The sequence below is a fragment of the Panthera pardus genome, unplaced genomic scaffold, assembly GCF_024362965.1.
Source record: "Panthera pardus isolate Hobbes unplaced genomic scaffold, ASM2436296v1 HiC_scaffold_8, whole genome shotgun sequence".
NCBI classification, from domain to species: domain Eukaryota; kingdom Metazoa; phylum Chordata; class Mammalia; order Carnivora; family Felidae; genus Panthera; species Panthera pardus.
The window spans coordinates 2,533,063-2,665,130 of NW_026527013.1; the positions used below are offsets into that span (position 1 = coordinate 2,533,063).

A 132,068-nucleotide genomic window follows, 5' to 3' on the forward strand; every position below is an offset into this window, starting at 1 on the left:
GAGAAGAAGGCAGCCTTGAAGACATTGGGGAAGGTGTTTCAAGCAGAGGGCACAGCCCGTGCAAAGGTCCCGGGACAGGACCGGGCCTGGCATGATGGAAGAACAGCCAGGAGGCCCGTGTGGCTGGAGCAGAGGGAGCTCCGGGGCGAGAGGGAGGAGGAGAGGGCAAGGAGGGGAGGGGGCAGGCCGTGTGGGGTCTTGTGGGCCACGGGGAGAGGGGATCCGATTGTATCTGAAGGGCGATGAGGAGCCATGGAGAACTTAAGAGGCATGTTTCACGGATGGGGTGGGGTGGAGGCAGGGGTGAGACCCAGGAGGCCAGGGAGGGGCTGGCGCAGCGTCCAGCGGGCACATGGCTTCGTTTCCAGCCCCTCCATAGAGTGGAGGTCATGTCACCCACTTACACAGCAAAGCAAGAGGCCACGGGGTGTCCCCAGCCGAGGCAGACGCCAAAGGGTGGGAGCAGGAACCGCGCAGCGGCGCCCGGGGACACAGGGTATGAAGCAGACAGCGTGGGAACCCCGAAGGTTGAAAGGGCCTGGGCAGGACCCTGTCCCGCCGACCTCCCTTCCCGCTCTCGGGTTCTGTGCCAGCCACGGGGAGGGCCCCAGAAGAGGCTGCCCTCCCCCCACCCCGGGGTCCCGCTATTGTCAGAGGCAGGGTTTGGAGTCTGGAGACAGGTGGCCGAGAGGGGACCAAACGGATGGTGGGGTGGAGCGCTCGGGGCAGGGGCGGGGGCACCCTGTGGGACCGTCCGGGGCGTATCTGGGGTCAGGGAGCCTCTGCTGTCCCCTCCCCGCCTCCAGGAACGCCAGACACCTGCCGGGGCCAGGCTAGGAGCCGGGACAGAGTGACTTCCGGCCACTCCCTCGCCCGGTCCAGCTCCCGGCTGGCAGAGGGGAGGCCGTGACCTTTCTCCCAGATCCCGGAGCTGAGTAATGGTGACCGGAAGAGTAACTCAGCCAGCCGGGTGGCTGCAGCGCGCCCTCGGGAAGGAGGGTGCGCAGGCTCGGTCCCCAGCCCCGCTGCTGGAGGCGAGGGCCGTGGGACCCGGCTGAGGGTCCTCCTGGAACACAGGCCATGCCCCACGCCGCACCCACGCTCCCCGCGGCGACACTGGCCACTCCCCGCGCCCGGGCTCCCCGCAAGGCTGATGGGAGGGTGCAGGAAGAGCCCCAGGCACCCCTGGCTAACCTCCATGAGGCCCCCGTGCGGTAGGGATCTGCCACTGCAGAGCGTGGTCCTGAGTGGCTATCCAACACACACGAACTGATGGGCCGCTCGCTCCCAAAAGCCGCGCGGGAGGGGTGGGGGCGGGGGTGGGGTCTCCTGGGTGCCGGGTCCTGTTCTGGACGCTGATGACAGCGGTCAGCGGGACACGCGGACGAGCGCAGTGGCCAGGAACGCTGAGCACCGCGCAGCGAACAGGCACGATCCTTACATTTGGCACCGTTGTGATCGCGGCGGCTGGTACCCGACTAACCCAGCCCTCCAAGGCGTGCGATTATTTAGCGCCGACTGTGGACCGCGCTCCAGCCGCGTAAGGCGGCAGGCCCGCTTCCCAGAGGACGAAGTGAGGTCGCGGGTCGGTGCGAGGCTGCAAGCCGGTTGTGCAGGCTGGGCCTGGGAGCCGGTCTGCCAGGTGGCGTGCTTCCGGGACCCCACCCCCTCCCCGGGCAGAGCTGGCACCCTCCCAGCGGCACCTGGCCCTCCACCCCGAGCTCCCCCAAGCGGGGGTCGAGGTGGGCGGTGGGCCACCCCCCCCCACCCCCCCCACCCCCCAGGGCTGCCTGGGGAACGCCAGCGCCTAATCCTGGCTCAGGAGGACACGTTGTACTAGGGATTATATAAGCCGGCCTCGCCCTTTGTTTGTTTAATTCTTTCAGGCCTCCCCCCCCCCCCCCCCCCCCGCCCCGCCGCCCCTCCCATCCTGCCACTCTTCAATCACCCTGTTCGTGGGGGGCTGGGGGTGGGGTACTTGGGGCCTGGCCTCTTAAAGGAGGAGGGTCTGCAGCCCAACCCACACTCCCGCCTGCGCCCTAGCCACCCCCTTTCCCCCCCACCCATGAAGATCCAAGCGGGGCCTCTGACCCCCGAGACCAGGTCCAGCTGGGGTAAGGGGTGGGGCTGGGTAGGCTGCTGGAACATATCTGAGATAGGGGCGCATGAGGGCCCAGAGCAAGGGCACCAAAGTCAGGCTCTGGCCCCGCTCGGACCCTGGCCGGGACTCTGCATCCAGAAAATGGGGGTCCCGAGGGTCCCGACCTCCAGGCCGTTGCCGAGACCATGCAAGGACCGTGCGTGGCGTGGACTAAGTGCTCACTTAGCACAGGCTGTTCGCTCTTATTATGAACCCCCAGAGTGCTGACGCCTCCCCCCCACACGCACCCCGGGGGGGGGGGCACTCGACCCCGGTGGTCCTCGCTAGGACTCGGGGTTTCCATCTGTGGAGGGGGGAGGCCGGCACCAAGCCCCCCACGGCACAGCTTCGGGGCAGTGTTTCCAGGGAGATCTGGGCTCAGGTCTCCGCTCCTTCACCAGCTACGCCATCCAGGCCACTCTGCCACCCGGTGTCCCCGTCTGGGACGCGGGGATCGTGCTGGCACCCCCCTTCCCCTCGGGGCTCCCCGGGAGGGTTAACCGCATTCAACCGTAGAAGGTGCTTAGAGCGAGCGCTGGACACTTACGCACATGCGCTAAATAAAAGGAAGCTGGAACCGAAACATAAGTAAATAAACCAGCCCCATTGGCCAGGCGGGCAAACCGAGGCCGCGGTTCACGTGGATGTCAAGGGCAGGGCTGGGAGCTGGGAACCTAAGTCGGCTGCCTCCGCCCCCACCCCCGTGGTGCCCAGTGCAGGAGCCAGGGGGTCCGGCCCCAGCTGGCCGGATTCAGACCCCTGCCCGGTGGCCTCGAGCCAGGAACCAGGCTCGGTCAGATGGGGCCCGGATGGGTGGCGGTGTCGGGGTGCCCGCCCCCCCCACCCCCACCCGGCCGCCCCGCCCCTCGGCACAGCCGGAAGTCGCAGTGCCAACGAATCTCTCCCTCCGTAACCCGCTTCCTGCCGTTAGGGACCTACCTTGGCTGCCCGCCCCCACCCCCTCCCCTGCACCCCGGTCCCCGCGGGGGACAGAGGGCTCGAGTCCTTCACCCTGACGCTCCCACCCCAGGGGAGGCAGCCCCCCAGGTGGAACAGCCGCCTCGCCGTGTCCAGGGGCCTGCCAGGCTCCCCTCCTGCCACTCGGCGGGGACACGGCTGGCTGGCCGCCTTCTCCTTGAGGCAGGAAGGGCAAGGGCGAGGGGCAGGGAGCCCCCCTGCGCAGATCCAGAGAAGCCGGCCTTGTCTGTGCCCCAGAAGGGAAGCGAACCTTTCAGAGCGGCTGCGGGGGTCGGGGGTGGGGGGGGGGTGGGGGTGGTGATGCCCTCGGGCTCCTAAGAGGCCAACCCGGCCCTGCCCGGGCAGGGAGCGTGGGGGCTCGCGCCAAGGACGACAGGCGCAACCATCCCGGGGCTGTGCCCATTTCACAGATGGGGAAGCAGGCACGGAGCGAGCATGCTGCCTGCCCCAGGCCACGCGGTCTGTAAGCAGCAGCAGGCTTTGAACCCCCGAAGGCCCGGCTGCCGCGGTCACGGGGGGGCCAGGGAAGGAGGCTTTGGGGGGGGCTCTGAGGGGCCGGAAGCCACAACGGCAGCCCCCACCCCACGTTTCTGCCCCAAAGCGGATGGCCTTCTCTTCGCTGGGGCGACCCCTGCCAGGCTCGTGAGTGAGCTCCTCCTGGACAGATGGGGAAACTGAGGCCAGGAAACCAGAAGCGGCTCGTCCCCAGTTCCCACACAACAGGGGGAGATGCCTAATTTGGGCACCAATGGGGGACGCGGAGGCAGCGTCCCAGGCCCCGTATCTTCCAGCGGCTTCCCTGGGAGATCCTGGCACGCCCGGGCCTCAGTTTCTCCATCTGAAGGGGGGTGACGCCAGGGAGATGTGAGCGGGACTCCGAGGCGGGCCCCGGGCCGGCGAGTGTGGGCAGGCCCTCGAGTGCCAGGCGGTGCCCGCGCCCACACCCAGGCGCCCACGCCCCGGCGAGAAGGGGCTGGGCGAGGCCTCTCCCTGCCTCCCCTCCTCCCCCTCGAGGTCTGGGCTTGACTCCGGCCGGCCGCACACTCCACCGCCTTCTAGACGTCCCCGAACGCGCCAGGCTCCGCCCCGGCTCGGGACCTGTGGGAAGTCGCACAGCCGGCAAGCCACAGCGTCTGGAGACTTTCAAAGAATTCAGGGCGCCAGCTCTCTGCCGGCCAGGAGCCCCGCCACCCGCGGGCGGGCGGCCACACCTGCCTGGGCCGCCATCTGCCGCTCTCTTCCAGAAGTGGCATCGCTCAACCCGCCCTTTGCTCCGCGCCACTTTCAAGGGTGTGAAACGTGTCCGGAGGGGGAGGGAAATTGGGCAGATTTCCTGCTCCACCGCGCTCCCAGCCCGGGAAGTCCCGCCAACGGTCTAGCCGCGGTCTCTCCTGCCACTCGGCCGCCCCTCCCAGCTGTTTGGGGGGGGGGGGGCGCCCACAGCGTGTGGAGCCCAGAGAAGCCCTGGGAACCTGCCTGTTGCACGAGGCCCCGGAGGCCTGGAACAGAAAAGCGCGGCCCTCTGGGCCTCAGTTCCCCACCTGCGAAATGGGGCGATAGGGCCACCTCCCGCACGGGGCGGCTTCGAGGGTCCGTGCAGTGAAGGGTGTCAGGGATTGGGCACAGGGTTTGATATTCCTGTTACGACGCGAGTGAATAAGTGGGTCCGTCTACACCCCATGCGGCGCCGCGCGGTGCATTCAACCACCACCAGAGCCCGGGTTGACTAACGAGAACAGGCACAGGCTGTGGACGCGGGGAACGGCCCCCGGGTGGGCCAACAGGCGGCGCCCTTCCAGACAAGCGATGGGGGGCTGGGCCCCGGGAGCACGTACCGCGCATGCTCTCGGGCAGGCCGGGGCGATCGGGGGGCGGGGGCACGTACAGCGGTCACCGGGAAAGGGACCGAGCCCCGGGAGGGACCCGGCCTTGAGGTGGAGGGAGCCTAAGTTGGCCTCAGGTGCCAAGTGTGACCCTGGGCGGGTGCCACGGTGTGCGCATCTGTGAAATGGGTGCGTAGGAACGGCTGCGCCGGACCCGCGCGTCAGAGGGGTGGGCGGCGCCCGGCACACAGTAGGTGCGCAGGAAACGTCCAGTCTCAGGAGCACCCGGGGCAGCGGGGTCGGCGTGTGAGGCTCAGAGAGCCGGCCCCCGCCGCGGCCTCGGGCCTCCGCGCCGTGCGGGGCTCCGGGCCCGCCCCGGGGAGGGCCGGGCAGCCAGCACCCCGGCCGTGCCTGGGTTCCGGGAACCGGCAGAAGGAGCCCAGGGCAGGCCGCTGTTGCAACATCGGAGGGCGGCGTGCCGGCGTGCCCGGGCAGGGCCGCCGCCTCGGCCCGCGGGCACCGCCGGGAAAGAAGAAGCGACTCAGAAGTGGGCACCGGGACAGGCGGTGGAATCCCGGGCAGGGCACGGCCGGGCGAGAGGGAGGGCCGGGTGGAGACTGCGCCCCGCGGCGCGGCCTATCCGGGGAAGCTGGGTACGTCCTGGCCAATGGGAGGCCCCGGCGAGTCAGGCCACACCCCCAGGGGGAGCCCATTGGCCCGAGGGAAGCGCTAGGGGTGGGTCCCTTAGGTCCCTCTAATCCGGTACCTCGCTCCCTTGCAGCCGTCCTTCTGCTGGTGCTTCCTAATATGGGGGCGCCGAGGGTTGCTGTGAGGGGGCACGCTCAGGCCTCGTCTGTGCTCAGACAAGCGTCCCTGGGCTCTCCTCGCCTCATCAGAGCCAGAGCTGTGCGTAAAAGTTCAGTGAGTCATTCAGAAGCCACGTGAGAGGCTGAGCGGGTCCGGGCAGAAGGCAGAGCCCGTGCAAAGGTCCTGGGGCAGCGCCGGGCCTGGCGTGTGGGAGCAACGGCCAGGAGGCCCGGGTGCTGGAGCAGAGTGAGCGAGGGGCGGCCAAGGAGGGGACGGGGCGGGTCCTCCCGTTGGCTGCGGACGGGACAAAAGGAAGCCATGGAGGGCTTTAGACAGTGGGGAGACGTGACGTGCCACCTAGAGGCTGTGCGGTTTGGGGCAAAGTCCTCTCCCTCTCTGGGCCACAGGCTCATCCATCACACGGGGGAGCGACAATACCTCCTTGGGGAGCGATGCGAAGAGAGGCTCCGGCGAGGCGGGCGCACAGCCTGCGTGGGCTCCAGGTCTCATTGGCTCCCACCCGAAAGAGGGCACGCCCCTGGGTCGTGGGTCGTGGTCCCCGGGCTCCCGCCCTCGCCGCCACAGTCCGTCCTCCGCACGGCGGCCGCCAGAGGGCGCCCCTGAGCACCCAAGTCAGGCCCGCCCTTCCCTGCCCACAGCCCTCCAGGGCTCCCACCTCTCTGGGAGTTAAAAAAAAAAAAAAGCCAAGTCCTCCCCCACGGCCGCCAGGGCCCTGCACGACCTGCTCCTGTCCCCTCCCTGGCCTCGCCCCCTCCCTCGCTCACCCTGCGCCAGCTACACACGCCTTCTTGCTGTTCCTCCCAGGTGCCAGGCCCGTTCCTGCCCCCGGACCTTTGCATGGACTATTCGCTCTGGCACCCTCTCCCCCCGCCCCCCCCCCCAGACATCCACATGCCTCCTCCCTCACTTCCTTCAGGTCTCAGCTCCTTCAAGTTGTACCCCCAAGCCTGACCCCGCCCCCCACCTCCCCTCCCTCTCTCCCCCAGCATAGTGTTTCTCAGCGACCCCGCCACCCGGCACACGGTTCATTCCACTCCCGGATCTCACTTACCATCTGTCTCCCCCACTGGATCACCAGCTCCATGAGGGCACAAATTTTGACTTTGTGTTCCCTGCTGTATCCTCGGTGCCCGGAACAGCCCTTGGCACACAGCAAGTGCTCACCAAATGTTGATGAATGAATTCGTGAAAGAGGACTAGAATTATCCTTAGGCTGCCCCTCCCCCAACCCCCAAGCTCCAGCTCGCCTCTGTTCGCCTTCCCGTCCTCCCCCACTCACCGCCCCCCCCCCCAGCCCTAGGGGAACCCCAGGGGTTCATTGGGCTACAAGAGGGAGGAGCAGGCCTGGCGAGGAGAACCAGGCGGGGCGCGGGGGGGGGGGGGGGCCGTCCATGTGATTTCTGTTTGAATTAGAGGTGGGGAGTAAGGGAGGCAGCCCGGGGTTGTGTTTGTGGGAAGGTTCTGTGGCCTGGCGAGGCCTTGCCAAGCGGCCGGCTGTTGGACCTCGGTTCTGGCCAGTGCCCGAAGCCATCCATCCCGGTCCCCGGGGAGCAGAGGAGACGGGTCCACGTGGGCGTGTGGAGGCAAGCGTAGGGGTCTCGAAACCCTACCCAGCCCAGAAGCCCAGCTGGGACCAAGGGGGTTAGGTGGCTGAGGCCTGGGCCAGCCCTCTCCTCCCCCTCCGCTTCGGGCCCAGGCTTCCCGCCCCTGAGCTCCAGAAGCTCTCTGCCAACGAAACCCCAGCCAGCGCTGAGGTTCTCAATGATGAACAGATGGTCTTAGGTCGAGGAAGGGTGTGGTGTGGAGCTGAGCCCTGGAGGGGACCAGGGGTCTCTGGAGCAGCCTTGCTGCCCTCCTAGGGGGAAACCGAGGCAGGGAGTCCCTCCATGCCTCTGTGCCCAGGGTGGGGGGCACCGTCCGCAGAGGGTCCCCTGGTTTGCCCACGTTGCACTTGGCAGAGGACAGCGTGGGGGAGGGCGGAGACCCGGGCCCTCTGCCAGGTCAGATTCCTCCCGGCAGCGGTTGGGGGGGAGGGGGGGGGAGGGAGAGGTTTTTTTTTTTTTTTTTTTTTTCCAACAGAATCAAAAGGAGGAGAGAGCTGTTGGCAGGAAGGAGGGATTGGAAGGAAGCCTAGGCTGGGCTCACCCTGAAAATCACACTCCCGGCCTCACGCCTGGCGGCTGGGAGTGGGGGTGGCGGGCAGGGAGTTGGGAGCCTCTCATCATCCACCGCATCCCTGCATTTTCCAGAAAAGGGGGGCAGCCTGCTCAAAGGACAGCAGACACGGCCTTCAGGGCCCCCCCCCACCTCCCCCCATGGCTACGGCCCCTCCCCCACTGGTTACTCAACATGCTGCCTCCACACCTTTGCTTGGGCTGTTCCCTCCCCCTGGGACGCCCTTTCCCTCCGTGGCAGAATCTGTCTCCCCAGGCCACCTTGGATCTGGTCTTCCTGGACCTCCAGGAAGGGGTGCCAGGTGCACACCTGAGGCCAAAACACACAAATCAGGAGTAACACTGACCTTGTCTTTATGGAAACACAAGGATTCTCAGGGCGCCTGGGTGGCTCAGTCGGTTAAGTGTCGACTTCGACTTCGGCTCAGGTCATGATCTCGCGGTTCGTGGGCTCGAGCCCCGCGTCAGGCTCTGTGCTGACAGCTCAGCCTCGGATTCTGTGTCTCCCTCTCTCTCTGCCCCTCCCCTGCTCGCTCGTGCGCGCGCTCTCTCTCAAAAGATAAACATGAAGACGAATTAAAGAAAGAAACACGATGGTTCTGTTGGTTGTGGATTGTTTGAGTCTTGACAAGATTGTGTGATGAGATTAGTTATCTTGAGGACTGGGTTTTGGGTGCCCCCCTCCCTGCAATGTTACGGCTCCCCATTAAGTGCGTCGCCCTCATTTTGGTTCTCAGGATCTGGAGCCTCGGGGAGGGCTCGGACAAGGCCAGGAATACAAAGAGGCCCGAAGTCTGGCCCTCGCCCCTGGAGACAGACCCCAGAGAGGCAAGAGCAGTGATAAAGGGGGCCCTGGGCACACCTAGGCTGGTTGTTGGGTCCCTGTGCACGGAGCGTGCAGGGACATCCTCGCCTGCCGGGTCCCGGAGCCTGCCCGAGGGAACGTGACCCCAGCAGACCTGGTCACAGCAGCTTACCCGCCGTGTGACCCTGGGCAAGTCACTTCCTTCTCCCAGCCTGAGTACTGCCTCTTGCGAGAAGAGCAGGCTAATGAGGGTTCCCCTGCCTGCCCCCAGGCCTGGTTTTGCACCAAATGGGATAATAGCCGGAAACGGCTGCCTACACAATGGAAGCCGTTATTAGGGCTTCAGGGCCACCTGCGGGCCTCAATTTCCTCATCTATAAAATGGGCGTAATGATACCTGCTACTGTTTAACCTCCAGGGCTCTCGAGGATTCAAAGGGTGATTCTGAGATTTTGCAGAGGGAACATCTGAAGGCTGAACGAGTTCTGCTAAGGTGGGGACAGTGGCTTCTGTTGCAAAGTCTGGACACCCTGACCCCCTGCAGCAACACTGAAAAGGAGAAAAAGCATAGCAAAAAAAAAAAAAAAAAAAAAAATCATCTAATACCATTGTTGCGATTGTGATCTCTTTCTTCATGGTCTGTCCCCCCTCTGCCCCCACCCTTGTTTTTTCCTGGCCTATTTCACAGCCAAGAGCCACAAGGTAAGACTGTCCGGGGGTTAGGCTGATGGCCCCTGTGAGCCAGACCGTCCAGCTTTAAACCCCAGACTTACCCCCTATTGGCTGTGTGACCTTGGGCAACTCTCTCAACCTCTCTGTGTCTCAGTTTCCCCATCTATACAATCAGAATGATGACAGGGGAGCCTGGGTGGCTCAGTTAGTTGGGCATCCCATGCGGTGTCATGGTCGGTTGTGGGACTGAGCCCTGCGGTGGGCTCCACGATGGGCGTGGGGCCTGCTAGGAATTCTCTCCTCTTCCTCTGCCCCTGCCCCACTCAAGTGCTCTCTCTTTCTCAAAAAGAAATAGAATGATGACAGTGTCTTTCACATGGAACAGTAGCGATGAGTCAACGTGGGGATCAGCAAACTACATTCCAGGGGCCAGATTTGTGCGTGTGCAGCGGGCTCCCCCCTCGGGGCTCGATCTCATGGCCGAGAGATCACTCACGACCTGAGCCGAAACCAAGAGTTGGAGGCTTAACCCACTGAGCCACCGAGGCACCACTGGTGTTACATTTTCTTTTCTTTTTTTTTTTTTTTTAACGTTTATTTATTTTTGAGACACAGAGAGACAAAGCATGAACGGGGGAGGGGCAGAGAGAGAGGGAGACACAGAACCGGAAGCAGGCTCCAGGCTCTGGGCCATCAGCCCAGAGCCCGACGCGGGGCTCGAACTCACGGACCGCGAGATCGTGACCTGAGCTGAAGTCGGACGCTCAACCGACCGAGCCACCCAGGCGCCCCTGGTCTTACATTTTCTAATGGTTGGAAGAAATCCAAAGAATAAGATTTCGTGACAGGTGAAAATTATGTGACATTTACACGTCGGTGTTCATAAATAAAGTTTTACTGGGACACAGCCCGTCTGTTCACATGCTGTCCCTGGTGGCTTTTGGCTTTCAAGCGACAAGGGCAGAGCTGAGTAGGTGCATCAGGGACCATCTGGTTGGCAACGCTGAAAATATTTACTCTCTGCCTCTTTACACAAGTTTTTGACCCCTGAGTAACTTTGAATAGTGCGGGACACAAAGGGAGCTTGGTGCACTTGTCCTCGAGATCACGACCTGAGCCGAAGTCGGACGCCCAACCGACTGGGCCCCCCAGGTGCCCCTGTTTTCACATAACAGACCCTTCTCCATGATTTGCTGCCCGCTGGGTCCTGTTCTAGGCACTTGGCAAGCGTGAACCTACTCGATCTACAGCTACTCCGATCCCGTTTTACAGACGGGTAAACTGAGGCTCAGATGGTTGAGGCGACTGGCCCAGTGTCACGCTGCCAGAATGTGAACCCAGGCTGGGTGGCTCCTGTCTGTGGCTCGCCTGCTTCCTTATTCCTTGAGGTAGAGACCCAGGAGGCAAATCCTTGTGTCAAAGGGAGACAGGATGGAAAGATTCTGGCTGTTCCCCGGCAGGTTGCTGCCCGTGGATGCACATGGAGATCACTCAGGGCCAGCGTGGGGTTTGACGCTCCAAACCTAACTTCGGCCTCCCGAGGGCAGGCCCGGGAGTCTGACTTTTGCTGGGACAATTGGCCATCCCCGCCAGATAGGGGAGCAAGGATCCCTGCTCACAACCCAGATGCAGCGGCTGTGCCCCGGACCCCGAGCTGTTTCTCTCTCCTGGGCCTGGGGGGCGTGGCCAGCAGGGTTCTGCTTATCTAGCTCCCGTGCCCTTTACCCCTCATGTGCCCACTGCCTCCCCCCCCCCCACCTGCCCTGTCTGAAAGGATGCCTCCACACTTCCCGCTTGTTCAGGCTCGACCCCCCAATGGGAGGCAGCTAGAACCCACCCCCCCCCCAACCAGATCCCTGCCGGTGGGCATGTGAAATGGTGCCACCACTTTGGAAAACAGTTCGGCACGTTCTTGAAAGGACACACACCCGCCCCCATGGGATCCAGCCTTTCTTCTCCTCCTGGAAAGGAGAGCGGGCGGCCGTGCACACACTTCTGCACGAACGCGCTTGGCCGATGGCCCCTTCCACGCCCAGACATTCGCCAGGAGGGCCGAAAGGGAATGTCTGGAAGACTGTGCCCAGAGGTCCTCGAAGCTCTATCTGTAAATCAACACCACAGGTGGCCATCGGCAGGTGAGCCAGATAAACCAGGGCGACCCATCCAGACGGCGGGACCCTAGCCAGCGATAAAAAGGCATAGGTGACCGAATGGCCGAACCCCAAAATAACTATGCTGAGCGGGGCGCCCGGATGGCTCAGTTGGTTGAGCGTCCCTTTGGCTCAGGTCATGATCTCAGGGGGCGAGAGTTCGAGCCCCACATCGGGCTCTCTGCAGTAGGGCGGAGCCTGCTTCCGATGCTCCGTCCCTCTCTCTCTCTGCCCCTCCCCTGCTCGTTCTCTCCCTCTCTCTCTCTCTCTTGAAAATAAATAAACATTAAAGAGACTTATGCTAACATAGAGAAGCCAGACACACGGCCGTGCCCATGGGTTTACTGCTCGTCCGGGGCTGCTTTGGGGCTACTGGGGCAGAGTTGAGCAGAAAGGGACTTGGGGTAATTAGCTGCAGAATGGGGCTAGACATGCCCCCCACGTCACCGGGTCAGTGCCTGCAGCTTGGCCCCGTGTGGCTCTGGCTGTGTTCGTGCACGAATGCTGGAAGTATGTCTTCAATGATTGATTCAGCGGTTCGGGTTTGCTTTCTGCTTCCCTTCCGTCACAAAGCATCTTGGACCTCAGTTCACGTCAGCGCTGTGATTGAGCAACCCTGGGGGGGGTGTGCGTGTGTGTGCCTGTGTGTGTGATTCTACTAACTATGCGCATTTACGTGTTTAGTTACTTAAAAAACATATTTCAGACATACGCATACAAATACACAAACATGCATCGTAGACTCAATCATAACATATAATACATAAACGCATCTACATTTCACGTTATACATTTTACATGTATATATAATACATACCAGTATATTACATACATATATATGATTTGGGGGTTTTTTAAGTAGTTTTTTTCTTCTCTTTTCTTAATGTTTAGTTTTGAAAGAGAGAGAGGAGGAGGAGGAGGGGCAGAGAGCGGGGACAGAAGATCTGAAGCAGGCTCTGAGCCATCAGTACAGAGCCCAATGCAGGGCTCGAACGCCGGAACTGTGAGATCATGTGAGCCAAAGTGGGACGCTTCACCGACTGAGCCACCCAGGCGCCCCTATATGATTGGCTTTTCAAAGCGGATTTTACGGGGCTCCTGGGTGGCTCAGTGGGTGAAGCGTCTGACTTGATTTGGGCTCAGCTGCTTGGGATTCTCTCTCTCCCCCTCTTTCTCTGCCCCTCCCCTGCCCTCTCTCTCTCTCTCTCTCTCAAAATAAATAAGTAAATAAGAGGGGACTTTACAAGGCCTTTGATCCCTCTGAAACTTTCATTGATTCAACAAATATTTCTTGACCACCTACTATGCAGCAGGAGCTGTTCTCCGTGCCCGGGACGGAGCAGTGAATCACCCCGATGGGCATCCCCGCACCCCCTGCGTGGGGCCACAGCTCCCTCTGGCACGTGGCTCTGAGCTGGTGCTTCCGCCGTTTGCTTGGGCTTCAGATGCTAGAATGAGTTCAATCCCAGTCCGCCCCATGACTTACCGTCGTCATCGCTCCATTTATCAGTAAATTTTACAGTCTGCTCATGGAATAAACACCCGCCAACTGAACACCACCTGGATAAACAGAATTTTAGCAATAACCCCATCCCGCTCTCTGACTCCTCTCCCTGAAGTAACCCCACCCCGCGATCTGGAATTGATCCCTTCCCCCGCTTAAAGATAACTCTGTCTCAAATGGTTGTGACCCCCAAAATATCATTTCCATTTCAAGTATCATAACTTCATAAAGAGACTATCATGCTGGGACCCCCGGGTGGCTCGGTCGGTTGAGCGTCGCCACACCCAATGTCACGTTGTTCGGTCCCTCCGTGCTGTTCGCCTGGGGTGGGAACACGGCCGGGCTGCTCATTAATACGCCTGTAGGTGAATTTCCCACAGTGCACCTCTCCCTTCTCCCAGCGATGGGCACTTGGCTTGCTTCTGGGTTTTTGCCTTCTTCGCAGGGCAGTGATCACTGTTCCCGGAGGCAGCGAGCAAGGGCTCCTTGTGGAGACGTACCTGGGAGAGGAAAGGCCACGTTATGTGGCACGTGAATATTCAGTGTTGTGATGCATGTCCGTCCGTTTTCCAAAGCGCTTGCAGAGTGGAAGAGGTCCGTGTACTCACGGGCTCTTGGGCGTTTGGTGTTGTTGGGCATTTTAAAGGTTGTTTTGAGAGAGAGAGAGAGAGAGAATCCCAAGCAGGCTCTGCACCGTCAGCTCGGAACCCGACACAGGGCCCCAACTCTCGACCGTGAGATCATGACCTGAGCTGAAACCAAGAGCTTAACCGACGGAGCCACCCAGGCGCCCCATGGAACTTCATTCTTTTTAAAGACTGTCTCGTTTCATCAGGAGGCTGTGCCATTATGGGTCGCCTGCGTTCTCCACAGGAGCAAAACTGATCCCGAGGGGGACGGGGACGGGGGCGGTGAATAAAATCTTCTTCTTCTAATGTACAAAACACAGATCTACATACAGTAGGAAACAAACATGCAGTATACCTGTGGTGTTAAAAGTGGATGAGAGATGGGGCGCCCGGGGGGCTCCGTCGGTGAAGCATCCGACCTTGGCTCAGGTCATGATCTTGTACCCCGTGAATTGGAGCCCCGTGTTGGGCTCTGGGCTGACGGCTCAGAGCCTGGACGCCACTTCAGATTCTCTCTCTCTCTCTCTCTCTCTCTGATTCTCTCTCTCTCTCTCTCTCTCTCTCTGCCCCTCCCACCCCACTTGTACTCTCTCCCTCCCCCCCCAGTCTCTCTCGCTCTCCCTCTCTCAAAAATAAATAAATTTTTTTAAAAAGTTGATGAGAGATGATTAGGAAATAAAAAGTCTAAAACAGCTCCAGGGTGCATATAATGAAAAAAAGGGCTGAGAAACGCCGTATGGGCATTTTCACAAGCATACCGCAATGGCATCTTCAGGGGCACGAATACGTCGTAGAAGTTCGCGACAGACTCCCAGAAGTTAGACCATAAGGTCGAACCTTGTCTTAGGCCTCCGCCGCGCATGCCAAACGGCTCTCCCAATTCATACCCACATTCACCTCCAAGCCGTTTATGAAAATGCTTGTTTCACCACATCCTCACCAGCACTAGCTTTTATCAGTTTAAACATCTTTACCTACTTTCTTTGATGAGCGCCAAAGCATACGGTGTTTTCTTCCTGTTTGTTATCCTCTCTTTGGTCTGCGTGAGGCTGGACACTTTTCACGCGTTGACGAATCCCTTCCGTCTCCCAGGAATGAAACAGAGTGAAAGAACTTCAGGCCAAACATCTGGAGGAAGGGGGGGGCTTTGCTCCACAGTGGCAGAAACTCAGCTCAGCTGTGTCCTAGGGTTAGACAGGAAGCAGGAGGTGATGGTCTGAGAGATTCTCAGCCTATTCAGATCACAGAAGAAGCTGAAATGATGCGATTCAGTCAGGAAAGCATCCTCTGGACTAGCTGGGTGACCTCAGGGACCTATCTAAACCTCTCTGAGCCTCAGTTTCCTTATAAAACGGAGATGGAGTTATAGGGCTGCTACGAAGGTAACTGAGCAGGCTCACATACAGCACTGCTCCCACAGCCCAGGGGTGGCCTCCTGGGGGAAACGATGGGTGGGGGCTCCGTCTGTGCCGCCCCCTGTTGTCCCCTGGACCCCAACCCCTGGGATCTGGCTGCTATCAACCCATTCCCCCCCCCCTTCCTCTCAGGTACCTAAGAGGGAGGGACAGAGGACTCAAGCTGGGGATTAACAGAGGCAGATTAGAGATGAGGAAGGAGGGTGGAGAGGGGGAGAGAGACGCAAGGAGGGTGGGGGAAGGGGTCGCTATCCCCTTAACCCTTCCCTTGCCAGAACCAGAATAGGCACCCCATTTCCTCCGGCTTCAAGTTTGTGAGAGGCAAGGCCACCTGCACAGCGTTCCCCTCCCCCCAGCGGAGCGCCCTGGAGAAGGCGCCAGGATTAGGGTCCTCGGGCTCCCGACATGCCGGTTGACCAGGGGAAAATGAGGTGCCCTCTCCGGGCCTCAGTTTTCCCTTCTGAAAACCTACGAGAGTGTGCACATGGGATGAGACCTCAGGCCTCAGAGTGGGTGCTCCCGGCCCGGTGGAGATCCGCTATGTGCGGGCCGAGGCTTACTGAGCACCTACTATGTAGGCAGGGTAGTGTCACATCTCGTTTGCTCGAGATTTCCCAGCCTCTGGGATGCCCAGCGGCGCGCACAGAACCGCAGAGTCAACTTCCAGAAGCCCCCAGAGTCAGCCATGGCTCCAGAAGGGCGGCCCAGGGCCCGATTCTGGTCGTGAGATGCCGCCTGCCCCCACCCTCAACCCTGGCGTCCTCCCTGGGGAGCTGGGAACCACTTCCCCAAAGGGGTCCCTGAACCCCGGAGCCCCCAGTGCGGGGGAACTGGGGTCGCAGGCACAGGGAAACCCGGACCGAAGGATGATAACAGAATCTTCTCCACCCACCGGGCTCGGGCGAGACCCCTCCCGTCGTCCCCCAGCTGCGCCAGACGCAGAGCAGGGGAGGGGGGGAAGGGGGCGGCGCCTGCTCTGCGGCGGCCGGAGGAGGGGGACTGCGGGAGAGCGCTTAGGGGTGGGGGGGCGCTGCGGCACCGCGTCCCAGCTCTCGGCTGCCCGCTCGGCAGGGGCGGGGGGGGGGGGGCTGACCCTCCTCGGCCCCGCCCCTCCCCCGCCCCCCCCCCCCCCCACCCCCCCCCCGCTGCAGAGGCACCACCATTAATCCTGACCCGGGGAGGGGGCGCCCGCTCACCCCCACCTGTGAAGCCGCCGCGCGCCCTCCCCGCCCCCCGCCCCGCTGGAGCCCCTGCGGGACCCGCAGGGCCCCCCAGGTCTGTCGTCCTCGGTGTCCGAGTCTCTGTCTGCGTCCCCATCTGTCCCGTCTCCCCCCCCCCCCCCCCCCCCGCTCTGCCTGTTGTGACTGCGTGTATCCGGGACACCTGCACTCGCTGGTCTGGGGTGGCTGGCGCAATCGCCGGGGGGGGGGGTCCCTGGGGGGGGGGGGTGCAGGTCAGTCCGAGGCCCGGAGTGTCTTCCTAGGGTTGTCAACCTGGGCGAGCGTCCAGGTGACACCCTACAGGCTGTGAGTCTGTGTGCGGGACAGCGTGGCGGCTGTGGCTGTCTGGGTGACACCCGCAGGCTGTGAATATGTGAGTCCCCGAGCGTCTGGCTGGGTGACACCCGCAGGCTGTGTGAGTCTGTGTTCGTGGCAGCCCGCAGGGGCTGTGCGTCCGAGACACCGCATCGGCTGCCAGCGCGGGTCCCCGTGTGTCTGGATGACACCGCAGGCTGTGTGTGTCGTGACGAGTGTGTGGTCTGCGCGCGTCGGAGTCGAGGAGGCCCGGGCCGCGAGTGTCCCCGAGCCCTCTGCGCGCGCGCGCGTGTGTGTGTGTGTGTGTGTGTGCGCGCGAGCGCGTGCGCGCCGCGGCGAAGGTGGGTCCGCGTCCTCCGCAGCCCGCCCGACCCGGGCCCCGCGACCCGCCGCGGCGGCCGCTTGCTCGGCCTCCCCTCGCGCGGGGGCCGGGCCGGGGATGGAGCCGCAGCCGGAGCCGCCGCAGCGGGGCCCGGGCGCGGAGCGGCCTGAGGCGCGGGGCGGCGCGCGGGGCCGGGGGGAGGGCGGGCCGAGGGGAGGGTCCTGCGGGCCGGGGGGGCGGGCGCGGCGCGCCCCCCTCCCTCGCGCGCATCGCTCCCTCCCCCCGCGCGCCCTCCCTCGCCGCCTCCTCCCGCCGCCTCCGGCCCCCCCTCGCCGGGGACCGAGCGCGCTCGCTCCGGCGCCGGCCTCGCCCTCCTCGCAGCAGCGCCATGGTACGTCGCCGCCCCCACTTTCGTTTTCGCCCGGGGAGTTTTTGGGGTGGTGCGTGGGCTCCCGGCGAAAGTTGCAAGGTCTGGGGGGGGCGGGGGGCGGGGGCCGCCCGGGGGAGGGGCTCCAGGCGGGGGACCCCCCCCCCCACCACCGACCGCCCGCCGCCGCGGGACCCCCGCCCGCCGATCCGGGCCCCCCCCCCTCGCGGCTGGGGGCGGAGCTGGCGCGCGGGGCGCAGCGGGGGGACCCCAAGTGGGGGGCCCCGGGCTGGCGCAGCGGAGTTGGCGATGAGGGCGGGGCTCCCGGGAGAGGGTCCCCCCACCACCACCCCGCACGCACACACACACACACACACACACACACACAACACACCAGACCCGGCTCCCCGCCTCCTCCCTGGCCCCGGCCGCAGGCGGGAGGGTGCGGCCCGGAGCGCACGACCCCCGAGCGCGCAGCCCGCGGGGGAGAGCGGGCCGAGGAGGGGGCGCCCGCCCCGGCCGTGCGGGGCGGGGGTCGCGGCGGCCCCCGCGGGGCGCCCCGGGCCGGGCGAGCGCCGCGCGCCAGCTAGCGGAAAATGGCCGCTGCGGAGAGGGGCGGAGAGCGCGCAGCGGCCGCCGCCGGGCGCCTTGAACTTGGAGCCCGGCGGGCGGCCGCGCCGGGCGCCGCGCGGGGGCCGCCACCCGGCCTGCTCCTGCGGTGCCCGAGCCCCGCCCCCGGCCGACCCCGGCCCCTCCACGGCGCGCGCCGGGTCCCAGCCGGGAGGGGTCGCCGGGTCTCGGCCCGGCGCGCCCCAGGCCCGCCAGCGTCGGTGGCTGCGCTCGAGGGTTCCGGTGTCCAGTCCGAGGGCGTCGGGGGCAATCCGGCGCTCGAGGGGTGCGTGCGGGGGCTTCTGTGCTCCGGGACGGGTCAGCACGGAAGCCGGGAGTGCGTCCGCGTGTCTGTATGGCTGGGTAGTCCCGCCTCTGCGCAGGGGTCCGTGGGTCTCGAGGCGTCGAGTCCTCTCCTTTATGTGTCTGTGTGTGTCTGCGCATCCACGTGGCTGTGCGTGTTGTGCTGCGTCCGTGTTGGAGCATTGTGCGGCTGAGGGGTAGTGTGTGGCGTGTCTGGGTAACCGTGCGTCCCTGTGGGAAGGTGTCGTGAAGCCCGTACGGCGGAGTGTGTGTCCCCGAGGGCCGCGATGTCCCTGGGTGACCCGTGGGGTGTCCCCAAGTGAATGTGTGGCGGTTAGGGGGTTGCCGGTGAGTGGGGAACTTCTGTCATGTGGCTGCGTCCCCGGGGACACTTGGGTGTCTCTGTGAGCGTGTGATTAGCGCTGAGTGACTATTCCTGGGGATGGGTCTACACTCTCCCTCGCCCCCCCCCCCCCACTTCCTTTTTTCCTGTAACCGGGATTGCTGAGTGAGGGACGGGTGTTTCCTCTACCGTGCCAAAGCCCTGTCCCTCATCTCACCCCCCCCACACACACGGTCCCCTCCACTTCCCCCTGACTCGGGGTACGCCACACGCTGTCCCCAGGTGGTCCTGGCTTGCGATTCGGCGCGAGGTGGCGCCGGGACACGATCACACGGTGGCGGCGGCGCCCTTCTCCCGCCAGGGGCTGCGCGTGCGCGGGGACCTGCCCCGGAGGGAGGCGGGGCGGCGGGGGTCCCCTGACTCCGCGGGCGGAGGAGGTCCCGAGGGATGGCCGGTTACAGAAGCGAAGCGCGCGGGGCCAGGTCGGGCTCAGGAGAGTTGGCCAAGGACACCCCCTGACCCCCCTATGCTGGGAGCCACCCCCCCCTCCGGCCCTGCCTCCATGCATTTGCCCCCTTCTAGGCCAGACTGACGGGCACAAAGTGTTGTTTTCCCCCCTACAGGGAATCCCCGCCGCACCCCCACCCCCACACCAGGGAACTTTATATAATTTTCTAAATATAAAAGCACCACGGCCAGACCGGAGTCTCTGCCTTGTTTCTTTGAACCTGCATCCCATTTTGGGGGGGGGGGCTGTTTGGGAAGGGGTGAAAGGGCTCCCCCATCAGGGTCACATAGTCTGGTCACCTTCCCACCCGCGGCCAGTCAAGCCGGGTCCTCACCCTCCCCTGCGCTCTTCGCTGCCAGCCCCCAGACACGACACTCCCGGGGACACCTGGTCTGCCCTGCCCGACACCAGCCTGTCCCACGGGTCGCCTGGTGCAGTGGGACACATCTGTACAGGACCATTCGCACGCCCACGCCCGCCACAGCCTGTCATGGTACACGGTTGGTGGCCACGGGTGTACATGACCCCCGGCACCCAGAAAAGCACGTGCAGACCCACACTGACCCTCGCGGGCACAGGCACCTGTGCTTGGGAGGGTCGAGGGACAAACCGCCCCGCCTCCCCCCACCTCCAGGCGAGCACCGGGCTGGCCCTGGGGAGGGGTTGATGGGGCAACCATGGGGGAGGAGCTCAGGTGTTGGTGTGCCTTGGGCCACTGCACACGTATGTGTATGTGTGCACGTGTGTGTGATACGTGAGAACCTGTGTGGCACGGCGTTCTGTGTCTGTGTCCTAGCCTACCTTCACGTGAGACCAAAGACCTTAACATCCTTCTAGGACCTCAGTTTCTTCTCCGTAAAATGGGGACACACACGGGCCGAGGAGGGTGACCCTGTCATAGGTGTGCGTGGCCAAGCCTGGCGCGGCGCTGGGCCCTCTGTTCTCTGGGTGTGGTAGCCATGGAGTTACTCGTGGGCACCTATGGTCCCTGCCTGAGCTGCTCTGTGAATTCCACTCCCTCTTTAAAAAGTTTGCTTTTAGTTCCACAAACCATCGCTGGGCATCTCAAGAGGACACACAAGTGTCCCAAGTGAAAACCAGCCTTCCTCACCATCCCTCCCTGTGCGGGACCCCACTCCGGGGAAGAAGCTAGATTTTCGTTCAGCCCTGCCTGACCCGTGGCACAGGTGAACAAACACATAGTCTCATAAACTGATGCTGACCTATTTTTAAAAAACAATCCCAAATGGGGTGTTCAGTCTACCTGGCGGCATTTACAGCTGGGGGGTGGGGGGGGGAGGTCTCACCCGGGACTGCTGTGCCCCAGGAGGACACTGGACAATGTCTGGGGACACCCGGGGTCGTCAGGACTGGGGGAGCACGCTCAATCCTGAGCTGGCCCGAATTGTTGGCGTTAGAGACTGGCATAGAGCGGCGGTCCACAGACTTGTGCATCCGTGTCAGGGACAGAAGACTAAAGATGGATTATAAGGAGGGCGCGTTATTTCATTTTTTAGCCACCGAGCTAAATTGTGCTCCGGAGGGCCGGGAGCTAAACCTGCCCCCCGCCCCTTCTGGGCCTTGGAACAAACAGGTCCAAATGCAACCGATCGCTTTGGAAAGAAACTCAGGGCAAGCATTTGCTGGCTCACCAGGGTAGTTCCTACCCTTCGCCCTTTTTCACTGAGGGCAAAGCGGAGGGGACACAGGGAGTTTAGCTGCTGGCCCAGGAGAGGCAGACCTGGCCGCGACCCTGCACGGTAGCTGGCCTGCTGTGTGAGCACTGCAGGACCCCTCCGACCCGAGCCAGAATAGATAGACATGTGACAGTTCGCTGGTGTCTGTGAACTGGCAGAAGTTCTACCGTCTTCCGCCACTAATGGCGTCAACGGTGGTCACACAGGTAACCCCAGGACCCCTATCTCACCAGCCCCCCTCCATGCGTCCTATACTGCTGCCGTTGTACAGATGTGGAAACTGAGGTTCCCAGAGGGGTAGTCTTGTGCTCTCCAGACTTCACCTTGGAAAGGAGCTCAGCTTGCTGGCAGGGCTGGGAGGAGGGGAGCCAGCTGGGAGGACGCTCTGAAGTCAAGTGTAACTTTTAAGTGTCTGTGACTTGGGGGTTCTGGGCTCTATGCGTTGCTAGCCATTTAAAAATAATAAAATACTGCTTTATGTTAGGTTGGCGTTCGGATTCCTAGACGCCTGCCCTCCCCCTTCATCCTGGGTTTTTAACACCGCCCCCCCCCCCAGCCGCACAAGGGGTTTTTAAATAAAATATTTGCGAAGTGCTCATGATGTGCTAAGCACTGTTTGTTTGCATGACAGACGCCCGCCTGCAGCGGTGGCCCCAGGAACAGGCGTTCTGTAGGAACCCTCCTCCCTCCTAGTCCAGCGCCGGGACCCTGGGCGAGTGGCTTCCTTCCTCTGGGCCTCAGTTTCCTCCCTGTAACACGGGACGATAATAGGGTTCCTGGGTACCTTCCATGCCCCTGGGCACGGGACAGCTGCCCCAAGTCGGCTGGAGGGTAGCATTTGGAGTCAGGACACTGCGAGAGACAAGTCAAAATCGCCAGGCTTTCTAAGAATGTTTCGGTGCACATTGGGAGAGGTTCAGGGCTAAGTGTCGATATGCTTATGCCCACGGACCCCACGGGGGAGGGGCGGTGTTAGTGAAGTTTACAGGGGACAACGCCAAGGGGCAGAGGCGACACCTCGCCCTAGGCTGTGGAGTGGGAATAGGAGTTTCAGCCATGGAGGCTGGGAGGATTCAGGGGGTGAATGGAGAAGGGTTGAGGTCATGGTCACCAGGTGCCCTAGGGGCTGACACTGGAGGAGGGCAGGTCTGTGTCCAGTTACTCTAGAAGGAGAACAAGGGAGCTTTAGCGATGTAGGGGCTGAGGCCAGGTGGTCTGGCTCCAAGCCACTCACTGTGCCTCAGTTTCTAGATCCGTGAAATGGGCACACGGCTGGAGTGCCAGGAGAAATCGCTGGGCACCCAGGGAAGAGGCTGCAAGGGTCCGTCTGGCCAGCCTTACGTTCTGGACACATCCTCCTGGGATGTTGAGGAGACTAATGGGGGATGCCAACCCCTCCCCCCCTCCGCTCCCCCCCTCCCCACAGTTCCCCTTTGGTGCTAACTGGAAAGGTGAGAGCAGATTTCTGGAGGCTCTGGGTTAGCTGGGAACTTTCTCGGGCTGGTAGGTGCAGGGAGGTCACTTGGAGCGCAGCCCCTGTGCCCGGGCAACTGCAGCCCATGTCTGGCTCTCAGGGGAGCAGGGGCAGAGGTGCCGAGGGACCCCCCTCTCCTGCCATGCACCCCGGGTCGTACATCTTTAAGGGGAAAGACGCGCGCTGGCGCTGGGCCTCTGCACACGTCACTTCTTCATTCTTTCCCTCCCCCCCCCCCAACTTGGCTCTTTTCTCCAACTTCCCGGCCAGCGCGGGGAGGGTTGGGGGGGGGGGGTCTTAAAAATCCACCTCCGGCCCCAAAGTGTCCAGCAACAGCCCAGCACCCCCTCCCCACTTGGCTCGGGTGGGCGGTCCTGGGGGACCCGTGGCGGCCGGTGGGTCCCCGGTCCGGTGCCGGGGACCAGGGCGGCTCGTAATTCGTAATAATAGCAATGATGGGGGTTCATGGGGCACGGGGGGGGGGGGGGAGCGGGGGGGAGCGGCTTTCCTTCCCCGCTCGCGCTCTTTTTTTCCCTCGTTTCTTTGAAAGTTGGATGTTGAGAAGTGGGAGGTTCGGGTGGGAGGGGAGGGAAATTGGGGGGAGGGAGGGGGGAGGTTGCCAGAGGGAGGAGAGACAGAGACACGGAGAGACAGAGACGGAGGAGGAGAGAAGGAGGGGGGACAGGAAAGGAAGAGAGAGGGAGAGCGAGCGAGCGCGGGAGGGAGGGAGGAGGGAGACCGAGGGAGGAGGCGGCGAGGAGCGCGCCGGCCGCGGCCGCGGGGGGGGGTTTGGAAAAATGACTCAGTAAGTTCAGCGCGCCCGCTCCGGCCGGCCCTGCGCCTCCCGCCGCGCCCGGGATGTATTCGTCCCCGCTCTGCCTGACCCAGGTACGCCCCGCGCCCCCCCGCGCCCCCCGCCGCCTGGCCCCGGACTCGGGAAGCCCGAGGAGGCGGGACGCGAAAGGCGCGCGTCCCTCCCGCCGCCCCGCCGGGGCGCCCCCGCCGCGGGGCCGGGGGCCGGGGGCCGGTGGGGGATGGGCTGGGTCGGGGACCCCCCCCCCCCCCGCCCCGACCCTCCCCCGGGACTCCCGCCCCGCCCCCGGCGCCCAGGCCTCTCCCCCCACCCCCCACCCCACGCGGACGCGGGGCTCGGGGAGCAGGCTCGCCGGACGCGCGCCCCCATTCCACCCGGGAAGGTCTGGGGGCGCCCCTCGCCCCGAGAGCCGAAGGCGGGCTCTGCGTGACCCCCCCCCCCACCCCACCCCCTCCGCCCCGGACCCGGCCTGCCTCCAGGTGGCATCGAGGGGTCCTGGCTGGACCCCCCACTCGGCACTCTCTCGGGGAGAGGATCCCTCGGATGTGCTCCCCAGACAACCCCCCGCCCCCCCCCCACCAAGGTTGTGCCCCGCCACCCCAGCCCCGGGACGCCTTTCCCCCCATTATTGGCCCACGTGTGCGTGGAGGGGGAGGGGGCGCGCGGAGTTGGAGGCGCCAGCAGCTGGGGGAGGGGGCGCGCTGACGTCCCGGCTTGGTCTCCCGCGCCCCCCCCCCCTCCCGCCCCCCGCCACCGATCTGATATTTTCGCCGCATCGATTCTGGATTGTTGAGCCGCCGCCGCCGCCGCCGGGAGGAGCCGGGAGGCCGGGCGTTCCGGGGTCTGGCCGGGGCACTGCGGCGCTGCGGACGCCCTCGCCAGCCCGGCACCTGCCCCTGCCCCTGCCCCCCTCCCGTAGCCTCTCACCCCTGGCCCCGCTCCCAGACTGCCCCGGGCCGAGCCCTTGTGCGACCGGCAAGGGGGGTGCGTGGGGAGGGGGCGGCTGCCCCTGTCCCGGGCCGCACCCCGGGGGACTCCTTTCCTCCTCCAGCTCCCTGTGGGACGGCCTCCCGAGGTCTGCCTTCGAGCTCCCCCCCCCCCCCCCCCCCCCCCGTGTCCTTGTGTGTCTTCAGGCCGGTGGGGTTCCGGCCTCAGTTTCTCCGGAGGACTAAGACCGGTTCTGGAGACAGGGGCAGTGCGGCCTCCAGAATGTAAAGTGCAGGACTCAGGGGGGGAGTCCACCGGGAGCCTGGGTGCCCCGAGGAGCACCTTATGGGGAGCACGTGGATGCCTAGCTTGGGCCCCAGGGACCGCCAGTGTCTGGGGTGGGGGCCTATTCAGGATCCTGGGGTCTCCCTCATTCGTGGTAGAATCTTTCTTGCCCCGCTGGGAAGTTCCTGGCTCCTGTCAGCCAGCGGGAGGGCGGGCGCCGAGAGGGTCTCGGGCTTGTCCTACCCATGATCCCCTGAGTGACCTTGGGCAAGTCCCTGCCCCTATCCGGGCCTCAGTTTCCCTTTCCGAACAACTTCGGGAGGGGGGGGTCCCCGGAAGCTGCCCCTGCTGCCCCACCTCTGCCTCCCCACTGTCCTGAGGCTCTGCACCACCGCCGCCCCCCCCCCGCCCCGCGCCCCCCGGGAACAACTAAGGTTGCAGTCAGGGATGCGTGTGACCTTGGGCCTCCCCGTCTCTGGGCTGGTGGGGTGGCCTGGGTGGCTGCGGGTGCCCCCGCCCCCTCTGCCCTTCTCACGCTCCCCAGCTCCCGGGAGCCACACGGGGGGGGGGGGGGGGGGGGGGGGGCCGAGCCAGGGAGGCTACTCCAGGGGAGGAGGTTGGAAGGCCGCCTTTTGTCACCGAGCCCTGGAACTGCCCCATCAGGACTCCTCGGGAGACAGGCCTCCGTCCACGCTGCTGCGGTGGGAACCCGAGCGGGAACATGTGTGCTCAGGGGCCTGGCTTGGTGGCCGTTCCCGGGGGGTGGAGACAACAGTGAGGGATATCTGAGGCTGCCCCGTGCAAGCGACGGTGGGGGGGGGGGGGACACAGAGAGAGCCCCCCCACCGTGGAGGGAGGGGGAGGGGCCCAAATGCAGGGGGCACCCCTCCCCTGCTGCTCTCCTGCGTCCCCCCCCACCGAGGAGGGGTGCCCCGCAGCCAGGTGTGATCCTCAGGGGTCCCTGCAGACCCAGCCTGGTCTGGGGGCTCCCGGAAGGACCCTGGCCGCCCCACTCAGCCTGCGCCCCTCGCCAGCACCCCCGTTTCTGTCTGACCACCTTCACTTCCCTCCGCCTGTCTCTCTGTCCCCCCGCCTCTGTCTCTGTGTCTCTCCCTGTCTCTGCCTCCAAGCCTGTGTCCCTCTCTCTCTGTTCCCCCATGTGTCCTTCCCCACGTCTTACGTCTCTTTCCCTCTCTGTCTCTGTGTGTCTCTCCCCGTGTCTCCCCGTCTCTGGGCCTCCATGTCCCCCCTTTTCCCGACTAATTTTACAACCTGAGCCCATCCGAAAATAGCTCCCTTTTAGCTGATTCGACCCGGATCCTTGTCGGAGCCCGAGCGGTGGGGGGTGCGGGGTGCGGGGGGGGGGGGGAGGCCGCCCAGTGCCAGCGCCCCTGCGCCCCCGGCCCTGCCCACCGAGGGGGGGGGTGGCCACGGCGGCCCTGGAGGATTCTGGGAGCCCCGTCCCTGTTTCAATGGTGACTCAAGCACTTTTTCACTTTTACTCTCGAGAGTAACTGTGGAGCAGCCGTTACTTCCATAAATCCTGCCGGCGGGAAGGCCGGCCTCCCGCTCGCCCTGCTCTGGGCCTCCCTCCCTGCCTCCCTCCGCCCCAAGCGCCCGCCACGTTAGTTATTCCGGGTTTGGGGCCAAATCCCTCTTGGCTGCAGGGCCCAGGATTCCCCGGGGCCGCGGGGCTGGGCCCAGGCCACGGCCACGGCCAAGGCCACGGCCAAGCCCGGCCGCCAGGGCCCCTCCCTCATTCATTGATTCCTCCCTTCATTTCTGCCCCTCCGTCCCTCTCAGCCCCTTACGGCCATTTCTCCAGCGGGGAGACTGAGGCTGGGAGGGTGGCCGGGACTTGTGATCTGTGTACTGGATATTTGAAGTGCCTCCTAGGGGCGGGGTGGGGATCAGGAATCAGTGACGTCTAGGCCTGGTGGGGGCTCTGGGGGGGTCGGGGTCCCCCAGCACCTCAGGGCTGGCAGAGGAGCCCAGACCAGAGAGGGCCAGGGCCTGCCCGGGGTGGCACAGCACAGCACGGCTGGCAAGAGTGGGCCTGGGGCCGCTTCCTGCCTGGGTGCTTAGCCGGGCCTGGGCAGGTGGACGCTCCCTGTGGGTGCCCCCCCCCGTGGGTGCCCCCCCCCCCGCCCCCGCCCCCCGCCGCCCCTGGTCTGATGGCCCCTGCTTCGCTCCTGCAGAAAGCACAACCTCGCTCCAGGCTGCTCTCTGTCTCCGAGCCTGCGTCCCTCCCTCCCTTCTCTGCCGCGGTGGTGAGGTGCCTCAGCGCGTCAGGGCCAGGCGCCTTGTAAATCACGAAGCCCGGATTCTGGCCGAGTCAGCGTTCTCTCCCTCTCTCCCTCTCTCCCTCTCTCTCTCTCTCTCCTCCCTCCCTCCTTCTCTCTCTCCCTCGGTCTCTGTTTCTCTTTCCCTCTCTGTGTCTCCCTCCGGCTCTCTGTCTCTGTCTGTCTGTCTGTCTCAGCCTGAACCGTCTGACCTGTCTCACACCAAATGCGCACAAAACACTCACCAGGTCCTGGGTCCTCCCGCCCCCCGTCGCACGAATGCACGCGTTCACACCGACCCATACACGCGTGTGCCGCCTCGCCTAGGTGCGCCCCCTTGGTGCACGTGCAGGGGCCCCCGCGGGACTGAACCACACGCAGCCACGCGCACAGACGCACAGACGCGCGGGCTGACACCGCACCGACGGAGACACGGCCCCGCCTCGCCGCGGACGTGCCCTCACGGGGTTCCCCGAGCGGGACACCTAGGGCCCCTCGGATCCGCCTCCACATCTCGCTCAGGAGGCTCAGCACTGAGCCCTGGGCCTTCCGGCTGGGTGCCTCTGGGCAGGGGACCTCGCTCTCCGTGCCCCGTCCTCACGGTGAAGTTCAGGGCGAGCTTCAGCTGCTCGTTGCGGCCTGAGGATTCAGGGAGGCGGGTCCCCTGTGAGGTGCCCGGCGCACAGTAGGTGCTTATGTTTGCTGCATAAACGAACGGCCGCACGGGTCCACCAGCTGAGACAAGGCGTGCAGGCCCGCCTTCCTCGGATGCCTCACCCCAGGCACAGCGCCTGGTATGCAGTGGGTGCCAAATAAATGTGGCTGTGATTATGGCGGTCGCTAGACTAGTAATTGGATCAAACATCTGGGAGGCCTTTCCAGCATACCCTCCCCTCGTTCTGTCACTGCTTGCTGGGCAGGGAGCCAGGCCCTGGGCTGGGTGATGGGGACAGCGGTGACCCCCGAGGGTTTTTCTCGTGGTCTTTCCTCCCCGCCGGGCCTCGTCCAGGGTCCTCCCGAGTCTGGCCAAACCCAGCGGGGTAGCAGCATCCTTCGGCGCCTGGGGTGTGTGAACGGGGGGGTAATTAAGGGTGAGGTTGCTCCCACGGGGATCCGGGCGCTGGGGGCACAGCGGTGAACGACAGGGACCAAATCTGTGTCCTGGAGGGCCTGCCGCTCTGGCCGAGGACCAGGTGGCGTGTGACTTGGGACGGAGCAGGGGAAGGGAGTCACACGGGATTCAGAGCGGGCACGCAGGGTGCTCCGGGGCGTCCCAGCCATGGGGCCAGACCACGTGCTTGAAGGGCCCAGCAGCGAGGCCGAGGGGGTCAGGAGGTCCCCAGTCACAGGGACGCGGGTCCGAGCCCCAGCGTGGCGCCTCCCTGGCTGCGTGGCTGTGGGTGGGTGGCCTCGGTGCTCAGCGCCTCGGTCTCTCCATCCGGAAAATGGGTGCCAGGATCGTCCCTGTCGGTAGCTCAGGAAGCGATCAGCCCCTGAAATGACTCCCTATCCGTCTCTCCCGCACCCCGGCCATCCTGCTGGAACATGAAGGCACAGAGAGGGAAGTCGGGAGATCCAGGGTTCAGACTCCCTGGTCACTTTGGCAGGAAGTTTCCATTCCCACTCCTCAGGGTACATACCCAAATTCTTCCCAGTGGCCCACTAGACCCTGCACACCCAGCCCCCGTCGCCTCCCTTCACTCTGTTTCAGTGACACCAACCTCTTCGCCGTTCTTGCAAACCAGGCACAATGCTGCCTCAGGGCCTCTGCACATGCTGTTTTCACTATGTGGAGAGCTCCTACCCCGGATTGTCATTTTTTTAGGTCTTTGTTCAAGCGTCCTCTCCTCTGAAAGACCCTCCCTGACCACCGTCAGCAAAAAAAAAACCAAAAAAAACAAAAAAAAAACCCCGCAACCCAAGGGATCCCCTGGCCCTCCTCAAACTCCTTGAAATTTTTTCAGGCCACTCTGTTCAAACTGACGTTTTATTACATATTTGTCGGCTTGTTTTAACATCCATCCCTAGCCCAGATCAGGAGCCAGGTGAGGACAGAGCCCAGGTCACTGCTGGGTCCACAGCACCGTGCACGGAGCTGGCACACAGTAGGCACTCAATAAATGTTTGTTGAACAACGAAATGAATCTCTCCCTTGTTATATGAGCGTTGTGCCTAAGCTGTGACGCTCTGAGCTTGAGGGGAGGAAGGACCTGAGGTTAGAAACGCTCACTCTGGTGCCAGATGGGCCTGGGTTTGAATACGAGCTCTGCTGTTTGCCGCTCAACCTGGGTTTAACCCGGAGGGACAGACATTGGAACCGGGGCTTTGAAGGATGCGTAAGAGTTTGGGATAAGAATTCAGGAGGTGGCAAGACCGATCCGCCGTAACGTTGCGTGAGTCACCGGGTAGATGAGGGAGAGAGAATCCTTCCTGGAAAAGCTGTGGTTTGTGAATAGGAGATTCATGGTCGAACCCATCCGGCAAGGGCTGGGACCCAGGTGTCCAGCTCCCAGATGCTGCTCCCCTTTTTGGCCAGGAAATCCCAGTGAGCCAAGTGGAGTTTCTGGGAAAGTCTTGGCCTCGCTCCCTTCCCCGCCCCCCCCCCGCCCGCCTCCAGCATTGCCTCTGTGGTTACCAGGAGTCACAAACCCCAACGGCTGCAGCACCCCATTCTGCCCATTGTCCAGAACGAGAAACCGAGGCCCGGAGCGGAGCAGTGATTTGTTCCTGGGTCACGCAGAAGGTGGCCGCTGTAACCCGACCTCATTCCCTTACAGACAGTCTGCTTGGTGGTCCTGGGACCCAGGTTTGGGGGAGGGGGGAGGAAGGCAATAGAGCTGGACTTGGAGAACCCCAGCTTGTGTGGTCCAGCCTCGGTCTGGGGGAAACTCCGAGGAGAGCAGGACAGGCTGCCTGAAGGAGAAGGGGCACTGGAGACAAGGCTTTGAGGGATGTGTAGGAGTTCTGGAGGACTCTTGGCCTCTAGCTCGCCTTGACCGTCTCCTTTGCCTGGTCAGCCGGCGAGGGCATCGGGAGGTGCCTGGGAAAGATGTGTTGGTTGTGGCAGGTCTTGTGGGACAGAGACAGTGACGGGCCTGCCTCTCACCTGGCCTGACCTCCCAGGGAGGACAAGGGACGCTGGGGCAGCAGGTCCATGACCCAGTTACAGACTGTTTGCCTTCCTTCCTCCAGGCCCAGCTGGGGTCACTGGTGACGTGGGCTCCCACCCCTGCCCACCTCCCTGGCACCTCTCCTGAGAGTGGACCCAGAGGGGGGCGGGGCTCCAAGAAGGGGCGGAGCCCAGAGAAAGGGCCGGACTCAGAGAAAGGGGAGGGGTTCAGAGAGAAAAGGGTTCTGGGGACCTGTCTGTCTGTCCCTGGTGGCTGACAGTCCGGCTGCCCCTTCCCGGCTACCTCTTATCACTGCCCCAGTAAGCGCGAGAATTTGGGTGGCGGCCATGGCCCAAGGTCAACACCATTGCCTTGGCCTCCTGCCACCCTGGCGTCCCCTCCACTGGGGGCAGCGACCTATGCCTCTACCGATCCCCACCACCCCCCCCATCCCCGGCTTCTCTGGCCAGGCAGCCTGGGCTCTGGTCCCAGCTCTGCTGACCGGCTGTGTGACCCTGGGTGAATCACTCCCCGTCTCTGGGGCCAGCATGTCAGGTGGCATTCAGGCACAGAAAAGCCAGGCTGAGGTTGGACAGACTCCGGCCTAGGATGGGCCCCCTCCATTCTCCCTCTGCCTCAGCAGGTCAGCCGGGGTGGGGGCAGGGGTGGGGGTGCGGGCAGCGGAAGAGAGCCCTGAGGTCCAGTCCCTGCCACAGCTGTTACGGTGACTCACGCTTTGGGGGACATCGGAGTGGGGAGCTGGGGTTGGCACAAGCCGAGCCCCGGCCCGCCCCACCCTGGCGAGGGCGGGAGGCTATTTTCAGAGCCTGGGTAATAGGTGAAATCTGAGGTCGTTTCCCTTCCCACCCCCCCCCCGGCACCCCATGGCCAGAGGTGCCCAGAGCAGGGAGGGTGCACCGGGTGGGGGTTACTGTGGGGTCCAGGCCTGGAGGTGGGACCGAGCCCAGCCACATCCATCCAGAAAGCAAACGGGTGGCACAGAGCAGCTGTCTCCGCGAGACCCAGGCTGTTCTGAGAAAGGTCCGATTGCCTCCCGGGGGGGTCGGGGACCTCGCTGGGGTCCTCACGCAGGCCCTGAGACGCTGTGGGGCCTGGGTCAGGTCTCCCGCCCTCCCTGAGCCCTGGTTCCCGTCACACAATGGGTAGCGAAGCCTTGGGCCTTTCCCTGCGCCCTGGAAGACCGTAAGCCACCAGAAGAGTTGTAACAATGTCAGTAATAATAATAGAATAGCGTGGCCTCGGGAGCTGGGCAGATAATGGGACTCACATGCCAGGAAGAGGTCTCGCTCCCCCTCTGGGAGCCTGGCGGCCCAGGCGAGAGTGGAGACACACGGCCCGAGGTTTTCTTCCCTTTGTCTTCCTTTCTCCTGGAGGCTGAGAAACCAGGTCTGGGAGGTTCTGCAGACTCAGTTTCCCTTGATGAAACGCGGAGAGAGGCAGCACCCCTACCCCCAGGGGAGGGGACTGGGCCTCCCACGGCCCCCGGTTGCGCTCCAGGGGACCCAGCGAGGGCCGCTGCTGTTGTCATGGGGAAGTCAGATGGGTGTAGGTTCCACGCCCCTCGTGACTAGGTCTCCTCTTAGGGCCTCAGTCTTCTCGTCTGTAAAGCGGGTGTTGGGGCCTCCCGGCAACACCAGTTAGGCATGACTGGGGGGGGGGGGTGGGTGTTGAAGTCACGGGTCTGGCCAGGACTTAGAGCCTCCCCAGGCCTCAGCTTTTCCGTCTGTGGAATGGGTCTTACCGGCCTCCAGGGGCTCCTCTCTCCAGCTCTGGACCTCCTTGGACGGGCTCCCCTCCTCTATTGTGTTCTGATCTCATGCGTTCTTGGGCCTCCGCTTTCCCTCCCCCTCCAGGGGGTCTATACAGGAGCCCCTGCCCCTTCCCTCGGCCCCTGACGTCTAGGTTGCCCTAGTCTTGGCCCATAGACCTCGGCCCGTCTTGTCTGTACCGCTGGTCTATAGGAACGACCCCTAGCCCTCATTTTTTAAATCTGCACCAAGGGCCAGTGGAGGCTGCCCTCAGACCTGCCCGCCCCGGTGTCAGCTTTCTTTGCTGATGGTAGATCTGAAAAGCCAGCACCAGATGGCATTCTCAGAGCCTGGCCTGGCCTGCAATCATTGAGTGCTCACTGTATGCTTGGTGTATGCTTGGCCCCGTTCTAGACACGGGAGCGCACGCTCTGGTTCCGGGGTTTGCAGACTACGGGTCCCGGGGCCCAATGCCCGCCACTTCTCTTCCTTAACACAGTGTCATCAGAACGTGGTCACGCCCGTCATTTACGTGTCGCATCCACGGCTGATCTGGCAGTAGGTGCAGAGTCGAGCAGGTGCGACAGAATGGAACACTCGCCACCTTGTCCTTTAAAGCGCTTCCAGACTGGGGTTTGCCGACCCCCTTTCTGGTGGACAGAGAAGAGCTCCATAACATCCTTATTCTCCTGACCTCAGTGTTCCCCATCTGTGCAATGGGCTAGCCCCCGTCCGCCTCTGGGGGCCCTCCAGGGTTCAAGACAGCCCTCCATGAACTCCTGCCTTGCCCCGCGCCTCCCGCATAGTCCAAGCCTCAGTTTCCCCATTCGGGTTCACGCCAGTCCCCCGTGCACTTCCGCCGGGTCCTCTCTCCGCCCCGCCCCCCCCCCCCCCCCAGCCTTCACTTTCCCCCAGGAGGTTACCAGGTCCGCGGTGGCTCCCTGCCCACACGCGCCTGGGTCTTCCTGGGGCCCCTAGACCTCAGTCCCCTGGGCTGGGCGGTGGGCCCCCGGTCCCCAGCGCCTCCTGACCTCTGGCCTCTCGTGCCTGCAGGATGAGTTCCACCCGTTCATCGAGGCGCTGCTGCCTCACGTCCGCGCCTTCGCCTACACCTGGTTCAACCTGCAGGCGCGGAAGCGTAAGTATTTCAAGAAGCACGAGAAGCGGATGTCGAAGGACGAGGAGCGCGCGGTGAAGGACGAGCTGCTGGGCGAGAAGGCCGAGGTGAAGCAGAAGTGGGCGTCCCGGCTGCTGGCCAAGCTGCGCAAAGACATCCGGCCCGAGTGCCGCGAGGACTTCGTGCTGGCCATCACCGGCAAGAAGGCGCCGGGCTGCGTGCTCTCCAACCCCGACCAGAAGGGCAAGATGCGCCGCATCGACTGCCTGCGCCAGGCCGACAAGGTGTGGCGGCTGGACCTGGTCATGGTCATCCTCTTCAAGGGCATCCCGCTGGAGAGCACCGACGGCGAGCGCCTGGTCAAGGCGGCGCAGTGCGGCCACCCGGTGCTTTGCGTGCAGCCGCATCACATCGGCGTGGCGGTCAAGGAGCTCGACCTCTACCTGGCCTACTTCGTGCGCGAGCGAGGTGAGGCGGGCGGGCGCGAGCGGCGTGCGTGCGTGCGCGCGCGCAGGCGCGCGCCCGGGGTCTCCAGGGGGCGGTGTGTGCGCGCGCAGCGCTGCGCGCGTGGCCGAAGCGGGGAGGCGGCTCAGGTGCGCCCCCCAGACGGGAGGCAGAGGCGACGGGAGGGTCCGAGGGGGTAGGTGGGCCCACGCTAGGGCAGCGGGCAGGCGCCGGTGTTGTGAAGGGACAAGACGGGGTTCAAGGAGGGTCTGAGGGAGGAGGCAGTGTGTCCTGGGGGGTTTCGAGGTGAGAGGCGAGCTCTTGAGATGGCGGGAGACGAGACCCTGTCCCGGAAGGCCCGAGGGGCAGCAGAAGGCCTTGCTGGGAATAGGGGTGAGGACAGGAGGGTGACCGGTGGCAGAGAAACAACCTTATCCCTCTGGGGAAAGCGGAGACAGGGCTCTGGTCGCCCGCTGTGGATCCTGGTTGGTCCACCCTCGGACCTTCCGCAGAGGCCTGACAGGTCCCGCCTTTGTGCCGCGTGGGAGACTGGGTGCTGTGCGACTTGGGCTGGGTGGCCACCCTCTCTGGTCCTCTGGTCTCCCGTGTCCCCAGCTCCGGCCCTTCTAGCCGGGCGTCTGCTGACTCTGGGGCCGGATGCCCCTCCTGGAGACAGCAGGGTTTGTGAGAGCGAGGAGACCCCCGGCAGCTTCCTGCACAAAGTGGCGTGGCTGAGCTGAGCTCTGCGGGATGGCTGGACAGAGCCGAGTGTGGGGGCGTCCCAGAGGGTCAGCGCCCTGCCTGGGCAGAGATGCGGAGGCCAGATGTGCGGGCCGGCCTCTGGATGCCGGCAGGGCTGGTGGCCGAGGGCAGGGCCTGGCTGGCAGGGCCGTGGGCTCTGTCGCCCTGCTGCTTCCTGGCTGTGGGTCCAACCTGGGCCTCAGTTCCCCCTGTCTGTCACATGGAGGTTCTGAGTCCTCAGCTCGGTTAGGCCACGGGGGACTCGCCGGGTCACGCATGTAGCTTGTGAACGCTGGCCTGCCACGTGGCAGGTGTCAGCCGGGAATGTGTTCGTGGGGATGGAGTCCAGCGTGCCCGTAGGACCCAGCGGTCACATGTCACGTGCCCCCCCCATGCCTCGCCCCCCCGCCCCCCGGGGCTGAGCCTGGTGCTCACGTGGGCACGCACCTGGGGGCCGCCTGAGTGGGTCCGGTGGGTACGCTCAGGTTGCACGCCCAGCCACGGCAGACCCCCCGGGAGCACGCTCCGTGGCACGACCAGAAACAGAAGGAAGGCCGGGGGCGGCCCGGCGTGGGGGTCTGGTGGGGGCAGACCGGGCGCCCGGCCGCCCAGGTTCCACGCAGAGCCCTGCCCTTTTCAGGCCGTGACCTTGCACACATCGCCGTTCTGTGTGTTTCCTCTGCACGCGGCGGGGGGGGGGGGGGGACAACCGCGCCGACCCCTGGCCATGGTGGAAGGATGAGGTGACGTTGTGGGGCTCCCGGTCTCCGGGGGGTGTGGGGGGGCGGGAGAGGCGGGCAGTCTCCCAGTCTCGACCTGGGTTCCCCGACCTTGACCCCCTCCGCCCCCCCTGCCCCGCCCCCACGGACGAGCATCAAACCCACTGAGGCCGGGAGCTAAGCCGCCTTCGGGGTCGCGGAGGCAGAGGGGCGGACGAGGCGCCTGTGTGTCCCGGGGGCCGGGGGCAGGGGTGGCCTTGGGGGCTGCTGAGCTCATTACCACGCGGGTCCAGGCCTCTCCCACCACACACCACCCACATCCATCCTGCAGCCTGGCCCTGCCCCCACCTCCTCCGCGCTGAGCTGATAACATTTCGAAGCGAGTTTTCTGCCGGAGTCAGCACAATCTCCAGCCGGCCCCCTCCCCCGCTCGGCTCGGCAGGCAGGCAGGCCGGGCCTCCAGGCTTCCCCAGACACCCTCGTGTCCGGCGGCCATGGCTTTGCCGGCCAGCCCCGTCTGCCTCTTCGCTCGAGGGCTGGGGAAGGTCAAGGCCCCCGTCATCCCCGCGGGAACCCCAGCTCGCCCTGGTCCCGGCCGACCTGGCCTCAGCTCAGCGGCTTGCTGGCTGGGTGATCCGAGACAAGTCGCTTAACCTCTCTGTGCCTTCTTTCCTCGTCTTTAAAAGGGGAAGCTCGAAAATAGTTGACCGGTAGGAACGCTGGGCCCTCATGGTAAGTGCCCAGAGACGACCCCCCCCCCGCGGGGAGGGAAAAGGTGCCAGGCCCCGGGGGCCACTCCTGTGACCCCCGCCACCATCCTCATCACGGTTCCGATTGGCCAACTCTGCCCTTTCGCCCCTGATGCTCCCTCTGCCCGAAGGTCTTTCGCATACGGAAAACGGACCCCAGCTCCGAACTCCACTCTCTCTCTCTGCCGGGCAGTGTTTCTGAGCGCTTAGCGATTCTCTCAGCAGCCCTCCAAGGCAGGGATCACTGTGGTTCTCGCGTCGAGGATGAGGAAACAGAGGCCCCCAAAAAGCGACCTGCCTGCCCAAGGTCACGTGGTTGAGAAAGGGCAGAGGTGGGGTTTGGATGCAGGCAGCTTCTTTGAAGACAACCCGGCCCTTCCCCCTGGGTGGTGGGGGAGATAGAGGAAAACTGCAGTGTGCAACTTGGGCATCCGGTCGGCGTGTTGGCACCCCCGGGCTGGGCCTGTGTTCTGGGCTCCCACCTCCAGGCCCCCCGTGCTCCTCCCGGGCCCCAGCGAAATCTCTGTTCTTGGTCCCGCAGGTTGTCGGTCTGACGGCGGAGGCAGATGGCCGCCGGCCGCCCTCCTCCTTCCACTTTGGGGTCTCAGGGCTGGAAAGTGTTGTGGCCTGGGCCGCAGCACAGCAGCCCCTTCAACTGGGCCCGCGGGGAGCGTGCATGCAGGGGGGGATGGGGCACCTCGGAACAGACAGAAAGACCGAGAGACACACGCAGAGACAGTTGGAGGTCCAGACAGACAGACGGGCACAGAGGCCTGGCACTCAGTCCCCCTATCCTGGGACAGGTGCAGCCCCCCCCCCAGCTTCCACATCTCTCCTGGGGGGTCAGGTGGGCTCACAGGGGTGCTCCCACCTTTATTATGGGGGACGAAGGGATGGGGATAACCTCTGAGAAGGCCCTTTCACCACTGGGGCTCTCAGGCGGGTCAGAGCCCAGGGCACCTCCTGGGGTGAAATCTGGCTGCTCCGTTGTCCATCTGGGGCCACGGGGCCCTGAGTCCAGGGGCTGGACTCAGTGTGTGCCCTGGGGGCAGCTGGGGGACCATGATGAGCTGGCGATGTGAGCTTCACCTGAGGACCCGGGGGACTGCCCGCTGAATGGGTACACTGGGCAGGGGACCCGGAAGTTGGCGATTCACGGTTCAGTGAATAAAAACAAAGCAGGGCAGGGTGTGGAGACAGGTGGGGAGGGGGGCACTGCAGGCCGAGGAGGGAGGGCGGCCCCAAAGAGGTGGCTTTTGAGATCGAGGCCTGAAGGAAGCAAGGGAGCCACAGAGGCATTTGTGGGAGTGCACCGGGCACGGGGGCACAGCCAGTGCAAAGGCCCAGAGGCCAGCGTGGCCCGAAGCGTGAGGAACGGAGCGCGGGAAGGCCTGGGAGGGGAGGAGACTGGCGGAGGCAGAGGCGGAGGCGAGGCCTGCTGCGTGGCGGCTTCGTGGGGAGGGTGGTGGGGAGGCCAGGAAGGAGTGGGGGGGGGGGGGGAGCCCGGCACTCCTCCACCTGCCTTGCATTTGGGAGGGAGCCTGGAGGAACCGAGGCCCAGAGAGGGAAGCCGCCTGCCCAGCCCTGAAGCCCAGCCAGGCCTCCCCGCCCCCCTCTGGCGGCCTGAGAAACCTGAGGCGCGGGCGGGCCCCGTGCCAGGGCCGGGCGGGGGAGGGGTTGCCAGGCCCGCCCGCTCTGGCAGCTGCCAGCCCGCCCCGAGCGGCCAGCCCAGATGGTGCCCATCTGCTGACGCGGGGCCGGCTCCTCGTTCCCGCCTTGTGTGGTGCCAACCTCCCGGGATGGCGCTGTGGGCAGGGGCCGGCTCGGGGAGCTTTGCAGCTGCTGGAGGGGCGCCCCGGGGCGCCCCAGGGAGCGGCAGGAGAATCGAGGGGGTCCCCAGCCCCTCCCGGAGGGAAGTGGGGAGCCGTGATAACCACAGAGGTAAAGCAGTGCGAGCACATACGCAGTGCCCGCTGCGGGCTGGGTCTCAGCTCACCCCACGTTTTCCCTCGTTTGATTCTCGCCACCGCCCTGCTGGGGGGCTGCAGGGGGGGGGGGGCGGTTACCTTCTGGTAGGTCTCAGGCGAGGAAGCCGGCCCAGAGACCGTCAGCCGCTCACCCGAGGTCACACAGCTCCCGAGAGGCAGAGCCCAGTTAGAACCTACAGGATCCTGAGTGCCTGAAACCCCTAAAGGGAAAAAGCCCACAAGCCGCTTTGGAGGTTGGCGGGTGGTACCCACACCCCTCCCGGGTGTGCAGACGATAGAAAGAGGGGGGGCTTGAATGCACGGTGGATAAATGAACGACCAGCGGTGAACCGCACCGAAGGGCCTACCGGGACCAAGCCTGGGGGCCAGGGTCAACGTGCACCCTGGGTTCAGACGGTCTGGAGCAAGGGGGCCCAGGCAGCCGCGGGCCTGCCCCTGGTGTGCTGTGTGACCGAGCCCTCTCTGGTCGGGGGTTGTGCGGGACTGAAGGCAGGAAGGTGGGGCCTTGTGGGATAAGAGAGGAGCAGGCCAGGCCACGACTGAGGCTCCCCCTGCCCCCTCCGCCCCGTTGATCTCGGCCCAGCACGGGGCCCTTGGGAGACGAAAGGCGGGCAGGAGGGCGCGTGAGGGCACCCACTTGTCCGCGTGACATTCACAATTGACGCCCGTGCTTGCTTCAGGCCGCGCGAAGTGCATCCTCCTCTCGAGCCTTGGTTTTTCCATCCGTAAATGGGAAGCCTAAAAACGGTGTCGGCCGCTTTGGGGACCAGAGTCAGCGATCCCCCGGAAGCAGATGGGAGGCAGCAGATAATCGCTCCGTCCTTTCCTGAACCCTCTCTCCAGCCCCAGGGGACAGTGGGAGAGACCTCCGGCCCGCGCTGAGACCCCGGGCCGCGTTCCGCCCCCCCCGGGAGCCAGGACGGGCTCTCCGCTGGCGGCTGGTGGCGTTGCCCCCCTCCAGGTGTCTGGGTGGCGCAGGGGTGAGGGGCTCCGGGCAGCCCGGATTCCCCCAGGGCTGGGCGGCCAGGTGGACCGGCCGTCTGCCTGTGCAGGGAAGGTGGCCGCAGGGGTGGGAGGCCCAGACGCCAGCTGACGGCGTATTTATAGCTGTGGCAGGCCTCCAGGCTCCTGGTCAGCAGCAAAGAGATACCAGCAGGTGAGGGTTCCGCTCACACAGCAGGCCGGGAGCCCAAGGGGAGAGTTGGGACTCACTCTGTAGCCGGATGACCCAGGTTCAAATCACACGGCTCGTGCCTGTCGCGGCCTTCAGGAAGTTGACTTCACGGCTGCGGGCCTCGGTTTCCTTCCCTCTCAAATGGGCGTCATAAGAACGGTGCCCGCCTTGCTGGACCCCGTAGGCTCAAAGTCACGGAGCGCCTGCCGAGCGCCGGAACGCGGGGCCCACGGGAAGCACTCAAAAACGATCTGTCGCCCCGAAAAAGGGAGGACATCCAGGAGCGCCTGGGTGGCTCGGTCCATTAAGCATCCACCTTGGGCTGAGGTCATGATCTCGCGGTTCATGAGTTCGAGCCCCTCGTCGGGCTCTGTGCTGGTGGTGTGGACCCCGCTGGGGATTCTCCGTCTCTCCCTCTGTCTCTTGGCCCCTTCCCCACTCGCCTGTGCGCTCTCCCCGCCACCACACCAAAATAAATAAATAAACTTAAAAAAAAAAAAAAAGGGCGTCCTCCCACCTGCCACCGCGTGGAGGGACCCGAAGGACACCGTGCGCGGTGACAGGAGCCAGACACAGACAGACACGTCCTGCGTGACCCCACGCACAGGGGGTCCCCAGAGGAGTCCCGTCCACAGAGACAGAGAGCAGATGGTGGGAGCCGGGGCTGGGGCAGGGGGCGGGGAGTCCGTGCTTCCTGGGGGCAGGGTCTCGGTCTGGGGAGATGGAAAGTTCTGGAGACGGATGGCGGGGGCGGCTGCACGACAGTGTGAGTGTGCCTGAGGCCGCTGAGCTGTGTGTGCTTGGAAAGGGTTCAGATGGTGAATTTCGTGTTGTGTGTATTTTACCCGAATTGAAAGACTCGTTGTTGTTGTTGTTAATAATAATAATAATAATAATAATAATAATAATAATGATAAGCAGAAGTGCGTTCTGTATGCATCAGCTGGTGGTAAAGGCTTCGTACAAATGACCATGGTACCACAAAATAGGGATTATCAGCATCCCCGTGCTTGTGGTCCTGGCCCCAGCTCTGCCCTCCGACGGCCGGGCACGTTAGCGCCCATCTTTGCGCCTGGGATTCTTCCGCGGAAGGAGCTCAGGGAGTGTCCAATCGGTGACAAAGAAACCTCGTAGCACGCGGCGGGCGCTCAGGAGGGGGACCCAGTTGGCGGGGAGGCGCTCCCCTTGCGGACGCGCCCCTGTTGCCCGCCCCCCAGCAGTCCACCCCCACCGAGGCAGGGGTGAGGAGGCTCCCCGGGGGGGCCGCCCACCGAGTGCCCTGTCCCCTCGGCGTCAGCGGGAGCGGGAGACACTGCGGTGCACCTGTGGTGGCCGCCCCAGCATGGCGGCTGCAGTTGCCGCCTTGGCCCTCTGCCCAGCGAGCCGAGGGGAGGCTGAGGGCAGCTAGGGACATCTCTGGCATCCCCCCCGCCCCCTGCCAGCCAGCTGCCAGGCCAGCCCCTCTTCCTCCAGCTGGGTGTGGGCAGGAAGTCACAGATGGCCAGAGCTGGTGAAGGATGAGGGAGGGGGCACACGGGGACACTGCACGTCTTGTCCAGATGGGGAAACTGAGGCCCAGAGAGAGGCGGGACGCTGCCCGTGGCTGCCCAGCCAGTAGGGGCCTTCCTCCGGTCTGTTCTGTCCCATCCTGCGCCCCAAGGGAAGACAGGTCAAGGCAGGGACGAGGGGGATTCTAGGAATTCCCAAGGCCTGAGTTCTAGAATCTTCAGAGGGGTCTTTACTGTGTAGGCAGTTGTTTTTTTTTTTTAATTTTTTTGAATGTTTATTTTTGAGAGAGAGAAAGAAAGACAGAGCATGGGCGGAGGAGGAGCAGAGAGAGAGGGAGACACAGAATCCGAAACAGGCTCCAGGCCCTGAGCCATCAGCACAGAGCCCGACGCGGGGCTCGAACTCACGAACCGTGAGATCACGACCTGAGCAGAAGCCGGACGCTGGATGGACTGAGCCACCCAGGCCCCCCCCCCCCGCCCCCGGGGGCAATTCTCCAGTTCTCCGAGGCGGGTTTCAGAACAGCACCGTCCAGTAGAATACGGTGTGAGCCGCGTAGATAATGTAACTTTTTTCTCTGGTCTCCGCACGTAAAAGTCTAAACGTACAGGGGTCGTGGGTTTTAACAATATATTCTGTTTCACCCGGGACAACCAAAATATTGTCGTTTTGACACTTATCAGGACGGACAAGGTACTCGGAATCTTCTCGGTCTTTGAAATTCACACCCTGATTCTGACCAGCCACGTTTCAGCCGCTCAGAGCCACACGTGGACCAGGCGGGCAACTCGGCTCTAAGAGCATCTGAATTCTAGAGACTTTCAAGGCAGATCCCAAGTGCGCCCCAAGTTGGCTAAGTGCTTTTAAGTTTATTTATTTCTTTGGAGCGGGGAGAGACTGAGGGACAGAGAGACAGAGAGGATCCCAGGCAGGCTCCACGCTGGCAGCGTTAGAGCCCGACGTGAGGCTTGGACCCACCACCCTGAGAGCGTGACCTGAGCCGACATCAAGATTCTGATGCTTAACCCACTGAGCCACCCAGCCCCCCCCTCGACATTCATCGAGGTTGTTATTTAACAGTCCAGGAAACTTTCCTGGAAACCCTCAAGCCGATCCCTTGATCTAGAATTCCTCACGTGTATTCCTGACCATCCAGGGGTGGGTTTCTGAGTATCTGGAAGCAAGATCCCAAATGTTTGACGATGGGTCTTTGCTTACGGAGGGACAAGCTCCGGAATTCCGCGACTTGAGTTCTAGGACCCCCCGGGGCGGGTTCTAGCGTCTTCGAGGGGAGATGTTTTCAAGCATCTGGGAACAGATCTCACATGATCTCAACCAGGGTTCTCAAGCATATGAGAATTCCAAACCTGTGACATCTGTCAGCGCTTCTCCCAGCGTTGATTTCATCGACATCCAAGAAACCCTTGAAGTGTATTCTTGACCGTTGGTGGCAGGTTGCAGAATTCCTCACGCTGGGGGTTTTCATGCCCGAGGACGGGCTCTGGAGTTTTCTTGAGCTGGGTCCTAGAACTCCCAGGGGTAGGCTCTAGGATTCTCTTCGTCAGAGATGCAGAAAGCTCAGGTCAGTCGAGTACGTCTGTCCTGAGACCAGGTGACGGAACGGAATATTTCAGAAACGATGCTTACAGAGGGCAGGAGGCGGATTTTGGTTTCTTTGAGGCTCCCCGCCCCGGACTGGTGGAGGCAGCGGCCGCCTTCTTGGAGGCCCCGTTTCGTGGGGGTGAGAACCTGAAACCAGGTAGCCCTGGGAATAAGAATCAAGACTTCGTTGATCCGCTGTAGATAGATGTCAGTCGCGGGGACGTGGAACCCTGGATGTGTTTCCAGAGGCCGTTGCGGGCCGGGGGGCACCAGGACAGCTCCTACCCACAGCCGGCGGGGTGCTTAGTAGGGCCTCGGGTGAAGGCAGCGGCTGGAATTGGAGGCTGTGACGTCGGATGGGAGGCAGGGTTGCACGTCTGGGGCACTTGCGGCCGGCCTGGGGGCTCTTAGACTCCCGGCGGATGTGAGGGCCTGTCCGCCCCATTTCGCTTCATCCTAACCCCACCGAGGTAGCGACTGTCGTGAGCTGCGTTTAGCAGTTAGGGAAATTGGGGCACAGAGAGGTTAGAGCCACTGGCCTGAGGTCACACAGCCAAGAGCTAGCGTCAGGACTCGAACTCAGGTCTGGAAGATCTGAGGGCCCACCACGGTCCCCTGGGAAGGGGCCATCTGAGGTGTGTCGGGGACCTCCCCAGAATGTCCCAGGATCCGCCCTTTGGGATTATAGGATTTGGGTGCTAGTGAGTGGACGCCAGGTTCAGCTGGATCAAGGAGCACCTTTGGGGGCTGCCTCCTGGCTGGGGGTTGGGTCAGCCTCAAACGCCCGATCCAGGAGAACCAGGGAGGAGGTGCAGCCAAGAGGCCAGGCGTCTCTGTGTCTCTCTGTCTCTCTTTCTCTGTCTCTCTCCTAGTGCCTGTCTCTTACTCTGCCCACCCCTAGTCCCTGCCTTTGCCAGTCTCCTCCCTGCCTCCCACCCAGGCCAGCCTGTGGGCTGCCCGGAGGTGGCAGCAGCAGCTGAATGGGCCCCTTGTTCCTGACCACACCCGCCCCTTGGGGTAACCCCGGGACAGGCCCTGGCAGCCTGCTGCCTTAAAGGGCCAGTGCCCAGGGAGAAGAGGAAGGAGAAAGGAGAGGGGCCGCCTCCACCCCCAAGCCACACCCCTCCCAAAGAACTGAGCCTCCCGGGGGTGGGGGGAGGTGGGGAGGCTGTGGGGGGGACGGCCACACCCAGACACCCCCAAGCCCACGTAGTCAGACGGAGGGCCTGGGGCTGGGGAGGCCTGCCTGGCGAAGGAGACAGGGGCGCACGGTAGGGCTTGGGTCTGACCTTGGGCACATCCCTCCTCTCCGCACCTCAGTTTCCCCGCCTGTTCCTGGGGCTCCTTGCGTCCACCCTGGGGCCTGCTGGGCAGACAGAATAGAATCCAGGCCAGGGTTTGGCACACAGTGGGGCCACCACACAGCACCCGAGGCTCGCACATTGCCCCGCGGGCCGGCACGGCCACTCCCTCGGGCCTGCCTGTGGCTTCACTGCAGGACGGGGCCACAGCGGCAGGCCCGTCCGCAGAATTAAAAGCCTTTTAGAGCGGGCCCGGTGCTGAATTCAAGGCTGCATGTATTGAGTGCCAGCTGCACGCCGGGCCCTGTGCAGAAAGGTCGCGTTTGCAGCCCCATTGTACAGAGGAGCTGGGAGGTTCGGGCTCTGGCCGAGGCCGGACCCCAGCTTCCACCGGAGGCCTGTCGCCTCCGCCCTCTGCCTGGGGCTGTGAAGCTTTAGGCCTCTCTGGGGCTCAGTCTCTCTGTCACAGTAATGGGAACACCCCCATCCACTCGCAGACTGGAAGCCTTTCACTTTTCCGGGCACAAGATGCTGTGGCTGAGACGCCGGCCTTCCCCCCCCCCACCCCGGACAGGAGCCGACCCAGAGGCCCCTGCACGGGCCTTCACCCGGCGGCCACTCTGGGTGGCCTCGGCGTTCCTGTGCCCCAGGCCGGCCCCACAGACGGCCCGGGACAGGTTGCTGCCGGATGGACAAGCCTGTTCCCTGCTTCCTTATGTAACCAGGTTATGCAAGGGCAGCTGGCCTGCTTACATAAGGGGAGGCCGGGCCCGGCGCCCAGCTGGGGAGGGGGAAGATCTTAAAGGGGCCGGTGTCCCCCGAGTCTCCCCTCCGGGGCCCCGCGCCAACCCGCACGGGGGCTACCCTTACGGACGGGGTGATGCTGTGCAAGTCATTGCCGGCCCGTCGGCATTACTCTTACGGTTGTCGGGGTTGTTGACAGACACCCTGTTTGTTCCCGGTGGCAGTGGGCCAGCCGCGGGGGCCCAGAGGCCTGGCGTGGCCTATTCTGCTTCTGACGCTTGCTTATTCCCTGCTCTCCCCGAGCCTCAGTTTCCCCATCTGTAAAATCTGCTGGCCTCGTGGGGTCGCCGAGGGAGACAAGAGTGAAGACCCACAAGGGGTCCGGGGCAGCACGGAACACGTCCGCGCTCAGCACTCAGCCAGCGCAGTCCCTGTGTAGTCAGTAAATAGATTCAGCGCTCACTATGGGCTCTGGGTCCTGGGGACACGGCCGGGACACAAGACAGACGAAACCGCGGCGCTCGGGGGGGGAGGGGGGGGGGGTTCCCGGTCGGGGGGAGCAACAAAGAACAAGCGGGAAACAGCAGTTGGCGACGAGGGCTGTCGAAAAAATAAGGGCAAAGGGATAGAGACAGCGGGCTATTTGGTGGGGTCTGTCGGAGGGCCTGACGTTCCAGCTGGGACCCGAAGGTTGAGGAGTTGCCAGCTGGGCGAACAAATGGGAGGAGAGCATTCCAGGTGGGAGAAACAGCCTGTGCAAAGGTCCTGGGGCAGCACCGGGCCTGGCGGTTTGAGGGAGCGGCGAGGGGGCCCGTGTGGCTGGAGCTGAGTGGGCGAAGGGGAGAGAGGGAGGAGGGGAGGGCAGAGAGGGGACGGGGAAGGTCCTGCAGGGCCCTGGGGGCCACTGGGCCTTTACCCCGGGGGAGCTGGGAGCCCTGGAGGGCTCACATGGGGGGGTGGGGGAGGGGGACAGACGCTGGTGGAAAAGTGAGGTGGTGATAGTTGAGGGACCCAGGCCACCGCATGGGTTCCGGAGAGGGGAGAATGGAGGCAGCCAGCCTGCAAGCCTGTTGCTAGGTGTGACAGTTCAGGGACCATCGTCAGCCTAGACGGAGCGGGGCCGTGCGAGTCGATCGCCTGGATCATAGGTCCCTCCGGCCCCCGGCCTGGGCATACGCAGGGGAGGGGGGCAGCGTCTCCCCCATTCTTATCCCCGTGCTCGCCAGGGGAGCTCAGGCCAGGACCTGCCCCGCTCTGCGCCTCAGTTTCCTCGTCTGTGAAACGGGAGTGACAGTCTGTAACTGTGGAGCGGGTTCAGTGAGCACCTGGCACGGAGCAGGCCCCTTTCCAGCGGTCAGCAGTCGTGAGGCAGGAGGCTCATAAGAAGGGAGAGAGCCCGCCGGCATGGGAGGCGTGCGAGTGGAAACCCGCAGTACTGACTGGGACGGGCCACCGGGCAGTTAACTGACTGTGCCCTCTCCGAGGCCCTGTTTTCTTCCAGTAAAATGGCACCCCCCTGGTGCCCGGCCAAATTCCACCATGGCAGCTGGGGAAACAGACCCAGAGAGGACAAGGGGCTAGCCTGGCGTCACAGCCAATCTGGGGCAAGGCGGGGGGGGGGGGGGGGGGGGGGCATCTCACCATGTGGCTCCGGTGCCCCCGGAACAGGTGGCCTGGCTCCAAGCCACTCATCATACCTCAGTTTCCAGATCTGTGAAATGGGCACACTGCTGGGATCAGTAGGAATTAAGCTGTGATTCTTATTATCTTCATACACTGTTCTCACTCCCCACAAGCCCCTTCGGTGCCCGGCAAACTCCTACTCATACATCAAGGCCCCAGCTCCAATATCCCCTCCCCCAGGAAGCCTTCCTGGGCCCCTAGGACAGATTCCAGTTACTTCCTTGGGCTTCTCCAGCCACAGGTCCCTCCCTCTGATATTCAGGCCCTGGAGCAGGTGAGGGACCTTCTCCAAGGACCAGGAGGACTGAGATGGGCAATGTTTGGGTGACATTCCACACCCTGCCTCAGGCCTGCTGTCGGAAATCCCTTGTGTCACCACTGATCAGAGTCCGTGTCCCCCTCAACCTGGTCTTTTCCTCTGACTATCCCCCAGTTTTCCCGACAGTCCTCAGACTCCTTTGACAAGCATGTATTTTGCACCTTTTGTATGCCACGCCCTGTCAGGATAATCCCAGTCGTTTGTACGACAAGCAGGTGCCCGGTGCCTACCGTGTGCCAGCCCCTGCTGAATGATCATCACTCGTCTGCAAGCATCTATTGAGCGCCAGCTACGTGCGAGCGTGTATTGAGTACTGACTGCGTGCCAGGCTCCAGGAAGAGAGGCCTCAGGAGGGCCAGGGGAGTAGAAAAGTCTCCCACTACCCCTCCCTTCAATTCAGGCTGGGACCCTGGAGTTTCCAACCTCCTCCTGCAGTCGAGGCAGTGGGTTTACTTTTTTTTTTTTTTTAATTATTTTGAGAGAGAGAGAGAGAGCGAGCACAAGCAGGGGAGGGGCAGAGAGAGCGAATCCCAGCAAGCTCTCTGATGTCAGCACAGAGCCCGATGCGGAGCTCGAACCCACGGACCGTGAGATCGTGACCTGAGCTAAAAAAACCAAGAGCTGGGCGCTTAACTGGCCGGGCCACCGCAAGGCGGTGGGTTTAAAGCGGGGGCTGTGGAACCAGACTAACTGGGCTCTGAGCCACTCGTGCACTTAACAGCCGTGAGACTCGGGCCAAGCCCCTTCCTGCCTCTGGCCCTCAGTTTGCTCCTCTGTGAAATGGGAGTGCCCAGATCTGGGGTGTTTGCACCTCAACACCCACTTTCTGCAGAAGGGGAGCCAGGGAGAGGGGCTGCGACGGTCCGTGTCCCCCTTCCTTCCCGCCCCCCACCCACCCCAGCAAGGCTGGGATGGGACCCATCCTCCTGACCCCAGTCCGGGGAGGCCGGACTGCTTTCCCTGGAGGCCCAGAGACGGGCAGGGCTGGCCTGAGGCCACACAGCTCCTGCAGGATTCTGTCCCGCTCTGGAGCCCTCCCTTCGTGCCCGCCTCCCTTGGCCAGGAAGTTCTCCGACCCCCCCCCCCACCCCCCCTCCCCACCCAAGAAGCATCAGAAACAGGGGGGGAGCCGGGAGGGGCCGCGGCCCGCGCCCATTTTTGGCAGCCGGCGTTCTCTGGCGCTCCCGCCCGGCCCCGTCCACCGTGTGGCCACAAGTGGGGCTGGCCCGTCCCCTCCCGGGGCCGCGCATGTGGCCCCGGAGCTCCCCGCCCCGCTCGGCGGCCGCTGAAGCAGGCCTGCCAGGGAGGCGGGAGGAGGCCCGGGCTTGGCTGCCGAGGAGCCAAGAATTTGCTCCAAATGTAAACAGCAAGTTATTTTAAGGCTGCCCCCCTCCCCGGGTGGCGCTGACACATTTGACATTGGAGGGGACCGGTGGGGGGGGGGGGGTTGCGCGTGTGGGTATTTTTAACCTGTTTTTCGCGGCCCCGGTGCCACCCGGAGTGGGGTGCGTGAGCGGGAGCAGGGCCGCGGGGCGGCCACGTGTGCTGGGCCGCCTGCCTGCCCCCCTGCGCCCCGTGGCTCGCGCACTTAACCCCTCGGAGGCCACGAGGGGCCCGAGGGGAGCCCCCCCCCCCCCCCCACCCGGCAGGGAGGGCCGGCGCTCCGCTCCCGTGCCAGCCCCAGCCTCCTGCGCGGACAAAATGGCCGCCAAGGCCGGCAGAAGCATCTGGAAGCCGGGGGAGGGAGAGTGGAGAAAATGGCCGCCAGAGCCATGATGTCATAAGGCGGCCTGGCCGCCAAAGCATCCCGGGATGGGGCCAGTCCCGGCCCGCAGGCCTCCGAGTGGGCCCTGTGGCCGGCGGGGACCTCCCCGCGGGGCTCTGGGGCCAGACACCCCGAAACGGCCACGCCGGGGGCCTCCCCCGTGGGGCCTCCCGGGCTCCCCGAGCGCGGCCCGAGGCCTGGGCTCGGGGGCGGCGGAGGGCAAGCACCCTGACCCGCTGGCCTGAGGTGTCCACGGGCGCCCGGCCGGGCCGGAGCCAGGCCGCAGAGCGGGCCAGGCGGCGGGGGCGCTGGGCCGGGTGGGAAGAAAACAGAAACTTTTCTTTGAAAGTGACTCCGAGGCAGGTTGGCTCGGGCCCAGGCGGCCGGGCGGCGGGGGAGAGGGAGAGGGAAAGTGCGGTCCAGACTGTAGGAACACGCGGGTCAGGAAGCACAAGGCGAGGGAGGAGGCCGGCATCCAGGAGGTCACCGGGCCGGGCCCTTTCGCCTCTCGGGTCCCCTGCGTCTCGTCCGCATTTCCTAGACGTTCCCCAGGGGCCGGCGAGTGCACGCCTTGAACGTCCAGCGTCTTGCTTTTTCTTCCCTCCGGTTTGTCCAGGTGGCGCCCTGGAGAAGGCGTGCTAGGGCCTCGGTGCCAAGACGTGGAGGCTCAGAGAGGGAAAGCGCTTTCGCTGAGGTCACACAGCGGGGGCCGGACCGCAGGCCAGGGGTCGCCGCTGCTGGGCCTGGGAGCCTGTGTTCCGGGCGCCCCCCCTGGAGCGCCAGGGTTTCTGCTGAGGTTCCTTGCAGCTCAGGGCGGTCTCAGTTCCGGTCCTCCTGCCACACCAGCAGCGCCAAGTTCAAGCTTAGCGTAGCCTGGAGGCCTCCTACTGAGGCTCGACCCCTGGCCTTCCTTACAATGGCTGGGGCGCAACCTGCGACCGTGAGCCTCAGGGATGGGACTTCGGGTGTGTTTTGTTCAGAACCTAGAACAGGGCCTCGTACCCAGGAGGTGCTCAACGCGTGGGTCGAATAAACGAATCGCCGTGTCCCTTTGTGCCTGGGTTTGCGCAGACGCTGGCGTGGGGTGGGGTGGAGGCTCAGGGACACGAAGCAGGTTGTCACATAACCGGACGCACGTGAGAATCCGTCATCCCGCCTCTCGGGAGGGACGGGATCCCCCCAACATCGAGCCCAGATCCTGTGCCAGGGGCTGTGGACACGTAAACCACATTGGAACAGAGACTCAAATGAACGGAGTGAGGGGATGGGCCCGGCAGGCATTCACAGCAAGGGCGTTCCAGGCGGAGGGCACAGTTTGTGCAAAGGTCCCGGGGCATCGCGGGGCCCGGCATATTGCAGGAGCAGTGAGGAGGCACGTGTGGCCAGAGCAGAGCGGGCCAGGGGGAGAGAGGGAGGAGGGGAGAGCAGGGACGGGACGGGACGGGGGGCAGTTTCCGCAGGGCCTGGTGGCCGCGGGGAGGACTTGGGATTTTCGTGTGTTGATAGACCCGTGTGGTGGGGGGGGCTAGGGCTGGGCCAAGGGGCCAAGGGCGGGTGTTCCGGAGAAGGAGGTGTTAGGGTTAGGCTGACGAACATGGCTGGAGCTTGCCTGGGAGGGAGGGGGCGGCGGGGCGGAGGGACAAAGGCCAGGGTCGCGTGTGCCGCGCGGCCTTCCAGGACGGGGAAAGCTGAGCCTCGGCTGGCTAATGTTTAAAGATGGCTGGTGACAGCCGGGAGCTCGGAATTCCAGGGCCTGGCTTTGGGTTTGCCTCTAGCTGGCCGGCGTCGTCGGAGGCGGACGTGGCAGCCCGGCCGAGCCAGCTGCGTTTGGAAGCCGCTGAGGTCAGAACAGAGGGCCAGCGAGCCCCGCGCGCCCGGCAGACGGGCCACGGGGCCCGGACGGGGACTCCGGGCTCCCCCCACCCCCGTGTCCCGCCGGCTTTTGAAGAGGCGCGGTCCCGACTTCGCCAGGTCCCGTCCCTCTGTCCGTCCGCAGGCCACCACCCTGGGCCGGTGCCCACACCCCCTCCCCGGTGTCCCGGCCCCCAAGGTTCCAGAAGCCACTCGGCAGCCACGCTGTTTTCGTGTGTGTGTGTTTTATCGCGGTTAAAGGACACAGAGTAGAAAATTCACCCGCGTAACCATTTCTAAGCGCACAGCTCCGCGGCCTCAGGCACGTTCACGCTGTGCTGCGTCCACCCCACCCTCCGTCTCCAGAACCTTCCATCTCCCCAGACTGAGACCCTGCCCCCATGAAGCACGGCCTCCCCACCCCTGGCTCCCACCATCTGCTCTCTGTCCCTGTGGACGGGACTCCTCTGGGGACCCCTGCGCGTGGGGTCACGCGGGACGTGTCCTTCTGTGTCCGGCTCCTGTCCCTGCACACAGTGGCCTCCGGGTCCCTCCACGTGGCGGCAGGCGGCGGGACGTCCTTCCTCCCTGGGGCTGGGTCACATTCCGGCGTGTGGCCGGACGCACCGTGTTCACCCTTCCCTCTGTCCCCACGCGGGGCAGCCGTGAACCTCGCGGCTGTGCACACGGGGGCGCGGGCATCCTTTGGGGGCCCCGCTGGCACCCCTCATTGGGCGCATGCAGACGTGTGGAATTGCTGGGCCGCGTGGATCCCGTGTCTAACTTTCCGCGGAGCAAGCGCCACACCGGCCTCCAAGGCGGCCGCCCGTCTCGCGTTCCCGCCCGCGGCTCTTGACGCCTCGGCACGGCCTCGTAGCCGGAGGTGTTGTGCCATCTGGCAGAGCCGGGGGCCTGTCCCTCCGCGTGGCGCTCGAGAATAAAACCCAAGCCTGTTGCTGCAGCCACGTGGCCCGCGTGGCCCCGTTGCCTCCCCTTTGCTCACCGTGTTGGGTCCTCAAACATCCCGTGTTTGTTCCCGCCCCAGGGCTTTTGCACAGGCTGCGCCTTTGCCCGGCTCTCCCCGGGGCCAGCTCCTCCCCGTTGCTAAGGCCTCAGTGCCAACGACACCTCCTCAGAGGGGCCCCCGCCAGGCATCTGTGTCGCAAGTCACCCCCAGAGCCGCCCTCTGTCCCCTCACCCAGTTTAACGGCCTCGCTGGAACTTAGGGCCGCGTGGAGTTATCCCGGGCCTCTTCTGTTTGCTCACTTCCTGTCTGTCTCTCCTCCCTTGGCACCCTGCCGTCTGCCCGGTGCCTGGCAAGTAGTAGGTGGTCACTAAACACCTGTGAGATGAGCGTGTCACCTCGGCGTGTCGATCTCCCAATTAGGGACGGCCGCAGGGTTAGCCACCGGGACGAAGGGAGTTGTGTGGTGCAAAGGGGTGGGTGTTCCTGGGCGGGAAGGGCGGGACCGGAGGCCCAGCGGCGCCTTTCTCAGGGGCTGGGACGGACCAAATTTGGGCTCCTGGCCATGGACGGGAAAGAACACTCTGTACATTCCGCCAGTGGGATCCAGTTCACATTTCTATTGTCGCCACGATCATGTGCTCGTTTGAGCAAAAGGATACGGGAGGAGGTGACGTCCCGGCTACACGTGAACGCCCCACGGAGCTGAGAACGTCGAGAGAGAACCGGTCCGGGCCGAAGCAGGGAGTCACTTGAGATTCAGCCGTTGCCAGTGGCCAGACTCTCCCTCATACTAGTGTGAGTGTGGCTACCTATGCTCTGTGCGTGGTGCTAAAGAGCCTCGTGTGCCTCTCAGAGAAGGAGATCTTTGAGGAAAGGCCCGGAATGACAGGAGAGTGTTAGCCGTGTAGATGCCGGGCCCAATGCTGCCCCAGGACCTTTGCACAGGTGGTGTGGTACCCTCTGCCTGCACGTCCTTTCGGTGCGTTTTAAAGGCCCCGGAAAGCCCCACAGCTGCTCGGAGACCAGCGAGGCGCGTTCTTGACCATGAGGCCCGTGCTCGGTCGGGTCTCGAACCACGAGCACGGGTCACCGGCGGCCACGTCCTGCTTCAGTTTTTCACCCAGGAGACACATCCCTGGTGTCCTCGCGGGGAGAATACCGTTTGGGCAGCACGGGCTGCGGAAAACCGTGTCCGGGGGCCGGAGGGGATGGGGGGGGGGGGGTGGTTGAGTCGACCCGGTCAGGAGAAAACTCAAAACGAAAACCAAAAAACAAGCCAACAACGCTTCAAGGCTGGCATTGGATGTGGTGTGATATTCAACGAGATGTTCATGTATATTTTTTTTAAGTCTATTTATTTATTTTTGAGAGGGGGGGGAGGGGGGGGAGAGAATCCCAAGCACGGAGCCCGACGCGGGGCTCGAACTCACGAAGAGAGATCATGCTCTGAGCCGAAATCAAGAGTCGGATGCTTAACCAACTAAGCCACCCAGGCGCCCCCCCGCCCCCCACCGTTTATGCGTTTTTACGAGGAGCAGATGAAACCGTCAGCCCGTCAGCTTTCCTTGCTGTGTGGCCTTGGGGAACTTACTTGCGGTCTCTGGGTAACCCTGGGGATTGCCGGACGGGATCCAGGCCGGCTTCAGGGTGTCAGACCAGACCGTGTCGCCCGTCAACGCACCCCGTCTCATGACACCGCGGCCCCTACCCCGGCGACCCGAGTGGGGCGTGCTCGGAAGTCTCCCCAGCCTGCGCGATAGGGTCTGGGGGCTCTGCTCCCCGAGGGGGTGCTCGTCGGCGTGGGCAGAGCAGGGAGGTGGGTACCAAGGACGTGGTCTGTCCCTAGCTGTCCCCAGCACACGGATGAGTGTGCTCTTATCCCCACACCTACATCTCCATCCCCCTCCCACCTCCCCTCCCGTGACCATCCGCGGGTTCTCTGTAGTCAAGAGCCCGTTTTCTGGCTTGTCTCTCCCCCCCGCACCCGCCCCGCGCTCTGTTTATTTTGTTTCTTCAATTCCACATATGAATGAAATCCTGCGGCGCTTGTCTTTCTCTGACTGACACATTTCGCTCAGCGTTATGCTCTCTAGATCCATCCATGTTGTCCTCCTGGGGGAGTTTTGAAGATTAAATAAGTCAGTGGAGGTGAACCGTGCAGCCCGATATAGTCAAAGAAATGAGTCACTAAGCATTAACAATTGGACCGTACCATTTCACCCAGAACCCTCATCAACCCTCCCAGGACCTCCAGTCTATGCCCCTCCTCCTCCAGGGGCGGCCACTCACATCTCCGAGCCGTGGGGCCTCCCTGGCACTCGACACGCCCCGAGTTTATCCCCTGGGTGAATCTGCTTGCTTGTTCATTGCCCGTCGCTCCCCCGTTAGGACCTGGGTGCCACGAGGGCAGGGCTTTTTTGCCCATTTTCGTCACACTGTGGTCTTCCAGGCTTCTGACACCCAGGAGGTGCCCAGCAGTCAGTTCCTTTCAAAAGAAAACGGGGGGCGCCTGGGGGGCTCCGTCGGTGAAGCGGCCGCCTTCGGCTCAGGTCATGATCTCGCGGTCCGTGGGTTCGAGCCCCGCGTCGGGCTCTGTGCCGACAGCTCGGAGCCTGGAACCTGCTTCGGATTCTGTGTCTCCCTCTCTCTCTGCCCCTCCCCAGCTCACGCTCTGTCTCTCTCTCTTTCAAAAACAAATAAACGTATTTGAAAAATTATAATCAGAAAAAAAAGAGCGAAGAGCAGAATTGTTTACCTTCTCCCTCCCCCAAGCACTGGTTTTCACCCCCACTGGAAACGGATGTGGATCCAGAGCAGGGCCTCCCCCGACGGCACCGCAGACACTGGGGCGGGTCATTCTGTGGGTGGTGTCCTGGGTGCTGTAGGGGGTGAGCGGCGTCCCCGGCCCCCTCGATGCCAGGACAGCCCCAGCCAGTCCTGACAACCACAGAGGCGCCCAGACTTTGTCCTGAGGGGCAGGATCACCCCCCGTTAAGCAACTCTGTGATGGGCACATAACTTCTCTGACTTGACATCAGCTTCGGATAAGAGACTCTGAGCTGCGCCTCAGTTTACCAAACTCATCAGTTGGGTAGATTGAATCAATCTACTGTGACCGCTCTTCACGCAGTACGACTCAGCAGACGAAAGCCATTGTCTTGGGGCCTGGGGCAGCTGGGGGCACTGGACATTAGCCGTCCTTTGTTTTTTTTTTTTTTTTAGCGTTTATTTATTTTTGAAGGAGAGAGAGAGAGAGAGAGACAGAGCGTGAGCGGGGGAGGGGCAGAGAGAGAGGGAGACACAGGATCCGAAGCCAGCTCCAGGCTCCGAGCCGTCAGCACAGAGCCCGACGCGGGGCTCGAACCCACAACCGCGAGATCATGACCTGAGCGGAAGTCGGACGCTTCACCGACGGAGCCACCCAGGCGCCCCTTTTAAAAAAAAAAATTTTTTTTTAATGTTTAGCCTGTCCTTGAAACATTATCCATTAGACGTCTGTTCAGACCAGAGGACATTGCATTTAAGGGCCGGCTGTCTAAGCAGATGAGAGGAGAAGGGACTCTCTGGGCCCCTTTCCTCCCGATATTTCATGGAAACATCCATCGCAGCTCAGCCCCGGGGGGCTGAGCTGGGCTCAGCTTTCTGTGACGGTGACAGGGTTCCGCACCGTCCAATCTGGTCCCCGCCAGTCTTGTGGGCTCTTGAGTAGCGAAAGGTGACCGATGCTGGCGAAGTCCTGAAATTCTAACTTGATTTCAGTTTAGCTCACTTAACTGTAAAGTCGCATGTGGCTGGTGGGAGTTTTCAGGACCCAAGTAGCAGAGCCTTGAAAACTGTTTCAACGGAATGTTATTCAGCCTTAAAAAGTCAGGACATCCTGCCGCCTGCCACCGCGTGGACGGACCCGGAGGTCACTGTGTGCGGTGACAGGAGCCAGACACAGAAGGACACGTCCCGCGTGACCCCAGGCACAGGGGGTCCCCAGAGGAGTCCCATCCACAGAGACAGAGAGTAGACAGTGGGAGCCAGGGGTGGGGCAGGGGGCGGGGAGTCCGTGCTTCATGGGGACAGAGTCTCAGTTTGGGGAGATGGAAAGTTCTGGAGACAGATAGTGGGGGTGGATGCAGGACGGCGTGAGTGTGCCTGATGCCAATGAGCCGTGCGCTTAGAAACAGTTAAACGGTGGGACGCCTGGGTGGCTCAGTCGGTCGGGCGTCCCACCTCGGCTCAGTTCGTGATCTCGCCGTTTGTGGGTTCGAGCCCCGCGTCGGGCTCTGTGCCGACAGCTCAGAGCCTGGAGGCTGCTTCAGGTTCTGTGTGTCTCTCTCTCTGCCCTTCCCCTGCTCATGGTCTCTCTCAAGAATAAATAAACATCAAAAAAAAAAAATTTAAAAACAGTTAAATGGTAAATTTTATGCTATGTCTATTTAACCACCATCTAAAAACTAAATTAAAAAAGATTTAATGAGATAGCACGTCATTACAGCATCAGTGTTTAGAAACTACGCTTATTTAATTTAAAAAAAAAAAAAAAAAAACTCCCCGGACTATAGAAAGGGAAGGGTAAACCCCTTGACCCCAGTGAAGGGATCTCCATCGTACTCGGGGGTGAGACACTGGGGAGTCTCCCCCAAGATCGGAGCCAAGAAGGGCCACTCGCTCTCGCCACTTCCGTTCGGTATCGTGCTGGAAGTCCTTGCCTGTGCAATAAGGCAAGAAAAAGGAAATCAGAGGCCTACAGATCAGATGACCCAAGGGTCTTACAAAGAAAATCCCGAGCGATCTACGAAAACACAAACATCTCCTAGAACTACTGAGTGAGCTCAGCGGGGCCGCGGGATACAAGACCGATAGGCGACGGCCAGCCGCGGTTCTCAGTGCCCACAGCGGACAATTAACCGCCACGCGGAACACGGTGTCGTTCACAGCCACTCCCAAGCCCACCGTTTTTTTGACCGTCGGTACCCGCCGGTGCTTTCGCACGCATTCGCCGACTTGGCGGCCGGCAAAGCCCGGAGGTGGGTTCTGCCATCTTTCTGCTCCCGGGAAACCGCGTGGCTCCGGGAGGTGGTCTGGCCGGCCCCAGGTCACAGAGCGACCTTGGCGAAGAGCCAGCTGTGGCCGAGCGCCCTCGCTCTCCACGGATGCAAAGTAACAACACCCTAGACGGAAATGGGGGGGGGGGGACGCAGCACGGAGAGTGATAACGCCTCCCTCCGGCTGGCAACGTGCTTTCTGTGTGCCCCCCCTCCCCCCCGGTCTGGGGCTCTTTCTTGTATTCGCGATCGCCTTTTCTGTCAGGGGACAGCCTTTGAGAGAGACGTGTGGCTGTGCCCACTTCACGGATGAGGAGAATGAGGCCCACAGCCCTGCGGCCCTGACCGGGCATCGCCTGAGCGCCCGCCGCGCCCTGCTGCCTGCCGAGGCCGTGTGGGCACCGGATCCGGAAGAGGGTCCTGTGCCCGAGGCCGGCTGCCCGGGCTGGGCTCTTCCCAACGCGGCGGCCACCGTGCCCAGCCGCGTGGCCGTCCAAGCGGAACTGTTCGGAGCCAAGGGGCCGCTGGCAGCCCGGCCCGGGAGCGGCCACAGGGCGCGGGGCCGAGCCGGGCACGCTCGCCTCGGCTGCTGCCCAGCCCTGCCCAGCCCAGTGGGTCATGACTGGGGCTGCCCCCGTCCGCTCCTGTGGCGGGTCGGGAAACTGAGGCACGGGTCCTCGGCCCGGTGGCATTCAGGGCGCCCTCGATCTTGGCGGGCAGGAGGTGCTCGACACACAGGGTGTGCCAAGCCACGAGGCGCACGGGGAGGGCTCCGCGGCCGTCTGGGGAGGCGTCCGCACGGTCACCCCCACGGGATCCCGAGGGAGCGGAGGGCGCGTCACCTCAGAGGCTCCTGGTGCTGGGATGGGAACTCGGGCGTCCGATCCCGGAAGCCAGGCGGTTAACGCACGGCCGTGGGTCGCAGGTCTGGACGCACGTGCCCACTCATGCAGAAAGTCACCCTGGTGACCGGGGGGGCACAAGTGCCGTGGGTGGGCAGTTGCTCACCGTTTCAACCTCAGGCTTCCTTGCCTATAAAATGGGCACAATCACAACGCCAGACGTGTGGCTCTCTTACGGGTTGAAGGAGACCTCGAAAATGAGGTGAAGCCCACATTTACGACCATTTTAGGGATTTAAAATATTCTTTTATTTATTTTGAGAGCGAGAGAGAGAGAGAGAGAGAGAGGGAGGGAAACAGAGAATCCCAAGCGGGCTCCACGCCGGCCGCGCTGAACCAGATCCGGGGCTCGAACTCGATTTGGGTGTGCCCTACGGGCTCCCGACCCGTCCGTCCATCCGTATTACCTCTTTACCACCTCTCGGTGACGCCCACACCCATTTGAAAGAGAGAAGTGAGGCTCAGAACAGTTAAGCAACTTGCCTGAGGGCACACAGCGGTTATGCCTGGCTTTGGAACATGGCAGGTGGAAGGGGCTGATTCTCCTTCTTTGGCGTCTGGCCGTGACGCCCACCACCTTGGGGTTTGACCTCAGAGACAGATAGGCGGGGCCGGGGGTTCCGTCAGGCTGGGCTCGTGGGTGTCCCCCCCCCCTCCCGCCGCCCCCGCCCCGGGTGGACGCCGTGGGGGCTGCAGAGGGGTTGGCGCGCCTCGCCCTCCATCCAGGCTGCCGGAGCTGATAATGCTGAGCTCAGCGTCTGTCTGTTTCGCCGTCTGCCAAGGAGCCTGATTATTTTTAGATAAGATGGAGGGCGGGCGCCAGGGTGGGAGGGAGCCCCCAAGCCAGGCGGGTGGGTAGCCGCATGGCGGCTGCAGGGGGACGCCCCTCTGCCCTCTCCTGGGGGCCCCGAGTGACAACCCAAGACCAAGGGCTGGGGCCCCGGGACTTCAAGGGCAGAGGCCGAGGGGAGGGGGCCAAGCGGAGACCCCCGGGCCCGGGCAAGCTCGGGACCGCTTCTCCACGGCGCTGCCCGGCCTGGCCCCGGCACGGAGGCCTCCCCTCCCCCCGGGGTGGGGTCCCCTGCAATGTCACCACACCGTCCCCCTCCTTCTCTTTGCAGACGCGGAGCAGAGCGGTAGTCCCCGGGCAGGGATGGGCTCCGACCAGGAGGACAGCAAGCCCATCACGCTGGGTGAGTTTGGGGATGGCGAGGGCCGGGGCGCACGGCCCCATCGTGCTCTGCGTGGCCCCGCGTCGGCACCTCACAGCCATGCGATAGGCAGGTACTGGTATTGTTCCATTTTGTAGATGAGAAAACCGAGGCACGGAGAGGTCAAGGGGCCTTCCCAGGGGCAAGCAGGGAGCTGGGGTTGGAACCCACGACTCCGAGCTCCCGCCCTCTGGGCCCTGAGGGGCTCACCCCACAAGAGAGGGCCCTGCTTCTGCCCTGGTCTGCTCCCATAATCGCCCTCCTGGACCAGAGCAGTCACCTCTACCCTGGTCCCCTGGCTTCTGTCCTCACTTCCCTGTCTGTCCTAAGGTGGCCAGAGAGCCCCCCATGAGCTCTGAGTCAGGTCCTGCCCTCCTCTGCTCACAGTCCTCTAGGGGCCCCACCTCCCTTGGGGCAAAAGTCCTCCCCTGACCCCCAAGGCCCTGCAGGACCTGTCCCTGTGCCCTGCCTGCCCTCCCTTCCTCCCTCTCTTCCCCTCGGTCTCTCTGCTCCAGCCACATGGGCCTCCTAGCTGTTCCTCCAACAGTCCAGGCCCAGTTCCTGCTTCAGGGCCTTTGCATGTGCTTTGCCTTCTATCTGGACAGCTCATTGCTCTCTCTCTCTAGATCACCCAGGTCTCAGCTCACATACTCCCCCTCTCCGACAGATTTGCTGACCTCAGACAGTCTTAGCCACTCTCAATGACCACTTTCTGTTTTATTTCCTTTTGAGGAAGTTAGTGATCGCCTATGTATTTGCTTAGTTGCTTGTTTGCTTCTCTCTCCTAATGCAACCTCACCCGCTTGAGGGCAGAGGCTTTTGTCTGTCCTGATCACTACTGTGTCCTCAGCGCCTAGAATAGGACCCTGGTACACAACAGGTGCTCAATAAATATTTGCAGAAAGAAAAAAAAGGAGAGAGGGAGGGGTGAAGCAGAGACAAAAAGAAACTAGAGAGATGGTACACAGGGGTGGAGGAGGAGAGATAACAGGAAGGAAGGATGGAAGAAAAAGCAAGTGGGTGAGGACGTCCCCGTTGGAAAGGCCGGCACAGGGGGGCCGGATGGTTCCAGGAGCGTCACAGGCCCCCGTGCCGCTCACCACGGGCCGGCTGTGACCCTGAGTCCTCCTTGGCCTCCTGTGATCCTCAGGCGCCTGCCTCCAAGCCAGATGTTCAAGGCAGGCGGGGGCAGCGACGTTTGGCCTGGTCCCATGGGGAGCTCCAGCGTCTGGCGGAGGAAAGCACTTCCTCCCACCCGCCAGGGAGTCCCCTGGAGATGGAGCTGGGCGAGTGCTGCACAAACAGGAAACCCCGGTGGGGGGAAAGGCGGAGGGGCGTGCTGACACCAGCTGGCCAGCTGGGTGGCAGGAAACGGCCGAGGCCACTTCCCCTGGATGCTGGGGGGGGGGGGGGGGGGGGGGGCATCGCCCTCTCCTCCCGGGGATGTGGTGGCCCCGAGCCCCCCAGCACGGGGCTGGGCACATAGTAATTGCTCAATAAATGGTGTGCACAAAGCTGGTAACCGGGGAGACTGGAGTTTCCGGACTGGCCAGGACTTGGGTCTCTCACAGCTGGGGAACCGGGCACCCAGGTCGGCTCCCTGTGGCCCGTGCTGCCCCCTGGGGGCCTGGAGAAGAACCGCTCTCGCCACCCCCAAGGCCTAGAGCCGCCCACCTGCTGGTCCCTTCTCCACTCTGACCACCTTCCCTGGCTTCTTTCCCTCCTGTTGCCTCCAACCCCAGGGCCTTTGCACGGGCCACTGCTGGCAATATCGTGACCCTCAGGGAGGCGGCCAGACCTCCTGTTTAAGACCATCCTGATCACGGCAGCCGACACTGGCCTGCGTGGCCGTTACCCTGCACCAGGCGCTGTCCTTGCCACTTCCCAAACTTTAATGTCTGTAGGCCTCTCGGTCCTCTTTCAGGCAGGCTCCCCAACCCTGCCTGCCGACCACCGCCTGACGTGTGGTGCCTTTGCCTTAATGATCTAAAAAAAAAAAACCCAAAACCGTATTGTGGTTAAATTCACATGACAGAACACAACACTTTTGTTGCCCCGAAAAGAAGCCCTGTCCCCACCCCTCCTCCCCTTCCCCAGTCCTCGGCCCCCATGAACCCCCCTTCCTGTCCGCGGAGGAGCCCGTTCTGGACGTTTCACACCTGCGGACTCACGCCCCGCGTGGCCTTGTGTCGGGTTCCCTCCCTGAGCGTCATGTGTCCGGGGTCCATCCGGGCTGGGAGTCCCCACAAGGGACTTGTGTCTAGGCCACTTGTGTCTGCCTAGTTCCCACAGTGTCCCCGGGGCCCAGCTCAGAACGGGACACGGGATGCAGTCGTAAATGCTCGTTCGGTAGACGGGTTCTGCCCGCGAAGGCCTCCGGGGGTGGGGGGGGGGGGGTGCGAGAGGCTGGCTCCCAGCTGTCCAAGGTCAGCCAAGAGGAGCCACACCTGTTTCCAAATCCATTAAATGGGTCCCAACCACTGCACACCGGAGAGGAGGGTCCCTCTTCCTTTGACATTAGGCAGGCGTGGTTCTGGGGACATGGGGGACTTTAACTGCTGCGGGTGGACCTTCCATTCAGCCCGTGATTCTGAGCCCCTGCTGTGTGCCAGGCTCTGGGCCAGGCACTGGGGACACCGCGGGACCTGGGCACACAGACCTCCCCGTCAGGACAGAGCTCCCAGTCTGGAGGGGGAGGGATAAGGGGCTGCAGAACCGCGTGACACGAGGAGAGCAAGCCAGCCCCTTGCGGCCAGTTGATTCATATCAGCCACCCCGATGGCAGGGTGTGTGGCCCCCACTTTGGAGATTAGGGAGCACGGAGGCTCACGGACAGGAAGGGACTTGCCCAAGAGCACACGCGAAGCGGCAGCCAAGCTGAGATTCGAACGCAGGTCCGGCCTCTGCCTCCATCTTGCCACAGGGCTGCAGGGGGTGGACAGGGTGACCACTCCAGCGCCCGGAGTCTGGGTAGCCCAGGGTGTCGAGGAAGGAAACAGACCCAGTGAGTCCCATTTTCTCCCTGTTCCAGACACGACCGACTTCCAGGAGAGCTTCGTCACCTCCGGCGTGTTCAGCGTCACCGAGCTCATCCAGGTGTCCCGGAGTGAGTGTCCCCGCCCACCCTGTGCTGGGATCTGGAGAGGGGAGGGGCGCGGGAGAGGGAGAGGGGGCTCTGGGATGGGGACTCTGAGAAAGAGTCTCAGGGAAAGGGAAGCTGCCCATCACCCTGCCCTACTCCCCTCTGTCACCGAGCTAAGGTTCCTAGGAAGGGCAGTAGGTAGGGGCCCACACGCCCCACCCGCTTTGCCTCCTGTTCCCTTACCTTCCTAATGCACCTGCTGGGGACCCACCCACTCCCCAGACACCCCCACCTGAATTCCAGTGCAGGGAGTTCTGGGCACTGCCCTGCCTTAACCCTGACCATCATCCTCCCTGTCCAGATCAGCAGAGCCTGGCCTCAGGGAGCGCTGGGAAGCTCGGCCTCCTGCTCTGGCTATGCCTCTGCCTCACAGTGTGAGCTTGGCCTCTCTTGCTGGCTTTGGGCTCCTGACCCATAGAATGAGGACACTTTCAGCCACGTTAGGAACCAGGCCAGTCAGGGGACGGGGTTCCTTTTGGGGCTGGCCAGTCCGCCGGTGGCTCTCCCCACCCCTCCGGGGCAAACTGCAGCCCTGGAGCTTGCACCCTCTCTCACTCTGCCCCCTCTCGCCCTCCGCAGCACCCGTGGTGACTGGAACAGGACCCAACTTCTCCCTGGGGGAGCTGCAGGGGCACCTGGCATACGACCTGAATCCAGCCAGCACAGGCATGAGGAGAACGCTACCGAGCACTTCCTCCAGCGGGTACGTGCCCCGGTCCCTGCCTCTGGGCATTCAGCCACCCCTCGCCCACCTCCACCTGGCCCCGGCTGGCTGACTCCTCTCCCTGGAATGCCTGTTTTCAGGGTTCACATGGTAAACTCCTACGTGTCCCTCAAAACCCAGCCCCAAGTGCTCCTTTCCCCAGCCCTGATACCCCACCCAGGGCTCCCACAGCCTTGAGTCCTATCAGCCCACCCCCTGAGACTCCACGAGAACAGACACTGGTTCTTGCGGAGATACGCTGGGTAACCTTGGGCCGGTCACCGTGCTTGCGTGGATTTCCGCCATCTGTAAAATGGGATCATAGTCCTACCGGGTTGTTCTGAGGTTTACGGTAGGCCGAGTGTTTATCCAGGGTTTTAGTGCGCAGCCTGTCAGCCGACCGTCTGCGCTCAGCCGAGTGCCTCACTGCCTCTGGCCCCGGGCGTCCCATCCGAGCGATGGGCAGGTTGAGACAGGTGCTCCCAGAACCGGCTGAAAGTCCGCGGGAACCTCGACGTCTCGCGATAGCACCCTCCCCGCCCTGCCCCCCTACGGACCGGAAGTCAGCCCCAACCGCCCCCTCCACACCCTCGCGTCGCCGTGGTAACCGGCCTGCGCTCTGTTTCCCTCGCCCTTCAGGAGCAAGCGGCACAAGTCGGGCTCGATGGAGGAAGACGTGGACACGAGCCCCGGCGGCGATTACTACACCTCGCCCAGCTCTCCCACGAGTAGCAGCCGCAACTGGACGGAGGACATGGAAGGAGGTGGGGCTGGCAGTGGGGGCGGAGCGGGCCTCGGGGCCGGGGTTACCGCGGCGGGGACTACATATTCCGGCAGGCACTGCGCCGGGAAGCCCTGGGGCTGGGGCCGCGGGGCCTCCTGGGAATTGTAGTCGCGCGCGTCGCTCGCCGCTGGGAAGTCCGGACTCACGTTCCCGGAGCTTCTGGGTTCCGTCGGGGCCTCGAGAGGGCGGACACTGTCCCTCCCGCGGCTTTCCTGCCCTCTGCCCGGTGCAGCCTCGTCTCCGTGGGGCTCCCGACCTGCGGCGTGGACTCGGTGGCGCTTCTGATCGCCAGCGCGCTTCTTCCCGGGGTCCGCCCTACGCCCTCATCTGGAGGGTCCCCGCTGGTGGGTCCCGAGCTGTAGCATGTGCCCCGTCGCAGGGGTCCTGCTGATCTTCCGAGATTCCCGTCTCCACGGGCTCGGCCTCCGCGCGGTCCCAGGTCTCTCGGAGCCCCGCCGCTTTTCTCTGAACCTCCTTTTCGGGGAGAGGCTGGCCTCTCACTCGTCTGCCTTTTTAGGGCCCTCCCCAGAACGGGTCCTGTTCTGCAAGGGGCGGCCTTGCCACAGGCTCCCCAGCGGCCTCCCCCGAAGATCTCCGTTCCTTGGGGTCCTCGTCTCCACCGCGGTTCTCCTCCGGAGAACCCGAGTTTCTGCTCTCCCGCGGGCTGGCCTCGGGGCTGCTCGGGGACACTATGCTCAGGGGGGCCCACCAAGCTTGCCTTGCCCTGGGCTGGGTGTCCCTGGAAATGCAAAGGTCCCCAGCGGAGTCTGTGTCCCAGAACTTAGAAACGCCTCTCAGTCCAGACCCTTACCCCTTAAAAAGGGCTCACCCCGCGGATTACCCAATGGTTGCCAGCGTGGACTCGGGCCCACCGGCCAGTACAGCCTCTGGTGACCGCACTGCTCTGAGCCTCCGGTTCCTCATCTGTAAAATGGGGTTAATATCTGCACCGCCCTCTAAGGTTGTGGGGATTAAGTGAGTTAATACGTGCAGTGTCCCTAAAACGGGCCTGGCGCATAGTACACACCCAGTAAACCTGAGGATTTGTTTGCTTGCCCCCTGCTTTTTGGTCCCTACTCCCAATTCCCGAAGGGCCAGCTTTCTTATAAAGGTCTGTCTACACGAAGACCATACCTACAGGATTCCTGGAAAGCATTACAGTTAAGAGGGCAGGTTCAAGTGTCAGAGAGACCTGGGTTTGAAAGCCAGGTCTGCCATTGGCTCGCTGTGTGGGCTGTGTAACTTTGGGCAGGTGACTTGACTTCTCTGAACCTCAGTTTTCTTTTTTTTTTTTCTCAACTTTTTTTTTAATTTATTTTTGGGACAGAGAGAGACAGAGCATGAACGGGGGAGGGGCAGAGAGAGAGGGAGACACAGAATCGGAAACAGGCTCCATCCAGGCTCCGAGCCATCAGCCCAGAGCCTGACGCGGGCCTCGAACTCACGGACCGCGAGATCGTGACCTGGCTGAAGTCGGACGCTTAACCGACTGCGCCACCCAGGCGCCCCTGAACCTCAGTTTTCTTATCTTCAACATGGGATTGATGAGCTAACTCTTCTTTCCTGGAGCTGGGAGGAGGGAATGGTAGGAGGCACATAAAGCAGCCACCTGGCACACTGTGAGTGCCCAGGACACAAGAGAGTTCGTTGTTCGTGTCTTTATAAAACCCCCATGTCTGTGAATGAGTCTCTATCATGTCTGGTTGTGACATTTGAGCCCCAGTGGCCCTCCCTCTTCCATTGTGTTGGCTCCCAGGGCAGGTACCTAACCTTGGGAGGATGTGTCTCCCTAGGAGGCTCTAATTTGTGGGTCAAAGTGTCTCCATGGTTCTCTCTCCCTGTGGGTTCCCCACTTCTGACAGGTTTGCCTGTGTAAAGATCCTGTATTTAATAAGCTTTTAAGTTTGATTGTGAGAAACAGAAACCCCAAAAGGACAGGGCATTTCTCTCCAAAGTAAATGTCCAGCCATCAGCAACCCTGAGACTTAGGCTCCCGCCTTTAGCTCCGGTGAATGTGGAACATTTTTTTGAATATTTTTTTAAACTTTATTGTTTATTTTTGAGAGAGAGAGAGAGAGAGGGAGACAACGCTCGATTGGGGGAAGGGCAGAGGGAAAGGGGGAGACACAGAATCTGAAGCAGGCTCCAGGCTCTGAACTGTCGGCACAGAGCCCAATGCGGGGCTGGAACTCACCAACCGTGAGATCGTGACCTGAGCTGAAGTCGGATGCTCAGCCAACTGAGCCACCCAAGTGCCCCGAATGTGGAGCATTTTTAAATGTTTATTTATTTATTTATTTTTTTTGAGAGAGAGAGAGCACGAGCAGGGGCAGAGGGGGGGGAGAGAGAGAGAGAGAGGGAGACTCCCAAGCAGCCTCCACGTTGTCAGCACTGAGTACGATGCAGGGCTCAAACTCACGAACTGTGAAATCATGACCTGAGACGAAATCAAGAGTCTATCGCTTAACCAACTGAGCCACCCAGGTGCCCCCAAGTGAATATGGTTTTCATTCCCACCTTATGGTCCAAGACAACTGCTGGAGCTCCAGCCCTCATGTCTGCTGTCCAGCCAGCAGGAAAGAAGGGTCAAGTCTGAGCATGTCCTTTCCCTTTAAAAATAATTCTCAGAGGCTGCGCTTACCTCTTCTGCTGATCTCTGGGCCCCTCAGTTGCTCCTAGGGCCACACCCTGCCGCAGGGGCTTCTGGGAAATGTAGTCTTATTTTCGGCAAGTACGTGCCCCTCTCAACTTTAAGGGTTCTGCCACTAAGGAAGAGGGGTAGGGCAGATATTGGGAGACTGTTAACTTCTGCGCTGCCTTTAATGATTGGGAACCCCAAAGCGCTTCTCTGTTAACTCTGTGATCGACGGGACCGGCCACATATAAAGCGCGTACTATTTAGAGGTGGAGGGCAGCTTCTGCGATGTAGCCACAGCAGCCCGGAGAGGAAAAATTATAGCCTTAAGTCTATGGATTAGAAAAACAGAAAGGATGGAAGCCAAAAACAAAAACCTAGCTTTCAATGCAGGAAGCTCGAAAAGAGAAAATCAATCAATCAATCAATAAAAGGAAGGAAATGTTCGAGAAAGTCGCTGGAGCCTGGTGTGAACTTCCTGCCCTGAGCATGAAGCGGCAGCAGTGGGGGTGGACGAGGAGGCAACTAACACCCCCTTCTGGTGTGCCCCACGGAGTCACAGAGCTGAATCTGTCCCTTGTGGTCTCCATTGGTTGCTTCAGGCGGTGGCAGACTGGCTCCCTCCTGTGGGGCCCTCAGTGTAACCCCCAGCTGTATGCGGGTCTGCACCCTGCAGGTGCGCCCAGCCCGGTGGGGAAGATGGACTCATCTCTCCCCCTCCTCCCTCCTCTTCCTTTCCCTCCTCCTCCCCTCCCCCTTCTGCTCCTCCCGGCCCCCTTCTCTTCCTTTCCTCCCTCCTCTTCCTCTGCCGCCTCCTCCTCCCCTTCCCATGTCCTCTTCCCCCTCCCCCACAGTCTCCTCCTCTTGGCTTCCTCCAGCTTCCTGTCTAGACAGCCCCCAATTAGCTGCTCATTAAGGGGGTTAAGCTGATTAGAGCACCCCCTCCCTTCCTCTCCTCCCGCCGCAAGGGCAGTGTTCCGCTAACACCCGCCTCCCCCGGCGCCTGTGCTCCCTTACCTGGGGCGGGGCGGAGGTCTGGGGGATCTGTCGGCCCCGCCTCCCAGGCCTCGCGCCGGACTGAGGCCTTTGCCCTCTCTGTGCCCAGATTGGGAGTGCCTTTTCTCCTCCTGGCCACCTCCTCCCGAGGCCTTCCCTGGTTACCCACCCAAGCAGGCCAGAAAGGGCCCCCTCTGCTCAGCTCCCGGGAGTGCTTTGTTCCTGCTGCTTCTGTGGCCCTCCTGCAGGGGGCGGAGGCACCCAGCCACGCAGGTACCAGCTCCTTCTCTCTCTCCCCTGTCACGTGGGGGCCTCCCCCCACCTCTTAGAACCCGGAGGGCAGGAGGGGCGCAGAGCGAGGCCTGTGGAGTTACGGTGTTGGATTTGAATCCTCTCCCCCGCTCCTTGCAAGCGACCGCCCGTCCGGCGTCAGTCTCCACATCTGTGAAACGGGGGTGACAACTGTAACCCCCGCACGGGGCGGGTGTGAGCGTGACACGAGGGCAGGCTCCGATGTGCGCTGCCCCCAGGAGACAGGACAGCTGGGGGGAGGGCGCACACACCACAGCGGGCCCGCCCGTGGCCTGGGGCCGTGGAGACCCGGGCCCCAGGTGGAGACCCGGGTGACATCATGTGCAGTCACCATGCGCACGGGGGAGGGGTGCGGCTGGGCGAGCACGCGGGCGCATGCGCAGATGGGGCCGCTCGTGGGGTAGGGTCCGTGCTCCCCGGGCAGGCGCGCGCGAGGGACCGAAGGGAGGACACTAGGCAGAGGGTGGAGGCGTGGATGTGCTCGGATGGGGACAGACGCGGTGCCGGGATGGGGACACAGAGGGGTGGGGGTGGGGGGTGGGGCAGAAAGCGGCTCGCACCCGGGCAGGAGGGCGTACCGGCCTCGTCTTAACCAGACCGCGTGACGGCCTGTCTGTTGAGCCGGGAGGGATGCCCAGACGCGGGGAAGCACACTCAGGGCCTCTAGGGGCCTGCCCCGGAGCGCGAAGGGCTGTTCTTTCCTGCAGGGCCCCGGGCCAGGCTCCCCCACTCCCTCCCGCCTGCCCCGGTTCCCCCAGGCCCCATCTCAGGAAGCTCTAGAAGGGCCTGCGGAGATGCGGCTGGGGGCAGGGTCCAGCCAGGCTATTTGCATCCAGGACAGGCTGTTCTAGGAAATCCTCCTAAGTGAGCCTCCGCCGGCCCTAACCTCATTCCCACCAGGCCCCGTGCCAGCAGGGAGCTGTCGCCCCTGCCGCACGCACCCACATGCGCACACGTGTGCACACACACGCCGCCTGCAGGGCTGACCCCCCCCCCCCCCCCCCCGCCAGCCATCCTGGGTCCCACCGGCTCCCGTCCCCTGGGACGGCCTGGGCTCCCGGCTCCAGAGGCGACACTTGGCTGCCAGGCCTCTTGGGCCTGCTAACCCAGGGCCCCGGACACACTCACTCCCAGCACCGTGTGTGTTTGGGGCTATGAGGGCAGCAGGGTTTGTGACACAAAAGCAGCTGACTTCCGCGGTGGCCCTGGGGCAGCTGGTTCCCACATCTGTATCACCACCAGCAGGACCCAGCATTGAGGCCGAGGGAACACGGTTGGGGACAAGGCTGGGGGCGGGGGGCCAGGACACGGGCGGCAGGAGACCCCCACGCCCGCGACAGCAAGCCTCAGAGGCGGGCCATGACTCTCACCAGGGTGACTCTGCCGGGGGACGGCAGCGGCTGTCACATCGGGGGACCCCTGGCATGGGGGGGGTGCAGGCGAGGACGCTGCTTGGCCTGCGGTGCCCGGGGCACCTCCACAGGGAGTGACCCTCCCCGATGTCAGCGGTGCTGGGTGGGAGGGAGAGCACACCCCTCACCATGTGCGGGTCCACTGTGGGCCTCGGTGGGTGCGTTTCAGTCTAAAACTTTTTTCTCCTGCAGTTTATTTATGTATTTGTTTGTTTGTTTATTTGTGAGAGCGCCCGTGCATGAGTGGGGGAAGGGCAGGGGGGGAGAGAGAGAGAGAGGGAGAGAGAGAATCCCAAGCAGGCCCTCCACTTGGCACAGAGCCCAGTGTGGGGCTCGATCCCGCGACCCTGAGATCGTGACCTGAGCTGAAATCAAGAGTCAGACGCTCAACCGACTGAGCCCCCCGGGTGCCCCTAAAATACGTTCTGAAGTGATTTCTAAACATGCCCATCGGCAGGACCCACTGCACCGAGATTCTGGTCGCCCTGGGGGAGCCGGGCCCGGGACTCTGCCCCGATTCCTCCCCGGCTCTCCCGTCTGGAGGCTGGCAGGGACGGGGCGCGGGGAGGAGGGGCGGGGGCTCCCCTGAGTCTTGAGGGCCAGCACGTGCCCCTCACCGGGATGGCCTGTCCCCTTCACGACAACAGGGACTCCTGTGCCGCGGTCTCTGTGGAGTCCTTGCGCGCCCTTGGCACACCATTCATTCGTTCATTCATTCATTCATTCATGGAGGAAGGTGCCAGGGGTTGAGCCGGAGGCTGGTAGGGTCCCTGAGGGCCGGAGCCGCCCCGGGCAGCCGGCGGCCCAGGTGAGGCCCGTCCACACAGGAAACTCCCAACGGGTCAGTGAGCCAGACTCTGGTCTAACGGCTACAGGGGTTCTGTCCCATTTTAGATCTATCCCTCGATGGCCCCGCGAGGAAGGTTCTGTTCCCTTACCCTGGTGAGGAGGAGTCTGCGGGCGCAGGGCCACTCTGGGCCTCGTCGGCGTCCTCCCGGCTCACCCCTGCCTATTGGGGCTTTAGGACGGCCCCTCGTCTCTGCCTACCCTGCAGGGTACAGGGTGCCTCCGGAGGGTGGGGCAGCCTGAGCCGTCTCTGTCTCTGGAGGGAGAGAAGGCAGGGGCCAGGCCGTGACGTCAGGGGCCTCTGCTGGCACCAGGCTCCTCGTCCCGTGGGCCACGTGACCCCGGGCAGCCCCTCTCTGCTCTGAGCCTCGGTTTGCCCCCCTGGATGATGGGCTCCCAGCCCCTCGCCCACGGGTGCTGGCAGGAGGGGGGGCAGGGGCTCTGACTGCCTGCAGGCCTGTGACCCTCTGGCCCCTCCCGCACAGGCATCTCGTCCCCGGTGAAGAAAACAGAGATGGACAAGTCACCTTTCCACAGCCCGTCTCCCCAGGACTCCCCCCGCCTCTCCAGCTTCACCCAGCACCACCGGCCTGTCATTGCCGTGCACAGCGGTGAGCACGTGGGCCCCGGGCAGGGAGGGGCGGCTGGGCCCTCTGATCAGGCACCCCCCCCCCCCCCCCCCCGCTCCTTGGGCCAGGGAAGTCCCTCTGACCATCTGACCGTGAGTCCCGGTGCCATAGCCTCCCGGCTGGGCCACAGCACCCAGAGGTGTCCTGGTGCGGAGCGCCTGGCCCTGATTCAGGCTCTGAGGCCTCAGTTTCCCCCTCCGTGCAGGAAGGAGGTACAGTCTGGGCTTGCCCGTCCCCCCGCTCCCCTTAGCTCTCACTCCACCCCCACGGGGTTGGGTGCTCACAGAAGGAGGCAGACACTCCCGACGCATGGCTGGACACACACAAGGACACACAGGCCATGCAGGGGTGCTCCTGGCCACAGGGACAGGAGGCCTCACGTGCGACAGAGGGAGACCAACTTGAGCAGCCACAGGGCACGAGCCGAGCCGGTCACGGTGCACCTGGCTCTCCTTTGCTCGTCCGTCCACGGGGGCTCATAAACGTCCCCCTCCCAGGGCTGTCTTTCGGGCCGGATGGGCTAATCGCGGTAAGGGCTCGCGCATCGCCTGTCACCCCATTGTCCTGATGGTGACGATTTCGCCGCACACAAGGGCAGGCACACACACAGGGAGGCAGGCGAGAATCAGAACAGTGCAGTGGTTCGGATCAGGAGTCGGCAGACCAGGCCCGCGGCTGTCTGTTGTTGTAAATAAAGTTTTATTGGTGCACGGCCCTGGCCGTCCATTTGCCTGTGGCAGCTTTCAGACTTCAGCGACAGAGGCAGGTAGCCGCCAGAGACCGTGGGGCCTGAAAAGCCAAGAGGACGTACTCTTTGGCCAGGAGCTAGAGAGAGGAAGGGGGCCTGAGCTACCTTGGGGGTGACGGGAACGTTCCAGGATTACAAAGCGAATATACTAGAAGTCACCGGATCGTTTAAAAAGAGAAAGCCAGCAAATAACACACGGGCTCGCCACTCAGCCACGCACAGGAGCGGGGCGCCCCCACCCACTGCCCCGCGGACGGACCCCGACACACGATGCTCAGGGAGGGACCCAGACACGAGAGGCCCCAGAGTATCTGAAACCCATTTCTGTGAAACATCCAGAACAGGCTCATCCCCGCACAGGAAGGGGGCTCGTGGGGGGAGGGGAGTGCGATGGCTGAGGGGGACGGAGTTGCTTCTCGGGATGATGAAAATGTCCCACGAGCCATCGTAGCAGTGGTTCCACGGTCCCCAATCGTGCCAAAGCCCAGTGAAGTGAATACTGGGAAAGGGTGAACTTTATCTCCAAATTATATTTCCACGGTAAAAACAATAGTGACCACCGGCCCCTTGCGGAAAGAGCCAGCCGACCCCTGGGTCAGGGTGTGGGCCGTGGGGCCAGACCCTCCCCCGGGTCTGCTGCCTGCTTGCTGTGTGGTCTCTGGGGGGGGGGGGGGGGGGAGCGGGCGGAAGGGACATAACCTCTGACAGCCACCACATCGTCCAGTTTAATAACAAAACCGGGGCGGCAACAGAACGCCGTGAGCTTGTGGTAGAACGTCATCGAATTTGGGCGTGTAAGAGACAGACAACAGGGCCTGGCCGGTGGCAGGGCTCGCTGGGTCCTGCTCTGTTCCTATTGGAGGCACCGGGGCGCAGGGGACACCCGCACCCCCAGACGCAGCCTCCAGTGACCGTCCCGTCCTGCTCTCCACAGGGATCGCCCGGAGCCCTCACCCCACCTCGGCCCTGCACTTCCCCACGACCTCCATTCTGCCCCAGACGGCCTCCACCTACTTCCCGCACACGGCCATCCGCTACCCACCTCACCTCAACCCCCAGGACCCGCTCAAAGATCTCGTGTCGCTGGCCTGCGACCCAGCCAGCCAGCAACCTGGACCGGTGAGTTTGCGGGGGGGGGCGACTCGGGCCTCCCCTCGGCCCCACGGGCCGCCGGCCCGCGCGGGGCTCCGGGCGACGCCCCCCGGGGCCCCGGCTGTCACTCAGCCTCCGTGTTGAATGGCCTTGTGGATGACAGGGCCGCCGCCTTCCCTCGTCTGAAGCGCCCGGAGCCGGGCCAGGTCAGAGCCGAGGCTCTTTCGCGTGTTGGAACCAACGGCGCGTAGCTGGCCCCAAACCCGCCACGGTCCCGTGGCTGCGGCGCGGGCCCACGCTCGCCAAACTCCCGCAGAAGCTTCTGGGGCTCAGAGCGGTTGCGCCTTCCGGAGCTGGGGCCGAGGCGGTTGGCCGCAGGCCTGCCGGTGAAGGAGGCGGGGCGCGTGCGGACCCAGCCGCGAGGCCGGGTGTCGTTTAGGGTGAGGTGGCGTCTCGTGCGAGGAGAGCAGAGGGAAGAGAGCGGCTTGAGGAGGAGACGAGGGGTCCCCGATGCCGCCGCGGGCCTGCGGGCTCAGGCGAGTGGGCACCACAGGCACCCACCAGACTCGTCCCGGCCCCGGCTGGCCCGGCCCGGCCCTGCTGCCCCTCAGGCCCTCCCCCGGCGGGGCCCGCAGACGGCCGCCCGGGGCAGGGGGGCGCCCGCCGCCTTAACCACCTGTCTCTCTGTTCCTCCCAGTTAAATGGAAGTGGTCAGCTCAAAATGTCCAGTCACTGCCTTTCTGCTCAGATGCTGGCGCCCCCGCCCCCTGGGCTGCCGCGGCTGGCGCTCCCCCCTGCCACCAAACCCACCTCCGAGGGAGGAAGCACGTCGCCGACCTCGCCCTGTAAGCACTCGGGAAGCGGTGCCCGTGGCAGGGCGGGCGTCCCTGAGGGGCCCCCTCCCCTCCCCTCCCCGACTGCTGGGGCCCGGGGCTCAGGCCCGGCCTGCCGGGTGCTGGTGAGTTTGGTGGGTCCCCAGACGGAGGCCCACAGGGGCCCAAGGCAGCCTTAGGGAATGGCAGGAGAGGGCCGGGGGCAGTCTGGGGTCCCCGCGCGCCCGCTCCCGGTGATAAGCGCCCTCCTCTGTGCGACGAGCAGGTGGCCGTAGGCGAAGATCTCAAACTGGCGGCCCTGGGGGCAGAGGGAGCCCCCAGATGCCTTGTGTTTGTGCAAAATGAGAATTTGTCGTTGTCTTAGAATCAGGACAGCTCACTGGAAAATTTCCGGAGTTCTAGACTCTTGGGGGAGAAAGCAGCCGAAACGGGCCCGGCTCCTGCCGGGCGCCCAGGCTGGGCCACGCCTCTAGATGGGACAGCCCCCACCTGACCCCAGAAGGCCTTGAGTTGACTGCCTCGCCTTCTAGAACTTTCCACGCTCTGGATGTGGTTCCAGGTGACAGCTCGCGGGCCCCTCGTGCACCGCCAGCCTGGGAAGCGGCTCCCAGAATCGCACTCCTGAGGTCCACCCATCAACGGTGGCCCTGCACCCAGCCTCTCCCTGGACCCCAGTGCGGGCTTGGGCGGGCCGTCCACCCTCCTCCAGGCTGCCTCACTCTGGGCCACCGTCCTCTGGGCCATCCCGTGAGGCCGTCTCAGTCGGTGTCCCCGAGCAGATGGTCTCAGAGACCCCCGACCCCTCAGTCTGGCCCCCACACTGTCTCTGAGCGTCTCTCTCCTTTCCTCCCCAAATGAGGTTCCTCACCCGCCCTGAGCAGGAGGGACTGTCGGCTCACCCCCTTCACCACATGCGCACCCCCTGCGGCCAGCATGCACCGCCTTGCAGGGGGCCCAGGACAGCTCCGCGTACCGACGGGCTGTCTCCGAATGCCGCGTGCGGTGCGGAGCGCCGGGTTTGAATCCCGACTCTGCAGCTCGCTCCCTGTGTGTCTTCGGGGAAATGCCCTCCCCTCTCTGAGCCTCCCTTTTCTCAGCTGCAGAACGGACGGTCACAGAGCACCCTGTCGCAGGGCTGTGGGAGCGAGCCGATGAGATAGATCGGAGACAACAGTCAGTGCCCCACCAGGCGCAGAGTAGGGAGCAAATACGCGGGGAGGGTGACCTCCTTCCCCGTCTGTGCAGTGGGGCTAACGATCCCGTTTGCTAGATCGAGGCCACTGCGGGTTGAGTGGGACTGTGCCCGGTGCCTGGCACAGACCTGGATTCCTCCCCCTTCCCCTGCACGAGGATTTCACCGGCAAGTCCGGCCTGCCACCTCCTCCCGCCAGACCCCCACCCCCCACCCCAGGGCCTCACGCCCCCCACATACCCCACCCTGGCTGATGCCACCAAAGGACCGTCCCGCCCTCCCCCCCCCAGACCCCGGGCAGCCCTGGGCATCGTTTACTTGCCAAGAAAAAGTAACCGGTCAGACGAAAGCCTCCGCGGCAACGTGTGCGCGCGCCAGCGCGCGCGTGTGTGTGTGTGTGCGCGCGCACGCTCTCGTCTGTGTGTTGCAAACACCCGGCCTTTCCCCCCGAGCAGCCTCCGAGAGGAAAATTAATAAGTAAAGCGCCCTCAATAATTCATGGCGCCCCGCGCGGGCTGCAGGCCGCGGTAGCAGGACTGAAGCACACCCTGAATAATTCACAGGCGGTTTCTGAGCATGCATCTCATCTCGTGCCTGCGCTCTCAGCGGATGCCCCGCCCGGGTGACCCCGGGGCCCGAGACCGTGGGCTTTCCGGGGCTGACCCGGATCGGCTGGGGAGGGCAGCGAGCTTGGAGGCGCCGGGTGCTGGGTGCGAAGGCCCGGCTGTGTGACCCTGGGCAGCGGCCACCCTCTCTGGGTGCTCCCGCGCAGCCCCCTGCGCTAACGGGCTCTCGGTCTCTCTCCTCCCCGCAGCCTACTCTACGCCCGGCACGCCCCCTGCAAACCGTTCCTTTGTGGGATTAGGACCAAGGGATCCAGCGGGCATTTATCAGGCACAGGTAGGGGCCGAGAGGCCGGCTGGGGCGGGGTAGGGAGGGGCAGGGCAGAGGGGCCTGCCTGGGCACGCAGGGAGAGGCAGGCCGGCTGGTCCCATGCCGCCCCTCCAGCTGCACCCCGGGCACGGGAGCCAGCTTCCCATACCCTTCCAGGGCCTCGAGCCCACGCCCAGGAACGTGGTACGGCCCCAGACCCTGTGTGTCACCTCCCAGCGGGAGACACTCACGGCAGAGCTGCTGTGAGGCCGGGCTTTGTTACCGCCCCAGGCCCGTTTGCACAGATGGGAAGACTGAGGCCCGCAGAGGCGAAGGGATCTGCCCAGGATCACACAGCACGTCAGCCCAAGCTTGCAGCCCCCGAGCCTTTGTCCCCGCCCGTGCTGCTGGTCGGAGGGACCATGAGAAAGGAGGGCAGGGGGTAGCAGTGGACTCTAGGACTCCGGGGGCAGGTGGGGAAACTGAGGCAGCCCATGGCAGGGGGTGGGGCCTCCCGGGAGAGCACGTGCACCCCCACCCCAGGCTCCAGTCCCAGAGGTGGAGAGGGGAGCAGCAGGGGCAGAGGCGGCATTGCTCCAGGAGTGGGCGCCAGGGTGGGGAGAGGGGGATGGGCCGGGCCGGGACACGGAGGCTCAGAGAGGAGGAGTGAGTTGCCTGAGGCTGCACAGCAGCGGAGGGCAGAGCCCCAGTGGGTCTGGAACTAAGACCGGTGGCTCCCAGCTTCCCGCAGGGTTGGGGTCTGAGTCTGTGCCGCACCGCGGGCTGGGAGTGTGCTGCCAGATGGTGTCTGGGGGTGGTGGCTGGACCCCGGGGCCCCCACCCCCCAGCGCGTGTTGGGGAGAGGGTTGCAGGATGTCAGGCAGCCCCAGGGCGGCCCCTCCGGTGCCCAGATGCACAGAGAAAGCAGCCCGGGGCTCCCCAGCATCTCCCGATTGCCGGAACCACAGAGCGTGGGCATTTGTGGGACCCCGGGGGCCACATTTGGTTGCCTGGGAGGGTTTCCTGCGGCAGAGTCCATGCGCAGGGACTGAGGGGGACATCGGGTACCTGGTAGCTACATCCCCCTTCCTCGGCGGAGACCAGGATCGGCCGGGGACCCTCCGGGGCGGACCTGGTTGCTGCTGGCAGCTCACCGGGGCCAGAGTGTATGGAGAGGAGCCAGCCACCGCCCTCCCTCCCTGCCCGGGCCTCAGCAGTGACTGCTCGCCCCTGGCTCTGCTCACCCACTCTGAACCTCCGTCTCTTCTTCTGGCCTTGGACACTTCCCGGGGGAGAGTCTTGGAAAGGCCCGCAGCCGTCGAAGCTGGACCGGTTTTATCTAGAAAGGGCTCCAAAAGGCAGACACTGCCCCACATACCTTCCACACCCCGAATATTAAGTGTTGTGCCTTGCTCAGAGTCACCCAGAAAGCTGGGGTGACTCCAGGGCTCCCCACTTTGAGTTTGGGGTACCCCGTGAGCCACCCTCTCTAAGCCCTGGCATGGATACTGCCACCCCCCAGGGCTCTGGAACCCATGCATTTCCTCGCCGCCCCCAACCCCACATCCCCGATGGGAGGGGGAGAAATGTCCCGATTTCTTCAGAAACCAAAGGTAATAAAAATGACAGGGAGGAGGCCTTGCCTGCTTAACCCTTCCCCAGGTCCCCACCCCCCTGCCGCATCTCTCCATTATCGACCGCCACACGGGGGTCCACCCCAGCAGACATCCTAGAAGAGGAGGGAAACCGAGGCAGACCAGGGCAGTACTTTGGTTCTGCGTGCTTCTCATTTCCCCCTATGGTCCAGTGGGGCCCAGACTGGTAGGAACCTGGGGGAGGGGGCCTCCGAGGCCCTGCCTGGGGAGGGAAGGTTGGAGCTGGTGCAGAAGTGGCTGGCAGGAGAGAAGGATCAGGGTCCCCGGGCAGGGGACTTGGCACCGACAAAGGCTAGAAACGCCAGAGAAACAGCTTGAATGTGGGGTTTGTCCTGAGGGCCGTGGGGAGCCACGGAAGGGTTGAGAGTGAGGGAGGGGCACAACCAGATCTGAGAATGAGAAAGAACTTTCGGAGGCTGGCATTGGTGGGGTGTGTGGGGCACGGAAGGGAGATGTTAGATTGATGGGAGACTCCCAAGGGAGCCTGGGTCGTAGAAGAGGTGAGGCCTGAGTCCGGGTGAACAGGAGGGCATCCCTGGGAGAGACCCTGCCCACGCTGCTGTTGGCTGGACCACAGATCTGTGGACTAGGGGCACCCCAGTTCCCTGGGGGTCAGGTGCCCCTCTCTGCTCCCTGCAGACCCTGAAGGGAAGGAAGGGCGGGGAGGAGGAAACCATGAGACCCTGTTCCCCACTCTTGGAGCCCCTGTGCAAAGGGCTCAGAGCTCAGAGGCCTCTCATTTCTGACCCAGTCAGCACTTCTGCGTCTGCCTTCATTATTCCTGGGAGGTTTGCTTTCCTCTGCCCACCCCCCAGCCCCCAATCCCAGCCTAGAGCAGCTCTGTCCCTCCCCACGCCCTTCCCATCTTCTGCGTCCTCGCCAGTGCCCCTCCCCTGATCAATATCCCCCTCCTCCATCGGTGCCCCTCCCCCATCAATTTCTCCTCCCCCATCAGTGTCCCTCCCCCAGATCAATATCCCCTTCCCCATCAATATTTCTCCCTGATTAACATCTGCTCCCCCATCTATGCCCCTCGCACATTGGTGCCCCTCCCCCCGGTTAATTCAACCCATCGCCCTCTGGTCAATTACCTTCCTTCACCTCCCACATAAATCCCCCCAGTCCTGAGCCATCTATCACTTTTTTGGTCCCCAGATTGGGGCTCTGCGGACCCTGATACCTCTGCCCCCTCCCCGATGTGGTGGGGTCCCCCCTCCAACATTTTGCACCGGGATCCTTTCTGCCCAGAAGCACATGACACCCGTCCAGCAGATAGATGAGCCAAGGACCAGAGGGGTTAAGCCGCGTGCCAGAGCCACACTGGCAGCTCCAGCCAGGCGGGGGGGGGGAGTCCGCAGCCTGGACCTCACCCCCGGTTCCTCACCTCGGTCCCCCAGTCAGCGGAAGAGGAGGATGTTAAGTTACTGGGACCAGAGGCCTGGGAGGGAGGAGGGAGGAAGGGAGGAAGGGCCAAGGGGAGGCCACCATGGGGGAGGGTCACGCCCAGAGTCTGTCTGGTTGCCAACAGAAACCAGACATGAGGTAATGGCCAAGATGAACTTGAACTTGGCTGGAGGTGGGGGGCTGGGAGCCATGGCGCCAGTTCATTGGGATGGCCCACAGGGCGGCCTGGTTGGAGGGGCACGATTGATTTACGGCAGGGGTGGGGGGGGCAGCGCTACTCAGCATCAGTTGGGGGGGGGGGTCCCCAGGCCGGCCCCACGCAGGTGCAGTCGATGCATTTCCAGGGGAAGGGTGTGTTCCCCGTGACTTCCCTGTGGAGACCAGGACTGGAGCTGTCCCCGATCCCGAGCCTCAGTACCCGCCCCCCCCCCCATGTAAAGTGGAAGTCGTGGCCCCTCAGCGGCCAGGCCAGAGGTCCGACCTGGGCAGGGGAGAAGCGGGGACTGGAACCACACAGGCCCCAGCCGCAGTTCCACTCTGGGGCTCCCACGCTGGTGGACTTAGGCAAACGGCTTGACTTCTCTGAGCCCCTGTCTTCTTCACTTTGAAACGGGGTGGCGGCGAGGGTGGGGGCAGTGTTTGTTTAAAAAAAGAAAACGAAAGGAAACAGCCCCGATCGATCGCATGGCCTGGATATAAGGGGGCACATCCTCTCCCCTATTCTGTGCTCAGGGCACTGAGGCTCAGAGACCTGGTTCTCAACAAAACCACAGGACGCTTGAATAGATTGACACTGCAGGTGAAGAAAAGATAAAAAACAAATCAATTAAAAGAAAATCGTTGTAGCAGAAGTATATTCTGCAAGCCGCATATTACGTGCCAGAAGCTTTCTCTGGGGCTTCTCCAGACTTCAGATGTCACTGGGCATCCTGTACGTCGTGTAGCAGCCTTGCTCCGGGGCAGGCACTCGCCCAGGGTCATCCAGCAGGTTATGACAGGTCCGGGATAAGGGAGGCGGGGGTCACAGGTCACAGGGAGGTGGGTGTGGGCAGTGGCCAGCGAGGTCAACAGGAGAGTCTGACCCCCATCTCTCTCTCTCTCTCTCTCTCTCTCCCCCTCCCCCCCCCCCCTCTCTGTGTCCCTGTCGGGCACCCAGTCCTGGTATCTGGGATAAGAAAGATTTCTTCCCACGCCCTGCTCCTTCGTCGCGGGAATCCCAGGGGGCCGCACAGCCGGCCCCTGGCCCACGTTTTCAGTGGAAAGTTACAGCAAGCAAGAACACCCCGCCGACTCCCAGCCTGGCCGAAAAGACAAAACAGACACATACGTACACACAGGAGGAAAACAAGCAAAAAGAAAAAAAAAGGCAAAAAAAAAAAAAAAAAAAAAAAGACAAACGGAAAAAAAAAAAAAAAAAACCAAACCATAAAAATCAACCCACCCAGCCAAGAAGACAAAAGGTGAAGACAGCAACCGTTCAGACTCTCGGGACGCCGCCGCCGGACCAGAGGGCCAGGCCCAGCCACCGCTCGGAGGTCGGGGCGTCTTCCTAAGTTATTCATCTCCTCTGGCTGCCTGCTCCGGAAGGTCGGGCGCCCGCTCCCCGCCTCCGCCCAGGACCAGGTGAGCGCGGCCTGGTGCCCCTGCCCAGGCCCCACGGGGCAGGACACCCAGCCAGGCCACCTCTGCCCGATGCGGGCCAGGCCTCCGCCGAGTGGGGACGCAGGGGCTGTGGGGACGGCGGGGGGCCGGCGAGGACCCCAGCCGCGGGCAGCAGAGGCCGCCCTGGAGGCCTGGGCGGGCAGGGAAGCGACAAGGGCAGAAGAGGGTTGTGGGGAGACCCTGCGTGTCTCCGGGGGACTGGGACGCGCGGCAGAAACTTTCTCCGGAGCGTCCTGCCCTGACGCGTGCACGCGCCCGGCTGGGCTCGCTGGGGACTTGGTCTTTCAGCCCCAGGCCTGCCCTGTTTGGGAGGAGAAGTCTCTATGCAATTGACCCCCAGCTCCACCCCTCGGCATTGGAGGCCACCCCACCCCGCACCCCGCCGGCCCTGCTCCACACGCCCCCGGGGAGGGATCCACATTGCACACACTGTAAGAAATGCACTTTCCGAGGAAGGGGCTGGGGCGCGTGGAGAGACCCAGAGCTCCCCGGGAGGGGACACCCGTCTGGAGCCTCCATCCACCCGAGCCCTGGGAGGGGAGCCCCCCCCCCGCCGCCACGTAGCCCACGGAGGTGGGAGGTGAGAGCGAGTGGTTTAAGTGCCTGATTCCCACCGCCCGCCCCCCTTTGTCCAGCTGGGATGCGAAATGGCCGGGGGCCCCTTCCATTCCCTCCCACAGCCCGGCTGCCTCCAGTCACTGACCCTCATTGCTGTGCCCCCCTCAGAGCTAGAGAGATGGGACTCCCCCCCCCCCAACCCCACCCACGGTCGGCCCAAGGGGCAGAGCTGGGCGTCCCTCAAGCCCTGCTGCGCTCGGGCACAGGGGTGGGATCTGGGGAGCCAGCGGGCCCTCCCTCGCCTCCTCTGCCAGTGCCTTACATCCTGGAGCGACACCCCCTCCCTGGTGCCTCCCGGCCCAAAGGGGGACCACGGTTTGCACTTTCAACTTCCCCCCGCCGAAGTGGGGCGCAGCCAGGGAGGTGCATTGTGGCCGGGCCCCCACAAGGAAAGCAGGCCGGTCACTGTAGTCCACGTAGGCCTGGATGGGGTCGGGGGGGGGGGGGGGTTCTGGCCAGGGGAGGGAGGGGCCGGCGCCTAGGGGGGTCCCCTGTAGCCATGTAGGGGACCCCCCCATCCGCTAAACGTTTTCCGTTGAGCCGCTCCAAAAACACTAAGCTGGGGACACCGGGTGCCCCCCAGCCCCGGCTCCCTGGCCCCACCCCACCTCCAGCCCGGGATGGCCATCTTGGGTGGGGGGCCTGGGAGGGGGTGTTAGGTGTTCCCGGGTCACCAGGCCCAGACACAGGGGCTCCTCCCATCCCGTCCCAGGCCCAGCTGGCCTCCTCCATGCCTGGCCCTGGGGAAAACCTCCCCCACCGCAGCCCCCCACCCCCCGCCTGGGCCAAAGCCATCGCCCTGGGGAGGGCCTCCACATCACCTGCTCCCAGCCTGGCCCTTCTCCCCCTCTCCCGTGCCCCGGGCCTGGCCAGCCTCTCCCACCTCCCCAGAAACTGGACTTTCCTCCCAAACCAGCCCAAGGGGCTTGGCAAACCCACTCGACCATAGAGAGAAAGACCCGTCCCCACCAACCCCCCTCCCATCGTCCAGAGGCTTCCAAGAGCCCTTGGTCCGTCCGTCTGTCCCCAGGGCCCCCTCCACCGGGTGGCCGTAGGGGACCAAAGCATGGGCCGCTCTCCGGGAGGGCAGGAGGGGGTGGGTCGTGCAGTTGGGGTATCCGGAAGCTTCTCAGCCGGGAACCTTAGGGTGCGGGTAGGCAGGGTAGGGGAGGGGCGCCTGGCACCCCCCAGCTACCTAACTTTGCATGGTGCTTAGTCGGGGATTCCTGTGACCTGGCTCCTGATGTCAGCTCGCTGTGGCTGGCACTGCATGGCAAGTGATACCTGGCTCTGTCTCCCCCCCCCCGCCCCCCCCAGCCCCCCCCACCCTCCAACACTACCCCCCTCCTCTTTAAAAAAAAAAAAAAAGATACAAAAAAAAAACTTAAAAAAACTCCATGTTTCCTAATTTGCACGGAATTTTCTATCACATGATGTGCCTTGCCTTCCGAAGATAAGTATTACCTTTAAACAATATCAGCGCACAGATAGCCGCATGTTCTGCTCGTGTAGTTAAAAAAAAAAAAAAAAAAAAAAAGACAAAACAATGACATGAAATAAAGAATAAAAATTGAAGAGGGATGTATTTCTATTTGTAAAAAAAAAAAAAAAAAAAAAAAAAAAAAAAAAAACCGAAGAAGAATTTAAAAAAAAAAAGCAAAATCACACGCTAAAGAAAGCAATCCACAGAATAATCGCCCCACGGTCCGCCCCCCCCCCACCCCCCACCCCCGGCTCCGTGTCTCCTGCTGCATTGGGGGTGCTCGCTGGTGCTTTGCCACCCCCAGCCCCACCCCTGGGCTCCAGGGGCGTCATTTCCGAGTCCCCTGCCCACAGCAGCAGCGGACAGACCTCAGGGGTGCACCCTGGCCCCCCGGCCAGCGGTGTCCCTATGGGGTGGCCATCCTGCCCACAGCCAGACTTCATCCCACCTCTCCTGCAGGCTGGCGTTCCCCCCCCCCCCCCACCCCCGGCTCAGGGTCACATTGCCACCCCACCCCCGAGGTCCCCCTCCAACCCCCCAGGCACCCCTTCCTTGTTGCCAAAGGACTCGCCGGCCCCCCCATCCCTGGAGACTGGCCTTGGGCGGCCTTTCCCGTCCTGCCCTCTCCCCCGCAGCCCCAGCACCCAGTTCTGTGTCTTCCAGCTCTGACTGTGGAAGGTACCTGGTATGAAGCAAACAGAAAACAGAAGCCAAACCCAATATATGCAATATGTGTCCGTCTGTACCTGTAGACCTAGTTCAGCCATCGTGGGCCCAGCCCGGGCCGGCGGGGACAGGGACAGCCCGGGCACAGGCCTCCCGTCTCGTGGCTGCTGACACTGTTGTCTTTTCCTTGAGTTTATTTCCTCTTCGTTTACTTCCTTCCCTTCCCTTCCTTCCTTTCTCTTCCTTTCTTTCTTGTTGTCTTCAGTTTCCTTTGCTCTTTACTCAACCAAAGCTGAGACAGTGGCAGACTGAGGGTGTCAGAGGGCTGAGTTTCTCGACCTCCGGCCCCCACCTGAGCCCACCGCGCATCTCCCGAGGGGACACAGCAGGCAGATGGCCCCCATTCGTTGACCTGCTGCCCCCACCCCCCCCAGAGCGGTGGGGGTGGGGGGGCCCGCAGGCCGGCCCTGGCTTCATCCACCATCAGAACTCATACCATGTCCTGTTGCAAAAAGACACCTCAGCAGGTCCCAGGGGGCAGGTCGCGGTCTCGGTGGCCGAAACACTGCCCCTAAGATCTGTCCTCAGGTCCGAGGGCCCGAGGCCACGCGTGTCCGTGTTCATGCGGCTGATTTCTGGTTTTTCTTCCCCTCCCCCCAGAACTGGGGCACAGCCACTGGAGAGTCCCTACCGGGACCCCACCCCGAGGGCTTCTCGGGGACCCCGTGGTCCCCCCCCCCCACGGTCCCTTCGCAGCCCGCCCCGCCTGACCCCAAGTTCCAGCCATGCTGTGGAAAAGAACCGGGAGGCCTCCAGAGTACATACAGATGGCCCCCATCCTCTCTTGGACGAGGACCTGGAATACCAACCAGGGGCAGGGGGAGGTGTGGAGAGGCGAGCAGTCCCGGGCCCGTCCAGCCGAGGAGAAAGGGGGTCGGGGGTCCCCAGGCCCAGGTCTGGGCCCCAGGCTCCTGCCGAGTTCTGAGCCCAGACCTCCACCCGTGAGCTAGACAATCAGACCCAAGAGGAACCCCGGAGCAGACGTGGGGGGCAGCCGCACCCCCCAGGCAGCAGACAATTCCAGCCTCAGCCCCACACATCCCCGTCTCTGTTCTGGAACCTTCTGTCTGTCCCCAGGGACAGCAGCCATTAGGCAGGAGCCTGGGGCCAGAAGCAGCAACCCCGGGCCCCTGCAGGATAGACCGCGCAGACGCCCTCCCCACCCTGGCGTCCCCCACGGTACTTTGGACTTTTTTCTCATTAATACAGATTATACAGTGGCTACTTTTTATTCTGGCCTGGATTCCCTCTCCGAGACCCTGGTTTTCACTTTCTTTTTGGAGGGTGTTGGGAGGGAGATTCCAGACATACATCCTCAAATCCGGCTTCCTCCCATCTTTCCCCATCTCTGCCCCTCGGGACGCCTCCTGAGAGTCCCCGCCTCCAAACTGACACAGCCTCTCCCATCCAGCCAGCCATCCCGAAGCATCTCGGAGCGTGTGGGGACCCCGGAGCTGGCCCACCCCCACCCCCAGGCGAGGCAGGGACACAGACCCAAAGCCGTACCAGTGGGACTTGTTGCAATACCAAAACAGCCTTTTCCCAAGCAGTGCCTCACATGTCTGCTGGTGTGGCTTTGGGGTTCTCCTCCCCTGTTCCCCAGGGGCCCCCCAGGCCTCAGGAAAGAGGAGGCGGGATCCAACAGGAGTAAGGGCTCTGGGAGAGGAAGGAAGTCACTCCCCGCCCCAAGCTACCGCCCTCCCCACAGCCCTCCATTCACACCTCCTGGCTACAAGGGGACCCACTGGAAGGGGACGGGGGGCTGTGTCCCAGCCCCCTCCGGCCGGGAACCCCCGGTCCACTCCCCCAATGCATCAACCCCCCACCCCCCCATCTTGGGTCCCAGTCGGGCCTCTAAAACCAAAGTCCCTTCAAATCCGGGGGTCCTGGCCTCTGCCCCCAGCCTCCTGCCCTCCCACCCCCAGGACCCCGCATGGGGGGAAAGACGAGAGAGTCTGAGGGACAGAGCACAGCACAGGGGAGACAGGGAGGAAGGAGAGAGACCCACTTGACTCTGAAGTTCCTTTCTTTTCTTGCCTTTTCTTTCCCTCCTTTCTCTCTTTTAAAAACTTTTTGGTGGTTGTTGCTGTTCGTTTTCTTTTCCTCCAAGATATTTTTTGAGGTTCCCCCCCCCCATTTTGTATTTTACTGATATTACCAGGATAGTTTACTCTGTTTCTTGCTTCCTGCTTGCCACACACACCAGATCTCACACACACACACACACACACACACACACGCGCGCGCGTGCACCATGTTCATGAACCCAAGTTGGGAGAAGCCTCGGGCTGGGTCTGCCGCCCCCCTCTCCCTCCCCAGGTGGGGACGGGGGACATCCAGGCAGACCTGGCCAACTCCTCCCTTGCCCGGCTCACCCGCCTGCCCCCTCCTCACATCATACTCTGATCATAACCTTGTATATTACGCAGTCATTTCGGGTTTTTTTTGCAGACGCGCCTACCTAACTACCATTTACAGAAAGTGACTCTGGCTGTTATTATTTCGTTTGTTTGTTTCCCTATGCAAAAAAAAAAAAAAAAAAGAAAGAAAAAAATGAAAAAAGGGGGGGGTTCCATAAAAGATTCAATAAAAAGCAAAAAAAAAAAAAAAAGAAAAGAAAAGAAAAAGAAAAAATGTATAAAAATTAAACAAGCTTAAGCTTCGACTCTTTCTGACTGTCTCGGGTCCTTTCTGTGCTGAGTGTGGGCTGTTCTGTGCCAGAATGAAGGGCAGACGCCGGGCCGGTGGCCTCAGGAAGCAGGGACCCCAGCACTTCGGAGAATCGGGCAGGTGTTCTGAGGTCTTTAGATCAAGTGTCCCCCAGAGACACTCCACGGTGTCTGGAGACATTCGTTGACCGGGGGTGGGGGGGGGGGGCACGGATGCTGTTCAGCCCCCCACATTGCCCGGGACGCCCCCGACAGAGTGATCTGGGTCCTGGTCCTTCCTGCACAGTCCCTGATGGCTCCAGTGGTCTCCCATTCCCAGGATGGGCCACTTCACACCCCCCCCCCCCAGGCCTTTGCCCTGCTGTTCTGCTCTCTGCAGCCTCCCCTCCCTACGCAGACCCTTCAGGTCCTACAATGTCCTCTTCCTCCGGGAGGCCTGCCCGGGTTTCCCCCACCGGTCTCGGATTCCCTCAGGGTCTTCAGCCAACAAACTCCGTGGTTATCTAGGGAGCACCCGCTCTGTGCCAGGAATCTCCGCCTCCCCCCCCACCCCACCCCCACCCCCCCCCCCCCCCGGCTCCCAGGACAGAAGCTGGAACACGGACGACGCTCCATAACATGCAGGATGCGTTCCCTCTCTTTCTCCACCTGTCAAAGTCCCATTCATTCAGCAAAGATTTCCGCAGCATCTGCTCAGTACCGAGTGCTGGGGACACGGCACGGAACAAAACGCCCAAAATAACCTGCCTTCATAGCCGTTACAGCTCCAAGTTGCGGAGATGCAGGGTAAACAATAAAAATCAGCAAGATATATATCGGAGGCGGTAGGTGCCAAAGAAGTAAAGCAAAGTAAGGGAAGGGAGAGTGGGTCTCCCATGAGGAGGTAGCATCTAAACAAAGACCTGAACAGAAGGAGGGAAACAGCCCTCTGGAAATCTGACAGATGAGTGGTTCAGGGAGAGGGCACAGTCTGTGCAAAGGCCCTGGGGTAGGACCCCCGCCTGGCGTGTTGGAGGAACAGCCAGGAGACCCTTGTGGCTGAAGCAGAGGGAGGGACTGAGGAAGGAGGGGAAGGGACAGGGCAGGTCCCGCAGGCAGGGTCTTCTGGAACCACCGTCAGGACTTGGGCTTTTCCTCCAGGAAGGTGGGAGCCCTGGAGGGCTGTGGGCAGAGGAGGGTGGGACCTCACTCGGTTCCAACACCCTCTCATCCAGGGGGCCTCTCCCACCTGCCTGGGCAAAGCCCCCGTTCACCCTCCGAGCTCCCAGCCCCCAGCCCCAGTCTGTCCCACCCTGGCCCTGGTCACACAGGGCTGGCAGTGCTCGTGTCGGGTTCTTCCCCAACCCCAGTAGCCATGGGGGCTTCTCAAAGGCTGGGGGCAGATAGGAGCGAGGCTGTGGGGGCACAGGAGCATTGCAGGTGTGAGGGGCAGTCACTTCCCTTTCTTGGGGGGGGGCTGGGATCTCCGAGTCATTGCCCCTCATCCTACGCCCCCATTCCAAGTCCCCCAGAGACCTCCAAGAGCCCCCCAATTTGGGCAACCAGAGCTCTCTGCTGCACAGGCTCCTTCCATACTCCAACAGACCTACCCGGGAGGGAGGATTACATCCCTCTTTACTGATGGGGAAACTGAGGCATAGAGAGAGGACGCACAAAGGGACCAGGCACAGTGCCCCTACAGTCCACGCAGATGCACGGCCCCACGCCGCCAACCAGATAGGAACAGACGACCGTCGTCGGGGGGGGGGGGGGGTCCGAGGCAGCCCAGACCCCACCTCTTCCCGTCCCCTGCCCCATCTTGGACAGGGCTGGGTGCTTCCGCCCTCGGCAGCGAGGTTCTGGCGCCCCCTCGTGGACGGGACGGGGAGCTGGACCCAGAAGCCAGTGTTGGGCGCAGGCGTGGCAAGCAGCCCCCAGCCACCTGCGCCCTCACCCCCACCCTGCAGCCCAGCCCCTCCCCGCAACGAGAAAGGGGGCCCTAGCAGGAGCTTCTTCTGAGGGATGAAGGTTCAGCCTGTTGTGGGGGCTCAGACAGCGTTGGGGGTCATTGGGGGGGGCGTTGGGGTAGGGTTCATGCGGGATGGGGGCTCGACCCCCATCAACCAGAGGTGGGGGGGTCAGTCTGGAGCTCAGCCCAGGGTGGGGGGCTCAGCCGGGGTCGGGGGTCACTCAGGGCTGTGGGACTTCACCAGGGGTGTGGGGCTCAACCCAGAGTGGGAGGTCAACCGGGCTTGGGGTCCTCAGACCGGAGGTCAGGGCTCCGCTATTTGGGGGGGGGGGGAATCTCCAGGAAAGCGTCTGTGGTTTCGGACGTTGGCCCCTGAGGTGATGCAGTTCTTGGCTTTGGGGGGGGGGGGGAGCTGTCCCAACACTGCAGGCTGTTCGCCGTCCCCTGGGCCCCCAACTAAATGCCATACAAGGGACGCGGGCTTGCGACAGCCACAAAACGCTCCCCGCCCCATTTCCAGACGCCCCTAGAGGAGAAGTCCCGCCCCTGCGGAAGGGGAGGAGCCTACACGGCCCCGCCCTTCTCCCGACCTCCCCGACCTCCGCTCCGCCCCCACCCGGAACCCCCGGATCGTCCGGACCCCAGAGCCGCGGTCTGGGCGCTCACGCTGTGGCCTTCTAGATCCCCCAAGCCTGTTCGAGGACGGCCGTGCGCCCGGCCCCATCCGCGCCGTTTCAGCATCACAAAAAGCTGGCATTTATTAGACACCTTTTGGGTTCCGGGTTCTGTGCCCAGGATTTTTGTGGACATCATTTCACTTCGTCCTCATGACAACTTACAAAGGATCGAGTTATTTTCCTCCCCCCCCCCCCCCCGCCTTTTACCGGACAGGGCACTTAGGCACAGAGACGTTAAGTTACATGCTTAGGGCCACACAGCAAGGACGGGGCCGCGGAGCCGCCACCAAGAGGGCAAGGGCAGGAAGAGGGGGTGATGACGCCGCGTCTCCTCCCAGCCTCGGCACCGCACGCAGTCCCAGCTGGGGTGGGGGTGGGGGGGACAGTGACCAGAAACTCGGCAGACGGTGGGAGGGGCGCTCGTCTCCCAGGAAACCGCCCTGCGCTCCGCATCGGCTCGAAGTTCTTGCCCAGAAGCAGCAGAAGCGAGACTGCAGGACTGGACCGGGCCTGGGCCCTGCAAACACTGGAGAGCCAACTGCACGGTTTCTGCCCCACGTCCCTCTTGCCAGTGCGAAAGGGGGCTGGGGCAGGATGTGCTGGGGAAGGGGACGCATCAACACCCAGCTAAATGCAAAGAAGCCTCCCAGAGGGACTTGGGGTGGGTCCTGAGCGCTCCTCATTCAGGGCCCCTTCACCCCGAACCCCACATGGGATAATGCCCCTGGCCCCAGGACCGGGACTTTGCTTGCAGAGTGCAGAGCAGGCATTGGGGCAGCCCTGGAGGCCTGCCTGGAGGAGGCAGGCGAGAAACCTTCATTTGGAGGAGCTCACCACTCCTTCACGGTTTGGAGGCACCTCTCTCTCCTCCAGCTCCAGCCCCTGGTCACCCTCTGCTTCTTTCTCCTCCTTTCTCACACTCCCCACGTCCTCCTCTTTGTTGCTGTGGAAACGAGAAGGGTCCAGAAGACCTCATTTAATCAGGACTTCCAGCGCTCCCGGCCTCTTGCGATTCTCCCGGAACCTCCGAGTCCCGCGCTTTGTTGTTCCCATCGTACACAAGGGGTGCTGAGGCTCGGACAGGTTAGGACCCTTGCCGGAGCCCCCCCCCCCCCCCCCCCCGTGAGCTACAGGAGCCCCAACCGTGCTCCTAACACGTGGCCTTCCCGGCTTCCTGAGTCTCAGAACCGCAGGTGCCCCAACAGGCAGACGGGTGCGTGGATGGGTGGCTAGGTGAGCGAGTGGCTGGGTGACAGAATAGAAGGCCACGTGGGTGGGCGGGGGACAGGTGGACGGTCGCACGGGTGGATGGAGGCAGCAGAGATGGGGGCTGCATACACCCGTCTCGGGGAAGCCTCCTCGTTTTCAGGTGAGTAGTCAGGAGGGAAGTCCGTGAGGTTATGGGAGGCCCCATCGGTTAAGAATCCGCCCCCCCCCCCGGCCCTGCCCTGCCCTGCCTGCCTCCTCCGAGGCTCTGGGAGGAGAGGGGAGAGACTCCCGGGGGGGGGGGGGGGGGGGCGGTGGTTCAGCAGGGGAGGGGGGGGGGGCTCAGGCTCAAAGGGGGCCCACCTGTCGCGGGACTCTCTGCACCAGACGGCGTAGACCACGGTCAAGACGAAGGTGAGGAAGAGGGCGGCCAGCGCGGCCCCCAGCCCCACCAGCCACGGCTTCCTCTGGGCCACTGCGGGCGGGGCGGGGCAGGGTCAGAGGCTGGGCCACCGGGTGGGGACTCCCTTCTCACCTCCTCTCCCTCCCAGAGGCCTTACAGGGCTGTGCCTGAACCAGGCACGGGACCAGAGCTTCCAGAAGGGAGACCCGGCCAGCGGTCATCCAGAACCTGTCCATCCTCGTGGGTCTGTCCTCGCCTCTCTCCAGCAGGTTCTGGGGTGCCACCCCCCCTCCCCCGAGAGGAGGAAGTGGCCTGCCCAGGATACCCCAGGGCAAGGTGTGGCCGGTGTGGCCGGAAGTGGGGGGTGGGGCCCCCTTCTCTGGATTCGGGGCCTGCCGGGGAAGGGGCCTCAGGGTCCCAGGCATCCCAGCACCCTGTCTCCCTGAGGACCCCCCCCCGGCACCGGACCCCCTCACTCCCCACAGCCAGAGCCGGGGTGGGGGTGGGGGGAGAGGCTGAGGAGAGGTGGGGAACTCCTTCCCTGAACACCTACTGTGTGCCAGCACCTGCAAAGGGTTCTTAACCCCTGGCACCTCCTTTGTGCCTTACGTCTTGTCCCCAGGTTGCAGAATTGCGTCTGGCATTCCAGAGGGACACGGTTGTCCCAGCTAGGAAGCACAGCCTGGAACGAGCACCCCGCACCCCAACCCTCCCCGTCCTAGGACATTCACCTCCGACTGTGACCTTAGCTAGAGCCTACAAACTCCCTCATCCTTTGGGTGGCCTGGACTTCCATCCCCGCTCTGCCAACAGCAGCCAGCGACACCTGGCCGGTGACATCTGTCTCTCTGTGCTTCAGTATTTTCAGCTGGAAGATGGGACAGATCACGTACTGCTGACCGAGGATGAAGTTGGGGTTCCCTGGGAGCATCTCTCAGGGCGTTTATTGCCTTTATGTTCTTTATGGCTTTTCCGCCCCCTGCTGGACGGTCCTGGAAGTGTTCTTGCACAGAGGCCCCCTGCCTTCTGGGTCGCATCCCACCAACCCCAGCTACGGGCCCCAGAACCGATCCGGGATGCCGGCCTTTATCAAGGTCCCCATTAAGAAATGGTTAACATCCAGGACAAGGCCCAGGGCCCGGAGAGACGGAGGTGAAAGAGGAAGCTGGAAACTGGGAGGAGAAAGCACTGTCCCTTCCCAAGAGAGCAGGGAACCCTGTGGCACCTGCAGCCTCCCAGACCCAGTTCCCCAGGATGGAGCCACGTGACCCCGGGGGGTGGAGGAGCGGCGATTTCCCAGGATACGGCTCTCTGGGGGCTCAAAGTCCAGGGCTCAGGGCAGCAAACTCGAGATTGCACGGAGAGTGTGCCGGGTGCCGGGGCATCTGGGCACGGGGCAACTTGCTGTTCCCTACCCGCACAGGCACTGGCCCCGACCCCCAAAGCCGCCTCCCCCAGGGGGACACTGAGTCCCAAGAGACAACAGGGGCCCTTCTGGAGGGCTCTTATCAACTCTTTAATGCAGGTCCCCAGAAGGCAGCCCCAGCCCCGTGCTGGTCCCAGGGCGGAGAGGGACGGGGGAGGTTCTGGACAACAGATGTCAGGGAGAGGGAAAAGAAATCAGGCAGTGGGTAGACGTAGGTGGGGCCAGGAGATGGCAGAGGGCGTGGGGGTTTCTCCATAACCAAGAATGTGCTCCAAGTCCAGGAATCACAAGGCAGACACATCAGGAAGGAGGGCGGGTAAAAGCCCACGCGTGTAGCGCACGGAGGGCCCTCCCTGAGGGGCAGGGCGAGTTTCCACCGGTCTTCTTTCTGGGAGCAGTGTTCCCACCTCCACGTGGAATGTCGTGGTGGCTTCACATCCAGGTCATTGCTTGTATGGTGTGGAAGGGGTACCTCTGGGGGGCTGCCTGGAAGAAGTGTGTGGTGAGTCTTCACATGGCTGTGTTCTTGACTCTCTCATCATCTCCGGGCTCCTCCTTCTCCTCCAGCTCCAGCCCCAAGTTTCTCTCTCCTTCCTTCTCAGCCTTCTTCTCCTTCTCCTCCTGTACCTCCTCTTTCTTCTTCCTCTTGTCTCTTTCACTGTATGAATACAAAGGCCCCAGACCACGATAAGAAACAGAGTCGCTCGTATTTAATGAACACTTTCCTGTGCCAGGCCTTGTGACGAGTGTTTTAGAAAAAGTATCTTTGTTGAGTCCTCGAAATAGTCCTTGTGAGGAAGCCTTATCTCTTTTTCGCAAAGGCAGAAACTAAGGCTCAACCAACCATCCCATGGGTGGGCAGGTGGATGGATGGGGAGAATGGATGGATGGATAGATGGATGGATAGGTAGATAAGTAGAGAAGTGAATGGAAGCTTGCATGGAGGGAGAAATAGGTAGACAGAGTGGAAGTTATAGATTGATTAGAGGAAGGAAGGAATAATGTCAATGGATGAATGGATAGGAGTATAGATATGTGGTGGGGGGATAGATCACTGGGATAATGGGTGGGGGAAATTGGCAGGTGGATGGATGGGTGAGTGAGTAAGTAGATGGGTGGGTAGGGGAATGGATGGATGGATGGACAGATGGATGGACGGATGGATGGATGGATGGATGGATAGATGGATGGATGGAAGAATGGATGGATGGATGGATGGATGGATGGATGGAAGAATGGATGGATGGATGGATGGATGGACGGATGGACGGATGGGTGGATGGATGGAACAATGGATGGATGGATGAATGGACAGACGGATGGATGGAAGAATGGATGGACGGATGGAAGGATGGACGGACAGACGGATGGATGGATGGATAGACAGATGGATGGATGGATGGATGAATGGATGGATAGATGGATGGATGGACAGATGGATGGATGAATGGAACAATGGATGGATGGATGAATGGACAGACAGATGGATGGATGGAAGAATGGATGGATGGATGGAAGGATGGACGGGACAGATGGATGGATGGATGGATGGATGGATGGAAGACTGGATGAAAGAATGGATGGATGGACAGATGGGTGGATGGATGGATGGACAGACAGATGGATGGATGGAAGGATGGACGGACAGATGGATGGATGGATGGATGGATGGATGGATGGAAGACTGGATGAAAGAATGGATGGATGGACGGATGGGTGGATGGATGGATGGACAGACAGACGGATGGATGGAAGGATGGACGGACAGACGGACAGACAGATGGATGGATGGATGGATGGAAGACTGGATGAAAGAATGGATGGATGGATGGATGGATGGACAGATGGATGGATGGATGGATGGACAGATGGATGGATGGAAGAATGGATGGATGGATGGATGGATGGACGTACGGATGGATGGATGGATGCATTATGGACAGAAGAATGGATGGACAGATGGATGGATGGAAGAATGGATGGAAAAATGGACAGACGGATGGATGGACAGACGGATGGATGGATGGATGGATGATGGACAGAAGAATGGATGGACGGATGGAGGAATGAACAAGGCAGGGAAAAAACTACCAACATAGGAACTCTGGTGGATTCTACAACCTCCAGCACATCTTGGGAGTGGGAATCACATTTCCCTGGAACTGCACTGGGTCTTAGACAAAGCAAGCCATCAGGCCTGCACCTCTCCTGTACATTTTGGTCTCAACTGAGAATCTTCCAGTCAGACTGGCCTCCTCCCCTCTCCTGCCCTCCTAGTCTTATCCCCCAACTTTTGCCCAAGTTGAGATGTTGTACCGGAAGGTCCCCCGCCCTGCCACATCCCTGAGCCTCCCATCGGAATCACGCCTGGAAGCAGTCAGGACCATAGGAGGCACTGAGTCCAAAAGAGTCACCCACAACAAACCACACGCTTGTGCACAGACACCTACACAATCCCACACCACCGTCTTATTCAACACATATTTGCCAAGTGCCTACTGGGTGCCGGGCCCTGTGCTGAGCACTGGGCACACAGCCGGGACTGAAGCTAAGTTCTATTCATCAATTGGAAGCTACCGTGTAGTGTCGAGAAAGCGGTAAATGACTAAGAGAATTTCAGCTGGGGTTAAGTGCAAAGAAAAACGCACAGCTATGGGACACAGAGCGTCAGGAGAGCTGGTAGTCAGGGTGGGCTTCCGTGAGGAAGAAAGATCTGAGCAGGGACTGAAGGAGGAGCCAGCCGGAAGACACGGCAAAAGGTGTTCCAATCGGCGAGAACAGTAGGTGCAAAGGCCCTGGGGCGGGAACGTGCTTGAAGTGTTCAAGAGCGGGAGGTCATCTGTGCCCACCCGTGCCTCCCCACCCCCGCAGAGGGCGCACACAGACCCCCCGGCCCCACACACAGCCACCCACGTTCACACAGGCGGTACCTCAGGTCCACATCCTGGTTGGTCTCTATTCTGAACCTGGGCTCCCCCTCATCCTCAGCCCTGTAGGAGAGATAGAAACGGGGCAGGGGGAGGTGAGAGGGGGCGAAGGGCAGGAGGTAGGGAGACCCTCGGCCCCTCTGCCGTGAGCTGGGGCTCACGAACTACAGAAAGGAAGGCAGGTGTCCTGGATTGTGAGGTGGGGGTCTGAGCAGCGACAGGGAAATGGGGAGACAGAAGAAGGGACCAGAGAGAGTCAGAGAGGGGGAGGGGCGCCCAGCACTTTGGGACGGGGACGGGGACAAGGGAGCGGGGAGAGGGGCTCCCACCTCACTTGGGAGCACCAGATGCGGTTGGCCAGCATGAGGAGGAAGACGATAAACAGGAATCCCACGACGGCTGCCAGGCCCACCAGCCAGGGCTTCAGGCGACGCTGCGCGGCTGTCCGAAGGTGGGGCAGGTGGGACTCAGAGATGGGGAGGCCGGGGGCCTGGCCCCCGATAGGGGACAGGGGAGCGGTGCTGGGGGTGCTCAGGCAGATGGGGTCTTGGAAAGGGGCTGGGTTTCAGAGACCGGCTCTAGAGACCAGGAGGGGGCTAGGGGCTGTGACAGGCAGGATTGGCCTCAGGGACGGGGAGGGAGGCCCAGAGGGAGTGGAGGGGCTGGGGGGGGGGGGCGCTCCAAGAGGGGCCGGGCCCCATTCCTCATCTCCCTGCCCCCTCCTCTCAGAGGCCTCAGGTCCTCATCATGACAAATGGGGAGAAGGTGAGCCTTTGGATGAGCCCATCCCACAACCGGCTCCCTACCCGCCACCCCGGGTCCAGGGCACAGCCCTACCCTCCTGAGCCTCGGCAGGTGACAGGAGCAGGGCGCTGAGCAGGAAAAGGGTCTCCAGGGTCTCCATGGCCGCGGACGAGCCAGCAGCACGGAACAGTCAAGGTCAGGCCCGGTCTAGGCCCTGCCCAGCCCTGGATACAGCGGCAGGCAGGCCCAGGGGTGGGGCAGGCCCAGACCCGGAGGGGGCCCTCCCTCCTCCCCTCCCCTCCCCTCCCCTCCCCACCGGGAGGTCAGACTCTGGACCTGAAATAACAATTAACGCGGGGAGTCCAGCCCCCTCCACCCTGGGCCCTGCCCCGGGACCCAGCCTCCAGTCTCCCAGGCTCCCTGCAGCAGGGGCCCGGCCGCGATGGGCCTCCACGCGTCATTAGGACTCCGTCTCCGAACCCCCCACAAGATGTTATGCCCCCATGTCGTAGAGAAGCTCGAGGAGGCCAGGAGCACAGAGGTCACACGGAAATTTTGCGAGCTGGGATCTGAACCCCGGTCACCCGGAGCCAAGGCTGGGATGAGCACAGGGACAGGAAGGGATGGGCCGCGTGCCCACCGGGCATCTCCAAACCCACCCACGCCCTTATGGCTGGAGAATGGGTCAACCAGGCAGCCGATGACTCAGGGTCCAGGCTCTCCTGCCCGTCAACCTTGGTCCCCGGGGCTGATTAGATAGGGGACCCTGCCCAAGCCAGGGAGTGCTGCAGCCCAGCTGCCATGGGACAGCCACGGCCCGGGCACGTGGCAGGAGGCCCGGAGTGGGGGGTCTCTGCAGGGCCCTGGGGGGGGGGCGGGGGGCACTGGGGGATAACAGCGTCATTGCACATGGCCTTATGGAGGACCTACGCATCCCTGGGGCCTCCTCCCTCCCTGCGGTCTGACTATAGACTACAGGCCACCCAGCGGAGCGGTGGAGTTCAAAGCGAGCCCACCCCGACCACCCAGGCTGGTACGTATGAAGCCCCTACTGTGTGCCCTATCCTGTGCAAAGCTCAGACGGGAGGGAGGAAGCCTCGGGCACTGTCCTCCGGGAATTCTAGGGTTAGCTGGGAAGTCAGGACCCCCCCCACCCGGGGACCGGCAGATCGAGCGGGGGCCCAGCAGCAGAGCGTGGGAAGGAGGCCGGGGTGGGGGGCGGGGGACCGAGCAGATCCGGAAGACCGGGGGCAGAACCCCGCCTTGGGGCTTCTGCTTCCGAAGGCAGGTCGCAGAAGCGGCCTCTGGCCACAAAAAAGTTCTCTCTGCTGCAAGCAAGTCCTTTCTGGGCTTCGTGCCTCCATTGTCCCATCTGTTAAATGGGGGCAAGTGAGTCCTGCCCGCGAGGATCACAGGGAAAAGGCTCACCGAGCACAACAGCAGGCCCAGGCTAAGCACTAGGTCCCGGTTAGCCACCATTATCACTCTTTTAAAAACATCTTCTTGGTGGAGGCCGGGCGGGATTAGGCTCTGGGGCTAAGGGGGAAGCAGGCGGGAAGTGCCAACCACTGGGAGACCTGCCCGCCGAGAACGAGAACATTCTGTGCCAAGACAGGGCAGATCAGTGGAACAAGGGGTCCTGGGCGCCCAAGTCCAGGCTACACGACAGCCAGAGGGGTTCAAACCCGGGGCCCGGGCCAGAGGGCAGGCCCCAGCTCAGTTCAGCCTCCAGAAGGAGCTTCGGCCAGGGGGGTCCTTGAAGGCAATCGAAGGGCGGCGGGGAGCCGGGGCGGAGGCTTCCGCGGGGGCTGCGTCGGTGCCCCCCGCCAGGGTCCTCGTCGCCCCGCCAGGCCAGGGCCAGCTGCAGATCGAGCTCCTCCAGATCCTCCCCCTCCAGGCTCGGGCGCAGCTCCTGGGGGGCGTCCTCCTGGTCTGGCTTCGGGCCAAAGGCCCAGTCTGCGGTGGGACGCCGGTGAGGAGCCCCCAGGGGCCCCGGCCGCCCTCCGCCCCCTGCCTGGCTACAAGAGGACCTTGTACCCGCCCCTGTCCCCGCCCCCCCCCCACACCCCGGGGTGGCCCAGCACTGCCCCCAGCCAGGCCCGTGGTGGGTAGCGGCTCACCGGCCAGGTCGTGGGCGAGGTCCTTGATGAGATGCCCCACAATGGCGTAGGCCACGGCCACCACCAGGAATGCCGCGAGCAGCAGGTACAGCACATACCTGGGCAGGCGGATGGCATCCAGGGGCGGCGGGCGGTACTCCTCGTAGAGCGGCGGGGCCGGGCTCCAGCCCTCCATCCCCTCCTCGACCGCCAGCCCCGGCATGGTGGCCGCCCGCAGCAGGAGAGGCCTGGAGGTGACCCGCGTGGCGGAAATATTAAGGGGCTTTGGGTAAGAGGATTGGGGCTCCTTCGAGGCCACCATCTGTCTGGATTAATCACAGCGCAAATCGCTTCCGCCCGCTGCGCCCCCCCCCCCCCCCTCGTTCAGCTCCCGCCAACCTGGCTGGTGCTCTGAATGTCCATCCCGACCTCAGGGCCTTTGCTCCAGCTGTCCCCTCTCCTGGGAAAATCCCTGGCTTCGTGGAGCTGACATTCAAGACGAGGGGACAGATGTTGAGAAAAACAGATCCTTAGAGTAAACGATGTATTGGGTTAGAACGTGCAGAGCCGTGTTGGGGTGGGGGGGTGAGTCTATGGGGTTGGGACTAAGGGGAGTGAAAGCTTAAAATATGGTAGCTAAGGCCATATGGAGGTGCATGTGAGCAGAAACCCGGAGGAGGAAGAGAACCAGGTATGGGAATGCCAGAGGGGAACAGCAGTCCGGGCAGAGGGCATAGCATGTGCAAAGGCCCTGGGGCAGGACCTGCCTGGGATACTGGAGAAGAGCGAGGAGGCCCATTTGACTGGAGCAGACTGAGTGAGGGGGAGAGAGGGAGAAGGGGAGGACAAGGAGGGGTCTGGGGCAGAGCATGGAGGGCCTTGGGGGCGGTGGGGAGAATCTGGGCTTTTACCCTGAGGGAGGTGGGAGTCCTGGAGGGCTGTGGGCAGAGGAGGGCGGGACCTGACTCAGCGCCCTCTCGTGGCTGCTGCGGGGAGGACTGACCGCGAGGGGAGAGGACAGGCTAGAAGGGACTGCTGGGGTCCAGCTGAGTGACGGTGGGGGCTGGGCACCCCTGGAGGCAGAGGAGAGGCTGTCCTTCAGGACTTTTTCCCAACTTTTCTTCTTGCCGTTACAACTTATGTTGCAACAAGAGCTTCTTTTCCACCTTTCAAAGTGAAAACACTTTTCGTATGTTTAACTTCCAAATGTTTATTATTTTTTAAAGTTTATTTATCGTGAGAGAGAGAGAGAGAGGAAGCGCGTATGGGTAGGGGCAGAGAGAGAGAGGAAGCGAGAGAATCCCCAGCAGGCTCCGCACCATCAGCACGGAGCCTGACGCGGGGCTCAAACTCATGAACTGTGAGATCGTGACGTGAGCCGAAGTCGGACGCTAAACCGGCTGAGCCCCCCGGGCGCCCCTGACTTTGAAATTTTTCATTTTGTTAATGTTTCTATTTATTTTTGAGACAGAGACAGGGCATGAGCAGGGGAGGGGTAGAGAGAGAGGGAGACCCAGAGTCTGAAACAGGCTCCAGGCCCTGAGCTGTCAGCACAGAGCCCGACGCGGGGCTCGAACTCACGGACCGCGAGATCATGACCTGAGCCGAAGTCGGCGGCTTCACCGACTGAGCCACCCAGGCGCCCCTGACTTTGAAATTTTTAAATGCTGGGAACAGTAGTCCGCCTTTTCCCTGCCACCCATTGTTCCGGTGATTTGTTATGAAAACTTGCAAATGTATAGAAAAGTTTAGGTTAGGGGTGTCTGGGTGGCTCAGTGCGTTAAGTGGCCAACTCTTGATTTTGGCTCAGGTCATGATCTCCCGGTTCGGGAGACTGAGCCTCAAGTCAGGCTCTGCTCTGGCAGCACAGAGCCTGCTTGGGATTCTCTCTCTGTCTCTCTACCCCTCCCCCACTTGTGCTATTTCTCAAAAAATAAAAAATAAATAGACACCTTTTTCAAAAAAAGAAAAGTTTAAAGAATTGTACACTTAACTGTCATATGCCCACCATCCACTTTCCCCAGTTAACATACGGCTGTATTTGCTCTATTATATAGCTAACCATACGCACACGCACGCACACAAGCACACACACACAATTATGCATATCAAACTAAATTGCATACCTCACATCCACAAACCGTGGTCCATCCGTATCATATGCAACCGTATTCAGCCCTAAGAGGGAAGGATAGCCTGACACCTGCCACAACCTGGATGGACCTTGAGAACATTGTGCTCAGTGAAATAAGCCCGACACAAAAGGACACATCCCGCAGGATCCCACTCGCTGGAGGTCCCTAGGCGAATAACATCCAAAGAGACAAAAAATACAATCGAGGTTACCAGGGCCTGAGGCTCCTGGGGATAATTCTCCTGTGAACACGGGTATACAATTACCCGTTTGAGGGTATATCTTAGATATATATCCAAGAGCAGAATTGCTGGGCCGTATGCTATGTTTAACTTTTGGAGGAATAGTATACTGTTTGGACATAACTGCTTAAAAGCTTGCTTTGTCTTGTGTGGACAGGATCCTGCTGACAACCAGTGGTGGTCTGGACTCTCACGGGGGCAGTAAAGATGAGCAAAAAGTGACGGCATTCCGACCCTATTTCAGACCTTGGATGGATAGGACGGGAAGGTAAGAACGGCAACCAGGTCCTGGTGAGAAACCTTGTACTTATCCTGGAGAGCACTCTTGCTCCTAAACTCCATATCCAATCCTTCCTCAAATCCTGTTTGCCCTGCCTCCAAAATTAATTCAGGGGCGCCTGGTTGGCTCAGCGAGTGTCGTGCGCCACTCTTGATCTCGGGGGTGTGAGTTCAAGCCCCACGTTTGGGTGTAGAAATTACTTAAAATCTCTAAAAAAAAAAAAAAATCATAATAAAAATAAACAAAATTAATCCAGAATCTGAGCACTTCTGGTCTCTTTGCTTCCACCCTCCAAATATCTATTTTCTGCCTAGCAGTCCAAAAAAGCCTGTTCAGAATGTCCCTGATTAGAACACTTCCGTGGCTTCTCATTTGTCAGAGTGAAGCCAAGTCCTTCTTCTGTCTGGGCGGCTCTATCCCCAAACATCCCCACGGCTCCTTCCCGCACTCATGTAAGTCATCACCTCAGTCTGTGGCCACGCCCCCTAAGACCTCACACCCCACACGTACACCTTGCTTGAATACTTTGTTCCCCTTAACACGCGTCACGATCTAACATGTATTTTATTTATTTACTGTCCGTCTCCCTCAGACAACCAGGCCGGGAGGTTTACGAGGTTATGGATTGCAGGCTGTCTTGTCCTCAGCCTCCATTAGCTATTTGTTACGTGAACGATGAATGAACAACTTGACCGCGTGGGGGAAAGGACGCGAACCCTCCCCTCCCGAGCTCGCGTCCAGCCCCCTGAGGCCACTGGCCCCGCCCCCAGGACTTGGCCACGCCCCAGGAGCGCCGCGCAGGTTCCGTGGCTAGCCGGCCCCGGGCACAAACCATTTCCACTGACCGAAGCGGGTGGGGAGGCCGGAGAGAATCTCTTCCGGGGAAAGAATGAAGGTTGCCCTTGCCCTTCCCTGAGGGATGTCCGTAGACTCCATCCGGTGTTTAAGTGTGAGCTGGGCCCCAGGCGCCGACTCATGCTTCCAGACCTCTCTCCCGCCGCGGAGACTTTGACTGGAACTCCCCCCGAGGGCTGTGTTGGTGCCGTCCGGGCCGGTCACGTGGGCCACAAGATGGCGGCTCCCGGAGCGCGCTGCGAGCGTCGCGGTTGGTGAGACGCGGGTGGCGGCGGAGGGAGCGGGCGGGCGCGGCGTTCCTCGTCTCCCGGAAGGTCGCTCGGGCGTTCTGGCAGCGGAGAGCGCGGTACGTGGCCGCGGCCTGGCGGGCGGGCACGGGGAGGACGCCGCGGGAGGGGGTCCAGTCTCTGGGATTCGTTGCTTGGGGGGCGGGGGGGGAGTCGAGGGGCCTCCTCCTGAGGGGTTTAGAGTCCGGGCGAACGCTTTCCCCGGGTTGCGGGGTCCTTGTCGCCGGAGATCCCTTCGTTGGGGGGAGCCAGGGAGCCGGAGCGTGCTCGGGGTTCCCATATCGGGCGACCCCTTTCTCGACATTTCTGGGAGATCCAGCGGCGTGAGGGATCCAGTACTTGGGGACCCGCGTAGACAGATCTTGAGGCATCCAGTTCCTCGGGTTCTCTTCCAGGGGGAGGGAACCTGCGAGCAGCCCCGAGGGAATCCCTTCCTGGAGGAGCGTTGATTACCAGGTATCTTTTTGTTGGGAATTCTTGGTTTAGGGAGGTCGGGGATGGGGGGGGGGGGGCGGAGGGTTGAGGATCCTCGTCTCCTCTCTCTCCATCCCTTACTAATCCATCGTGTCTTCTTCTAAGAGGCTTTCACGGGGGCGAGCGGATTCCCGGATTCCGCCTTGGTTGGGGGCTGATCCCCTCAACCCCGCGCCCACACCCTTGCCCCCGCTTCCCACTGAAAAATGGGCCGAAAGTATGATTTGCGGGCTTCCAGGCGGCTTGGGGCGCCCTCCTGAACACAGAAGTGGGTTTGGGGCTCCCTGCAGGAATATTTAACACTAGCTCTGGTTTGTCCAAGGGCCTGTTAAGTGCCAGCAATTGTACGAGGTGCTCTAGGAGCATCGCTTCCTTCGGGCCATGTGCCCCTTATACCCATTTTACGAATGATACAGATTTACGCCGGGCGTGAAGTGCCTAGTACGATGCCTGGTGCGCAGGAGACGTTCGGTTCATTCAACAACTAAGGATTGGCCACCTCCTACCATGGTGACCGATCCCGTGCTAGGCCTTGGGGACATAGCAGTGAACAAAACAGTATATATACCTGGGTCCGTGTGTGTGTGTGTGTGGTACAGATTTATCTTTATTTATATTTAAAGTCCTGTCTTTGTGGCGCCGACTTTCTAGTAAGAAACAGATGAGTGAAATGTACTGGACGCCAGGAGCTGGTAGAGGCCGCGGGGAACACTGAAAGCCACAAGGAACAGAAGTGCAGGGCGGTGGAGGGTTTGCGTTGTCAAAGCTGGGTGCTCAGAGGATTCCTGCCTGTACTTTAATAATATCTGGACAGAGACTGGAAGGAAACCCGGCTCGTGAGCTGCTGATAATTTTATTCCAAATGAAGAAGCCAAGCCCGGAGACTTTTGCCCCAGTTCAGGTCTTGCCCTGTTTTCGCTTCACGTTCCTCTCCCGTAGCTGGAGCTGCGTTGTTGGCCACATGTCCCCTCATTCCCAGGCATCTGAGGACGCTGGGGATGATGAGGAGGCCATGAAGGGCCCTCTCCAGGTGTCTTGAGGGCGACCCCGCACGGACTGGGAGGCAGGAGTCCTGGGTCCTGTTTGGTGACCCCAGACAAGTCGCTGCTCGTCTGTGTAGAAGAGAGTCAGATCTCATGGCCCCTAAGGCCTTGCCAGCTCCCTGGCTCCTGGTTTCTGTGGTCTCTGGTGGTCCTTATTTCAAGGTGTCCCCTCCTTCCATGGTCATCCACACTCAGGCAGCCACACCTCCCCCATGAAGCCGGGTCAGCCCTGCCGACGCTGCAGGGAACCAGAAGGCCACGCAGCACGCCAAGGCTTGCTTTACGAAGCGTCTGCCAGGACTTGGTTGATCTGGACGGTGGAGAGGGAGCCCCTCCTCCCAGCCCAGCCGCATCATGTCATCTTAGTCCATCCATTCGGCACAACAGTTGTGGTTTAGAACTTGCCTCTGGAGCCCGGCCACCTGGATGTATAACTCCTTACGCGGTTCGTAAGCGAGTCATTAACCTCTCGGCTTCTGCTCTCTTGCCCGTAAAAGGGTGACAGTCCTAGTGCCTGTCTCATAGTTTTATGGGGAGAATCACAGGAGCTCATGAATGTAGGGGGCTTAGAAGAGGTGCCTGCCGGGGCGCCTGGGTGGCTCAGTCGGTTGAGCGTCCGACTTCGGCTCAGGTCACGATCTCGCGGTCCCTGAGTTCGAGCCCCGCATCAGGCTCTGGGCTGATGGCTCAGAGCCTGGAGCCTGCCTTGGATTCTGTGTCTCCCTCTCTCTCTGCCCCTCCCCCGTTCATGCTCTGTCTCTCTCTGTCTCAAAAATAAATAAATGTTTAAAAAAAAAAAATTAAAAGAAAAAAAAAAAGAAGAGGTCCCTGCCACAGAGCAGATGCTCTGTGCACGTCAGCCGCTGTTACGGGGAGGGCTGTTGGTTTCATTGACGGCCTACTGTGTGCTGGGGGGTTTAGTGGTGACCAAGATAGACTCGGTCCCTGCCTTCAGAGTTCTGTGACGGGTAAGACCAGCCATAGCAGCTAAACTGGTAAACATCTTACGCGATGTCTAGTAGTGGTAAGTGCTTTGAAGAAACATAAAACAAGGGGAAGGAACAACAGTGAAGACTGTGACCCGGGAAGGCTTCCCTGAGGAGGTGACATTTGAGACCCACGAAGTGAGAGCATGAGCATGGGAGGCATCTGGGGAAGAGTGTTCCTGGGAAAGAGAACAGGTCCGTGCAAAGGTCCTGGGGCAGGACTGGGCCTGGCCTGTTGGGGGAACAGTCAAGAGGCCTCTGTGGCTGAAGCAGATTGAGCGAGGGGGTGGAGGGGGAGAGGAGGGAGGGCTGGCAGGAGTCGAGGTAGGTCATGCAGGGCCTTGGGGACCGTCAGGGGGCTTGGAATCATAAGGTGCCATAGGAGGGGGATACAGGACAGTGACCTGGTGCAGTTTCCACACCCCGTACTCAGCAGCTTTAAGCAGCAGCAGACTCACACCGTTGCCGGGGGCCAGGCATCTGGGCCTGGTAGCTTCTGGCTCCGACCTCTCGTGAGGTTGCGGTCAGGGTACCCGCTGGGGCCGCCTCGGCTGCAGAAGCTGCTCCCGGCCCCCTGCTCTCACGTGACAATTGGCCAGAGGCCTCGGTCCCTCGCCCCGCGAGCCCCTACGTCGGGCTGACGGAGCCTCTCCATGGCTGGCTTCCCCCAGCGCGGGCTAGGAGGACGCCGCAGCGTTTCTCATGAGCTGCCCTCGGGGGTCCCTGTCGTCCCTTCCGTGTCCCGTTGTTCAGCCCTTCTGGTGTGAGAGGGGCCGCACGGAGTGGGGATCGTCGGGGGCTGTGTTGGCCACCCACCACTGTGGTCCCTCCGGCTACGGCGTGGAGTGCAGACCGGCAGAAGTCCTTGCCAGTACAGAGGCGAGAGGCCCAGAGAGGGAAAGTGACTTACGGAAGGCCGCGCAGCAAGCAGACAGGACCAGACCCTGGCTTTCAACCCAGACGTCCAGGCTGGTCGGCTGGTGGGAATCCACCCCACCGGGGGCCTAACTCTTAAGGGAACAGGTTCACGGATGGGCGGAAGACGCCTCTCACCTGGGCTCTCGGTTTTCTGCACGTAGGTTCTTGTGCCCCACGGTCCCCAGCTTCGGCCCCCGGCGGGGCTGCGGAGGAGGAAGGCAGCGGCGCCATGGTGACCGAGCAGGAGGTGGAGGCAGTGGGGCGCACGCTGGTGGACCCCCAGCAGCCCTTGCAGGCCCGCTTCAGGGCGCTCTTCACCCTTCGCGGGCTCGGCGGCCCGGGCGCCATCACCTGGATCAGCCAGGCCTTCGGCGACGACTCCGCCCTGCTCAAGCACGAGCTGGCCTACTGCCTGGGCCAGATGCAGGACTCCCGGGCCATCCCCGTGCTCCTGGACGTGCTGCGTGACACCCGCCAGGAGCCCATGGTGCGCCACGAGGCCGGTGAGTGGCCAGGGCAAGGGCGCCTGGCCTTCACCCCGCCTGCTGCTGTTTCCCTTCTGCCTCGGTGTCCCCCCCCCCACCCCCCCCGCCCCGTCGTGATCTAGCCGAACTCTGCACGCTGGGTCCGCGAAGGGTGGGTAAAGTCTCCAGCCCACCCCCACCCCGGGCCAGACAGACTCCGTCACCGGACTCAACTCTGCCACGGTGCGTAAAGCCGCCATAAACTAGCATCCCCGGAGGGCCGTGGCCACGTGCAGGTGGACCCTGATGGACGCTGAGATTTGAATTTCGCGTCATTTTCACGTGGGGAAATATCGTCCTCTTGATTTGCAGTTTGTTTATTTTGAGAGAGACAGAGAGAGCGCGCGCAGGGGAGGGGCAGAGAGAGAGGGAGCATCCCAAGCAGGCTCCACACTCGGCACAGAGCCCGACACTGGGGTGGATCCCGCAAACTGTGAAAACATGACCTGAGTCGACGTCTGGAGCTGGAGGCTTAACCTAAGCCTGAGCCACCCCGGTGTCCCTCGTCCCTTTGATTTAAAAGAAAGCGATTTTGGGCGCCTGGGTGGCTCAGGCGGTTAAGCATCAGACTTCAGCTCAGGTCACGATCTCACAGTTCGTGACTTCGAGCCCCGCGTCGGGCTGTCTGCTATCTGTGGAGCCCACCTCAGATCCTCTGTCTCCCTCTCTCCCTGCCCCTCCCCTGCTTGCACGTGCGTGCTCTCTCTCTCTCAAAAATAAAAACGTTTAACAAAAAAAAAATTTTTTTTTGAGAAAGACATTTAAAAACATAAAAACCATTCTTTGCTGATACAAAACCAGGTGGTGAGCTCGCCAGCCTGTGATGTCTGTTTCATGAGTTCGTTTTATTCACTGGGCCAGTGTTTATTGAGCACCTGCCATGTACCAGGCCCTCTTATCTCCAGGGCAGCAGGAAACAGGAGGAACGAATAAAATCCTCGGCAAGAGTGTGCTGCTGAGGCCTTGCCTCTATAACCAGTGAGCTCATTTGTGGATGGGCACAGGGCGGCTATTTCCATTTTACTCTTTTGGGTATTTTTAATATTCCCCGAAGTGGTCTCTACTTATGCTGAGCTGTCCCCACCCCCACGCTGCCCCTGGTGACGCTGGATGTGCCAGTCGCTATTTCGGTTGGAGCTCTCCTTAACCAAGAGTGCTCTATTCCAAACCTCACCTTTCCCATAAGTCCCGCTATTTTGGGTGTATGGGAGTGCAGGACACCTTGTCGTGTTATGGAAGTGCTAAGGAGGCGATGACGCAGGGAGTAGGATGGGGGTGCCAGGGGTGTTGCCCTTTTTAATCAGTGGACAGAGATCTGAGTGAAGGAAGGCAGGTATCTGGAGAAAAGTGCTTCAGGCACAGGATACAGCCCGAGCAAAGGTCCTGGGGCAGTACCCAGCCTGTTCCTTGGGAGAGTGGCACGGAGGTCCCTGTGGCCGGAGCAGAGTGAGCAAGAGGGAGGAGAGGGGAGGACAGGAAGGGGACAGGGCAGGTTGTTCGGGGCCTTGGGGGCCAAAGGGAGGACTTTAGGTTTTTGCCTTGAAGGAGGTGGGGGCCCTGAAGGGCTGCGGGCAGAGGAGGACGCCCTGACTTGGATTCAGGTCCATTGGGGTGTTCTCGATGGGGAGCAGCATCACACTCTACCAGCCTGCCAAGCGGAGGAGGAGTTGAGTGGGAGCGAGTGTTTGCTGGCCTTGGGTCTCTTCCCACTCAGGGCTTGTGCAGACCCACGGAGACGGTCAGCCTCCTCCAGCCCTGCCTGGTCCCGCTGGCCTTCCTCCCTCACTTCGCCGCCCAGATCCCCCTCCTCCAGGCTCACCCCCACGAACTCTCCTCGCCCGGGTGTCCTTGGAGCTCCATGTTACCCAGTGTCCCCAGGCTGTAATGTCATGCTCACCTGTGTCTCCCCATCTAGAGCATGGGGGGGGGTGCACTGGCCCGGGGATCGGGAGAGGTCTCAGCCCAGCTCCGGCCAAGTCCAAATTCAGGGGAAGGGATGCCATTGAGACCACTTGGGGGCCGTGCCCGCTCCACTCCAGTCCGCGGGGCCAGGGTGGGTCACAAGATACATACAGCGCTGTAGGGAGGACGGAGCACAAAGGAGGTGGTGTTGCTGGTGTCGTGTCCCCCCCCCCCCCCCCCCCCCCCCCGCATCCAGGGCCTTTCCTACTTTCCTGACCAACAGTGAACTGTGTTCATGGTTCTTCTCCTCAGGGGAGGCCCTGGGGGCCATCGGGAACCCGGAAGTTCTGGAGGTCCTGAAACAGTACTCCACCGACCCCGTCATCGAGGTAACTAACGCCTGACCCCTCCCGCTCCTGCCTAGACCAGCCTCACCAGGGTTTGCTTGCCAGGGCGACCTCTTGGCCGGGACAAGATCAGAGGGCGGCGGCCAGGGTGGCTGCGGGCTCCTGATTCCCCCGCACAAAACCCACCCTGCCCGGCTGACGCGCCGCGCCTTTCCCGCCCTTCCAGTCCCTCCGCCAGGACCCCTCTGAGCCCACCCGCTTCTGTCCGCCCCACGGTCCGTCCCCCGCCGCCTGCCTTTCTTCCTTCTTCAGGGAGCGACTTTACTGAGATGTTAACACCATAAAATTCACCTTCTGAAAGCGTGCACTTCAGTGGTTTTTAGAACATCCACAGAGGTGTGCAACCATCATCTCTCATTCCAGAACATTCCCTCACCCCAAAAGGAGCCCCGCCCCATCAGTAGTCACTCCCCTGCCCCCCAACCCTTGTCAGTGTCTCATCTACTTCCTGTGTCCATGGATGAGCCTGTTCTGGACGTTCATCTGTGCACCCCTGTCCCCGCAGGTGGCCGAGACGTGCCAACTGGCTGTCAGGCGGCTGGAGTGGCTGCAGCAGCACAGCGGGGAGCCCGCGGTGGCAGGGCCCTACCTCTCGGTGGACCCGGCCCCTCCCGCTGAGGAGCGCGACGTGGGGCGGCTGCGGGAGGTGCTGCTGGACGAAGGCCAGCCACTCTTCGACCGGTACCGCGCCATGTTCGCCCTGCGCGACGCCGGCGGCGAGGAGGCTGCCCTTGCGCTGGCGGAGGGTGAGTCGGGGCCCGGGGAGGGGGGTGGGGGTCATGGTCAGTGCCCCTCGGTCAAGCTCAGCGGCTGCAGCTGTGACACCGACCGAGCCAGCGTGACCCAGGGAATGTGCGTCCCGGCCCCGGCCCCCGGCGCTTCCCCACGCGAGAACTCATCCTCCGTGGTGGGCGGGCACCCTGACTTCCGGTTCTCCGAGGGAGAAGCCGCGGTCGAGAAAGGCCGAGGTGGTTGCCCGAGGAGACGGCGGCTGGCGAGCGGCACAGTCGCGATCCGATCCGCGGCGGTGTGGCTCCAGGACCCTGAACCCCTTTCTCTCTCCCCTCCCGGCTCTGCAGGCCTCTCCCCGGGCGGTCCCTGGTCCCCCGTGGCCAGATGCTCGGGACGTGCCCCCAGAGGATTTAGAGCCCTCGCAGCCCTCCCATGACTTCCTGTCTGGCAAGGAGACGCCTGGTCATCGCTGTGACCCTGCGTCAGGGACGGGAGACCCGGCGATGCCGGGCGGGAGCCCAGAGGGGCTGGTGCTGCTTTGAGAACGGGGGCCGCACAGTCAGGCAGGTGGCCTTGGGCCCTGGCTCGGCCTCGAGGGCGTCTGGTCTTGGGCAGTCACCACCCGTCTCCCGGCTGTGGTTTCCCCATCAGTGTGAAGCATGACCTGTGTGTGGAGTGGGGGCAGGGTGCCCGTGACTGTCCCCTTATTAAACGCTGCAGCGTGTGCGGACGTGCGTACAGGCCCGCAGGTAGCCCTTGACCCCGCCGTCAAGCACATAATCCAGAGGCAGGGAGAGGCGGGAGCCAGCGGGCCGGGACCCTGGGCCGGGGAAGCCCCCTCCTGCCCCGTCGGCCTTCGGAGGGAGCCCGCAGGGAGCCCACCGCCAGGCCCTGCCCTCCGGCCGCTCCTGCCCCCGTGGCCCCACGTCCCTCCCCCTGAGCAGCACTGACCACCTCGAGACGGGGAACCCCCTTTCTCGGTCCTCTCTGCCCTCGGGTGCTCAGCCCTGGGTCCCGCGGCGCAGGCCTGCGGGCGGGCGGGCGGGCGGGGGCGTGGTCACTGGCCTGCCCCGATGGCGCCGCCCAGCCAGTGACCACGCCCCCTCCCGCCCGCAGGCCTGCGCTGTGGCGGCGCCCTCTTCCGCCACGAGATCGGCTATGTCCTGGGCCAGCTGCAGCACGAGGCGGCCGTGCCCCAGCTGGCGGCGACCCTGGCCCGGCCAACCGAGAGCCCCATGGTGCGGCACGAGTGCGCGGAGGCCCTGGGAGCCATCGCCCGGCCCGCCTGCCTGGCCGCCCTGCGGGCCCACGCGGCCGACCCCGAGCGCGTGGTGCGGGAGAGCTGCGAGGTGGCCCTGGACATGTACGACTACGAGACGGGGCCGGCCTTCCAGTACGCGGACGGGCTGGAGCAGCTGCGCACGGCGCCCGCCTAGAGCCGCCGGCCCGCAGCCTCCCTCCCCTGCGGGGGGCCCTGGGACTCCACACCGCGGCTGCTTGTAAACCGAGCTCGTGTGGGTGGGATCTGGCTCCCCGTCCCCCTGGGGCCAGGCTGCGGCGTCCTGTGTCCCCCACTCAGGGGCCTCGCGCGGGGCGGCGGCACCCAGATTTCCGGTCGGGGTGGGATGTCGCGTGGAGCCGGCATCTGAGGGTGCCGGCCGGGGCTGTGGGGTTGCCTTGGCCCAGCTTCTCGAGGAACCGGGGGTGCCGGAAAAGGCGCTGTGGGCAGACCCAGCCGCCTTGGGCCTGGGCCGGGGCCCCTGACTCCCCAGCCTGGGACTAGGCAGGGAGGGGAGGGACGAGCCCACCCCAGGGTCCAAATGCACTATTAAATTATTTTTGCCAAGCCGTGACTCTGCAAGTATGTCGGGGGGTCTGCAGCGCTGCAGTCAGGGAACCTCTAATGGGGGGGTGGGGGGGGCGGGGTTTGAAGAGCTCAGCTCTGAGATCTGCCCCGCCCCAGGCGCTCCGGGGTCATCTCCGTCCCCGGGGGTAAAGTCAGCCCAGCCGGCCCTCCAGCCCGGCCTCCCCCAGACCCTCATTCTCACCCAGCCCCTGGCGGAGGCAGAGGGGAAGGGGTCTGGGGGCCTGGCTGGGAGCCCAGGCTACGGATTCTCATCACAGCCCCCCTCCCATTCTCCGTGTGCGGCCTTGAACCACCTGTTTTACGGCGACGAGACGGCTGTAACAGCAGAGCCTAGTCTCACGTGGGACACCGTCCACATTCCCGCCGCTGACCTGACCCTCGGTCACCAGCAGCCCTGACACGGGCGGCCGATGTTACCACCCCGACGTCTGCTGCTGCCAGCGCATTTGACGCCAGATGTGTGGGGCTTCCCGCAGTTTAGTTCTGGCGCGGACGACCCGAATTAGCGCGCGCCCTGCGGGTTCCCGCTTCGGGGCTCCGGCCACCCCCTCCCCACACGGAATGATCTGCTAGGGCAGCCCACAGAACCCAGGAAGGCACCTCTCCCGCCCGTTCCTCCTGAAGGGCACCCAGCAGCTTCCTCCCCAGGAGGTTGGGGCACAGCCTCCTCCTGGCACGCGGACACAGTCACCCGCCCGGGGGCTCTCCCAGCCCCGTGGGTCAGGGACTTCGCGGAGGCTCCACGGTGCCGGCGTGAGCGCTTGAGCAGTGGCCATCGGTGGTTACCGCCCCGGCCCCCCCCCCCCCCCCCCCGCCAGCCACCAGCCCCCGGTGCCGCTGCCCCTCCAGTCTCCACTTAGGTACTGGGGAGGCGTCCCAAACTGGGCTCGGAGGGCAGAATTCCTCAGGTTACCTGCCAAAGCTGCTCCTCCCAAAGGAGGTGGAAACGCGCTTGTCATTCCAGGTGCCCAGCCTGAAAACATTGGGGTTGAAAATCCATCCCAGATCTGGCCACACCCCCCGTCTCCCGTGCCCCCAGCCACCGCGTCGCCCACCTGGACTGCACAGTCCCCTCTGCCCCCTGCCCCCTGCCCCCACCTTGCTTCCCACGGTCTGTCCTCCCTGAAGCAGCCACCAGAGGGCGCTTGTGAGCACCCGGGTCAGGTCCCGCCGTCCTCTGCCCACAGCCCTCCAGGGCTCCCACCTCCCTGGAGGAAAAGCCAAAGTCCTGTACAACCTGCCCCTGCCCTGCCCTGCCCTTCCCTGCTCTTCCCTCTCTCTCCCCCTCGCCCACTCTGCTCCAGCCACACAGGCCTTCTCACTGTTCCTCCATCATGTGAGCCTGGTGCTGCCCCAGGACCTTTGCGTTTGCTATTTACTCTACCTGGAACCTTTTTTCCTCCAGGTATCTGTTCACTCCCTCGCTGAGATACTTGCTCCTTTGCTCCGATGTCCCCTCCTCAGTGAAGCTTGCCTGAGCCACCTGCGTTGAAATCATAACCTCACTCCTCATGTTCCTTTATTCTGTTCCCTGCTTTATTTTTCTCCGCAGCATCTCTGTTTCCCTGTACACGTTCCCTAATTTTGTTCATTGCCTGTTTTCTCCACCTGCACAAGCACCGCGAGAGCAGGGATTTTGTTTTCCGCGGCGTGACGGCGGGGTGGCGCTTGAGCCGCGAGACGGAACGTGAAAGTAAAGCCCCAGTGTGCAGTGTTTTCCCTCCCTATACCCACCACGGTCCACTCATGTAGCTCCCGATCGTAACTTGTAGTCAGGACACACGGGCCTCAGCACATCGCAGAGCGGACCCCTAGCCCCGCTAGGTCGCGTGCCTGGCTCCTAGTGGGTGGCAAATCGGTATTTGAGGCGCGCCCGTCATCGGGGGCGCTGGCTGGTTCAATACGTTCACACTCAGACCTTCAAAAAGCTGGGGAGATCGGCTTCCAAAGAGTGAAGCGAGCAAAGCCCAGAATAAATCCTGTGGCCTGATTTGCATAAGCGGAGTCGTACATGTAAATTACCTGTGGGTAACGTCTTGGAAAAATAGCCAAGCATTTCCCCAGAGCCCTTGAACTCCCCGTGCCACTGGAGGCTTTTTACCGTGATGCGTACTCCCAGCGTTTGTCACGCACGGTGGCAGCGGCCGCTCTGGAGTGAGCAAACAGCCTGCGCGAGACAGCTTTCCCTGGGGACAGCATTCACCTGCCTCTCACTCAGGTGCTGTCTGTGGCTTTCTCTTGCTTCCTGGGCCAGAAAGCGTAAGGAAATGAGGCAGGAAGGCGCCCTGGCGTGTACCCCTGTCCGGCCGGTCATTGACCTGTGTAGCCAGATGTTTCTGTTTTGTTTTGTTCTTAATTTTTTTTAATGTTTATTTATCTCTGAGACAGACAGAGACAGAGCATGGCGGGTGGGGCAGAGAGAGGGGGAGACACAGAATCCGAAGCGGCCTCCAGGCTCCGAGCTGTCAGCACAGAGCCCGACGCGGGGCTCGAACTCATGAGCCGTGAGATCGTGACCTGAGCGGAAGTCGGAACGCTCAGCCGATTGAGCCACCCAGGTGCCCCCAGATGTTCCCGTTTCTAAGGGCAGCCAGACGGCAACTCATTTGACGTACAGTCTCCCATTTAACGGGCGCCTGTGTGGCTCAGCTGGTTGAGCATCCGACTCTTGGTTTCTGCCCAGTCGTGATCTCGGGGTTCTGGGTTCGAGAACCCCTGTTGGTGCAGAGCCTGCTTGGGATTCTCTGTCTCCCTCTCTCTCTGGCCCCTCCCTCCCTCCCCTCAAAACTAAATGAGTAAACTATTTAAAAAATCTCCCACTTGAGAAATGTGGACAGTTCATTAAAAGCATCCAGGTGCCATGCATAGCAAAGAAGTCACTTTCACAGCCCAGCTGCTGGTTTAAACGTTGAGGCATCCATTTCACAAATGTGTATGGAACATCTACCGTGTGGCAGGCGGTCACGGGCACAGAGGGCATCGAACGAGAGTCTGGCCTCGTGGAGCTGACGTCCGGATGCTATTTTTTAGTTTTCTTCCTGCATGTCCAAAAGGTGACTCTGGGCTGACTTTGCAGCGGCCTTGGCTGGCTTACGAGGACATCATCTCGACCGTGTTTCGTGACTCAGGCTAACGTTCACGCAGGGCTTCCCCGCGGGCCACGCGATGTGCTGACTCTGGAAGGCTCCTCGGAGGCGGAGTCCCAGGTGTGATTCACCCCAAGCACGTTCTGGGGGAAGGAGATAGGTCCAGGGCGCAGGAAGTAGATAGCGGAAGCCACACCCAAAAGCAAGACCTGGAAACGTCAGAGAGCTTGAAATCTTGAGCCTCCAGACGTGCGACAAACCGATAACAGGAGAGACATCTGTGCGGAACCCACACGTCCCGCACCTTCCCTTCTGGGGCTCCTTTACACCCGAGCAGGGCTGTGGGGGCCACAAGTCCAAACTCGGGGTGTCCGCAGGGCCCTGCTCCCTCTGAAGCCCCCGGGGGAGGAGTCCCTGCCTCCTCCGGCCTCCCTTGTTGCCGGTTCCCGTTGACCTTCCCCGGCTCGTGGGCACGTCTTCAGTCCCTGCTGGTCCTCACGTGGCCTTCCCCTCCTCCCCTACGTCTGTATCCAAATTCCCCTCTTTCCAGAAGCACACGACCCACCGGATGGGGGCCCGTCCCCCCCCTCCCCCGCCGGTATAACCTCATCCTAACTTGGTGATGTCATCTGCAGAGACCCTGTTTCCGAATAAGGTTCCATCCGCAGCTGCTGGGCTTTAGGATGTCAAGTCCCTGCCCCAACCCGGGCTGAGTGAGAGAATTCCCCTGGCCTCCTGCACGTCCCCTTCTCTCTCGGGGCCCGGGGGCCGAGAGCAGGAAGGACTTCCGGGATGTTTGCCAGGCTCTGTCACCCCTCTGGACTTGGAGTTTGCCAAAGATAGGAACCTTTACTTTAAAAAAAAAAAATAAAAGGGGGTCCCTGGGTAGCTCAGATGGTCGAGCATCTTTTTTTTTTTTTTATGTTTATTTATTTTTGAGAGAGAGAGAGACACCGAATGCGAGTGGGGGGGAGGGGGCGGGCAGAGAGAGAGGGAGACCCAGAATCTGAAGCAGGTTCCAGGCTCCCAGCTGTCAGCACAGAGCCCGACGCGGGGCTTGAACCCACAGACCGCGAGACCGTGACCTGAGCTGAAGCCGGCCGCCCAACCGACCGAACCACCCAGGCGCCCCTAAAAAAAAATGTTTTTTTTAATTAAAAAAAAAAACAAGTAGGAATTAAGTGATGCTCTCCGCAGGAGGAACCAGAGCGAGGAAATGGTTTGTTCGGTGGTGTGGCAGGTGAGCAGAAAATTGAAGGGGGTGACAAAAAACTCCATAAACGGTAATATTTTGATGCATTTTTTTTTCTTTTTAAAAATCAACACGTAGGGGCGCCTGGGTGTCTCAGGCGGTTAAGCATCCAGCTTCGGCTCAGGTCATGCTCTCAAAGTTCATAGCGTGGGTTCGAGCCCCGCATCAGGCTCTGTGCTGAGCCTGCTTGGGATCCCCCGCCCCCAACCGTCCCTCCCCCACTTGCATGCGCGAGGTTGCGCTCTCTCTTTCTCCCAAAAATAAGCATTTAAAGAAACCAGCGTGCATATTGAGGTCATCATACGGTCATACGGTCCGTCGTACCACCGCGTCAGCTTGCGTGTCCCCGCCACAGTCGTGGCACAGAACAGCGTGGACGAGCTGAACAATGACGCCCCCCAAAGATACCCGCTCCCTGATGCCCAGAACCCGTGAAAATGGTATTTTTTATGCTATAAAAGGGACCTTGCGGGAGGGAGAAAGCCAAGGCCCCTGAGGCGGGGGTGACCCTGGGTGCCTGGGGGGCCCAGCGTCCTCACGAGAGGGAGGCAGACAGATGGGCAGACCGCCCCCCCATCCCCCCGCTGCGGCCTTGAGGCTGGAGGAGGGGCGAGGGCCAAGGACGAGGCGGCTTCTGGAAACTGGAAAAGGGGGCAGACGGGACCCCCTGGGCCCCGCCCCCCTGGCGTCAGGGGTTGGGAGGGGGGGGGGTTGCAGAACCAGCCCTGCCCACGCTGGGTGTCAGCCTGGAGGAACTTGTGTCAGATTTCTGGCCTCCAGGGACGCCTGGGGGGACTCAGCCAGTTGAGTGACTGTCTTTGGCTCAGGTCGTGATCTTGTGGTTCGTGGGTTCAAGCCCCACATCCGGCTCGCTGTTGATGGGGCAGAGCCTGCTTTGGGTCCTCTGCCCCCCACCCCCACCCCCCTCCCCTCCTCTGCTCGCGCTCTGAAAAACAAACAAGATTTCTGGCCTCCGGAACGGTGACATAACACAGTCACGTTGCGCTCGGCTCCTGGGTTTGGGTGACTTGTGGCAACAGAAACCGCCCTCAGCGACCTCCCGCACTGTCCTCCTACAACCCCACGTTCCTGCCTCAACGAGGTATTTTTAAAAATCAAAATTTTAAAAATAAAAATTAAAATTAATGCAAAGAAATCCAAACTTCTGGGGCGCCTGGGTGGCCCCGTTGGTTAAGTGTCCAACTCTTGACCTCAGTTCAGGTCTGGATCTCACGGCAGTGAGTTCAGGCTCCGTGTCGGGCTCTGTGCTGGGCGTGAAGTCTGCTATTAAAAAAATCCAAACTTTGTTTTTTAATGTTTATTTTTGAGAGAGAGAGAGAGAGAGAGACCGGGGGAGGGGCAGAGAGAGAGGGAGACACAGAATCCGAAGCAGGCTCCAGGCTCCGAGCTGTCGGCACAGAGCCCGACGCGGGGCTCGAACCCACAAACCGTGAGATGGTGACCTGAGCTGAAGTTGGACGCCCAACCGACTGAGCCACTCAGGTGCCCCCCAAAAATCCAGACTTTTAAATGAAGACGGGATTCAACTTTGCACAGGCCACATCTCTGGCCTCAGCCTAATCCCAGCCCAGTCGGACGCTGTCTTTTATTTAAAATGAAACGAGCGAGTCAGATGGCCGAGGTGGAATTCTGATTCAGAAAGAACTTGCTGACTTTCGTTTTCTCCCCGAGTGTGCGTCACATTCTGTTGGAAACGAAAGAGGCACCAGATCAGCACGCTTTTTCATCACCAGAATTCAAAACAAAACAAAACAAAGCATATAGTGCATCTGGATTGTTCCACTGAGCTCTGCAGGGCACGTTTTAGCTGGAATGTTGATAGTGTTGGTTTGGGGTGAGGAACAGAAACTCGTAGACACGGTTATTGAATCTGGGAGTGGGCCCCAGGAATGATTATCAGCCCCCAGCCCAGAGGGGCAGATACTCAAGAAGGTTCTTTGTCTGGGGCGCCTGGGTGGCTCAGTCGCTTGAGCATCCAACTTCGGCTCAGGTCACGATCTCACGGTCTGTGGGTTCGAGCCCTGCGTCGGGCTCTGTGCTGACCGCTCAGAGCCTGGAGCCTGTTTCATTCGGATTCTGTGTCTCCCTCTCTCTGTCTCTCTGCCCCTCCCTTGCTCACACTCTGTCTCACTCTCTCTCAGAAATAAACATTGGAAAAATTATTTTTAAAAAAAGAAGATTCTTTGTTTGACATTTATTGATCTACTCTGTGCCAGGCACTGCCCTGGACCTTCTTTGTCCAGTAAAATTTGCTACGATAGGCGTATTCTATGTCTGTGTCATTCAACATGACAGCTACTAGCCAGAGGGGCTGGGGGTATGAACATTTGATATGTAGCCAGTGCAACTACAGAACTGATTTTTTTTAACGTTTATTTTGAGAGAGAGAGAGCGAGCGAGCACAGGAGAGGGGCAGAGAGAAGGAAAGAGAGAGTGCCAGGCAGGCTCCACACTGTCAGCACAGAGCCAACATAGGGCTTGAACTCATGAACTGTGAGATCACGACCTGAGCCGAGACCAAGAGTCAGATGTTCAACCGATTCAGCCACCCAGGTGCCCCCAGAACTGAATTTTTAATTTGATTTTATTTATTTTTTTTTTAATTTTTTTTTTAACGTTTATTTTTGAGACAGAGAGAGACAGAGCATGAACGGGGGAGGGGCAGAGAGAGAGGGAGACACAGAATCGGAAGCAGGCTCCAGGCTCTGAGCCGTCGGCCCAGAGCCCGACGCGGGGCTCGAACCCACAGACCGTGAGATCGTGACCTGAGCTGAAGTCGGACACTTAACCGACTGAGCCACCCAGGCGCCCCTGAATTTTAAATTTTAAAATGTAAGTAATTTAAATGGAAATGGGAAAAGCTGACATTCGATTCAGTTATTGGAAAAGTTTTAAGCATGCTGGGAATCCCTGGGGGCTGTGGATCTGTTTTTCCCCCTGTCAACTTTAAATACAGAGATCCAGAATTTCCAGCGAAAATTAGCACCCAAACTGAGATGGGCCGTAAGTGTTCACACGCTGGATTTTAAGACTTAATATGGGAAAATGAGTATGAGATATCTCATTGATAATTGTTGATTTTGATTAAATGTTGAAATGTAAATATTTTGGACATATGAAGTTAATAAAATATATTAAAATTAACTACACTGGTTTCTCTTGTTTGTTTAACTTTTATTTATTTACGTAGGCTTTATGCCCAGTGCAGAGACTAATGCGGGGCTTGAACTTACGACCCTCAGATCGAGACCCGAGCTGAGATCAAGAGTTGGATACTTTTTTTTTTTTAATTTTTTTTTCAACTTTTTTTTTTATTATTATTTATTTTGGGGACAGAGAGAGACAGAGCATGAACGGGGGAGGGGCAGAGAGAGAGGGAGACACAGAATCGGAAACAGGCTCCAGGCTCCGAGCCATCAGCCCAGAGCCTGACGCGGGGCTCGAACTCACGGACCGGACCGTGAGATCGTGACCTGGCTGAAGTCGGACGCTTAACCGACTGCGCCACCCAGGTGCCCCAAGAGTTGGATACTCAACCGATTGAGCCACCCAAGCGCCCCTCTTTGTCTTTCTCTAATGCGGCCACTAGATAATTTAAAATTACTTACGTGGCTCATGTTATATTTCTATCAGATGACGCTGCTCTGGAACCTATGATGTTTGCAGAGCTCACTGAAACCCGTAATTGTATGACATGTATAACTTCATACCGAATGAATGAATAGAAATCCTGTATTATGGTATTTTTCCCCCCAAATCTTTGCCCACATGTCCCTGATCGCTGCGTTGGGGACTATAACCCTTCATTCTCTCTTTCCTTGTTTTATTATTCTCCATACTTCAGCTCCAGGCAGAGAAGTTTCGTTTTTTTTTTTTTTTTAATTTATAGATGAATTTGGTGAGTACTGAGTCATTTTCTGAAGTGTATTTATTTATTTTGAGACAGAGCAAGCAAGCAGGGGAGGGGCAGAGAGAGAGGGAGAGAGAAGATCCCAAGCAGGTTCTGCACTATCAAGGCAGAGCCCAAAGTGGGGCTCGAGCTCACGAACTGTGAGATCATGACCTGAGCCCAAAGCGAGTCAGACGCTTAGCCAACCTAGCCACCCAGGTGCCCTGACAGACAGGAATTTTTTTTATAACAGCTTTATTGAGATACAACTCACGTACTATAAAATTTGCTCACCCAAAGCGTACGATTCATTGGATTTCAGTATATTCAGAGCTATGCAACCATCAATCACATCAATTTTAGAACATCCCATCACCCCAGCAAGACAATTCCTAGCAGTCACTCCCTATGCCTTCCTTCCCCCCAGCTCCTTGGCAACCGCCAATTTACTTTGTCTCTATGGACTTGCCTGGACATTGTGGGCATTTCATATAAATAGAATACTACGGTACAAGGGCCTTTTATGTGTAGCTGCTGTCACTGAGCATCGCGCTACCACCTGGGAGCGTGTATCAGTGCTTCGCTCCTTTTTACCCACAAACAACATGTCACCATGTAGAGACACCACATTTGTCTACCCGATCATCCGTTATAGACAGTTGGGTTGTTCGTATTTTCTGGTTATTACGTATAATACCACGAACATCCCTGTACACGTTTTTATGGGCACACGTCTTCAATTCTCCTGGGTCGATACCTATGAGTGGCATCGCTGGGTCATATCGTAATTCCACGTGTAACTTTTTCAGGAGCTGCCAGGCTGTTTTCCCCAGGGGCTGCCCCATTTTACGGCCCACCAGCCAGCCGTTCAGGAGGGTTCCCCTGCTCCACGTCTGCACGAACACTTGTTACGTTTTACCTTTGTTTTCTTTTTCGTAGCCATCCTAGTAGGAGTGAAGTGTTCCCTTCCCTTCCCTTCCCTTCAACCCTGAAGTGCTTTTGATTTGCATTTCCCTGATGACTCCTGATGGTAAGCATCTTTTCATGAGCCTCTGGGCCATTCACCTCTTTTCTTTGTTGAAGGTCTGCCTGCACCCTTTGCCCATGTCGGGGGCAGAGGTTTTTCTGACTGGAGAGCACTCCGTAGGAGCGCAATAAATGTTGGATACTGAACGAACGGAACGTCTTCCCGCAGGCAGTGGGTGTCATGCACCTGTTGCCGAGTCCCCTCTGCGCTTATCACGCAGGGCGACTGCTTCCCGGGCTGTGGGGCCGCCCTTGAGTGCCCGCGCCTGCGACTGTCTCCTGCTAAGAACCACGTCCTGAACTAGGCAGAGCCATTCCCGCAGTTCCCTCGCAACTGGCTCAGCGGGTCAGCGGGGTCGCGGGCGCCCCCGGCGGCTCCGGTCGCCCGTGGCAACGCGTGGCGCCCCGCTTCCTGTATTGATTCGAATCACGGGTTACGTCACGTCCTCCCGAGATGCCCGAGGCGCGCAGGCGCAGCTGCGCGGGGTAGGAGGGGCGTGGCGCGGCCCGGGCGCGAGGCCCGGGCGCGCGGGGGCGTGGCGGGGCGTGGCGGCGGTACGCAGCGCGCCGGCGCGGGGGCGTGGCCGGCCACGGGAGCGCGCGCGGCGGAGGAGGGCTCCGGGAGGCCGCGGAACAGCGACCGCCGCCATATTAAGGAGCGCGGAGCCCGGGGTCCCGACAGCGGCGGCCGCGGCCGGACCAGTGGAGCTGCGGGCGGCAGAGGCCGGCGCGGCGCTGCGCCGGGAGAGGCGGGGTCGGCGGAGCCAACGGGGGACCGGAGCGAGCCAGGTGAGGCGGCCGGGGTCTGAGGACCCGCCCCCCGGGCCCGAGCCGCGACCCCCGAGCCGGGCGGGGCCCGACGGCGGCGCGGGCCTACCCGGGGGGCCCCCGACACCGCGCCGGCGGCCGGGGCTGCGGCCCCCGCGCTCGGGGCCCCCTCCAGGAGCCGGCCAGACCTCCTGAACGCCGCCCCCCAGTGCCCAGCTAGGCCCGCGGTGACCTCAGCATCTCGCTCCCGTCTTCACCCCCAGATCCGGCCCTGCGTGACCGCCCCAGCCCGAGCCACCTGCGACCCGAGACCTGCCCCCCCGCAGCCGGCGTCCGGGGTCCGCCTATAAACGGGGGTCGAGCTCTGTCTCCTTAAGCCGGGCGTTCACCCTCGAAAATAGCCATTGATCACCTCTGGCCTGTCAAACCCGCTTCCTCCAAACCGGGACCGTCCCAGCTCAGGCCCTGCCCAGATTTCGGCTGCCCCCATCGCTGTCACGACTCACCCCGGCCCGAACCGGGCCCCCTCCCCCCATCCCAGTAGAATACAATCCGAGCCGTGTGGACCGTGAAGCGAGCAGACGGAGGTGCGGAGACCCTGTGGTCTGGGCTCCCCGTCGTGCTCGCCGCTCCCCTCCCTCTCGGTTCTGGCACACAAGCTCTCAGGCCCGGCTCCTTCAATGCACAAGTGTCCCCTTGCCCCCAGCCCCCATCCAGCGGGAGTCAAGCTCTCCATCTGGGCCCTGACCCCACCAAAATCTGAGCCCAGCTACGCCCCGACCCCGGCACATCCTGCCTCTTCCTGTAAGCCCAAGCCCCGCCCACCCCGGAGCCCCCGAGTGTGGAATGTCTCTCCCCATCAGAGCGTTTCCCCCCGCTAGAGACTGCCGACCGGTGCCCACTGGTCCTGCACTGGCTGGGCCCGCCCCCAGCCCAAAGCCTGAGACCCTCCGCTCTGCAGCCTGGACCCGTTTAGATTTTCACCTGTTCTTGCCCCCACGAGATCGTCCCCTCTTTCAGGCGCCTGTCAGGCTGGGAACTAGTCCCCCTCCCACCCTTCGCTCCAGTCGGCAGAGTGATGACCTCAGGCCTCTTGCTGGTGAGGCTGCACCAATCTCCCCCCCCCCCCCCCCAGCTTCTTACCACGCTTTGCATGAGGATGATTTGCCCGAAGAAAAACAATCCGTCACAACATACCCAGCTGTGCCTCTTACCCCAAATTGGGGACACGTGAGAGGGTGTTTGAAACGTAGGGGGTTGGGTGGTCTCTCCTGGAGGAGGTGGGGGATTTGCACACCAGAAGCTGCCGAGAGCCTCTGGGGCCCGTCCCCCCGAGTGGCGCACTGCCCCCCAGCTCGCATCCTAGCCTGTTCATCGTGCAGGGTTTCTCGTGGGCCGTCTTGGCCCCTGGTGCCGGGGGCGCCTTCTGTGTGAGCCGAACCCGACCGCGTGCCTTGCGAACCTCAGAGTGTAAGCAGGTGTGCCGGCCGCATGGCGCTTGGCCGAGCGAACGAGGATATGGGCTCCCCCCCCCCCCCCCCCGAAAACAAGGGCTCTGGTCTTGGGACAGCTCATGGTTCGAGGGACAGCTGCCTCGCTGGGTGGAGGGCAGTGTCCAGGGAGGTAGCTGTGCTGCCCCTTTGCCCCCTGGGACTGTTCCCCCCGGGGAAATCTCCGACTCCCGTGCCCCAGCCGGTGGTGGTGGCTGTTTCGGGCTAGGAGAGAAGCGCCTGGAAGCAGATGGAAAAGCGATGAGTCTTCAGGAGCCGGTCGGCCTGGATTTTCACACCGGGTCCTCTGTTTCAGCAGGAAATGTCCCGCCGCTGTTACTTGTTGGGGCCTCTGGTCTGCTGGGGTCTGGATACCAGGGACCTCTGGGTTTGGGGATCCACAGGAGTGTTTGTTGTGGGGACCTTTTTCGGGGTAGCACTGAATGGGGTGAGGATCCAAAATCATTCTGTTTGAGGGGCGAGCCTGGAGACTTGAGTCGGGTGTCCGCATCAAGGGACTTGGTGTTTTAGGAACCAGCAGGATCGCAGTACCCTTGTAATTGTCCTCTGGAGACCTGGGTGCCGCCGTCTGGGGACATCTGTGGTGATCGGGACAGGCGCTGATTGGGTTCAGTGATCTGGGGGTGCTCCTGGCATCCAGTGGGTGGGGTCAGCGAAGCTGTTTGCCCCACCCCACCACCCAGTGCTCAGCATGGCCCCAAACATCAGCAGTGTCGAGGGGGGACTGTGAGCCCTGTGAGGGCAGGGACTCTGTCCCCAGAGCCTGCGCGGTGCCCCCGTGAGGCTGGAGCGTGAGAACGCTGGCTCAACTGGGTGCTGGAGGGCGGGAGGGACTGATGGACCGAGGGAAGGGTGCGTTTGGCCCGTTCCGGGAGCTGGCACCGGGGGGCCGGTGTCCCGCAGAGCCAGGAAGGGACTACGTGGCCGCCCCTCTTCGGCCCCGGCGTCTGCCTGCCGTCCGGTTTCTGAGCCACCACAGGCCGCGGTGGCCTCCCCCTTGTCAAGTCCACTGTCACCACGCGGGCCACCTCTTGCTGCACCTGCCCCGAGATTTGGTGCACACAGAGCGGCCGCGGACGTGGGTGGTTTGGAGCCGGGCGCGTGCGGCAGCACCTTCCTTCGGTGGCCAGACGCACGTTGACGCTGGGACTCCACAGGCTCCGCCCACGACCAGAGCCCTTCTGGAAGGGACGCTTGTGTCCCCAACAGCTGCGCATCCTCGTGTCCTTGGCAGGTGACCTCTTTCTCCTCCTGTGGCGTCCTCACCTGATACCGGGGCAGGAGCACACGGGACGTGCCGCCGGCCCCGTGCCATCCAGTCCTCGAGCGCCGTGCCTGACACATGCACCCCCCCCCCCCCCCGAAAAGTGGACTCCGCTGTCCCCTGGCTTCCTATGCCTTCCCTTCAGGGAGCAGCCTCCTTTCCGTTACTTGTTTGCTCGACCTTTGTTGGTGACAGATCTATTCAGATACGGTTCCCTCTCCGTGTGAGTTACTGATTTAAACTGTGCAATTGAGTGGTTTTCGGCTTGTGTACCCATCACCAGATGGATTCTGGAACATTCTCACCACTCCAGACAAGCCCCCTTCCCGTCAGTCGTCAGTCCCATGCCCTTTGCAGCCCCTGGCACCCGCTACCCCACTTTGTGTCAGGATGAGCCCGTTCTGGACGTTTCACACCCGCGGACTCACACCCCGCGTGGCCTCTCGTGTCTGGTTCCCTCGCTGAGCGTCGTGCGTTCGGGGTCCGTCCGCGGGGCGGCGGGGCCGGGCGACTCTCGCTCCTGCTCGAGACCAAGTGACGTTCCTGTGTGTTGGCTGGACACGGTACGTTTGTCCACTCGCCGGTTGGCGGACGCTCGGGCCGTTTCCACCTTTTACCTGTTCCGGTCAGAGCTGCTACAGACAGCTGAGCACAGGTTCTCGTGGCCGTTGCTTTTGATGCAAACTGAGATCCCGCTGTGCTGTCTGCGTGCGTTCTTGCTGGGCACAGTTGACCCCCTGTCCTCGTGCATTGCTGGACCCCGAGGCTGGCTCCTGAGCTCCAGCCCCATGGGGCCAGCGCCAGTCACCGTCCCCTGGGGGTCCTGCCGGCACCTGGGGCGAGTTAGCCCCGAGGAGGTCACGCTTTCCTCTGACCGTTCCCTCCCCCAGCCTCACGTGGGGCCCCCTCGTGCCTGTTCCCCCATCCTCTCGGGATCCCCTGCTTCCCCACCCGGACTGGGCAGGCGCTGTCGGGTCCCCCGGGTCCCCCCCTCCTCCACACGACACTACCTGCGGTCCATGAAGGCTCGTCTCATCCTGTGACTCCCTCTTCCTTGGCCTTCCCCACCTCCCCACCGCGGGCCCAGGAGACTGTTCTTTGGGCCTTTGCTTTCCCTCTTCCTCCCCCCAGCGCTCTCCTTACACCCGGCCTCCCCTGACCTCTGTGCGCAGACCCCTCCCGATCCTCCTGCCCTTTTTTTGCACGTGCTCCTTCCCGGAGTAGATCGGGCCCAGAAACCACCGATTTGTGCAGGAGGCGTCAGGCTGTATTTGCACGGCGTCCTATGATAGAGATAAGGAGAGGCCGGGGGTGGGGGGGCGGCGGTGATGGAGGGAGCAAGGGAAGGGGCAGACCGCCGCTCGGAGGCAGAGTCTGTGCCTGTGCCGCTTATCCAAGGCCGCACGGCAGGAGAAAGGTCAGCGCTGCTCTCCTGAGCCTGAGGGAAGCCACTCTTCCCTCTACAGATTCCCCCAAGCTGGGGGTTCTCCACTGGGGGCAACGTCCGGGCATGTTTGTGGTTGTCACGCTGGGGGTGTTCTGGCATTAAGCGGGTGGGCCCGGGGAGGCTGCTCAGCCCCCTGCAGTGCCCAGAACGTACCCCCCCCCCCACCAGAACATGCCTGGTCCCAGTGTCTGCGGTGCCAGCAGCTGGGGTTGGCGGTCCCTGCCCTAAATGTAGTAGGTTTAGGTCTTCCTTCTGCCCCCACCTAGGACCCATAGGTGGGGTCCCTGGTGAGACATATTGAGGAGCACTTTCTGCTGCTCAAGGCCGCCTGTGAGGGGGTGAGCTCCCTGTCCCTGCAGGCATGCAAGCAGATGCAGTTGTGAGGGGCTCATCTGAACCCCTTTAAGGCCTGATCCAGCCTTGAGATCTGGCCCTGTGACGTAAACCACAGTTTCAGTCGTGTAAATGATCGTAGATCGCCTGCTGCTGTTGCCAAGTTGTCCCTCCCTCACGTGGGGTTTGCATCCTCTGGGCTGCTGCCGACCCCAGTGCCCAGAGGGGGTAGACGAGAGGCTTCACCTTGGGCACTTCTGAGGCTTAGAGCAGCAGGGCTCACCCGGGGTGCCAACGGTGTGGCCGTTTCCACAGGGCCAGAGGGGAGAGCCTCCGGTCCAAAGGCCATGTCCTCTAGGCCGTCAGCCCCCGGAGGGCGGGACTCCTTGGTCAGCCCCGGGGTCTGCCTGCACAGAGCGGGGAGTAAGGTTTAGCTAAGAGAACGGATACACGCATGGGTGCTGGAATGTGTTCTTCGGGGGCCCCCACCTCCAGGGCCTCCCCAGAAAGAACTTGCCTCTGGTGGTGATTCACGTCAGCCCCCAAAGGGGAGGCTCGTTGCTTCCCTGTCGTATGTGTTAGGCTCAGCCCTTTTTTTTTTTTAATTTTTTTTTTTTAATGTGTATTTATTTTTGAGAGAGAGGGAGACAGACAAAGTGTGAACAGGGGAGAAGCAGAGAGGGGGAGACACAGAATCCGAAGCGGGCTCCAGGCTCTGAGCTGTCAGCACAGAGCCCAGTGCGGGGCTCGAACCCACAAGCAGTGAGATCATGACCTGAGCCAAAGTCAGACGCCCAACCGACTGAGCCCCCCAGGCGCCCCGGGCTCAGCCCTTTCTGATTCCAGCTCCTCTGGGCTTTGTCTTTGGTGTCATGAGATGTGAGGGACCCCTAGCCCATCGTGTTCCCTCCACGGGGTGGGAGCTCTCTCTTCAAAGGGCCCGTTCCGTGCATCCGCTATTGGGAGTGCGAGAGCCTGCGTTCTGGGCCGTGTCTGAAGGCCACGGCCAGCCCTCCTGCCTCCACGTAGCCCCATTTCTTTTTATTGACGACAGTCTTCCCTCCTCTTGGAGGAAGACCGTTCTCCTTACCTGCAGCCTCAGTGAGGGAAGAGAAGGGGCCCCACCTGGCCACCCGGCCGACAGCTGCGGTCAGGAGCTCACTGGAGCAGCGGCCGCCCAGGCACCCCCCCCCACCCCCGCCCCCCGTGCCATACAGCCCACACACACTGCGGAGGGAGGAACAGGAAGCCGGCACGTGGGGGATGTGTTGTGCACCTGTCGCTGAGCCCGTGGGATCAGCCACCACCTCCTAGCATCTCCTTTGAGTCAGGCACCCTCCTAGCTGCTTCGCAGAAGTTACTGGGCCAGTAAGAGTGGAAGCCAGGACTCAAAGCCAGGTGCGTCCCTCTCTGAAGCCCCCCTTTTTCCAGTGTACCTTTCTAGGGCTATATGGTATCTGGGTTTCCTGTAGTGGTGGGGGCGGGGGGCTCGAGGGCTGGTCCCCAGCTGGCCTGAGCCGAGGCCGGGGCCGCAGAGCCAGAGGCTCCCGCGTGAGCAGAAAATCAGACAAGTCCTTCCTTCTTCCAGTTGGGTCTTTCTCGTGTGCTACTTCCCCGGTCCCTTGGGGAATAGCTGAGAGTAACACATCCGGGCCCCAGGCCCCCCCACGGGAGCCTCTCCTCTTTCTCAGGAGGAAAGCACCCGGAGCTGGGTAGTCTGGGAGCACCTGCCCCCCCCCTCCAGATCTCCTGCCGTCTCCGCCTGTATATCTCTCAGACAGGTGCATGTTCCTCAAGGTTTCAGGGGCCCTGTGAGAGGTTGTGCCCCCTGGTGACCGTTCCCAGGGAGCCCCCAGCCATTTATCAGTAAATCCCTACTTGGGGGATGGTTCCCGCTAGAACAGACCAGCAGATACTCACGCGTGAGAGGATGCCCCCCCCAGAGCAGGCCTTGGAGTTCTAGGTGGCTGGCTTGGCTCGGGTGCTGGGCCTGGGGACCCCCCTCACCTGGGGGAGCGTGGCGATCTGAGCAGCCATGGGCAGGCGGGGTGAGCACAGGTACCAGAGCCGGACTTGCCCGGGTAGGAGCCCAGCCCCCTGGCCCGCCAGCCACCACAGGGTCCTCCTCTGTGAGGTGGAGGCGGGACCCGCTCGTGGGACACAGTTAAGTACAAGGCCTCGAGCGGCGCTGGCCCGCGGAAGGCCCCAGGCGGGACCCGCTGCCATCATTATCCCACAGGGCCGGGAGCAGTGTCCTGTGCACCTAGGACCCCGTGGCGCCCCGCATAGGACGTAGCCGAGTGGGCGTCCATAGGCTGCTTCCTCGTACCCCGTGTGGGTAGCCAGTGCCGCCTGGCCTAACTGGCCGGCTTCCCCTCCAGAAGCTGGAGTTAGCTGCACCCAGGAGCACTGTGCCGGGACACGCTGGCTGGTGTGGAGGACATCTGGTCGTCGTGACAGGGAGAGCCTCCGGTATAAACCCGTTTTATAGGTAGCCCCGTCCAGGCTACAGTCACCCTCGAGACACTGAGTCACGAAACGGTTCATTTTTCCTTGGGCTTCCTGAAGAGCCTTACAACATCTAAGTGCGGGAGAGACTGGTTTTTCAAGATGAGCAAGACTTTGAAGGATGTGAAATTTGGCGAGGGCCTGGGGCTCGGCACGAACTCGGCACGGGCGGGGGGTTGGGGGGGGGGGGTTGGTGCAGCGTGGACCCTGCCGTACCAGGCCCAGAGAAGAGGCCGGCCGTTTGCACGCCCTGCTCCTGGGGTGCCCTCCACGGCTGCACCCCTGCTGGGGGAGGCTTCGGAGGTGATCGCGGGTGCCTCGAGCTGCGTCATCGGTCCTTGCTGACAGCAGGCCTGGCCCGTGTGTCCCGTCGTGTCCCTCATCCCGCTAGCCTCCCTGGCCCGGCACCGTGAACGTTCCTTGGGGGCATCCTGGGCACTGAGGGCACTGGGCAGCGTCCCCAGCCCCCACCTCCTTGAGGCCAGGAACACCCCAGTCGTGACCGCCCGTGACAGACACACGTGTCGACAGACAGACGTGTCCCCAGACGCTGCCCAGTCCTGAGGGCCCCTGGGTCACACCTGGACTGAGTGCCTGGTGGGCGGAAACTGTGGGAGCACCGCGGCCGCAGGGCTGGCTGGGCAAGGCCACGGGCTGGCGGGCTGCGGAGGTGGCAGGACGGTGCCACGGCCTTCGCCGCGGCCTGCCCTGCCACTGGGCCCCGCTCTCAGAGAGGGTCGGCGATGCCTGACCCTCGGGTAGCTGTGCGGGAACCTCACTGTCCTGTGAGGCGGCTGGGTGGCGCCTCTGTCCCGGAAGAGCAGGCTGGGAGGCTGAAGGCTCGTCCGAGGCGGTGGCGGAAGGTGAGCTCTGGGGGCCGCGGTGGAAGAGGAGGCCCCCTTCCGAAGGGCTGGCGTGGTGGGGCGGGCGAGTCCCCCGGCGACGGTGCCCTGTGGAGGGGACAGTGGCGGCGAGGGGCCGAGGGCTGTGGCCCCTGTCACCCGACACAACACCGGCCCGCCCGGTCAGCAGGGCGGCTCGCTGCTCCCTTCCCACCTCGGCTGGGGCTCGGCCTGGGTGGGGGAGCCCCGGCCGCCGGGGGCCTGCAGACGGTCTGCGCACGGCGACTGCTCGTTAGCGGGAGAATCACCGCACACCACACCCGTGGACGTCTTATTAGGAAATTCTCAGACTAGGGCAGGGGCGACCGAATGCTCAGTGCGCCGCCTGGGCCGCCGGCCGCGTCCATCCCGCCTCCGCTCTCACGTGACACAGAACCCAAGAAGTACATGAGGCGCCCGGGGAAACCGGGCTCCTTCCTCTCTGTCCCCCCACCCCCCGGCCCCCTCCCGAGAGCTGACCTGTGCTGCCAGCGTGTTCCCCAGCCTTCTAGAAGCAGCTCGTTGGCCCAGTGCTGCCGTCACGTTCGGGGGTGGGGGGGGGGGGGGTCCGGCCGACCCTCCTGCCGCCTCTCCTGGTGGGGACACGAGCCCTCACCGTTTGCTGTCACACGCGGCGCTTGCCTTTGTGTTCGCGGTTTTGCACACGCAGCCGGAGTTCCTCCAGGGGAATTCTTAGAAGTAGGGAGAGTGCGTCAGAAAGGATGTGCGTTTTAAATTTGGAAAGCAGCTGCCAAACTGCCTTCTTCGAAGTCGGGTTTCAGCTCCTGCCAAGGAGCACGGGTGCCTGTCTCCTCCCTACGCCTGCGCGGCCCGCAGTGCGGGGCTGTGGGCCGGGGCCCTGCTGTCCGCGTGGGGCCTGCCGCCTTCCAGCTGCACGCGAGGGGTGGGCGTCTCAGGAGCGCTGGCTGTGTTCACACCCTTCACGTCAGCGTCTCCCGTGGGTGGCAGGTGTGTTTTCCGCTAGTGTCTTTTTTTTTTTTTTTTTTTGAGAGTGAGAGGGAACAAGGGCAGAGGCAGAGAGAGAGGAGGATCCCAGCGGGCTCTGCACAGAGCTGAACCCGGGACCGCAACCTGAGCCAAAGTCAAGAGTCAGGTGCTTAACCGACAGAGCCCCTCGGTGTCCCTGTGTCGTCTTCCTAAATAAAACCGTTTGTGGGGTGTCTTCCCTTGTAGACGCTTTGTTTCTCCCGAACTGTGGCCTGGGCCCTGCCGTCAGTGAAACAGACCAGCCCTGCCGGCCTCATGGGGACCCCCCCCCCCCCGGGGACATCAGCACGGTGACTTTGGTCTGTGACTGGGGGGCCGTGGTTTCCATTGGAAGCTTGGCCGGGCTGAGAGGTTTAGGCTGCTGTAGCCCACAATGTGACCATTCCCCGTGGTGAAGCCCCTCGTTCCCCCAAAGCCCCACTGGCCCTGAGCAGCCCTGCTCGGGGAGAGCAAGGCAGGGGCGGTCACCGAGCATGTGGACCGAGCGTGGCCTTCACCGGTGCCCCCCAGGGCTCGCTGCCTGGCGGGCGGCAAGCAAGGCCCCAGTCAGAGCCCTCGAGGGTTGACTCCTCACACAGTGGCCGAAGGAAGTCTGCTGCCTCTGTGACCCCGGTTCACTCAGGACAGCTGACTGGCCCGACTCCGGGAAAGTACCCGCTGATGGCAGAACTTACCAGAATGGAGCCGTGACTGTTCCTCTTTATGCCCCTTCTTCCCCGCCATAAGCCCCACCCAGGATGCTGGTCCTCGGTCAGAGTGGACGCCGGCCTCCTGGGGCTCAGCTCTGGCTCCCACGTGGCCCAGGCTCACCCTTGGGACTCTGTCCTCTGAATGGGAGTCTGCAGCCTGGACAGAAACTCGTACGGCCGTGCTGCCCCAGGAGTGGTCACTGTGCCGAGGGCACACCTTGGGGTTCATCCTGGGGACTTGGAGGTGGGCTGGAAGGGGTCCCCCCCCCCCCCCCCCCCCCCCCGCCAGAGAAGTGAGGGAGGCTTGAGGGACGCAGCCATCAATCACTGCTGGACTGTGTGACAGAGGAGCTAGACTGGTCTGGGGACCTTCTGCTGGGACTACAGGGTACGTGCAGGGGGAGGGGGGCCGACGGGCAAGAAGGAGGTGGCCGCTCCCACAGGCTTACCCGAGATGCGGGCAGGGCAGGGGGGAACCAGCCCCGCTTTGCTCACAAAGCAGGAGGCCCGCCGTCTGGCCCCATGGGGACGATGGGGCCGGTGGACTTGAGAGGAGCTCCGGGCCCGGCGGAGGGAGGACCCTGGGGGCGGGTGGGCACGGGAGGCGGGCCTCGGGGCAGGGGCTCCTGCCCGTGACCCCACGTGAGCCTGCAGTGCCGCTGCCCCCTTGCTCGGCCGTCCCAGGTTCGCGTGCGTGAGGCGATGGTGCAGACACACGGGTCGTGAGGTCGTGCACGGGGAGCACGGGATCAAACGTGCAAGCCCGCTAACCTGCGCGGTGTGGAGCGCACCGTGGCGACTAGCGGCCACGCGCCCGTGCCTCTGAGTCTCACCCAGCGGGCTTGGCTCTGGCTGAGTGTCCGTCCGGCTTTGGGCCTGGGCCGCAGCAGGCTGGCTGTGTCCCGCAATTGCGGGGTGAGGGTCGAGGACTCGGTGGGCTCGTGCTGGTCCTTCAGCCCCGTGCTCTGCACGGTCTCCGCCACAGGCCCAGGAACCCGTCAGAGAGGCCATCTGGGGCTGTCGAAGATAGAGAACCTCGTGGCGTGGCCGCGCCTGGAGAGGTGCGAGTGGTGGAGCCCCAGGCTGGTTCCCTCCCCGGTGACGCTGAGCTCACACTGCCCTCGGGAGTCTCTTTTCAAACGGGCAGACGTTCTCTTTAGTCCACTCTCTGTCTCTGTGGACGGCACTCCTCTAGGGACCCCCCCGTGAGCGGGGACACACGGGACGTGTCCTCCTGCGCCTGTGTTCTCCGGGTCCGCCCACGTGGTGGCCAGTGGCAGGGCGTCCTTCCTTTCCGAGGCTGGGCCACATTCTGGTGTGTGCGGGTGGGGCGCGTCGGGTTTTATCCGTTCACTCAACCTGTCGACAGACACTTGGGGGTCTTTCTCTCCCTGGCGATGACGAACAACCTAGAATAACGCCAGTTGGAGCTTTAGGGGACTGGTTTCGGTGCGGGTCTGTTTGCTTTCATTCCTCCCAGGTGCGCACCGAAAAGTGGAATTACTGGGCTACGTGGCTGTGTGTGTGAGACAGAGACGGCGAGGAGCCTGTGGGGGCGGGGGGGGGTCAGTGTTTCCTGGGGACAGAGTCCCGGCTTGGGGGGAGGGAAGGTTCCGGAGACCGGTGGGGGGGGGGGGGGGGGCTGCACGACTGTGTGTGCTTGAAGCCGCCGGGCTGTGCACTTAGAAATGGTTAGGTGGTACATCTTAGCGTATTTCACCCCAATTTTTTTAAAGCAAATGTTGACTTCTCCAGAGGGCTACCCCTCAGGATTCACAGACTTTTAATTTTGGGCCAGCCTTCGACTTTCTGGTATTTGATCTGTCGTGAACCCGGGCTCCAGACAGAGCAGGAGAGCTCGCGGTGGGCCCTGAGCGCATAGGGGGTCTGGGGCGGGGGGAGCGGGCGCGTCGCGAGGAGCTGCAGCCCTCTGAGCCCCCTCTCTGCCAGGCCGTGTCCCAGAAACACTTGCTTCAGGCCCCCCCATTTGCTCTGCGGTGCCCCCGGGGGGAGGCAGGACTGGTGAGCGTTTCGTGTCGGTTTCTGGAAGCAGCCACTGGCTGCGGGCCTGTGTCCAGCCCCGCAGTGAGGAACATCCTTCTCCCAGAGGTGGCCACTCGCCCCCCACCCCCCTTGTGCTGGAAAGTGCACCGCCCTTGCCCGCGTCCAGGGGCTCTGCTTCTAGAACATTCTTCCGTCTCCCCCCTTCTCCTTTTCAGAGAAGCCTTCCGAGCTGGGCTGAGCCCAATGGGAGGAGGGTGTGAGTTGTACAAATTCTGAACGGGCAGAGTTGCGCTGTGGAACCCCATCCCCGCCTGTGCACATCCAGGTGCCTGCAGCTTGAGGACTGTGGCCCCGTTCGTGCATTAGGACAGAGGCTTCCTGGGGCATCTGGGGGCCTTAGTTAAGCATCTGACTCTTGATTTAGGCTCAGGCCGTGATCTCACAGTTCATGAGATCGAGCCCTGCGTCAGGCTTCGTGTTAATAGGGTGGAGCCTGTTTGGGATTCTCTCCCCCTCCCCCTTCCCCCCTCTCCCCCTCCCCCCTCCCCCCTCCCCCCCTCCCCCCCTCCCCCCTCCCCCCCCCCTCCCCCTCCCCCTCCCCCCCTCCCCCTCCCCCTCCCCCTCCCCCTCCCCCTCCCACCCTCCCCCTCCCCCTCCCCCTCCCCCCTCCCCCCCTCCCCCCACCCTCTCCCCCCTCCCCCCTCCCCCCTCCCCTCTCCCTCTCCCCCCTCCCCCCCCCTCCCCCCTCCCCTCTCCCTCTCCCCCCTCCCCCCCTCCCCTCTCCCCCTCTCTCCCCCTCTCCTCCCCTCTCCTCCCCTCTCCCCCTCTCTCCCCCTCTCCTCCCCTCTCCCCCTCTCTCCCCCTCTCCTCCCCTCTCCCCCTCTCTCTCCCTCTCCTCCCCTCTCCTCCTCCCCTCCCCCCCTCTCCTCCCCTCTCCTCCCCTCTCCTCCCCTCCCCCCCCTCTCCTCCCCTCTCCTCCCCTCTCCTCCCCTCCCCCCCTCTCCTCCCCTCCCCCCCTCCCCTCCCCTCTCCCTCTCCCCCCTCCCCCCTCCCCCCCTCCCCTCTCCCTCTCCCCCCTCCCCCCCTCCCCCTCTCCCCTTCTCCCCCTCTCCTCCCTCTCCTCCCCTCTCCCCCCTCTCTCCCCCTCTCCTCCCCTCTCCCCCTCTCTCCCCTCCTCTCCTCCCCTCTCCCCCTCTCTCTCCCTCTCCTCCCCTCTCCTCCCCTCCCCCCCTCTCCCCCCCTCTCCTCCCCTCTCCTCCCCTCTCCTCCCCTCCCCCCCTCTCCTCCCCTCTCCTCCCCTCTCCTCCCCTCCCCCCCTCTCCTCCCCTCCCCCCCTCTCCTCCCCCTCCCCCCCTCCCCTCCCCTCCCCCCCTCTCCCCCTCTCCCCCCTCTCCCCCCCCCTCCCCCCCTCTCCCCCCCTCTCCCCCCCTCTCTCCCCCTCTCTCCCCCTCTCTCCCCCCTCCCCCTCCCCCTCTCCCCCTCCCCCTCTCCCCCTCCCCCTCTCCCCCTCCCCCCTCTCCCCCTCCCCTCTCCCCCCTCTCCTCCTCTCTCCTCCCCCTCTCCCCCTCTCCTCCTCTCTCCCCCCTCTCCTCCCCTCTCCTCCTCTCTCCCCCTCTCCTCCCCTCTCCCCCTCTCCCCCTCTCCTCCCCTCTCCCCCCCTCCCCCCCTCTCCTCCCCTCACCCCCTCTCCTCCCCTCCCCCCCTCCTCCCCTCCCCTCCCCCCCTCTCCTCCCCTCCCCCCTCTCTCCCCCCTCCCCCCCCTCCCCCTCATCCTCCCCTCCCCCTCTCCTCCCCTCTCCCCCCTCCTCCCCTCTCCCCCTCTCTCCCCCCTCTCTCCCCTCTCTCCCCCTCTCTCCCCCTCTCTCCCCCTCTCTCCCCTCTCTCCCCCTCTCTCCCCCTCTCTCCCTCTCTCCCCCTCTCTCCCCTCTCTCCCCCTCTCTCCCCTCTCCCCCCCCTCCCCCCCTCTCCCCCTCTCCCCCCCTCTCCCCCTCTCCCCCCCTCTCCCCCTCTCCCCCCCTCTCCCCCTCTCCCCCCCTCTCCCCCCTCTCCCCCCCTCTCCCCCTCTCCCCCCTCCCCCTCTCCCCCCCTCCCCCTCTCCCCCCCTCCCCCTCTCCCCCTCTCCTCCTCTCTCCCTGCCCTCTCCCACCTCCCCCTGTGGGTGTGTGCACATTCTGTCTCTCACTTAAAACAAATAAAAAAAGAAAAAAGGATATAGAAGCTTCCTCATTCAAGGAGGAATCCTCGCTGGGACCACTTTGACGCTTACCCAGCCCCCACCTCGGGGTTGGACATGGTCTGAGGGTGGCTTGTGGCCTCGGAGGGTCTGAAGCAGGAAGGCGACATGGTGCTTGGGAAGGAGGGTGGCCGGAGGGCAAGCTCCAGGACCCAGACTTAGATGACACACTTGCACTAAGCAGGACAAAGGCCGGGAGTCCTGGCGGAAGGTCCCTCAGAGCAGCCGCCGTCCTCCCCGTCCCAGCCGCCTGTGGTTTCCACAGCCTGTGGGGTGTGCCTCCCCCCCCCTCCCACCACCACCGGGCTCCTGGGAGGAAGTGGCAGGCCTTGGCCATCACTGTGGAGTTCGCCGTGGTCACCGGGCAGT

The 132,068-nt window shown here is 62.4% G+C and overlaps 6 protein-coding genes and 2 long non-coding RNA genes across 14 annotated transcripts in view; 3 read left to right on the plus strand and 5 right to left on the minus strand.

Moving 5' to 3' along the window:
* Positions 1-10,297: 10,297 nt before the first annotated feature.
* LOC109255997 (uncharacterized) lies at positions 10,298-13,721 on the minus strand. The gene is made up of 3 exons (XR_002075458.2): positions 13,575-13,721; positions 13,057-13,130; positions 10,298-10,802 (listed from the first exon to the last, which is right to left on the minus strand). It is a non-coding gene; the product is annotated as an uncharacterized LOC109255997 (long non-coding RNA).
* Positions 13,722-23,010: 9,289 nt separating this feature from the next.
* NFIC (nuclear factor I C) lies at positions 23,011-80,367 on the plus strand. Of its 4 annotated transcripts, XM_053898213.1 has the most exons (11): positions 23,013-23,164; positions 32,517-33,048; positions 57,195-57,266; positions 60,316-60,390; positions 61,006-61,129; positions 61,769-61,893; positions 68,600-68,725; positions 70,426-70,610; positions 71,281-71,428; positions 73,423-73,508; positions 77,697-77,835. In XM_053898213.1, exons 1-11 carry the CDS (start codon positions 23,135-23,137, stop codon positions 77,712-77,714), a joined length of 1,521 nt encoding a protein of 506 aa, XP_053754188.1. In that variant the 5' UTR covers positions 23,013-23,134; the 3' UTR covers positions 77,715-77,835. The 4 variants fall into 4 exon arrangements, with proteins under 4 accessions (XP_053754187.1, XP_053754188.1, XP_053754190.1 ...); XM_053898212.1 differs by lacking the exon at positions 73,423-73,508 and having other exon boundaries at positions 23,011-23,164; positions 77,697-80,367; XM_053898214.1 differs by lacking the exon at positions 71,281-71,428 and having other exon boundaries at positions 23,016-23,164; positions 77,697-77,810.
* Positions 56,345-59,270, minus strand: LOC128775673 (uncharacterized). The gene is made up of 2 exons (XR_008420592.1): positions 58,385-59,270; positions 56,345-56,663 (listed from the first exon to the last, which is right to left on the minus strand). It is a non-coding gene; the product is annotated as an uncharacterized LOC128775673 (long non-coding RNA).
* A 5,928-nt stretch (positions 80,368-86,295) lies between the features above and the next one.
* LOC109256001 (small integral membrane protein 24-like) lies at positions 86,296-88,320 on the minus strand. Its single transcript, XM_019430914.2, has 3 exons — positions 88,090-88,320; positions 87,893-88,004; positions 86,296-87,266 (listed from the first exon to the last, which is right to left on the minus strand). The coding sequence occupies exons 1-3, from the start codon at positions 88,166-88,168 to the stop codon at positions 87,140-87,142; spliced, it is 318 nt and encodes a 105-aa protein (XP_019286459.2). The 5' UTR covers positions 88,169-88,320; the 3' UTR covers positions 86,296-87,139.
* Positions 88,321-89,435: 1,115 nt separating this feature from the next.
* On the minus strand, positions 89,436-93,314 carry LOC109256002 (small integral membrane protein 24-like). Of its 2 annotated transcripts, XM_019430916.2 has the most exons (4): positions 93,123-93,305; positions 92,615-92,726; positions 92,289-92,348; positions 89,436-90,016 (listed from the first exon to the last, which is right to left on the minus strand). In XM_019430916.2, the coding sequence occupies exons 1-4, from the start codon at positions 93,187-93,189 to the stop codon at positions 89,869-89,871; spliced, it is 387 nt and encodes a 128-aa protein (XP_019286461.2). In that variant the 5' UTR covers positions 93,190-93,305; the 3' UTR covers positions 89,436-89,868. The 2 variants fall into 2 exon arrangements, with proteins under 2 accessions (XP_019286461.2, XP_053753536.1); XM_053897561.1 differs by lacking the exon at positions 92,289-92,348 and having other exon boundaries at positions 93,123-93,314.
* A 1,177-nt stretch (positions 93,315-94,491) lies between these two features.
* SMIM44 (small integral membrane protein 44) lies at positions 94,492-95,506 on the minus strand. The gene is given in 3 exon segments (XM_053897560.1): positions 94,492-94,853; positions 94,855-94,985; positions 95,150-95,506. Coding segments are annotated over 3 exon segments (540 nt in total). The 5' UTR covers positions 95,451-95,506; the 3' UTR covers positions 94,492-94,745.
* Positions 95,507-98,870: 3,364 nt separating this feature from the next.
* DOHH (deoxyhypusine hydroxylase) lies at positions 98,871-107,758 on the plus strand. 2 transcript variants are annotated; one of them, XM_019430902.2, is made up of 6 exons: positions 98,875-98,985; positions 99,322-99,382; positions 102,509-102,850; positions 105,086-105,162; positions 105,686-105,926; positions 107,029-107,758. In XM_019430902.2, exons 3-6 carry the CDS (start codon positions 102,577-102,579, stop codon positions 107,346-107,348), a joined length of 912 nt encoding a protein of 303 aa, XP_019286447.2. In that variant the 5' UTR covers positions 98,875-98,985; positions 99,322-99,382; positions 102,509-102,576; the 3' UTR covers positions 107,349-107,758. The 2 variants fall into 2 exon arrangements, with proteins under 2 accessions (XP_019286446.2, XP_019286447.2); XM_019430901.2 differs by lacking the exon at positions 99,322-99,382 and having other exon boundaries at positions 98,871-98,985.
* Positions 107,759-117,637: 9,879 nt separating this feature from the next.
* FZR1 (fizzy and cell division cycle 20 related 1) overlaps positions 117,638-132,068 on the plus strand; it is a 24,525-nt gene continuing 10,094 nt past the window's right edge. The window contains exon 1 of one of the 2 annotated variants that reach the window (XM_053898097.1): positions 117,638-117,842. The gene's annotated coding sequence lies outside the window, so the exon portion shown is untranslated. The remainder of the gene's footprint in view (positions 117,843-132,068) is intronic. The other variant, XM_053898098.1, reaches the window with a different exon arrangement.

Coding starts and splice junctions, on each gene's coding strand:
- NFIC (XM_053898212.1), top strand. CDS start 23,135: ATGTATTCGTCCCCGCTCTGCCTGACCCAG. Junction 61,130..61,768: donor CCGAGCACTTCCTCCAGCGG/GTACGTGCCCCG, acceptor CTCGCCCTTCAG/GAGCAAGCGGCACAAGTCGG. Junction 61,894..68,599: donor GACGGAGGACATGGAAGGAG/GTGGGGCTGGCA, acceptor CCTCCCGCACAG/GCATCTCGTCCCCGGTGAAG.
- LOC109256001 (XM_019430914.2), bottom strand. CDS start 88,168: ATGGACAGGTTCTGGATGACCGCTGGCCGGGTCTCCCTTCTGGAAGCT. Junction 88,005..88,089: donor CCTGGTTCAGGCACAGCCCT/GTAAGGCCTCTG, acceptor CCCCGCCCGCAG/TGGCCCAGAGGAAGCCGTGG. Junction 87,267..87,892: donor TGCAGAGAGTCCCGCGACAG/GTGGGCCCCCTT, acceptor TCGTTTCCACAG/CAACAAAGAGGAGGACGTGG.
- LOC109256002 (XM_019430916.2), bottom strand. CDS start 93,189: ATGGAGACCCTGGAGACCCTTTTCCTGCTCAGCGCCCTGCTCCTGTCA. Junction 92,727..93,122: donor ACCTGCCGAGGCTCAGGAGG/GTAGGGCTGTGC, acceptor ACCTTCGGACAG/CCGCGCAGCGTCGCCTGAAG. Junction 90,017..92,288: donor AACCAGGATGTGGACCTGAG/GTACCGCCTGTG, acceptor GTATTCATACAG/TGAAAGAGACAAGAGGAAGA.
- DOHH (XM_019430901.2), top strand. CDS start 102,577: ATGGTGACCGAGCAGGAGGTGGAGGCAGTGGGGCGCACGCTGGTGGAC. Junction 105,163..105,685: donor CCACCGACCCCGTCATCGAG/GTAACTAACGCC, acceptor CTGTCCCCGCAG/GTGGCCGAGACGTGCCAACT. Junction 105,927..107,028: donor TGCCCTTGCGCTGGCGGAGG/GTGAGTCGGGGC, acceptor TCCCGCCCGCAG/GCCTGCGCTGTGGCGGCGCC.